General features: G+C 40.9%; 7 protein-coding genes and 1 non-coding gene across 13 annotated transcripts; 3 read left to right on the top strand and 5 right to left on the bottom strand.

The window, feature by feature from the left end:
• Positions 1-3,965: 3,965 nt before the first annotated feature.
• Positions 3,966-29,313, bottom strand: LOC116313226 (myosin-7). The gene is made up of 41 exons (XM_039602670.1): positions 29,085-29,313; positions 18,126-18,408; positions 17,991-18,023; positions 17,574-17,634; positions 17,152-17,359; positions 16,410-16,553; positions 15,025-15,181; positions 14,912-14,939; positions 14,722-14,827; positions 14,270-14,362; positions 14,083-14,146; positions 13,895-13,993; positions 13,694-13,797; positions 13,404-13,542; positions 13,208-13,326; positions 12,929-13,078; positions 12,667-12,837; positions 12,242-12,551; positions 12,082-12,161; positions 11,788-11,993; positions 10,592-10,715; positions 10,367-10,503; positions 10,007-10,262; positions 9,687-9,929; positions 9,405-9,581; positions 9,162-9,307; positions 8,976-9,066; positions 8,505-8,894; positions 8,295-8,421; positions 8,093-8,211; positions 7,796-7,992; positions 6,772-6,955; positions 6,386-6,551; positions 6,176-6,300; positions 5,772-6,080; positions 5,487-5,690; positions 5,101-5,397; positions 4,890-4,994; positions 4,584-4,679; positions 4,361-4,495; positions 3,966-4,096 (listed from the first exon to the last, which is right to left on the bottom strand). The coding sequence occupies exons 5-41, from the start codon at positions 17,350-17,352 to the stop codon at positions 4,076-4,078; spliced, it is 5,820 nt and encodes a 1,939-aa protein (XP_039458604.1). The 5' UTR covers positions 17,353-17,359; positions 17,574-17,634; positions 17,991-18,023; positions 18,126-18,408; positions 29,085-29,313; the 3' UTR covers positions 3,966-4,075.
• A 16,426-nt stretch (positions 29,314-45,739) lies between these two features.
• On the top strand, positions 45,740-48,388 carry fitm1l (fat storage inducing transmembrane protein 1, like). Its single transcript, XM_031730833.2, has 2 exons — positions 45,740-47,336; positions 47,471-48,388. The coding sequence occupies exons 1-2, from the start codon at positions 47,158-47,160 to the stop codon at positions 48,156-48,158; spliced, it is 867 nt and encodes a 288-aa protein (XP_031586693.1). The 5' UTR covers positions 45,740-47,157; the 3' UTR covers positions 48,159-48,388.
• A 7,274-nt stretch (positions 48,389-55,662) lies between these two features.
• On the bottom strand, positions 55,663-63,949 carry trnau1apb (tRNA selenocysteine 1 associated protein 1b). Of its 2 annotated transcripts, none has more exons than XM_031730843.2 (9): positions 63,622-63,949; positions 62,680-62,777; positions 61,894-61,993; positions 61,039-61,091; positions 59,616-59,744; positions 59,034-59,150; positions 57,340-57,643; positions 56,795-56,837; positions 55,663-56,694 (listed from the first exon to the last, which is right to left on the bottom strand). In XM_031730843.2, exons 1-9 carry the CDS (start codon positions 63,658-63,660, stop codon positions 56,558-56,560), a joined length of 1,020 nt encoding a protein of 339 aa, XP_031586703.1. In that variant the 5' UTR covers positions 63,661-63,949; the 3' UTR covers positions 55,663-56,557. The 2 variants fall into 2 exon arrangements, with proteins under 2 accessions (XP_031586703.1, XP_031586702.1); XM_031730842.2 differs by having other exon boundaries at positions 56,795-56,840; positions 63,622-63,943.
• A 418-nt stretch (positions 63,950-64,367) lies between these two features.
• trnaq-cug lies at positions 64,368-64,439 on the bottom strand. Its single transcript has one exon. It is a non-coding gene; the product is annotated as a tRNA-Gln (tRNA).
• Positions 64,440-68,580: 4,141 nt separating this feature from the next.
• bpnt2 (3'(2'), 5'-bisphosphate nucleotidase 2) lies at positions 68,581-83,005 on the bottom strand. The gene is made up of 8 exons (XM_031730841.2): positions 82,325-83,005; positions 76,015-76,087; positions 74,202-74,348; positions 73,864-74,023; positions 71,974-72,069; positions 70,669-70,830; positions 70,193-70,327; positions 68,581-69,258 (listed from the first exon to the last, which is right to left on the bottom strand). The coding sequence occupies exons 1-8, from the start codon at positions 82,465-82,467 to the stop codon at positions 69,113-69,115; spliced, it is 1,062 nt and encodes a 353-aa protein (XP_031586701.1). The 5' UTR covers positions 82,468-83,005; the 3' UTR covers positions 68,581-69,112.
• Positions 83,006-84,032: 1,027 nt separating this feature from the next.
• Positions 84,033-93,259, bottom strand: dars2 (aspartyl-tRNA synthetase 2, mitochondrial). The gene is made up of 17 exons (XM_031730840.2): positions 92,806-93,259; positions 92,298-92,397; positions 91,726-91,789; positions 91,532-91,633; positions 90,974-91,069; positions 90,777-90,900; positions 90,548-90,594; positions 90,231-90,337; positions 88,498-88,567; positions 87,737-87,916; positions 87,495-87,602; positions 87,294-87,356; positions 87,026-87,178; positions 86,716-86,934; positions 86,518-86,628; positions 86,331-86,406; positions 84,033-84,951 (listed from the first exon to the last, which is right to left on the bottom strand). The coding sequence occupies exons 1-17, from the start codon at positions 92,978-92,980 to the stop codon at positions 84,767-84,769; spliced, it is 1,980 nt and encodes a 659-aa protein (XP_031586700.1). The 5' UTR covers positions 92,981-93,259; the 3' UTR covers positions 84,033-84,766.
• Positions 93,260-102,367: 9,108 nt separating this feature from the next.
• cryz (crystallin, zeta (quinone reductase)) lies at positions 102,368-110,659 on the top strand. Of its 2 annotated transcripts, none has more exons than XM_031730837.2 (8): positions 102,368-102,588; positions 104,501-104,653; positions 104,877-105,040; positions 105,575-105,626; positions 109,091-109,240; positions 109,324-109,425; positions 109,967-110,089; positions 110,405-110,659. In XM_031730837.2, the coding sequence occupies exons 1-8, from the start codon at positions 102,469-102,471 to the stop codon at positions 110,564-110,566; spliced, it is 1,026 nt and encodes a 341-aa protein (XP_031586697.1). In that variant the 5' UTR covers positions 102,368-102,468; the 3' UTR covers positions 110,567-110,659. The 2 variants fall into 2 exon arrangements, with proteins under 2 accessions (XP_031586697.1, XP_031586698.1); XM_031730838.2 differs by having other exon boundaries at positions 102,371-102,588; positions 109,967-110,062.
• A 9,062-nt stretch (positions 110,660-119,721) lies between these two features.
• On the top strand, positions 119,722-126,427 carry lrrc53 (leucine rich repeat containing 53). Of its 4 annotated transcripts, none has more exons than XM_039601886.1 (10): positions 119,722-119,760; positions 119,844-119,902; positions 119,967-120,066; positions 120,143-120,271; positions 121,370-121,468; positions 122,219-122,394; positions 123,008-123,171; positions 123,306-123,453; positions 123,543-123,735; positions 123,950-126,427. In XM_039601886.1, exons 3-10 carry the CDS (start codon positions 120,060-120,062, stop codon positions 126,208-126,210), a joined length of 3,177 nt encoding a protein of 1,058 aa, XP_039457820.1. In that variant the 5' UTR covers positions 119,722-119,760; positions 119,844-119,902; positions 119,967-120,059; the 3' UTR covers positions 126,211-126,427. The 4 variants fall into 4 exon arrangements, with proteins under 4 accessions (XP_039457820.1, XP_039457817.1, XP_039457818.1 ...); XM_039601883.1 differs by having other exon boundaries at positions 123,264-123,453; positions 123,950-126,426; XM_039601885.1 differs by having other exon boundaries at positions 119,745-119,760; positions 119,844-119,882; positions 123,264-123,453; positions 123,950-126,426.
• Positions 126,428-138,960: the final 12,533 nt, after the last annotated feature.

Raw genomic sequence — 138,960 nt, 5'->3', positions numbered from 1 at the left:
CATGAGTATTTGAAAAAAGTTTTGTCCTGTCATCAACTTTTCTACAACATTTTAGACCTTTTGGACAAACTCTTGCATTTGGCATGCTCTTAGTAGTGCTATCCTTTTTTTCATAACAAAGGAAGTGGAAAACCCCCCGTTTTAAAACCCCCTGTGTGTCTGTGTCAGTGTAGTGTAAGACAGGTAGATGACAACACTGAATTGATCTTTTTTTTTTTTTTTTTGCTAAAATTCAGAGTGGAGGCGATTTAAGTTAGTTATTATGTATCAGTTTTGTTTGTTTGTGTATTCTTTGAAGAATTTATTCTGATATGATCAGAAATAACTGAGTTACAGTTTGAAATGTAATTAAGTCAGCATTATCTATTTATCTTGAAACCCAAGGTAGTTGTAGTGTCTAAAACTCAACTAAAAACTAGGTGTGAAAAAACTCACTTGAATAAAAATAATAAGTAGTAAAAGTAACTAATAATAATAATTTTAAAAATGAAAACTAACTGAAGCAAAATCTTGTACTTAAAAAATAAAGGTAATTTAGCAATTTAAAAAAAATATTATAAAAAATGCTTTGCGTGTAGTTTGTAGTATCTGTTATAAAACTGCCAAATCAAATATGTGGTGCAGCCAGAAGTAGTTTTTATGTTTTATCTATTTTTCTAAAGATTGTGCAAATTTACAAAAACACCTTTAGATCAGTAATTACAGTAATTACAAGTAATTACAAAACCCACCAAAACCAAACACTAACTGCAATAAAAACTAAAAACTGAAACAACAGTGGAAACAGAAATGAGAAAAAATGTGAAAATAACCCCAAATAAAGCCTTAGTGAAAAGTGTGTAACCATGTAATCCCTGCTTATAGCAAAAAAGCATCCTTTGAATATTTTGCCATCCCACGGATGTTGCTGAAACACAAAAGACGGCACACAACGTATCTAGGGAGATATTTTAGAGAAGTATGTTATGTATGGGTCTCAATTACTCTCGGAGCTTAGGGAGAGGCATTGTATTGTGTGTAGTTATCAGAGAATGAGCTTTGTGGTAACAAAAACAGACATCACATACTGAGTAAGTCGGTCTAAATAAAGAGCATAAGCATTTGAGCTCAACTAGGCGACAAGTGCGGAGTAACACAGACAGAGGTCTGCCACAGGTGACGTGCTTGAGATTCATTGAAAGGCAATGATGATGACACACAACAGAGGCCTCTGCACAATATGACCGGTTCAGTGCGATGCTAAGGTTACCGTAAAAGGCACCTCACATTATCAGGCAGCAGCTAGCAAAAGCTGGCCCCGTGGTTACAGCCCCGTTTAAATGGTATTGCAACTTTGAGGACAAAGATAACTGTGTGAAATTCCTGCTGAGAACGCGGCACTGATCGAGGAGAACAGCCACGGAGGCTTTCAGGGTGCTGCTATTGCTTGCAGCTAGGATCAACTATAGCAGATGATGGTCTCACACTGATCTCAGTCTCACATAAATCTCCTGAGAGTGACAGATATTATCCCACAGCCTATCAAGTGAGAATGTTCCTGCTTCTTTGTGGAGTCGGAGCTTAGCTGCCTTCAACATTGTAGCACGATTTACTTTAGATCTTAATAATGATATGATATGTACAACAACAAAATTAAATGCATTAAATGCATTAAAACACTGTTAAGTATAATCCCACCACTCAAACCTACTGATACATAGTCCCAATAAATGTTATCTGTATAACTTTAACAATATAATACTGTTTCATAATGTGCAACTTACACACATGCATACATTATGCATAGCACTCATCACAGCCAGCCACTAGCACCAGTAATAACAGCTCCTTGAAAGGTTAAGAGATAAAAGGAGGGTCAACAGCTGCTGACAAGAGCTGAGATTATTTCCATTCTGATAACTTCCCCGGCCCTCTTATTGACAGCTGGCGTCAGCTGGAAGTGAGAGATTCCATGCCCTGCTAAAGAGCAAGTGAAGATAACATCAACCTTAAAGGTCAAACGTGACTGAAATATTTTCTTTATGTCACAACAAATACACATTGTCACCACATACACTTAAAAGAAAAAAGCCCACTTACATAAAAACAATGTTTTTAATGTGCTTTACTCTGTATTTCACTGTAAAGTATTTATAAAAGTGCTGTGTAAATAAAGTTATCACTGCTATTGTGGGTTAGTTTTGCAGTCTGTCTAGATCTGGAACCAGGAATGTTTGGAAGAATTTCAACAATCAGACGAAATTAGAAGATTAAAAAAAGAGAAGACTCTATCTAGAACTTCAAGGTACAGTCTAATATATAGCTTCATATGTGGTCTAATTACAGAAGCAGGGAATTGCTGTGTCATTCATGGCTTGTCTTATTCACTTGAGCGTGAGCTCTGATATCTTGTTAATCACACTGATAATCTTCAGTGCATGCTGTGCTGTATGTGGTGTGAGCAGAGGTGTGAATGTGCTTTCATTAGCTCATAGACAAACTTCTGTACCTATGGGCCCAAACAGGGAGTTAAAGATATAGGATGTAATAAGAGAAGACATAGGGCTCCCTAAATTTCACACAAAGGGAGTCTGGGGCCTCCCTCTCCTCCCACCTCCTCTCCTGCCTCATATCAATATTTAGTCTCCAGCGGAAACAACAACCACTAAGACCTGACAGCAGCACCAAGGCAAAGCTCTAGACAGGTAAGATTAGCAGTTTCTGTAAATGATAAAGGCAATGGTGCCTCTACACCATTGCAACTATTACGAATCAGAAACAGCTGCATTTTCAAATATTATGTTCAAGATACTGTAAAAAAAAAAATACATTAATTGATTAAAAAATAAATAAACCAACAGAGTCAAACCTGCTAAATTAAGCATAAAGATCCTGACATGCAGTTTGTATTGCATCCCATTGTGCTTATTTTTCTGTCGATGTTTGCTTGTTAATCCTCTGGAATTCTCCCCAGGCCTTTGGAACAGACAGACCTGGGCAGGGATTCATTGACCAGCTGCAAGTGATTACAGGCGGTATTACAGTAGGTCCAAGAATGAGCACTGGTTTATGTTTGACCTTGAGGTCCAGGCTCTTGGGCTTTCTTGACCTCTATTTTAAGAACATGGATTTTGTTTTCTCTCTCGTCTCTTTTAGTTATCATCACTATCTCACTATTTCACTTTTCAAATTATTTCCCACTTCTTCACTCGACTTCTAATTTTCCCATTTAGGCCTAAAGCTTGATATATGCCAGTGCTTTGGATTTCACACCATAGCACATGTGTTAACGTGACATAAACCTTTCCAGTAAAGAAGACCTTGCTACAGACCTACATTACTTGCTTGTAATGCTATTGCAATAGCCAAGTGTAGACAATTGCTGTTTCCTTGTTTTCATAGCGCTGACAGAATCCGTTCTGAAGCCTCTCCTTATCGCATTTTATTAAAAGTGATTATTGTTCAAGGCGTATTCCCCTCAACATGATCTGGTCAGTTTCACTATTATAGATTTAACTGAACACATGTCTGTATTTGTAATTGTACAGCAGTGTGTCTAATCCAGTGTACAATTACAAATGCAGACAACAAAGCTGAGAAGTCAAGATTAACCCATCCCCTACCACACCCAGGTACTTTCAGCTGTTGGATTGACCCGAAACTTTAATATTTTTACTATAAGCCACTATCCCATACCTGACTCATGGTTTATGTTATAATCTACTTCAAAGATATTTATTTACTGTAAATACGAGTAAAGGGAGGATGCCTTCAAATGCATTTGACATCTATATTTTTTAGCAACTAGAACATTGTAGCTGCAATTTCACCATTAATGGGCATATATAAAATTTCATGTTTTTTAACTAGCAGTTATTACAGTATAATCCATGTACTATTGCATTATATTCCATGTGTTAGAGATCATTCAAATCTTGTACAATTTGTCATGAACCCACTTTGAAAAAAACAGAAAGAATACAATGTTGTGCAACAGCTTAATGAGATTTTATTAGCACTACAGGTTGTAAATAGTGATAGCTGAGGGGATCTATAACACACAGCAGACAAAGGGGTTTCTGTTGACTCCAAAGCTTCACTCCTCATCAAACCCTTTCTGTAGCAGCCGGGGGAGGTTGGAAAAGAAGAAGAGAAACAGCTGTCAGGTCTTCAGATTAGTGCGGCTTTAGTGCAACAAAGCAACTCAGATATATATACACACACATATATATATATATATATATATATATATATATCAACTGACAGAACACATACTCTATCCGTGCTAAAGAACAAACAGCAGAGCAGCAAACGAGTTAAATGCAGCCACTAGAGGGCAGCACGTGTCAGGGTCAGATGCTGCAAAGTGCATGCGTCAAACCTTGGATCCGACATCGCGGCTCTTGGCACGAAGCTTGTTGACCTGAGACTCAGCGATGTCAGCTCTCTCTTCAGCCTCCTCCAGCTCATGCTGCATCTTGCGGAACTTGCCAAGATGAACATTGGCCTGTTCTTCCTGTTAAGGTTAACGAAACAAACCTGAGTATTTGGAGACAGAAGACGACACCACGTTTAGACTTCACCTCAAACATTACCATACTTACAGCCTCCTCTGCAGATCTCTTGTAGGCTTTAACTTTCAGCTGCAGCTTGTCCACTAGATCTTGGAGCCGCACGATGTTCTTGCGATCTTCTTCAGTCTGTGGAAATGAGAAACAAGGTTACACATTTGGCCTGTGGAAGGTTGGCGACCTGTCTAGGGTGTACTCTGTACCCTGTGAGACAGGCTCCATCACTCCCATAACCCTAAAGCGGATAAGTAGTGAAGAAAATAAATGGACGGATGGTTTCAAACTTACAAAAAATGCTTAATTCAACCTGGGAAATGGATGCTGATAGTTTCCACAAACCTGGTAGGTGAGTTCCTTGATGCGACGTTCATATTTACGCACCCCCTTCACAGCATCACTGCTTTTCTTCTGCTCCATTTCCACCTCGTTTTCTAGTTCCCTTACCTGGTTGGGGAGATGATTTTACAGATAACTCTCCAAAGAATTTCTTTCAAGAATTGAAAAATTTAATTTCCCAGAAATAGCACAGATATGTAAAAGAACTGCTCACCCTGGCCTCAAGCTTCTGCACCTGCTTCTTGCCTCCCTTCATGGCGATCTGCTCAGCTTCATCCAGGCGGTGCTGCAGGTCTTTGATGGTTTGTTCCATGTTCTTCTTCATCCGCTCCAGATGAGCGCTGGTGTCCTGCTCTTTCTTCAGCTCCTCTGCCATCATGGCAGCATCAGTGATGGCCTTCTTGGCCTTTTCCTCTGCATTCCTGCACTCCTGCACTGCCTCCTCCACTTCACTCTGAAGCTGGGATGTATCAGCCTCCAGCTTCTTCTTATGATTTATCAGGCTGGTGTTCTGCATACAATAAACAAAGACAAATGATGTCATATGATATGCAGTACCTTTTGTCAGCAATTTAATATGAACCTTTCTGTCTGTGTCACCTGTGAGTGCAGTAGCTGCACCCTCTCGGTAACATCCAGCAGCTCTTGCTCTGCAAGTTTGCGGCTTCTCTCCGTTTGCTCCAGAGCTGCTCTCAGCTCCTCCACTTCAGCCTGAAGCAGGGTGTTGCGTCGCTCAACAATGACAATGTTTTCCTTCATATCATCATTGGCTCGCAGAGAGTCGTCCAGCTGAAGTTGTGTGTCCTAGAAAAATGTTAGATCCTCTGGTTATAAATAATCCATTACAGAAATAGAAACATGAGAAATAATTACTTTTTAGTTTACCTTCAGATGTGCATGGACGGCCTTAAGCTGTTTCTGGGCCTCAGCTGCCTGCCTGTTAGCCTGGCTTAGCTGGATCTCCATCTCATTCAGGTCTCCTTCCATTTTCTTCTTCAGCCGCAGAGCCTCATTCCTGCTGCGAGTCTCAGCTTCAAGAGAGCTCTGCAGGGTGTCGATGGTCCTCTGCAGGTTTCTTTTGCTCTGCTCCATCTCTTCATCCTTCTCAGCCAGTTTACGCTCCATGTCAGCCTTGATTTGGTTGAACTCAAGCTGAGCTCTTAGAATCTTGCCCTCCTCATGCTCAAGAGAACCCTAAGATGGTTGTGAAATCATATTTTGAACTGTTCTTTTTAAAGTTATAAATATATATACATAAGAGACTGGAGGATGTTAGGTTTTAGTCGCACCTCTGCTTCCTCAAGGGCAGACTGAATCTCACTCTTTTCTTGCTCCAGCTGCTTACGGACCTTCTCCAACTCATGAATGGTTTTTCCCCCCTCACCAAGTTGCTCAGTGAGGTCAGAAATTTCCTCTGTGTATGAAAGCGGTTGTGTTCAGTGTACTTTTCTTTTGTACCTGTATGTGTGTGTGTATGTTGTCAATGTGCATTCAGTTACCCTGAAGATTCTTGTTCTCTCTCTTCATTGTCTCCAAATGTTCAAGAGATTCTTCATAGGAGTTCTTAAGTTTGAAGAGCTCAGTGCTGAGAGACCTGGCCTCCTTCTGGGAGCTCTCCAGCTCACACTGACACTCCTCATACTTCTGTTTCCACTCAGAAAGAATCTGAGATAGACATTGAGATAGAAATGGTATGAATTTAGGTTTAAATCACTGACCTCTCCATAGTTTCCCTTGTATCTGCACTGTAACAACTCTTTGACAAAGCAAGAGGTCATTATCTGTCACAGACATGCCAGGTTTATAGTTCAACATGAAGAACAGAAAGCATGATTTTAATGATTAATGTGTTTGCAGTAGTTTAACGATAAAATATGAAAAATACTTTGTCAAAGTTTCTTTGTTTCTTGTCCAGAGCAGCAGCAGCAGCATTAGACCTCTCTACATCCACCATGAGATCTTCAATCTCATTCTGCAGCCTGTGTTTGGTCTTCTCCAGAGAGGAACATTTAGCATTCACTGCTTCAACAGCCTCCTCAGCCTCCTGCAAACGCTGAGCCAGCTTCTTTCTAAAAGTGAAATGCAAGTGTTTTTATATTTTGGCCCATTATTTAGTTAGTGAACATTTGTACTCTGTAGCCTTCTATAGATATAAAAATCTATCAAAGGCTTGCAGACATATGTAATTGGAAGCAAGCTTATGCTTGCTTCCAATTACATATTAGAAGCTTGTTTTGTTTTGTTTTTGCCTGAAAGGGAGCTTCAGTAACAACACTTTCCTTTCAGAAAATGTTAGATTTTACATTTGTTCAGACGACCACAAGAAGTCAACTATGTATGCGGCATTTTTTAACTTTTGAATATAACCAACTAGTATTGTTGTTTTTCTGTTAAGGTCATCCTGGGGCAACGACATCCAGCAAAGGACCCCATGTGCACTGTGGACATTGGGGTGTATGCTCATTACTTGAGCTCCTAGATCAAAACTACTCAAATCAAAACATTGAAGACATAATTATCGTCATCACAGCTGTCGCCACTCAGCAAAATCTTCTGCACCACCGTTGGTATTGGAGTAAAAAAAAGATACAAAAAAATTGCAACTGTTTTCAAAGTTTCCTCCAGAAAGTCTCGCCTTATCACGTATACCTTCTCTACCTATCATCTGGAAATCTCAGAGCTTCTGTACTGATACATTATTGAAATGGCACTAAAGATCAAACACTCGTGGTACCTGCGTAGCAGGTTGTAAAAATTGGGACGTGCACAACATGCCACGCCACCATTTGATAGTATAAACGGGTATAAACACTCCTTGAAGCAGGTGGTCCTATCTTTACTGTTCTTCTTTTGAGCTCTTTATCATATTTCACAGTTTAGATTAATGTTCTTGTTTGTATTTAACTTACTTGGCCTCTTCTAGTTCTTCAGTCCTCTGGATGGCATCAGTTTCATACTTGGTTCTCCACTGAGCCACCTCAGAGTTGGCCTTGGACATGCCACGCTGCAGTTCAGCTTTAGCCTCCTGCTCCTCCTCATACTGCTCCCTCAGCAGGTCACAGTCATGGCGAGCAGACTGCACTGCATGAGCTAATGCATTCTTGGCCTGGATGAATATATATATAATATATGTATAATGGGGGCAATTATCTTGCAGCTTGTGTTTTTATTTTTAATTTATTTGGATCTATACTAGTTTTGCATACCTTTATTTCCTCTTCTAGCTGTCTCTTTATATCTTCAAGTTGTTGGTTATAGGAATTCTTTCCTCTAGTCAGCTGAGAAACAAGAGATTCTTTCTCTTCCATCTGTCTTAAAAGCTCATCTAAAGAGGTTCAAGTTCATTAAATTCCATTGTTCTGTATTAAATGCGTATGACATTTGAAGTGAACACAGGATAATACAAACCATTCTCTGCTTGAAGTTTGGCTTTCTGAGTGGTTAAGTCACTAAGGGATCTTTGATATTCATCACACTTGGTCCTGTATTCATTCATTTGATCCTCCAAAGTTCTGCAGGTCTTTTCCAGTGTAGTCTTTAAAGAAATATAACAGTTCACAGACAGTCTAGATGTTAATCTGTTATTTGAAGAGTGACCAACCACATTTTTAAACTTACCTTAGACTTTACAGTTTGTTCCATATTGGAGACCACATCATCCAGCTCCAGTCTGAGCTCACTCTTCTCCTTCTCCAGTTTCTGCTTGACTCTCTGCAGGTTGTCAATCTGCTCTCCCAGCTCAGCAACACTGTCAGCTTGTTTCTTCCTGAGTGTGGCAGTAGTGGCTTCATGATGCAGAGTGGCCTCTTCGAGGTCTCTGCGCAGTTTCTGGAACTCGGCCTCCCTCTTCTTATTCATTTCAATCTGGGCAGCTGTCGCTCCTCCAGCCTCCTCCAACCTCTCACTGATCTCCTCCAGCTCTCTGGCCAGGTCAGCTCTCTGCTTCTCTACCTTGGCTCGAGCAGCTCTCTCTGCTTCGAGCTCTTCCTCCAGCTCCTCTACACGAGCCTGGTGCGAGAATAACATGTTGAAATGAGTCAGTACTTTAAAAACTACAGTTAAGACAATAAACAGTGCACATTTTGTCACCTGTAGCTCTTTCAGTTTCTTTTGCAGTTGAATAACGATGGCCTGTTCATCTTCAACTTTGCTGTTCAGCTGGCTGATCTCAAAGTCTTTCCTGCAGCATTTTTTCTTGTCAGTGTTAGGCAACAAAACAGTGTACATGGTATTCAGTGATGATACTGACTGAACAATGTTGAGATGAATGCTTACTTTTTCAGACGCTCCTCCAGCTGTTGCTTGTCATTTTCAAGATCCATCACAGACTCCTGGGTCAACTTTAGATCTCCCTCTAGTTTCCTCTTAGCTCTCTCGAGGTCCATTCGAATCTTTTTCTCTTGCTCAAGAGATCCTTCAAGCTTATGGCAAAAATGAAATATTATTGCATTTCTGAATAGCTTAATTCCCAATATAGTGCCATCTAGGTAGCATAATTTCAAAAAGTTTATATTTTACATCATCCACTTGTTGCTCCAGCTTAGCCTTGGCCTTGGTCAGAGAGTTGACTTTGTCTTCCTCACTCTGCAGGTCATCCAGAGTTTGCTGATGAGCTTCCTGTAAAGCTTTCTTTTCCTTGGTCAGCTTGGCAATGATCTCATCCTGAGCAGCCATCTCTTCAACAAGGTTCTTGACCTGTTGTAAGTAAATGATGGTATTACAAATTCTGTGCACAGGTTAGACACATGACTCTTTTTCGTACCCTTGTTGTCAGAAATAGAGATATTACATTAGTCGTACCTTGTTCTCAGTGGCATGCTTCTCTTTCTCCACTTTAGCTAGAGTTAACTCTAAGTCATCAATGTCTTTCTTCAGCTCGGAGCACTCGTCCTCCAGCTTCCTCTTCTTAGCAGTCAGTTCTGCATTCATCTCCTCCTCATCCTCCAGCCTCTCTGTCAGCTCTTTGATTTTGGCCTCCAGCTGAATTTTGCTCTTGATCAGCCCCTCACATCGTTCTTCAGCATCACATAGATTGTCTTGTTCCTACCAAATAGAATTCTTGTTAGTGTTCACTTTAATGACACGTTTAAAACAATATATAACTATGGTGTCATTCTTACTGCCTGAACTTGGAGCTGCAGGTCATTCTTCTCTTGGAGAAGAGTCACCATTTTCTCTTCTAGTTCCTTTCTTCGAGCTTCAGATTTTGCATAAGCTTCTTTGAGCTTTAGGAATTCTTCCTTCATGTTGGCCATCTCTTTTTCTGCCTCAGCAGATCTCAGTAGAGGTTTGATCTTGAAGAAAAGCTTCATCCAGGGCCAATTCTTAACCCCCATGAAGGCACGGATGTTCCACTGGATTACTAATAAAGCATCTCTAGAAGTTTTTTCAAGTAAATTAGGGATTCAGTTAAGAATAAAATCACAAAACAATAACTGCTGAATATTTCATGACCAGTATCACGTGGCTGTAGAAGATACCTGCGTTCCACCATCTTCTGATACTCAATGCGAGACAAAAGACCACGGGATCTGGCTTGAATCGCTGTGATGATTTTGGAAAGACGCTCATCTCTCATCTCCTCAAGCAGACCCAGCAAGCCAGCCTTGAAGAACACCTAACAACAGCAATGGGTTTTAAGGTTGGAAAATCCTATTTTTATTTTTGGACATTTTTACTGATGTGAGTAACACCTGAGAAGATACCTTCGTATGCCCAAACTTGTATTGGTTGTGGTCAATATCCAGAGATGCAAGAAGTTTTTCAGCTCCCTTCCTACTGTCTATAAACTGGCCTTCGGGAATGGCAGCAGGATTCAGGATGCGATATCTGGAAAATGATGATGTAAACTTGAGCTTGTTTTGAGATACCCCTACTGAAAGTAGAATGAAGCACACAAGTGTTTTTCATATTCTCTAAGGTGTCTAATATATGAAATTTCTTCTTGTATAAAAATATTTTACTGCATAATTAGTAAAAGAAAAAAACTGCAAAATAATACTCTGAACTCATGTAATTTCATAATGGGATGTCTGATTCTTTCTAAATTGGTGTGAGAGAGTCAACAAGGGGTCTTTATACATGTCTGAAAAACAGAACGTGAATTTCTTAATGTATTAGGTAAATTTACTACTTTCAAGTATTTTTAAGTATGAAAATCTGTGCTGAATGTTCTCATATACTTTTCAACTTTTTTTTCTTTTTGAAAACTTGAAGACATGATGATTATTGCTCATTGGGAAGCATTTTTCTTTATAATTTTTCTTGGGAACATTAATTTTTTTCTTGCAGAAAGTAATGTTTAATAAAACATCTAACAGACAAGTACAAAATGAACTCAAGAAATTGAATACGGGTTAGCACTAAAGAGCTTAAAGCTAGCAACTTAGGTAACTCATCTAGCTTCTCCATACTAAATGAGTTTTTCAATTTTTCAATCTTCAAAGACTTACCATGGATATTTTAGAAATACATCTGTAAAGATTGTGGCTCATTAGGGTTGGTTTAAATTACAAATGAAACATACATTAATGTGAAAAAAAAATTAATCCAACTACCCTAAACCAGTTACTCATGAGCTCCTATCAGTTAAAGCCTATATGGTGCCCTTTCCAACAATCCTTAGTAGGCCCTTCTGGTATTCTTTTACAGTTTTGTTTTGTGATTTTTTTGTTGGTTTTTTAGTTAATTTAGGGTGCATATCACAATATCTGTCAATGTAAATATTTTTGCAGTAAAATATTTTACACAAGAACTAGCACTGTTCTTGACAGCACTAACAAGAACCCATTTCATATATTAGACATCTTAGACAGTATGAAAAATATTGTTTGTTTTTCTTGTGGTCTGGGTATCTCGCATGTGGGAGCATTTCCAACCTGTGATCTTAATGAGGTAATACCTCTGCTTGAAATCTCCATAGAGGATCCTGTTGGGGAAACCCTTTCTGCAGATCCTGATGCCTTCCAGCACACCGTTACAGCGCAGCTGGTGCATCACCAGAGGGTTCTCCATGGCCCCTGGAGTCTTGGTCTCATTGGGGATGATGCAGCGTACAAAGTGAGGGTGAGTTGACCTCAAGTTGGTCATCAGCTTGTTCAGGTTCTCCTTTAATGAGGTGAAACAGATATTTAAAAATACTAATGATAGTTGCATGTAAAAACCATTTAGTCCAAGAAATGTAAAACATAAGTACCCTGTGAAGAGCAGACACGGTCTGAAAGGAGGATCCTTTTTTCTTCTTCTCTTTTTTACCCTCGACAGCTTCAGACATAGCTGTTGAGAAAATGTGTGTTGTTAGTACTAGACAAGAAACCCTACAAATATCTTAAAACTAGATATTCATCCAGGTGTACCTGAGTCAGCTCCTGCATAATTTGCAAAGAGAGTTGCAAGAAGTTTGAGGGTAGACTTTTGGTACAATGCCACAACAGTCTCATTCAAAGGATCCTTGTTCTTCACCAGCCAGTTGTTGATATTATAATCAACAGTTCCAGCGTAGTGAACTAGGGCAAAGTGAGCCTCTGGTTTTCCTTTGACAACTCTGGGCTTCTGGAAGTTGCTGGATTTTCCCAGGTGGTTGTCATAGAGCTTAGCTTTAAAGGTGGTATCAGTGGCTTTGGGGAACATGCACTCCTCTTCAAGGATGGACATGATACCCATGGGCTGCAATTTATGAGTGAAAGGGCAAAAAATGAGTGTTTCTTTTTTAAAACAAAAATTTAAAAAATGCCATATTTGCATTAATTTGAGCTGAACATGTAATAGTTCGGGGTGTCACCTTTTCAATCAGGTCGATACAGGCCTGCAGATCCATGCCAAAGTCAATGAAAGTCCATTCAATGCCCTCTTTCTTGTACTCTTCCTGCTCCAGTACAAACATGTGGTGGTTGAAAAACTGTTGCAGTTTTTCGTTGGTGAAGTTGATGCACATCTGCTCAAAGGTGTTGAACTGTAAATAAAGAAAGAAAGAAAATGTATTCAATTTTAATCTTTCTGTACATATTATGTTGGGAGAGATGCAGTTTACTGTGATTGCTCACATCAAAGATTTCAAATCCGGCAATGTCCAGCACCCCTATGAAGTACTGGCGAGGCTGCCTGGTCTCCAGTGACTGGTTGATTCTCATTACCATCCACAGGAACATCTTTTCATAAACAGCTTTTGATAGAGCACCAACAGCATAGTTCACCTGTGGAGTGGGAACACAAGGACCATACAAGAAGCCACAAAGCAAGGAGGGTGCATTCCTCATTTTTGAATCTATTTCTAACCATTTAAAGATAACTGTATTGAAATGTGCCTTCTCTTATTCTCTGACCTGGGCAACATTTTGTCCTTTGGTGACCCACTCGTTTCCTACTTTGACTCTTGGGTGACAGAGACCTTTGATGAGGTCGGCAGAGTTTAGGCCCATCAGATAAGCAGATTTGTCCGCATCTGAAGAAAAAAATAGAATACTTTGAAATTCTCTGGTTTGATTCTGTGCCAAAGTGCCAAACAGAACCACACTGTACCTTCAGTGCCATCAGCCTCTGCCTGCTCCTCTCGCTGCTTCTGCTTGAATTTCATGTTACCATAGTGCATAATGGCACCAGTCAGCTTGTACACAGAGTTCTTTTCCTCTTGCGTAAAGCCCAACACATCAAAGGCACTCTGTAGAACAGCATACAATAATGTCTCAACATCCTTAAAGTGAAAATATCACTTTAAGTAATCGGTCCAAAACTTCTACAGTGCTCTATTAGACCAGCACATGGACTTATTAAATGAGAGGTTATAAAATAGCAATAAGTGAGAGCCTGACATCTGTTGCCATGAGTTCCTCAGCGTCATCAATGGAGGCCACTTGGGTTTCCCCCTGTGAGATGAAGGCATAGTCATAGGGATTATTGGTGATCAGCAGCATCTCTGGAAGACACACAAATGAATGAAAAAAGGTGATAAAGGTGGGCACGTGACAATGCCTATGTTTTATCTCTTTTTTTATACCATTCCGTGCACTAACCCAAGATTTCAGGCTTTTTGTTGGACAGAATCTGGTAGAAGATGTGGTAATCTCTCTCAGCCCTAAGCTGGAAGATCACACGAGACTTCTCCAGAAGGTCTGACAAACGTGAAATAGAAGGTATTTCCATCTGTTACAGCTTGACAAAATAAATATGATACAAGTGTGGAAAGAATGTTTGTTCTTACATGTTTCAATGTCAGCAGAGGCTAGTTTTCCCCTGGTATCAAAGTGAATTCGGATAAATTTACCCTGAAAAGATCATATTTGCATTTAAAAACATTCATTGATAACTTATCCTCTTACTGACTAATTCCATAGAAACACCAGATTCACAATATTCATGGTTCAGCTGTAAAAATATTTGACACTCACAAATCTGGAGGAGTTGTCATTCCTAATGGTCTTGGCATTGCCAAAGGCCTCCAGAGCAGGGTTAGCCTGGATAATTTGATCCTCCAGTGTGCCCTGTCATAAAGGAACACTGTGGTTGTTAAATGTGTGAATATTTAGAGGCTATCTCTTTTTTCTTTTTTTTATTAAGAATCTCTTTACTAGCAGATTATATGAAATCAGGAGAAACGTTTGTAGTCTTTGCGGGTCTTAAGCCATCATCAGTGATGAGAAGTAATCCTAGCCTGTCACCTTGGTTAAAAGTGAAAAACTCTTTTGGTTAGTGTGAATTAGAATATCTATTTCTTTACTTGTTTCCCATGGTTACCCTGGAAAACAATTTTCAAAAGCGTAACATGTTCTGATAACATAGGGTTTGAGGTACTTTGCATCATTGATGAGCTCTTGGACCTAAGACAGAGTTTATTACTTACCTTGTCCTTGACATTGGCGTCCTTTTTAATGCTTCCAGCCGCAATACTCGCAAAATACTGGATTACTCGCTTTGTGTTGACAGTCTTTCCTGCACCAGATTCTCCACTGTAATTGCAAAGTCACTCATCAATATGTAAATACACCATATTGTAGACTAATGTTGTGTTGTGTATCCAAGACTTTACATACGTGATCAGAATTGACTGGTTTTCACGGTCTGCAAAAAAGTACGTTTGTAAAGGTTATGTCAGTATATGTCACAAAACTTAACCCAAACTGTATCTATTAATATCCATCTGTACCTGCCAGCATGTACTGGTAGGCATTGTCAGAGATGGAAAAGATATGAGGAGGTGCTTCACTCCTCTTCTTTCCTCTGTAGGCAAGAACCACCTCCTGATTGTAGACTGGCAGCCATTTGTAAGGGTTGACAGTCACACAGAACAACCCAGAGTAGGTCTGAGAATATAAAGAAAGCCATTGCTGTTAAATGGTAAATGGCCTGTATTTATACAGCGCTTTAATCGTCCCTAAGGACCCCAAAGCGCTCTACATATCCAGTCATCCACCCATTCACACACACATTCACACACCGGTGATGGCAAGCTACATTGTAGCCACAGCCACCCTGGGGCGCACTGACAGAGGCATAAATGCATTTCTATTTCTGATTTAGAACTTTGTGTTTGGATATGCTTCAGGCGTTGGACATGCCGCTAATTTGATGGTAACTCCCAGAACATTGTTGTGTCTAAATTCAAGATTCAAGATCTTTATTGTCAATACAACAATATACACAGTACAGCGTACTGAAATGCCGTTTCACCCCAAGCCCCCCATGATGCATTTACAAGAATATCTCCAACAGATATCAGAGTAGAAATTACTAATAAATAATAACTCACTAAATTTGGGTAAAGTTAAGAGATAAAAAGGTACTATTACTGACTATATCTATGTACAGTAAACAAAGACAGGAGAGAGGCAATATGAAGTGGTCATGTGCAATTACATTAAAGTGAAATGACTGTGCAGTAGGTATGAATACCAGGTTCAAGTTATGAGTCAGGTTATTGTAGACAAGACAGGACAAAGACATGTGCAAGATGCAAAATGTGCAAATATAGTATAATTTAGCAAATACTACAAATTGTTCCTGGTTTGTAGTAGATTTGTGGAAGTTTATGTTGTTTTTGAGTCTTTTGGTGAGTATTGTAAGGTGTTTGTAAAAGTGTTTGTGTTTATCAGTCCTTTGGCGGTAGTGAGTTGAGGGCTCTGACTGCTTGGGGGGAAAAGCTCTTGTTTCTATGTTAACATTTTAAGTGCATTCCTAATTAATGGAATACAATATTTGCCAAAGTTAGAAAAAATGAAGCTTCAGAATATTCCTGGTAGCCACTAATATCAAGCTTAACCACAGTTCATAGGTCATCTTCATGCCAACCTTCCCCAGCCGATCGCTTACAACTGTACGCTTACCTGCCTACAGTTGTTACACATCTGCTATCCTCTTTGCAACCCACCCAAGCTCTTCAGTTTCATGCTGTGTCTGATTTAATCAATGCCATCTCATTCCTGTTCTTTTCAGAACATTTTGCTGCTCCTCATCTAGTGAAAGCACCAGATGTAAATGACTGCAAATAGGTTTTACCAGGTTTTCCTTGTTTTTGACTAGCTGACTACTCACATAGATCATCCATGCTGCATAACGCTCTTTGAGATTAAACAGCACCGCTGGTTCATGGAGGAAGGTCAGCATGGCCATGTCTTCAATCTTGTCAAACTTTGGAGGATTTTGTTGCAGAATCTGCGAGTCTTTGACAGTCACAGTCTGGAAGGAAGAAAATAGAATGCATTTTTATGATTCAGGTTATGAAACCAAACATTTACTTCCTGTTGTCTGTGTTACCTGCTTGTTCTGCCCTGTTATTGTCAGCATTACTTGTGTAGTGTTACAGTGCATACCACAGGCTGTCATTGCCAGATGGCAGCAATACCTCACTTCATCACTCAGCTGCTCTGTGCTGTGAGTGGAGACTTTAATTGCACTAGTAGACAGGCTTCCATTTGAACTTGTCCTGACACTCACTTAAGGACACACACTTTAAATCATTCATAGATTTACACTCAGATTATCACTTTCTCCCAGACATGCACTCATATACACTCACATCTAATGTGGTTCCTGTGCTGCTCTAACTGACCTGGTTACTGGAGTGGCTCCAGTTTATCAAAATCACCTGATAGATTTCGTTTTCTGGTACAAAGTGGTGTACTGAATGATGAAGTGGACCAGGCAATCGATTCGACTGTGCCTACCACTACAGCATGCAAGGTAGTCTAAGTGAGAGTATATTTGACTTAACTGCGATCTCACTGTGTGATAAGAATGAGGGCAAACACAATGATAAAAACAGCAACCAACTAACCTTCCCATTCTGGGTCTCTACAGTGACCTTGTCTCCATCTCGGCTGGTGATGGTTGCCTTCACAAACTCTTCCACTGGATCAGGGACAAAGCATTCCTTCTTAATGTCAAAAGGACGCGTCGAGGCCTCCATACGTTCCTTCTCCGACTTCCTTAGGTACGGGGCAGCCGCCCCAAACACAGACATCTCTGCATCCCCCATCACAGCACTAATATACATACAAAGAGTTGGTTCAGAGCTTGATACTCTTTCTTTCTTTTCTTTAAAAATTTACTGCACTCCATTTTCATGCAAATGAAAATCTAACTTATTTTCTTTGTCCAAACCATATATAGAATTTCCACTGATGGAAATATATAGCCATATGATTAACTCTGTAATATAAATTGTTATAAAAAAAACTTTAAAGAAGGATCATTTACCAGTGGGTTCAACTCAGATGACAAGTGAGCTCAGACTTCACTGTATGAAATGATGATTCACCTGCAGAAAGAGTGTTTAATGAGATTTGGCAGCATCCTTTTGGGTCATATAAATGGACTGGATCTTATAAAGTGCTTTTCTACAATACTTAAGCACTTAAAGCGCTGAATACAACATGTCTCAGTCACCCAAGTACTTTTTCCACATCTAAGTGCTTTCCATCTAACATTCATACTCAGTTATCTACTTCTAGATTAGTAGATAACCTGCCACAGCCATACAAAGTACACCAGTCCAGTGTTAGCTAAGTGTTAAATAGGACTGGGAGATCTTAAAACACCACATTTAAACCTGTCTAGTTTAGACAATGGGAAAATAAACTATGATAACAGCATGCAAAGTATAACCAGACTTACAGAGGCCAGGTGAAGAGAAAGTAGCTGGTAGACCTGCAGGCAAAGCAGGAATCAAATATATAACCCCAGATAACCCTACCTTACAAGGCCAAGGGCACCACCCTGACCTGATAACACACACACACACACACTTACTTGGTAACCGCCATCATTTTCATCACTTATGACAGGGCTCTCCATGGCTCTCATGATGTCTGGCTGCCCTCTCTGCTTGTTTGTCTCCACCTCTCATGTCCAAATAATGTGATTTTTTGGGAACACTGCCAGGAACTTTCTGCAGCATAACTCATCTGTGACTCACCCAAACATAGCTTCTCTATCTCTAATTCTGCCACACTTTTTTCCTGTCATCTCTTGCACTGAATTCTTCTTCCAAGTGGGGACTGGTCATGGATGGAAACCAGATTCCATTTACTGCCTGGGCAGAAGGGGCGAAAAGGACAGAATGACACTTGAAAGGCACAAATTGCCACCTTATTTACTTATAGTTTACAATGACTCAGTCATTTTTGCCATGGCAGTGCATCTCCATAGCTTGGACTTTTCTCCATGTCACCAGTCCAACATCCAGCAGCCCACAGAGCAGATGGAATCTTAGCAAAACATTATGCAGTTTTCACCCAGTTAGGCACAGTTTGCAGGTTTTCTTAAACACATGTTTGTGTTACACATGAGACACAATGATAAAGCAAGTTTAAAAATACATCACAGTTGTCATTTCTAAAATACAACTCAGAACTGTTCGCACTTGTTACGAATGATGTTAATAATGACTCGTTACAACTGATGCACTTCAGAGTGCACAGCTCTGCACACAAGGTTGATACCAGCGACTGAAAACAATCTAAGGGAAAGTAATTTCAGATTAAATTTGAGCCAATAACCATGTTAAGCTCAAGTACTTTTACATGGAATGACAGGCAATTTGAAAACAGACCTGGTATAGTATGAGACTAATATATGTCGGACTTTCAGATACTCAGGAAAGTGTGCCCTTTCACATTTTTCTCATATTTGTTCATGTTGTATCTTTTATAATTATATTGGATGAGTAAAAAGTGAAATTGGATACTATTAAGTAAATTAAAATTGAAGATGGCTCAAGTCTTTAGACATGCTTTGCTAAAGACTTGAGCCACCCCCTGTTTTTTTTTAACACTTTGCTTATTTTCTTGTTATTTTATAAGCTGGTCATGAGCAACAGTTTTCCAGGCTGTCTGAAGGTCTTGACTGCTTTGTTAGTTTTTTTTCAGTCAAGTCATTGTAACAGACTATTTTCAAAGAAATGTTATTTGTTGTTGTTGTTGTTGTTAAGCTGCTGAACACTGACCTATGAATCATTCAAAGCATACAAAAGGCACCTAGCTCAAGGTGATTTCCAGTGAGCTATTAGCTGATCCACTCTGCAGTCCCACCTGGAAAGCGTCCGATTGGTAACGGCTTCATTTTTCAGTCTGACAATGATCCCAAACACACTCCCGATGCAGTAAAAACATTGGATAGAAAAACATGCAATGAACACTATCAGTCATAGATCGGCTTAAATCTTTTGCACGATACTGTATAGATACTGTATTTTTGGTTTTTACATTCCCAACACAGCCCCATGGGATTAAAAAGCTTTTCCAAGCCCTGAACATTCTGTTTTTTGATGTCATGTGGAGTGAATCTGGTTTTGACAGATACAACTGTTTCAAAGGGTTTGTGAGGTTGTGTGAGAACAGTTAGAAGTTCATATAGTGCCAAATCACAACAGCAGTCAACTAAACATGCTTTATATTGTAAGGTAAAGACTTGACAAAGCCAATCAAAGGGGCACAGAGAGATTGATTTACAGCCTAAACTCCAGCAATCAAATGACCCCCTTCGATTCTAGGCGAGGTTGTTTTTCTGGGAAGAGGTTGGATTTAGGTTGGTGGTTCAGTAGTGGTCAGTGTTTTGGAATGACTCACTGAACCAAAGCTTGCACTGATGGTGAACAAGTGACAGACGACTTGGAGCCATGGGCTTCTAATACACGTTCTAATAACAGTTTTATTTTTTCAGTTATTATACAGGAAGTTCCACTTTTGATTTTACATGTGGTTGGATTTGATTATGTCTCACAAGATGTCTCAGAGATCTTCTGCACAGAATTTGTAGATTATGAATCCTTATAGATGATGATTACACTGTGAAGAGAGAAAGCGGGAGCGAGAATGACATTTGTATATATGAAATTCAAACTTGAAAATATTTAGAATGTTTAAGCATGAGCAAAATTACATTAAAATAAAATTTTCAAATATGTCTGAGTACACTGAAAGATGTTTGAACATTAACCTGTGACTGATCGTAATAGTGAAATCATCCAAGGGATAACCTTCTGAACACTAGAATTTTAAAACTGCAATCCTGAAATGTTCTATTTCTTAGTTTAATTTCAAAACTTTTTTTTAACACCTGGCCATATGCAAACCAATTCTAACAGAGGAGGCTATACTGCATCACCACCTCAAGGATTTTAGTTCCATTCTTATTGTAAGTACAAAAGAATATTTCTGAGAGTATTGGTTGTATTAATGATATTGAGTCTGTCAGTTCAGGCAGGGTATTATTAGATGCTATTCTTGGTAGCAAATTCTTACACCCATCACACCTCACTGAAGTGATTTGTTGGTCTATTTAAAGCCTCTCACAGCTGCATTCACTCACCCCAAACTTCCTCTGTTTTAGTCAGACTTTGTTTGTAATCACCACAAACAGATCAAATGGATTTTACAAAGACAGACTTTCATTTTAAGTTTATGATTCAGTCACTATTGAGTAAAAATAGGAAGCAACCTCCTTGTGATTAAGATAAATCTGTCTATGCCCGGTGATTCTATTGAATTATTTCACTGGTCACCTTCACGCTTTGGGCAACTCAGTCGCAAAACAGTTGTCAATGTGTTTTCAAAAAAATCACAGCACAACTCACACTAACTGTAATCATTCTCAGTCAAGGTTTGCAAGTTCAATTTAATTCAATTCAATTTTATTTATATAGTGCCAAATCACAACAACAGTCACCTCAAGGTGCTTTATATTCTATAGTAGATTCTACAATAATAGATACAGAGAAAAACCCAACAATCATATGACCCCCTATGAGCAAGCACTTTGGCAACAGTGGGAAGGAAAAACTCCCTTTTAACAGGAAGAAACCTCCAGCAGAACCAGGCTCAGGGAGGGGCGGGGCCATCTGCTGCAACCGGTTGGGATGAGAGAAGGAAAACAGGATAAAGACATGCTGTGGAAGAGAGCCAGAGATTAATAACAGATATGATTCAGTGAAGAGAGGTCTATTAACACATAGTGAGTGAGAAAGGTGACTGGAAAGGAAAAACTCAATGCACCATGGGAATCCCCCGGCAGCCTACATCTATTGCAGCATAACTAAGGGAGGATTCAGGGTCACCTGATCCAGCCCTAACTATATGCTTTAGCAAACTGGAAAGTCTGAAGTCTAATCTTAAAAGTAGAGATAGTGTCTGTCTCCTGAATCCAAACCAGAAGCTGGTTTCACAGAAGAGGGGCCTGAAAACTGAAGGCTCTGCCTCCCATTCTACTTTTAAATACTCTAGGAACAACAAGTAGGCCTGCAGTGCGAGAGCGAAGTGCTCTAATAGGGTTATACAAGGTCTATACTACAAGGTCATTAAGATAAGATGGGGCCTGATTATAAAGCGCCTTGAGGCGACTGTTGTTGTGATTTGGCGCTATATAAATAAAATTGAATTAAATTGAATTGAATTGAATTATTTAAGACCTTGTATGTGAGGAGCAGGATTTTGAATTCAATTCTGGATTTAACAGTTTAGCAGTCCGCCGGACCAAGGAAGAAATAGAGAGAGCGTCGACGGGTGCAGTAATTTTTACTTTGAGATTCATTCAGAATCTAACAGTGCTGAGGTACGCCAATGCACCGTGAAAACTAAACAGAAACACAAAATACATTTTCTTAGACGCTTATTACAAATATGAACTCAAATAAAGCAGAAAATACAACAAAATATCAACTAAGCAATCAAATACAACTTAAAACATGTACCTCGCTCCGCATTCCAAGGGCTGCAAATTGTAATTTTCGCTAGAGTCCGGTATCACGCTGCTTCACGCTTCATCGAGAGCTGCCTACTGGCACATGTGCGCCACAAAACCGGTCTGAGTTGGAAGTGAAGCTTGCCGCTAACTAAGCGACAGAGCCCTCTACTGGACACTACGAGTAGCTGTTCAGGCTTAGATCAATAAACAAAACTGGACCTTTACACTCCCACCAAATCATGTATAACAAACAACATTCTATACATCATTTCCAGACTTAACATATGGACATTACTACAAGACCGAACACAATTTCAAGCACATCATCAATAAACCTTCGCAAAAATACGCCTGATGTGATAGTATTGATTGAAACATCAATTAGTTATTTTCTAATAGAACTACAAGCTTTTGAACAGGTCGCTCAACTATGTGAGGTTTGTGTGCTGTACCCTGCTTCTTTGTTAAGCTTCGATCACCAACTTGAAGCTTGACTCTGCGGACCAAACCGTCATCTTCTTCTGGTGCTTCAACCACTCGAGCCAGTTGCCACTGATTTCTGGGAAGCATGTCATCTTTGATAATGACTATGTCATTGACCTTAAGATTTCGACGTGGTACGTGCCATTTCTGTCTCGTAGATATGTTCAGAAGGTACTCTCTTTTCTATTTACTCCAAAACTGCTCAGTGAGATACTGGACTCTAAACCAACGTTTCCTTGCATATAAGTCCTCTTTCACAAACTTTCCTGGTGGAGGCAGTGCAACCTTTGATTTCATCAATATGAGGTGATTTGGAGTTAGAGGTTCAGGAGATTTAGGATCATTGATTCCATCGACGCTCAGTGGTCGGCCATTAACGATAAACATCGCCTCATAGAATAGAGTTCTTAGAGAGCTGTCATCCAGCCTGCCTTGGCATTGAGCAATGGTGGCATTGAGAAAATTGCGGATGGTTCGAATCTGTCATTCCCACACACCTCCGGCGTGGCTAGCAGATGGGGCATTGAAGACGAACTCACACTGTTTATTGGCAAGGAATGCTCCTAAGGCATCTGTGTCACATTGTTTAAGAGACTCCCTTAGCTCATTTTTGGCTCCAATAAAGTTTGTACCCTGGTCACTGTACAACTTACAAACAGCTCCTCTTAAGCTGATGAAACATCTCAGAGTGTTGATGAAAGAGTCAGTAGAAAGATCCTCAAGCATCTCAATGTGGACTGCACGTGAGGAAAGACATGTAAAGAGGAGTCCGTATCTTTTATGCTCTTTGTGTCACGGCCTGCGGGATCGGCAAGGTGCTGAACAGCATCACTCCACTCCTAGCCCCCCTTCTCTCCTCTTTTTCCTCTCTCTCCCCTGTTTTGCCAGGGCGGAACTCATGGCGGGTTCACGCCCTTGGTCCACGCCTTCTCGGATTGTGCACACCTGGGCTTCATCAGACCAGCTGGTATATCAGAAGGAGGAGATCAGCTGTTCAACGCTGGATTGTTGTGAAGGCTTCTGTCAGTACACACCCAGCTCAAGTTTCCCGTGCCTCTGTCTCTGAGACTTAACGTGTTCCTTTGTTCCTAGATTCCCCGGACCCGTTCCCGTGTTTCCCCGTGTGGTGTGTGGAAGGAGTGACAGGTCGCTAGTGGAGAGGAGAGAGGCTGTTTGGAGCGCGAGTGTGGTTTCCCCGTTTTCCCTGGAGCCCTGGACCCCTGCCCCTCACGTCTTGTATATAGCACTAACCCCGCACTGTCTATACATACACTCGGTGAAGATTTGTAATAAACTATCTCTGTGTGAACGCTACCCAGGAGTCCTGCGAGTGGATCCTCTAAGCAACCCGTGACACTTTGCGACCTTGTTTTGTGACAAATGGTCCGAAACAGTCCATTCCACAATACATGAAAGGATCTGAGATTTCAACTCGTTCCTTTGGAAGTTCAGACATGCGTTGTTCTTCTGGTGAACGTCTTAGTTTTCGACATTGAACACATTTGGTTACAAGTTTTGCAACTTCCCTGCTCCCACCAATCACCCAAAATCCGTTTGATCTGATTTCCATGAGAGTTTGGCTTCTACCTTGATGACAAATCTGCGCATGAAAATGAGCAATGATCAACTTTGTAATGTGATGGTCTTTCGGGAGGATGATGGGGTGCTTAACTCCCTGACAGAGTGTTGACTTCTTCAGTCTTCCTCCAACACGGAGAAGTCCTTGATCTAGTACTGGATCTACTCTAAAGAGGGGACTTGAACTCGGAAGGTTATCTCCCACCTTCAACACTTCCATCTCTTGAGAAAAGGCCTGCTGCTGAAGGAGCTTTATTATTGTGTCAGCAGCTGTTTCCCGTTCGTCTACTGTTACAAAGTTTCCATACTGAGCTTTGCTGGATCTCAGTGTTTTTATCCTTGCAACCACTTTAAGGAGCATTGACCAGCTTGAAAACCTTGACAAACAGCTGAGTTATTGTCTTGTTCACTTGTTTGAGTTGTGAGAGCTTTGACTACTTTGACTTCTGGATCCCCAACTAACAGCACATCTGAGGGGCTGGGTGCATATGAAATGTCATGTTCCCACAGAAACTTTGGACCAGACAACCAACATGTTGACATGATCTCTGATGCACTGAGCCCTCTAGAGGCGTAATCTGCAGGATTCTGAGCTGTGTCAATGTAGTGCCACTGTTTGGGATCTGTAGTTTGCCTAATTAACTGAACACGGTTAGCAACAAAGACGTGGAACCGTCGCGCCTCATTGTTAATATAGGCTAAGACTACTTGGGAGTCAGTCCAAAAGAACTCTTCATTAATGCACATCTGAAGCTCTGCTTTTAGCATGCTGCTCATTCTGGCTGATGTGACTGCGGCTGAGAGTTCTAATCGTGGGATACTTGTGACCTTGGTAGGTACGACTCTTGCCTTAGCCATAACAATTATGGCTACATTTTCCTTTCTGAAACGACAGAGTACCCCCACCAATGAGTTGATCATATCTGGACCTGTGAGAAGAGTGTCGTTTAATGAGACACCAAGAAATTTTGCTGAACAGTCAAAGACGACTCTTAGCTTGGCTGGTTTTTTCGGGTGATACACCCCATGGTGTGGGATGTACCATGCAGTCTCGCCATCAGACAAAGGAGGGGCTAATTCTGCATCACCACTGCTGATAATGTCTCTCATAAAGGAACAGTAATGTTCATAGGGCTGTTCGATATAACGATATATATCGGATGACAATATAAAAACGTCTATCGTTTCATTTTACGCTATCGTTTGTTTCGTGGTGTCGCAAAATAAACTGTTTATGGCAATATTTTTTCATCGTTTTGATGGTCACTGTAGTGGCTATATTAATTTCCTAAAGTTCTCTCTTTCTCTTATATTTAATATAACCACACTACAGACGGACAAGCGTTTGTGTTTATGCGTTGTCGTTAGCAACAACGACGGTAAAACCACCTCGTGTTCGCTTGTTTATTTTCCACATAAACCTTTCACAATAAAGCTCAAGATCCTGTTGAGACTTTTCAAAATAAACTGAATCACGTGAAAGATGCAGAGTATTTACGGATGAGAAGCAAAAAAGAGCCGTCAGGTGCTAAAAAATAAACCTTAGACTCAAACGTTAGAACAGGCTTTTCCCCGCAGCACGCCGTGTAATAAATACTCACAAAGAAAACGGCGGCCGTTATAACCTATGTCTAAAAATGTATCGTTTCATGCATCAGTTAAAACACTCGACTCCAGGTACGCGACGCCCAGCTGGAAACACTTCACTCAAGTCAAGCTGCCCGACATTCACAGAATTTACAGAAAATGTTACATTTTTGTGATTTATATCGTTATCGGACGATAGATGTCTTAATATCGGGATATGAGATTTTGGTCATATCGCACAGCCCTAAATGTTCATAATACTGTTTATCAGCCTTTAGCCTTTTCTTCAGGTGTTGCAGTCGGACTGTGGCTAGCTTCTTGTTGTTGGGAAGAGTTGGCGGATCATTGCCCTTGAAGGGAAGCGGCATCTCATAGTGTACATCTGGTCTTTGTTTTATTGTATCACTGAGGATTTGTATGAAGCAAACATCATCCTGTGATACATACTTATCCTCATAGTTTCTCTCATTAAAGTCAGTCTCTAGGACTTTGAGTACATCTGTGGCTGATGGTATGGGCATTTCTTTGACTGTGATCCTGTGCACATAACTCTGGTTACCTTCTCTGTCTAGGTGGGGATTACCAGAACCAATAATACTCCATCCTAGTAGGGTTCTTTGTGCGAAAGGTTCATTTATTTTGCCTGTGACGATCTCTACTGGGGCTAGTGCTGATGGGCAGTCATAACCAATCAATAGACCTACTTTACAGTTCTGCAATGGCTGTAACTTGTCAGCTAAGCCTTCAAGGTGTGGCCACTGTAGTGCAGTTTCCTTGGTAGGGATATGAGACTTGTCAACTGGGATAAAGTCACGAGAGTAGGCTTGTTCTATTTGGACACGAGTCTCAGAGTCAAACCCATGCACCTGTAAGTTGTTGGCAAGTTTACTTGCAACAACTGTGTCGACGGAAGTCATGGTACTAAGCTTTAACTGCACTGGTTGGGTGTCTACATTTAGTTCTAATGCCAAATCCTCTAAAATAAAGGATGAGTCACTCTGGGTGTCAAGCAGGGCATATGTAAGTATTTCTTTCTCAGGCTCAGATGCAACTGACACAAATACTGGTACTATGCTGGATGTGGAAGATGTTTTCCTTATTAGTACATGAGTCATAACATTATGCACTTCCTTGTTTGCATCTTCATCTGGGGATTTAGAATCCTCAGTTTTCCTTTCTTTAGGTTCATTCACTCTTTCTGTGTGTAGACAGGTGGGATGACGCCGACCACACTTACTACAGGAGTGACGTCCTCTGCATTCTTTGGTTACATGACCCCTTCTCAAACACCCAAAGCAGAGATGATTTTCCTGAATGAAAACTTTCTTGTCATCACTAGTTTTCGCTGCAAAAGCAGGAGACTTAGCTATGCCGTGCGATTCTTCTTTGCAAAACAAACATGGGGGTTTAGGTCTAGAAGTGGATACTGGGATTGGTGGAGATTTTGGTTGGATGGTAGTACTGAGTGCCTTCGCTCTTTTAACGTGCCGCTCTTCTGATGCCCTTTCGCTCATTAGGAATGGTGAGGCAACAGGATTGCAAACTACTTTAGCTTCGTTTTGTATGAACTTTGTAAAGCGAGCGAAGTTGGGGTAGTCTTGGCTTTTGTCTAGCTCCTCCACCACAATGCGGCTCCATCTCTGCACTATCCACTCAGGCAGTTTTCTTAGAAGCTTGTGATTTTCCTCACAATCATTAAGGATATCTAGGCCTTTGACTTGAGGGATTGCCTCTGCACAGCTTTGGAGAAAATCTGCAAACTCCCTCAGCGCTATAGGATCATTGGCAGCTATTTTAGGCCATTTTGTGAGTTTAGCCCTAAAGGCTCTTTGGATAACAAATGGGCTGCCATACCTTTCCTCTAGAAACGCTCCAAATGCCTGCGTATGCCTGCTCACTGTTGCGGAAGAAATATCCCTCTACTGCCTTTCGTGCTTCACCTGCAAGATAGCTCTTTAGATACAACATTTTCTCACACACAGGTAAAGGTTTGTCACCAATTACTGCCATAAAGGATACCTTCCAATCCATAAACTTTAGGGGGTCGCCACTAAAGATGGTGGGCTCAGGTACAGGAAGCCTGTTTAGGGTAAGAGAGCTGGCAAGGGCTTGAACTAAGCTAAGTTCTTCTTGTTCTGGAGTAGTATTGTGAGGTCTAAATGTCGGTGCTCGTGGATTTAAAGAGAGCCGTGGTGCACTGTTGGGGAGATTTGCGGAATTTTCTAAGTTGTAGCAGGACACTTGATCATGGCTTTCAATGTCATTTTGAGCGCTAAGGGCTCTTACTCGTGCAGCTGCTACTTTCACTTCACTGTCTGCCTTTAACTGTTGAAGTTTAGTCTTTTCCTCCTCCAACTTTGCCTTTGTTTCCACTTCCTTTATTTTCCACTCATTTTCCATTTGGCTGATCTTGGTTTCCTGTGCCAATATTTCTTGTGTGGCCTTTGCTTGTTCCACTTTGGCTGCAAGTTCAGCCAAACTTTGGCTGCTTCCGCCTCACGACTGCCAGTAGAATTTGCCTTTGAGCGTGCGACTGAACCCTCTGGGAATGACGTTTCAGTTTTTGTATCACCAAACACAGAACCATGGTCCCTCTTGTTTAACATCACTCGAACTCTTTCCTTTTCAAGGCGATCGTTAAAGAGCTGATTGATATTTTCCTGTCGTTTAGCAATAACTTCACAAATGTCAGTTGTAAGCACTGCACAAGCATCCATTCGCTTAAGAATGTCTGGCGTCATGGATTGGCTGCGGCGAATGGGTTCATAATGCTGTTGTACTACAGCGTGCTTGTCTCTTATGTCATGACTGGCATTGTTTAGTTCTTCAGGTGAGCAGAAAGTTTTCAGATTTGTTCTGATTTCTTTAGCTGCCTTCTTCCAAGCGTCATAAGCTTTGTTAAATGCCTTCTCATTTTTCTTTGCCTCATATTCCTGCATTTCTTTACCTTTTTCAGTTAAATGCCTTTCACGATTGCTGGATCTTACTCCTTGTTGCTCTGAGTCGTCGGCTTCTTCAGCAGGGTTCAACATGTTGTTACTGTAATGTGTATGTTGCTCTATGCGATAACGTCTGGACTTAAACTTACGTGAGTATTACTTTAACTTTCTGGAAACAATGCTCACATCAGACGTTTACATCACATAAATAAACAGATTAGCACCCACATATTAGACAAATGTAACTGTAAATACTGCTGATATACCATAACGTTACTTTCAAGAAGAATAAACCCATACAATTTAAAGACTGTGATTACTTAGTGCAATGCAGTACACCTTTAAAGCTGTAAACCACAAAAATATTTAAGGCAAGTAACTCTGAATTAGTGTGCAGACATTTTAACTTTGTTATCAGCAAAGTCCTTAATGGGCATAATACCTGCACCTTTGTAAAATGACCATCAGAGTTCAAAGTGGAGGTAGGCGACAAAGCAATGATGATCTTGACTGGTGTAGAAATCTCTCACAGCTGACACACGGACCCAGCTCGACAGGCACGGGCTGCACTCATCTGGCATGGGAGCTAGCAAGTAGCCTTCACTCAGCGATCGAGTTTTCACTGTAGCAGTCCCCCGGACCAAGGAAGAAATAGAGAGAGCCTTGACAGGTGCAGTAATTTTTAACTTTGAGATTCATTCAGAATCAAACAGTGCTGAGGTACGCCAATGCACCGTGAAAACTAAACAGAAACACAAAATACATTTTCTTAGACGCTTATTACAAATATGAACTCAAATAAAGCAGAAAATACAACAAAATATCAACTAAGCAATCAAATACAACTTAAAACATGTACCTCGCTCTGCATTCCAAGGGCTGCAAATTGTAATTTTCGCTAGAGTCCGGTATCACGCTGCTTCACGCTTCATCGAGAGCTGCCTACTGGCACATGTGCGCCACAAAACCGGTCTGAGTTGGAAGTGAAGCTTGCCGCTAACTAAGCGACAGAGCCCTCTACTGGACACTACAAGTAGCTGTTCAGGCTTAGATCAATAAACAAAACTGGACCTTTACAAACAGGGAGCCAATGAAGGGAAGCCAATACAGGAGAAACATGCTCTCTCTTTCTAGTCCCTGTCAGTACTCTTGCTGCAGCATTTTGGATTCATTGAAGGCTTTTCAGGGAGATTTTAGGACATCCTGATAATAATGAATTACAGTAGTCCAGCCTGGAAGTAATAAATGCATGAACTAGTTTTTCAGCATCACTCTGACACAAGATATTTCTAATTTTAGAGATGTTGGGCAAATGGAAGACAGCAGTCCTACATATTTGTTTAATATGTGCAATGAAGGACATGTCTTGGTCAAAAATGACTCCAAGGTTCCTCACAGCGTTACTGGAGGCCAAGGTAATGCCATCCAGAGTAAGAATCTGCTTAGATACCATATTTCTAAGATTTTCAGGGCCGAGTACAATAACCTCAGTTTGATCTGAATTAAGAAGCAGAAAGTTAGCGGCCATCCAGGTCTTTATGTCTCTAAGACATTCCTGCAGTTTAACTAATTGGTGTGTGTTATCTGGCTTCATGGATAGATAGAGTTGGGTGTCATCTGCATAGCAGTGAAAATGTATGCTATGTCTTCTAATGATACTGCCTAAGGGAAGCATGTAATCATTCTCAGTCAAGGTTTGCAAGTATTGCTCTTTAATTTATAAACTCCAGATCTGACAGATGCTGAAAAAAGTGGGGAAAAACTCCGACTTCTAGGGAATTCTAATCAATTTAAAGGTTTCAAACATATCTGAGACCAGAAGTTTGGTCCAAACTGACTGATAGATCCGACTCCTATTTTGCAATAGGAAGGGATATTGATTCATCTATTTTGGAGAGTGTCCTGTATATTTTAGACAGTTTTGGGGTGTTGAGATTAAGGAATTGTACCACATTTTCTTGTTTTTTGTAATTTTAATGGATTAGGCTTAAATTTCGTTTTTAAAATAGATTTAATTTGTTGATATTCTAAAAATACCCATTTTCTTGTTTTTGTAAGCTTTTAATGGATTGGACAGGCCGCCAGTCTGTCGCAGGGCCAACACACAGGGACAAACAACCATTCAAATTTCGCACATTTAGTGGCAAATAGATTTAATTTGTTGATATTCTACCGGAAAACCCACATTCTTGATAATCCATATTGTTTAACTAATCTATCAAATCCATATTGTTTAACTAATCTATCAAACGGAATAAAGTCTATTCTGTAATTAGCTAAAGGGTGCTGGGTCAAGACATTTTAACTACTGCCACCTTGAAGGTACATAGCCGATTATTAGAGATAGGTTTATCATATTTAAGATTGAAGCATTAATTAATGGAAGGACTTCTTTGAGCAGTTTTGTAGGAATGGGGTCTAAAAGACACGTTGATGGTTTGGAGGAAGTCATTACTGAAGTTAACACAGAAAGATCAATTGGAGAAAAAGACTCTAAATGAATATCAATGGTACTGAAAGTAGCTGTAGATAATATTACATCTGTGAGATGATTATGAGGTCATTTTTTCTCTAATGGTTAAAATTGTATTTTTGAAGAAGTTCATGAAGTCATTACTAGTTAATGTTGAAAGAATGGTTGGCTCAACAGTGCTCTGACTTTTTGTCAGCCTGGCTACAGTGCTGAAGAGAAACCTTCTTATTTTCTTCAATCAGTGACGAATAGTAAGATGTTCTGGCTTTGCGGAGGGCTTTCTTATAAAGCAGCAAACTATTTCTCCAGGCTAAATGATGATCTTCTGAATTTGTGACACGCCATTTCCTCTCCAGCTTACGAGTTATCTGCTTTAGGCTACGTGTTTGAGAATTATACCACACCACGGAGTCAAGTACTTCTGGTTTGAGGCTCTATTTTTCACAGGAGCTACGGTATCCAGAGTCATTTGTAGTGAGGAGGTAAAATTATTAACAAGATAATCGACCTCTGTTGGAGTAGCGTTCAGGTAGCTGCTCTGTGTTGGTACAGGGCATTGAAGATAATAACAGTGGATGGGTTATATTCTTAAACTTAGTTACAGTGCTTTCAGAAAGCCATTTACTGTGATGAAGTCTACAGTCCGACATTAAAGACATTAAATTTAGTGACCTCCGAGTGACGTAACTGAGTGTCATTACTGCCAACATGAATTATAATTTTACTGGAGGATGATTTTATGAAACCAGTTTGGTCAGGATGTATTAAAAGGGGGGTTATCTTCACTAATCTTTTTGAGAGAGCTTTGCAGATTATTTTAAGTGATATTGGACGATAGCTGGTAGGAAATACAGGGTCTTCCTGGTTTTAGCAGGAGACTAATTTTGGTAGAATTCATATTTAGTGGTAGTCGGCCATTTTCCTTGATTTCCTGCAACATTCCGTGGAATACTGGTGCCAGAATTGTCCAGAATTCTTTGTAGAAATCTGCTTGAAATCCATCTGGACCTGGAGCCTTATTATTGGGTAAATTTCAGAAGGTTTATGTCAAGAAACATTAAGAAACTGATCATTTTTGTCATTAGATGGGGTTAGATGAGTGAATATGAAGTCTTGTAAAAGTCTCTGAAGGTGTTATTTATTCTTTTAGGGTCATATACTGTGTTCCCAGATAAGTCGTTAACGGCACATATGGTCGTTTTTTTCTTTCTTTATTTTTAACTGGTTGACTTAAGATCAGCCTGACTTATTACCATGTTAAAATATTTGCAAACAAAGATTTCATATTAAATTTTTTTTTGTTAATAATTTTATTTAATTCTAGATTTGCTTTACGTGTTTTGTTCAGCATTTCCTGTCCCTGGCAGAAGACAGACTTCTTCTAAGGACTTGATGATTTCTTCTAATTCCTGAATACATTTGTTTACTCTTTTCTTTTTATCTGATGAGAATGAAATTATTTTACCTCTCATCACAGCTTTCCCTGCTTCACAGAGAACAGATGCTGATGTTCCAGGTGACAAACCTGAGTGTGCTCATAGTTGTGTGTGTATAGCTAATGTTGCACGCTACATGTGATGCTCAAATGAAAGAGAAAAAAAGACAGACATAAGTCGAGTGTAAAAAAAGTGCACGAGGTTACACTGGGGTGCAATATGTAGACGACAGTGGTGCTTGGTGTTGTCTGATTATGTGTGTGTGGATATTAACTCCAGCAAGCGTTTACGCACTTGTGTGTGTGTGTGTGTGTGTGTGTGTATGTGCGTGCGCGCGTTTCCTATATGTCTGAGTGCACTGTGAGGCTGTCGTAGATGTGCTGATGGTGCGTGCGCGTGCAGGTGTGTAAAGATCGATCATGTAAATTTCTTTTGACCAGATTTTACATTGCACTTTTTTACATGGAAAATTAACATTTAATTAAATTAGTTAAAGTCAGGAATTTGGGCCTTTTTTGAGCAGGGAATTTTCACTGAATTATTACCGTTAATCACCATATTATCACAAACAGATAGAATGTAATTGCTGAACTTGACGCCATTTAGCTGAAACTGGCTGCGTTATTGCTATTTTAGCACTGCATTGACGCACCACAATAACTTTAAAGACAGCAACTGTCTGCAAGCGGTAACAGACCTGCTCCCCATCTTCAAAGTAGCCCAGCCCAAAGTAACATCACCCCAGCTAATGTCACCAGGTTCAGTACTTGTGTTACTTGAATGGTTTCTGTGGGCAAACACAAATTATGTAGTCACTGCTGTGAATTTGTTCTGTTGACTATACAAACCATGATTTCCATGTTAAGCAAGCATTAATGACTGCTGGTAACATCACTCTTAAGCTTGAGTTAGCCTATGGTCTAAGATGTCTAATTAGTAGTTTTAGTCAGTGCTTACTTTTGTGAAAGTCTAACTTTTGGGTGACTAATTTGTAAGCATTATTAAAACTGTCATTCTGAAACCAAACCTTGAAGTTACTTTGTCTTTTGCACACAGCAGAGAGAAAGGTGTGACATGTCACTGCGTGCAAATTGGCTTTCACTTTAGTCCTCCAGTATGATAGCAGGGTTAAGTGTTTGAGTGATATGGGTAAATTAAACCCTTCTCTCATTATCACATACTCTTTTTTTTTTTTTTTTTTTTTTTTTTAACCTGTCCCGTTTGGTTCTTTTGCCATCAGAATTATTGTCTAAAGACGAAGAAAGATGCCCAACGGATTTACTTTACCAAATGGACCATCCCAGCCTTGCCGTAATGGTCCATTTGATTCACCTTTTATTGTTTATTTTATTTTCACTTGCTGAATACGGGACAGACTTGACTGGTGGAAAGAAAGGGAGAAAGAAAGAGGAAAGAAAAACAGCTGAGAAGAGGGACGGGGAAAAGGGCAAAAACAAAAACCAACAGAATAAGCAGACAAAAATACATATATCGATCACCTGGATCACCTGTTGAGAAAGAAAAAGAAAGCAAGCAGAAGAAAACGAGAGTAATAAACAACATCACAATGATATATGGGAATATGACAGTAAATACTAAATATTAAACATTATTGTGCAGCACGTAAGATCGACAGCGCACAGTGTGCTTTGAGGTAGGAGCCAAAAAGGGTGTAGTTTGTGTGTGTGATCACCCGTGTGTGCACCTGTGAGCATGGACGCTTGTTTTTTTAAAAGGTTCCTTCATGTAATGATCTGCTAGAGGGTGTGGGGGCCACTGCCCCGTCCTCCAGGGCATGAAGCAGGTATGGAGGAGATCAAACTCCAGACATCCAGAGGCCCCCAGAACACAAGAGACCAAGGAAGACCAACAGAGGGGCAGCCGCGCCACTATCCCAGAAAGAGCTGAGGAGAGTCCCAGATGAGGGGTCACTCAGCAGCCACGGAGCAGAAGCCGGGGGGGGGCTGCAGTGACGTGCCCGTGAGCTCCGCCGGCAGCCAGCTGTGCCTGAGTGACCGAGCCCGGGCCGAGAGGCCAAGGGCACCCCATCCCCGAGTGGCCCGAGCGAGCCCCAGGCTCCAGGCCCCGATAAGCAGCCGCCAAGGAGTGAGCGGTGGGTACCTGGGCGCCCACCCGGACACAAAGAACCACCAACGCACCGATGTCTGAGGGCGTCTGCCACCGGCAGGGGAAGTGGTGGGGAGATGGGCCTCAAACCTTGGAGGGCCTGAGATGTCCCCAGAGAGGTGGGGTCTGATACCCAACCTGACATATAGACACAGACAAACAGGCACACACAGATACAAACATCTATTCCCACCCTCATGCTCTCATATACAATTACTCAACACTCACCCAACGTGGAGACAGACATAGAGAGACACTGTACACACAATCACACTCCCCAAGCGTACTCTAAGCCCTGGGTCTAGGTACCCTTGCCCCTGGAGGGGGAAACTGCGCCCAGACCCAGGTGGTGTTACCCTCATTATCACATACTCACCATAGCCCAGCTTTAGCCCTATTGTATACACTGCAGGGTGGTCTTGATACCAGGGGCGGATCTAGAGAAATTTTCTTAGGGTGGCATGAGGGTGGCAAAGAAATCAAATGGGGTGGCAAAATCAAAGCATTTTTTTTCCAAACACATATGCAGGTGGTTATATATGGTTAAAGTGATTCAAATGCAGTAAGTATACATGTTTTTCATATAAATATAGTCTATACCTTAATTATTGTCTGTAGCCCACATAATTACACACTTTAGTTACATAAAACATGTGAGTTATGATGTTATGTACTGTATAGCCTGTATGATAAATAAATAAATATGTAGCCCAATAAGTACAAAATCCAGAAAGCTACACAACATGGGGCGGTTCATTTACAAACACAAGTCTAACTTAAGTTTCACACTGTTTTTTGTTAGAAAACAATCACATTGTTAGATGCTTAAATTGCACAAAATGTCAGAAATCTGCACTGTCATGAACAAAAATTTAAACCTAATTTTTCATGATTTGTTGGATTAACCCACTGAGGTCTGAAATACAACCGGCCATTTTTGACCCTTTTTGAGTTTACGTTTGTATTTCACCCTCACCTTCATTTTATTTTTCCCCCTTGCCTTGTTTGGTATCATTCTTTTAAGCTCAACTGAATTTAGTTGTTTTTTTCACTGACATACTGCATTAGTATTACTGATCTGAAATCACACAAAGAACTTAAAATCCTAGTAGTATTTTTTTACTGTAAAAAAAACAGACATGTTGAGTAAATTTTTATAACTTGAAATGCAAATATAATTATACATTTTGTAAACATATACAACTATTTATCTAAAAATGCAGCCAATACACCTGCCGTTTTTTTCATTTTGCACAGCCATTTAAAAATATTACTAAAACTAAAGTGAGAGAACAATCAGGTGTCGCAATAAGATGAGCCACAAATGATGTGTGCCAGTAAAAAAATGTTTGTTCACCAAAAGACAGAGGAGAACAGCACAGGGATAAATCTGCAGGCCTGACAACAGGAGGTGTATCACTCCGCTGGTTTTCTACTTAGTGACACTGTTTACGTTGCAAATGTGCCTTTGTGTTCATTAGTGCCCTCACTGACACACAAAACAAAACGACTACACAACAGAACAGCTACACAAGACAACACAACACTAAGTATACACTCCACACTAAACGTCACAAATCTCCCACATCTAAAAACTCTCTCTCTCTCTCTCTCACTCGCTCGCTCTGTCTCGCTGCCGTTACCCTCACTCCCAAAACTCTCCCCTCTTCCTAAACAACCAAATCCCACAAGTTGACTTTTTTTTTAATTGGTCGACATGGTGCATTTTTCCACCGATAGGAAAGAGGTGGCTTTTTTTCCTTTCTTTACTGTTTTCGCGCTTTTCTTAGAAAACGCTTAAAACACACACACACAAAAACGTGACAACAGTATTTAGAAAAAAGCGTGGCTTATATATATTATCATAACTCTGGATTTACTGGCCTGTAATTAAAATGTAAAAACATTGAAGTCCGAACTTTCAATATGGGCTGAAATAGAGACGGCGTGGCTGCAGCTTGTTGCTATGTCAGCTTACATCAGTCATGTGATTTGGAGGTGCAGCGTGTCCGTGGACCACAGAGAGTTAATAACACTCACCTTCATTCCATTTCCAGAGTGTAACATCCAACCACCTGTGTAAAATCCGAAATTCCCATGGTATTGTTTAAAATGTGCTCTGGCACAATCATAAACATTGCTCGCTACTGAAAACAAGAAGAAAGCCGGTCCTGCTATGGGCTGAACCATTTGTTAATGGTGGAGGGGGGGAACACTATGCAATATAGAATAGAATAGAATAGAATAGAATAGAATAGAATAGAATTCAACTTTATTGTCATTGCACATGTCACAGGTACAGGGCAACGAAATGCAGTTTGCATCCATCCAGAAGTGCTTTAGCCATGATATAGATATATTACAATATATATTACCAATAATATAGATATGTAAGTATATTACAGAAATGGGTCTATTATGGTATGTTATAATGTACACAGTGTTGGGGAGTAACGGAATACATGTACCGCCGTTACGTATTCAGAATACAAAATATGAGTAACTGTATTCCGTTACAGTTACCGTTTAAAAAGGTGGTATTCAGAATACAGTTACTTTGTTGAAATAAATGGAATACACGGTACTTTTTCCTGTTTCATATTGTCGCGGGTCCGGACTGTTTGGGTTTGTTTGACAGCTACGTTCTGTTGTTCCAGGCGGGAGCATTACGGTTGCCATGGTTACAGGGTGACGCTCTCTCTCTCGTGTTTCCTGGGTGAGAGAGCGCTTTTTGTTGTTGTTGTTGTGCTAAGCTAATAGACAGAATGCTACAGGCATAGCTCTAAAGCATGTAGCCTGATGGGCAGTGTAGTCCGTGCTGCAGGGAGAATGGACTACCATACCCGTTATGTGTCTGTGAGCGAGGAGGGAGGAGAGAAAGGAAAAGTCCGAGCTGTCACGGAGCAAAAACGGGAGCTGGAAGCATGTAAATATAATAATAACCACAGCAGCCAAGAAGAGTGCCTGACGAGCCCAGCTGTAAGTAAGCTATTAAGACTCAACTGTACACTGTGTTCGTGTTTTCCTCCGGAAAAATAAGTTCCGTTGGAGCAGCCTTTCAACGCCTCTCTCTGTCTCCATAAGCAAAGTTGACCCAGACAACAAAGTAAAGCTAGTTTTTAGCTACCAGCCCGACCACGAACCCGACGTATTAGCCAGAGGTCCCTTTACTACGTTTAGGAGCCGCGGACCTTCAGTAACAGTAATAAATCACAGCAATAGGACATTCATGTAGTTGTAAACAGCATGATAATATATTAAGTATTCCAAAGTATTCAGAATACGTTACTCTCATTGAGTAACAACGGAATCGTTACAGAATACATTTTGGGGCATGTATTCAGTATTCTGTAGTGGAATACATTTTAAAAGTAACCTTCCCAACACTGAATGTACACGGTATGAAGTATGTTATGAATATTCTATAACTATAAGTATGTACAGGCTGTAGTGAGTACAAGCTATGTACAGGCTATGAACAGGATATAAATATGAAAAACTATACAGAATATGAAATAAAAAGCTATACAGAAATATGAGATATACAGTTATACAGAAATGTGAACTATGCAAGTTATGAACAGTTGTAGGATTAAAAATTATCGTATGTACAGAATGATTATTTACACAGAACTATACAGTAGTGCAGTTAAGATAAGTGAGATATGTGGATAATTTCTACAGAGGCTATATAAAGTGCTAGTGCTAGTGGTTGTGAGTGGTGGTTCAGTCCATGTTATTATTGTGTGTTTGAGGGTACAGTTGTCCATTGTGTGTGTGTGTAGGTGGTTGTGGGGGTGTGTATGTTCAGTCCATGAGTTTAATGTGGTTTAATATATGGTTTAATATATTCAGTTTTAGCATTTATATTCACTGTTGACTGTAACTACGCTCAAAACTGTTAATGCTATCTTATTTTAATAAACAACACTGTCATTTGCAAAACTGGGGTGGCACTTGGGGTGGCAAGGGATCATTTTAGGGTGGCACTTGCCACCCCATGCCACCCTTCTAGATCCGCCTCTGGCTCTGCTATGGGCTGAACCATTTGTTAATGGTGGAGGGGGGGAACACTATGCAATATATTCAGTTTTAGCATTTATATTCACTGTTGACTGTAACTACGCTCAAACTGTTAATGCTATCTTATTTTAATAAACAACACTGTCATATGCAAAACTGGGGTGGCACTTGGGGTGGCAAGGGATCATTTTAGGGTGGCACTTGCCACCCCACGCCATCCTTCTAGATCCGCCCCTGCTTGATACATGTAGTTGGCATCCTGTCATCAGCTACCACTGATGCTTCAGTGACAACTCTGTCAGGACCTCCTGCCTCACTAAAACAAAGCTGACACATGCACAGGATTCAAAGAACGAATGAATGAGTGAATGAATCTTTAAATTGGTCTGCACTGATATACTAAGCTAATCATATACACATCAACTGTTCAAGAGCAGTTATTTCAACTCTCGAGGACAATGCCTGGCTTTAGACTGCTACATTCATGTTGGTTCCAGTTCCTATGAAGTCATCACAAGGTCAGGGTTCAAATCCCTTACAGACCATAGAAAAATTTGTTTTTCCACTTGACTGCACTCTAAATGATAAATATCGGAATGAATTTGTTGCAAATATACTGAATATGGAAACTTTTGAATATTATGGAAACTTCTTTTTAGCGTTATCCTAATTTCTTAAAGGATCTTTGCCTTTTTCCAAGCCGCCACTATAAATATATGTAAGAATGTATTCTTAATGACTTGTAAATTATGAAAGTAAGAAAAAGTTATGATATCTCTTGAACACAAAATACAGATTTTCCAAAACCTCTATGTTTTATGTTGACACATTCTGTTGATGGCATCAGTCAGATTTGAAACAATGAAAAAATAAACCAAAATCTGCAGTCTGGCTTTGTGAAGTGGTTGCTGTTTAAGTTGACTAGTTAAAGATTAGCTGCTGACTTTTTAATAACAGCATTGTTAATCTTCAGGAGAATGGTGGAGTCATTTTGGTCAGTTTCTGTGCACCTTGCCAGTCTAAAGGTCTTCGAAATCCTACTGCAGGAATGAACACCTGAAGATAGAAGATCCTCTAATACTATAATCATCATCATTAACAAATGTAAACTAAATCTGTTTGGTCAGATATGGTAAATATAGTGGTAATTACTAGCAGTCTTCTACTCTGTTGGTGTTCTTTTAGGTACTTTCTAACCACCACACACATTCACACTCTGATGGATCCACTGGGGGCAATATGGCATTCAATTTCCTTAGCCAAAGACACTTTGACAAGTGGACTGAAGAAGCTGAAGAGTGAACCACCTACCTTCCAACTGGTGGAACCCACCCGAGCCACAACCGCTCACTGAGCTTGCTGAAGATTAGCAAGATATTGTGGTTTGGGTTAAAATGTGACAAGTTAAGAGTGAACTTAAACAACTACTTCTTACAAGCTTACAACTACTTCCTTCTCTCACCCCAACCGGTCGCGGCAGATGGCCCCGCCCCTCCCTGAGCCTGGTTCTGCCGGAGGTTTCTTCCTGTTAAAAGTTTAAAAGTTTTTCCTTCCCACTGTCGCCAAAGTGCTTGCTCATAGGGGGTCATGTGATTGTTGGGTTTTTCTCTGTGTGTATTATTGCAGGGTCTAGCTTACAATATAATGCCCCTTGAGGTGACTGTTATTGTGGTTTGGTGCTGTATAAGTAAAATTGAATTGAATTGAATTGAATTGAATTGAATTACAACTAAGGTATGCCGAAGAGCATACATCAGCATCAGCACGCAAAACAGGGAACCTTGAAGCAGATGGACTACAGCAGCAGAAGACCACACTGGGTCCACTCCTGTTCAGCTAACAACAGGAACCTGAGGCTACAATTTGCACAGACCCACCTAAATTGGACAATAGAAGATTGGAGAAAAATTGCAAGAAATGATTTGTTTCAATATCTGCTGCTGCACTCAGAGTGTTGGGTCAGACCTTGGTGTGACCAACATGAAAGCAGAGCTGCATCCTTCCTCACATCAATGGTTCAGGCTGTGATGGAGGTGTTATGTGGGAGAATATTTTCTTGGTGCACTTTGGCTGCTTAAATCCAACTGAGCATCATTTAAATCACAGCCTGAGTGTTGTTGCTGACCATGTCCATCCCATTATGACCACAGTGCACCCATCTTCTGATGGCTGACAATAACACACAATGTCACAAAGACCAAATCATCTTAGACTGTTTACTTGAAAATGACAGTGAGTTCACTCCACTCAAATATCCTCCACAGTCACCAGATCTTAATCCAATAGAGCAACTTTGGGATGTGACATCAGAATATACCAAAATGTCTGAGGAATGTTTCCAGCAACTTTTTGAATTCATGCCATAATTAATTAAAGTAGTTCTGAAGTCAAAAGAGAGTCCAACCTGGTACTAACAATATGTAACCAACGAATTGGCAGGTGAGTGTATAATATAATTTAATTGTTTATTAACAGTAAAACAACTGTTTATTACAATTTATTTCACTATTAATTTACCATTTGTTAACAGTGTTAACAGACAGGACATACTCACATCATCATATTCATTAAATCCTTTAGTGACCCCTCATGAATGATGCTATCACTCAGAACATTTATTTACTGCTCTGAAGTGAACCTTTCCTCTAAGAGAACAACTGGATCAAAACCATACAGAGCCCTTTGAGTCAAGCATACTTTTTTAGTTACTACTATACTAAGTTTAAAGTAGCCTATCAATAGAAAGTAGCGCTCACCTTTGTCCTGTCATTGTTTATGTATTAAGCATGTGTGCACTTTATTAACTGCGGGTGTGATAGATTAATAATAGACCTTTTATTTGCTACCTTGCCTGACCCCGCTGCTTTCCACTGCATGGGCGGGCTGGACTAACTGTGTTAGAGCCTGTGTACTGTCCACACTATCAGTAGCATTCTCCGCCTGATAGCAGGTGGGGAGATAAAGGCTTGCTTTTACAAGAACAGATCTGAGCCATGCACAGAAGATATAGTCATGGAATAAAATATAACCAAAACAACTACACAGAGAGGCTGAAGCGGTTATTGTCAGGCTGATATAATGTTACTTTTTGAACTACAAAGGACAACACAAAATGAGTTTAGTGAGTAAAAAAATTAAGTAAAAAACATAAAAATGAAGTATGAAAGAGGACTCCAGCATGTCCAACCCTGTCTGTCCTTTCTGGCTTTCCAGTTTGGAACATTTTCAGCAACAGGACAGGGCAGAGGAGATCAGGTCAGCAGCTGTTTGTGTTGCCAGTCAGTCTTTATGGGGGATTAGAGGCGAGATCCCACAGCTGGCAGCTTCGATGACTGCCTGGACGCCACACAGATAGCCGACCCTTTAATGGATCTGGAAGTGGGAGAGGCAGCACAGCATTTGTAAACATACTAGTTTTCTATCATATACATCAAAGAGAAATTCAGAATCACACAGTACAGAACAAGCTTGACAGAGGTAGGAAGCAAAAGATTTCAAAGATTCTGGAAAGAAAATTACCTAGAGATGTGTCTAAAGACACCATAACAATTGCCAAAATACTTGTGAATGACTTAGCCAAGTTGGGAAGTAGTTCCAATGAAAAAAATCACTAGAACCTTGCAGAGGAATGGAGTGCGAGGTTGCAGGCCAAGAACTACTTCACTTGGCTGCTGGTTTAGCTCACTGGGATGAGCACATGACCATATGCCGCCTTGCAGAGAGCAGCAGACTTAGGTTTGATTCCAACCCGTGGCCCTTTCCCGCTATCTTCCCTTTCTCTCTCTCTCCCTCTGTTTTCCTGAGAAGAGGGAGCATAATCTCATCAAGGTGCAAGGAATCATGAAGAAGAAGGCTATGTGAAGATTTTGAAAGAAAACCCCAAGCAGTGAGCAGGATAACTGGGTCTGAGTCATCATTTTGTCCAACATAATGACCCATAATGCCCCCGTGAAGAACTATTTTCAGAAGTTAACATTATTAACTAGGCGCTTACTTGAAGACATACAAGAGATAAAATAATTATACAATAATTGTTATCCAGCAAAAAAATAGACAACTGATGCTTAAGTTCAATAAGGAAGATCTGTGGTCACACATCTGTCTGCTTTCACGGTTTTTGGTGGCTAATTTAAGTTTTACATCACTTTCCCACTCTGTCGAGCTCACTGTGGACATCACTGGTCTAGTCCAATCATCTTTCTGCCTGCGTTCTCAAGTCCAATCAGCCTCCACTCTGCATACTTTAAGTCTCACTGCATCTGTCATTCTCCCTTGCAGATGCCTTCATGCAACCCACCTCCTCCCCATCTCCACCTTACCTTACTTGTTACTCAGGCTCCATCCAAGCCTCCATCTTCATCTCCACCACCAGCATCTAGACTCCACTGGGTCCTGCTCTAACTCCTATAACTGAATTCTGTATATCAATAAATCATGTTCAATTCTGTCTCCTTTTTAGAAGTGACTGTTAGCATCAGAGGGGTACTGAAACGTGTTTCCGCCACTGAACAAAGTTTTTTTTGATATCCATAACTCGAAATTTTGAGTTAGGTATCTTTAAATCCCTCACGCTTTTATCTGCTCTACAGTTGTACCTATATGATGCCTCCATTACTTTGTGTTGTCGACTCTGTGGTCTGCTACAGCTGAACACAGGATTGTCACACCAGAGGATCGCAGCAATGGCATCCTGGTAAACAGGAGCATGACTCATTGTCTCAATGATATCACCAGATTTTGAAAAGCAACTACAAGTATTGAGGGTGAAAAGGGATAATGTGACCATTGATAATGGTCTGACCATTGACTTACTATGTGTCTGACTGGTCCATCTTCCTTTGGGGCACAAACGAAGTTTACTTAATGATCACCAGACTGGTGTGTTCAGGTGTTTAGGGTGTGTGTGTGTGTGTGTGTTATGTGTGTGTGTGTGTGTGTGTGTGTGTCATACAGACATTTATAGTCATATTTTAGGGATCCATCTTCCTTTGGGGGCACAAACGAAGTTTACTTAATGAAAATCACCAGACTGGTAAAGGCTTGTTTGAGTTCAGGTTATGTTTAGGGTCCATACTGTCCATTACTTGTTGCATGAAAGTTATTGTGACTATTACACCTGTTGCAGTAAACTGTTATGTCTCAGCTGATCCACAGAGTGGCAGTGTTTTGCCGTTCTCTTCTCCTCCTCCATTGTTCCCGTCACCCCCTCCAGTCAAAAATATTTTAACTCTATACATATAAGTTCTGATATATTATATATAAATGTACCTGTCCACTACAGTTACATCACATCACATGAGCATGTGGAGGCAGGGACTTCATAGCACAAGCATGCTCCCAACCTATTATAAGATTGTGCTTTGAATTATTACATATAATGTGTTTTTTTTTTTTAATCTATTATATTTCTAAACATGAAGAAGTCACAAGCAAAGTGAGACCACACCACAGCACATGTTTAAACAAGGACATAAAAAACATGTATGTATTATTGTAGGGTCTACCTTACAATATCAAGCGCCTTGAGGCGACTGTTGTTGTGATTTGGCTCTGTATAAATAGATGGACCATGACAGTCTCAAAACAGCATTTCTCCATATTTAATTTTAGGCTAATGTTCATTGTCCAATAATGCGTATTCAAATACAAATAGCCTTCAACAGATCGCTTTTCAGTCAAAACTCCAGTTCTCCAAACTGAATATATAAAAAAAAGGTAGCTCTAACAATAAGATAATGGTTCTCATTGACTCTCAATAATCCACATTTTTTATTAAGGCGGGTGGGGTGGGGGATTCTTTCAAGTAAAAAAAGCTTTTCCTGTAGATGTCAGCAGCACTACAATAATGAAATCCAAGCACAGAGGGTCTCTGTATTGCTCTTGGGAGTGCTGTTGCGATACAGACTGCACCACTTAATCGACCTCTCTGAATTACCTGTCTTACAAACGTTGTTGTTTGCAATCATGTGGAAAAAAGAATCTCAAACTCTTCTTCATCTCACTATGGTGGAGCTGCTCGGGATAGAAGTAACAATGCAGATGAATGGTCAAATAATAAGTTAAAGGAAGACGAACCTTATTTCATCATGATTTCAACTGCTGTAACAAAAGAATTTGCAGACGGTGTTACAGTGTGACAACGTATAACACAGAAGCACACACACTAATAGAGACATTAGTTTAGGTAATACAATGAGAGTAAATAAAAATACTGAACATATTTCAGTGGCTGATTGAGTTCTCATAATTTTGTTATGCTTACAAAAACTATAAAACTATAGTTTTATATATAGTTGAAGCTTTCTATTTTAATTGTTTATCCATTCACTGTAGCTTATCCACTATTCATTGCTTCTAGCAAACTAATCTTAATGATGCATTAAGTGTTGTCTTGACATAGGTTGTCCAGCTTCATCGGAGGATTGCACTGGACCATTGGTTCAGTACAGGGGGCAGGACTGACAGAAGGCACCAATCTTGAACAAGGGCTTAAAAAAAGAACATGCTCAAAGAGTTACAGTGACATAAAAAGACAGAGGGGGAATACTGTGGCCTGTAATGATACTCCTCCTAAAACACAAACACGTTTTGTAACTTACTCAGCACACTAAACTTAGTCTTTCATACTTGAGGTCAGGTATCAAAAAGTGTGATTCAGACCCTTTCATATCATGGATTTCATCAACAAAGCCTGCTCATAAGATGCTGGTTACAGTTATGTAATTATGTAATGTATTTCCCAAAATATTGAATTTCTCAGAACTAATTTTCTATGAAGTCTACACTGAAGACAAAGCTATTGACTGTAAGTGATTAATGCAACAACACTGAACCTGCTAAGCAGGAAAGATCTAGTGCTGCTTAAAATGAAAGTGAAGTTTACAGAATGACATACAGTTGATATGTAGCATGAATATAACTGAAAATTAATATGACTAAAAAGCAAAACAGCTATATATTTAAAAAGTAAACAAAAACAAAGACTTAATAACAACCAATGCAGATGAAATTATAAGAAAAAATAAGAAAAACTGGAATTATTTAGAGAATGCTAAAACAGCACAACAGTACAACCCTTCACGTAATAATAATAACAATAATGCCATTTATTGGTATGGTGTAAGAGCCACTAAGAGTTGAAGGATCACTGTGTATAACAGAAATTGTTACAGAGAGACCTCTGTGGACTTTAAGTGACTGGGTGCCGAGAGGACAGAAGTGCCTTAGTCAATTTGGCTCAATTAAAGAAACTAAATTAAACAGAGTGATAGCAGACTGCGGAGAGCAAGAAAGGACAGCAAGTGATTGACAGAGACAGACTTCTACAGCAGCTGAGCCTCAGCTCAGATACAGTACAAAGGTTATAGCTATTAATACACCAGGACACATACAAACACACACATAATGTGACACATTTAATTTAATTGATGTCATTTCTGATTCATGACGCTGCTCAAGTCAGCATTGCTCAGTTTACTCTCACCCTTTAACTTTGCTTTGCATTAATGTGAATAATCTGAAACCCTATGATATCCATTTTACTGTCAAGGAATTCATGTCAGTCGTTCAACCTTCAGCTACTCCAATATGAGCAATGTGATACCTTCAAGGCCCAGGATACATATGACCGGGTAAGAGCACACTATGTACGTATTGGGTGGTTGTGAATGACAAGAGCACTGAGGGAGAAGCTACTGTTACACTGAAGATAGCAGAAGAGTATTCTGGAGCTACAACTATGAGATGTCTCTGAGTGTCACAGCCGGGTTAACACTGCATTTTTGAAGAATCAATGCATGCGTGACCAGTGACAAACGCACAGTCTCACAGTCGGAAGGAGAGACCTTCTTCAACAGAAGCTCACTCAGCTCTGAACTAAAGCTGCGAATGGAGACCAGCAAACTGCTCTGACTCAGTAGAAGTGCCTGCTTGACTGAGGAATTTTAGGGCTGGAGTTCATGGGGAGGACTTATTTGGAGTCTGTGGAACGTTAAAAGCCAGTTGTCAATTCATTCATACCCCTAGAAGTAAATACTAACATCACAGCAGCTAACATCAGTGGATTTTTATCACACCCCTGAGCAACAGTGGACTGGAGGATCAATCATCATTAATCATCAGTGCTCCAATGGATCTAATCTTTGAAAACTGCAGTTTGTTTTCCCAAATTCAGTGATTGCAAGTAGACTTTATTGTGCATTTGCATTTGTCTGGTCACTGCTACTATCTTCTGGACTACATGAGATGGTGAATTCTTCTTGTTTCTTCTTCTTCTGCAAATGTAATGTGTGGTTAGCGTTACATGCATTCTGTAGAGGATTACAGAGTCATCACATGAAACAGTGAACACTGTAGGGTCTGAGGTGGATAATCTGCACAAACACACTGCTGCATTCAGAGCGAGCAGCAGGTGGCTTTTGTATATTATTTGAAATTCGGTCAGTGTTTTGGTCCAAATGTTCCTCAACACAATCCTCGTAGTCCTGACAGACCTGGCAGCCAGGTTTATGGGTACCACTTTGTTCCGGCGGCACTTCCACCTGTTGTTGTCAGCGCTGGTGATGTTCGGTCCCATGCTGAGTCTTTGGGTGTCTCATCACAGCATCTTTGCCAAGAAGAATCACTTCCTCTACAGGTGAGACTGCTTCCTGTTACACTTCCTGTCAACTTTGTTCCACTGATATTTAATATTTCATATTCAATCGATATAATTTCTTCTTCCATCACATCCTGTCTCCTCTGGTCTCATCTCTGTTCTCCTTTTGCCAGGATGTTCTTGCACTCTGGTTGGGGTTGGACCTGCATCTTTGTTGGCTCTTTTGTTTTCCTCCTCTCCTTTTCCATCCGTCGTTCCCTGTCTCTCTCCATCCGCCACCTCTCACGGCTTGCGGTGGCTGGTGGACTATGGCTAAGTTTTTGCAAACTCTTGGACCTCCTGGAGAATGCCACAGGAAGCTGCTATGAACCTTTAGAAGCTGGAACAGTGGTCACAAATGGCCAGACTCTGCTGGTGCTGCGAGAGGGGGAGAGCAAGTCTGAGTGCCTGAAAGCTGGAATGCTGTGGAGGGGATATGAGGTTTCTGAAGACATTTTCCTTCTCTGCCTTTGCTGCCTGCTGCTGGTAGAGGAAACAGCTGTGTTTGGACCTTATTTGAGCCTTGGGGGAATCTCAGATGCCCCACTGAGAATCCTCTTTCTGTTCTGTGTTCTCCTGCTCTGGCTCTGGATCTTCTTGCTGCTCTGTCTCTTAGCTTACTTTCCTCAGTTCCCCACCCAGCTGCTGGGGGGTGCTCTTGGCTGTCTCAGCTGGAGAGGACTATATCAGGGCTGGTACCGCCTGGGGCCCAGCTGGTACTGCCCCGGGAGGCCTGGCCTAGGACTACTTAACATAAAGGCTATCGGTAATGACGTGGAGGATGCACAACTGAAACAACCGAATCACGATCACTGCAATTAACTTAAAAAAAACCCCTAACATTTGAGAACTAACTGTAAAATAAATTGAATTCCAAACAAACAGATGTACAAGGTGGGTTATCAGACCTCTTAATTCTTTCATGTCAAATATGTTTATTTACCTTTTCTGTTACGTACAACCGATGATTCACATCTGCTCTTTCCTTTGAAAGCTAGAATTGTGTGACAGCCAAATCAGTCCAGCACTGGAAAGACAAATGGAGAACACAAAAGCAGATTTACAGAGACATTAATTTGGTTGAGTTTTCTCACTTTCTGATTTGTCCAGATTTTTTGCTGTGGACTTCAAGGCAATGAAGAAGTGCCAAAAGCTACAGTCCTGTCACTTGTAGCCAGAGGTGGCAAAATATAGACATTCTGTTCTAAAGCAGAAGTGCAGTTCTTTATCATAGCGAGACTATCTCTGCACTCTGTTACATATTCCATATGTACAGGGTATGACCCCCATTGGCCGTGGCGTCATACCCCGTACGTATGGAATATGTAATGAAGTGGAGAGATAGTCTCTCACTCAGAGAACAAAGGTTACAATGTAACCGTAAGAAAGTGACAATAGTTCCTTGAAGGACATTAAAAAACAGATAACTGGATCCAGTAAATAATATTAAATCTGAAGTAGTGATTAAAATTCTTTACTCAATCTGTACAAGAGAAAAAGTAAAAAAATTTTTAAGAATGTACAGGCTCTGAAATGTACTCACTAAAGTAAGAAAGTGAAAAAATGCTAGCTCCTTTTAATGGACAATTTTTTCAAACTAACCATTTTCTGATGCACAGATAACTGGATCAGCCGCTATATTAATATAACAAATATTAAATCCCTTTTTAAACTCAAATGATATTCCAGTACCAAATGAAATACACTGAGAATACACATATTATCACCTTTTGTCAAATCTAAAAACACGTTCTAAACTGAATACAATATTCCACATGGGCTTGAATCTGTTGTTTAGGTCGCGTCCCACACTAAATCCACTCCCTGCGGACCCGATGCTGTCTCTGCTAGCTGCCACTGTCCAGCCCGCCACTGTCCAGCTCTCCGACAAAAGCCTTTAGCCTCAAGAATGTAAAGTGCAACAGATACCACGGGCCTTGAAAACAATTTTTAAGAATGTAAAGTGAGATTTGGCAGTGTTAGCTAGTCACACAACACTAAGATCTATTGTACTGCCGTTCTCTTCTCCTCCTCCATTGCTCAACTCTGAACAATATTTTAACTCCCTTCAGGGAAATATGCTACAGTTACATCACATAACTGTGAACACCTCACAAGTCCATGGGAATTTCTACTCCCAAATTCCCATCCGAATGTATCGGTTCATGCTTTTACGAGTAGATTTTCTTAGTGGACAAATTGTGATCAAATAATGACCTGCTTTTCTTAGTGGACAAATTGTGATCAGCTGACCTGCTGCTCTTTGTGGATTTACACAACTGACTTCAACATGTGTTTCACAGCCATCTCGGTGGAGTTTCATTTCTTACACTAACAGTATACTGGTTGTTGCCTTTGTACTAGACAGTTGGATAAATTCATCAAGTGAATGAATCTAAGCATCATCAGCTTAAATGCAAATCCATCTTCTACACTATATGTAACCTAACACTGACCACTGCAGCCACTGAGTATCAGGCTAACACAGTGTTTTACTGTAAATTCACCAGATTAATGCAAGCTAACCTCTTTATCCTGCACATAACTACCCTGAATGTTCATGAAACATTTGATGAACACAAAATTAGTGCATGGTACAGTAGTACCATTTGCTCCAGTTCTTCTTGTTCTTGTCCCCACCCTTTGTCAGACTGCTGACCAAGTCTGTATAGGGGCTAGTTTGGGGTTTAAAGTTAAAAAACCAGGCTCACAGAGAGATGGACCTGAGAGAGAGAACCAGCCCAACCTGAGACGTGAAAATATCATAAATTAACATTCAAATGTCTGCAAAGCTGTGTGCTGTGGGTCCTTTACATCACAGTGCAAAAAACAGTCCTGTGGGGAGGATGATGCACCAGCGACCGGCACAGCCAGTGGAGGTGCTGGCCCCAGGCCTCCACGAGCTTTTCTCCTTTTAAGTTACTGTTCAGCAGAACGCCGCGGTGGGTGTTGGACATAACTAAAAAAACACTAGGAGGAAGGTCCGAGCCCAGCTAAAAATGAAATTCAATAAATTTGGACTTGAGAGCAAAGCTGCACACATTGGGAAGGTTGTCATAACAGAATTTGCTCCAGGCTCAGCAACATCAGCAGTGCCTGTAGATCAGATCATTTTCACCAGAGGGGTACCACTTGGTGTGTGTGGTGTCAGTGGAAGGCTGACCCACACAGCTGATCCATCATATAATCATTGAGTTGTTGTTGAGTAGGATGCTGGGACCTGAGAGCTGTGTGTACTGCATTGGAGAGAAGCAGCTGTATAGCAGCCCAACCTGAGACGTGGCAATATCATAAACAAAGATAAAGTACCTGCAAAGCTGTGTGCCATGGGTCCTTGATGTCATATATACTGTTTTGTATATTTTGTTTTTCAGGACATTTCACAGTATAAAAATAAATATTTTATCAAAATACATCATATACAGATACAATATGTGATTCAAAATGATAAAATCACAGATAACCTTTGAATATAAACAATACAAATACAAAGTTTTTTGTTTTTTTTTAACAAGTAGGATAGTATGAACATGAACAGTAGCAGTAAATCTGACCAGATGACCAAGCAAACTTTAAACCAAGCCATTTTTACAGGGAATTTTTTTCACTGGAAGAAAGTCTAGAAGAACATCTGGGTGTTAGTGAGAGTTCATAGTTCATAGTTCATAGTTCCGAATTCCATGACTTTTTTTCTCCTGTTGACTGTTTTTTGGGGGTTTTTTTAATCTTGTGCTCATTTAATAGATATAACTTCTATTTGATTTTAACTTATGCTAATGCATGATCACTTTATCTTAAATCAGTGATGGGAAGGTTACTTTTAAAATGTATTCCACTACAGATTACAGAATACATGCCCCAAAATGTATTTTGTAACGTACGTTTGTAACCGTTACGTTACTCAATAGGAGTAACGTATTCTGAATACTTTGGATTACTTAATATATTGTTAGGCTTTTTACAACTACATGAATGTACTATTACTGTGTGATTATTACTCTTACTGAAAGTTACTCGCCATACCAATACCAACTAGATTTTTAAATCTTAATATAAAATGAGTAACAGTAGGGTGGACATTAGGTAAGGCTGCACTTTTTGCAGCGATCTCCTATAGAAAACTATTCCGGGCGTATATAAAACAGGTCCGTGGCTCCGAATGGTATTAAAGGGACCTCTGGCTAATACGTCGGGTTCCGTGTCGGGCTCGTAGCCGAAAACTAGCTTTACTTTGTTGTCTGAGTCAACTTTGCTTGCGAGAGACAGAGAGAGGCGTTGAAAGGCTGCTCCAACGAAGCTTATTGTTTCGGAGGAAAACACGAACATAGTGTACAGTCGAGTCTTTATAGCTTACTTACAACTGGGCTACACTGCCCATGAGGCTACATTCTTTAGGGCTATGCCTGTCACACTCTGCCTATTGCCCTCATATTAAATAATCTTTTGAACAGTAATTTTTAAAAATATGTCTTCATGTCATTATGCGGGCCGCAGGTAGAGAGGTGACAGGGGCCGCGAGATTGAGACACAGCCTGTGTTGGGTAAGTTACTTTAAATTAGTAACTTAGTTACATTACTAGTTACTTCTCTAAAAAAGTAACTCAGTTACTTCAAGTTACTCGTTACTTTCAGAGTAACTAGTTACTAGGGAAAGTAACTTTGGTTTTACTCAGAATTCTCTTGTTAATGTGTTGCTTCTGTAACTGGATACCCAGCCAGACTGTCAGTCTTCTAGCTTGCTTACTTGCCACAAGTGCACTGTGCCACCTACCAGCAGAAAGGAAAAAATAATGTGCACATTTCCACGAGAGAAATCCCACGCCTGGACCGTCGTTGACCGCCGCCATGATTCTAGCCTGCTTTTTACATCCAACACAAAAACTGCAGTCGTGGTGCTTTTGATTGTACTCAGAACTCGGAAATTCTGCCTTCTGAATAGGAAGATGTAGGTAACACCAGACTGCAGATGAGCTGCATACAGAGCTGGACTGGGACAAAACAATCGTCCCGGGCATTTTGACTAGAGACCGGCCCGCCATTATAGGAAAAATCATAAAGCCTTTGAATGAAAACAAACACTGTTGTGACAGTGATGTACACTGTTCTGATGGTATATATGTATCAATCTATCAATTGTTTGTTGTAAGACTCAGATAATTATTTTTTAAAAGCGAGACATTTTAAATGAGAATAATAAAGAAAAGTATTTCCTTGTGCCCCCTTTCCTGTTAATGCCCTACCTGGCCCCTGGCAACACTTTGCTAGACCCGCCCCTGCACAGTTACCAGCTGTCAGCTACGTGAGAAAAGCATCCTGGTGTTATTTGTCTCTCAGAAACAGCTCATAACTTCCTTCAACTCATTCATGTCACCTAAAAGGTAAACCTGTTTCTCCATCACCTGTTCAGCTCTGATGATTCAGTAAGGACATCTCCTGGTTTCATCTGCATGTTTCCTCTCACCAGATAACCAAACCGATATCATGACCAGCAGCTTTACAGCTGTGGCTCCAGCAAACATCAGCTGATACTAGAAATTAATATTAAATAAATTATAACAACAGCTGATCAAGCTTAAACGTGCTGCTGTTGTTTAACGTGACATCCGCTGGTTTCCTCTTTCTGGCGCAAAGTGGGCGATAAACAAACAAGAGAGAAAAGCCGATCAGCTGATCATTGATCAGTTTCGTGATTGAAGTAGAAACAGGAGAGGAGAGAATGAGAGAAGAAGAGGCAGCTGTGCAGCTTCAGCTTTGTGTCTTTTTCATTGTAGCTGAAGTCCGGGACAAACTGTGTTCCTTTTCACCTCAGTACGAAACGCGTAATATTTTCTCTGAATACCAGACGATTCTGTTTTTTGCGGGACGGTTGGCAACTCTAATAATTAACCGTATGAACAAAATAAAGTTCAACATCAGTAACATAGCACCCACCCAGCAGAAACTCCGTCATGCTAGCTAGCACGCAGTACGAAAATGTCAGCATACCGAAAATAAACTCCACCTAAACTTGGTTTATATCTGACTCAGATAGACTGCAGGTCATAACTTCTTACCTGAAGTTCAGTTCACCTGACACGCGGACCGGCGGCCGCTTCGGGTCTCTCCTCTTGCCTCCCTTTTCCTTCATCCACCTGCTGGCCTCCACCACTTGCTAATGTTATTGAATCTGTGGAAGCTCCGCGATATCCACCACACGAAGTAACGAGTAACGAGCCTATCTAAATCCCAGTAACGAGTAACGCGTTCCTGGTTTTGGCATAATAACTAGTTACCGTGCTCGTTACCACAATAATAACGTAGTTACTGTAACGCGTTACTTAATAACGCGTTAGTCCCAACACTGGACACAGGTATTAGAGCCTCTTAATGCGTGTTTTCTTTGGGTTTCCACCGGGAATGACCAGAAATAGAGAGGGGACAGCCTAACATATGAAACCTCCAAAAGTTGAATCTGTTCATCTGGACGTAGCGTTTTGTGGGAGAAACGTTTCGTCACTCATCCAAGTGACTTCTTCAGTCTCAGCTGACTGCAGGTTTCCCCAAACCTTATAAACAGTACATTTGCATAATGACTGAAACCAGCCCACTGAAGGAACAATGGGCTGTGAGGTCAGTTCCTTCATCATAATTATGCAAATTCCCATGACCATTGATCAACAATCACTGACCAAAACCCACTGATCAAAGAACACTGATCAATGGCCATGAGTACCATTCACAGAGAGTTGGGGAATGGCTGCAATCACAGCATTGTAAGATGGCGAAAGATGTACCCTTAGGCCCCTCCTCGATTCAGAGATGGTCTTTCCTTTTCACGTAAATGGCCTCCTTGACTCCGCGCTCAAACCAGCGTTCTTCCCTGTCCAGGATGTGTACATCCTCATCGTTGAAAGAGTGTCCACTGGCCTGTAGGTGTAAATAGACTGCAGAGTCCTGGCCTGATGAGGTTGCTCTTCTGTGTTGTGCCATCCGCTTCGCTAGAGGTTGTTTGGTTTCCCCGATGTATAAATCCTGGCAACATATGAAACAGGAAAAAACCGCCGTGTAATCCCTTTATTTCATACAGTAACTGTATTCTGAATACCACCTTTTTAAACGGTAACTGTAACGGAATACAGTTACTCATATTTTGTGTTTTAAATACGTAACGCCGGTACATGTATTCCGTTACTCTCCAACACTGTCTAAAACATATTTAATAGTCTTCAGGGAGTGAAAAGGGGAAAGAACTGTCAAAATGACTTGGTATGAAGGCTTAAATGCAACATTCAGACTGTTGGAGGTCAAAACAAGCTTACCTGAGGCAATTTAAAGTCAAAGCTCAGTATAACCAAAGCCAAAGGAATCAGGCAGGTGAACAAAAAACGAAGGCACAAAGCATTGTCTGGAATAGGGTTACGGGGCTCCCTAGGCCTTGGGAGAGAGCTCCGGGGAAAGAATCTGGTGATCAGGCCTTGGCCCATAGGGTGTAAACGGTTTCTGCTTCACTCTGCTCTAACAGGCCGGCCCAAATAAACTCCTCCACTCTGCATAGTGGTGCAGGGTGGAGAAAGAAGTCACAATTTTTATTCAGAGCACCAGTAGGTTTTCTTTGTGTACAGGCTGTAATCACCTGCTCTGATGTCTACTGCTCTTTGTAGGTTTATGTATATGTACATACGTATCTGTTTAAATTATACTAAGGCTTAGGATTCACCCCTATTCATTGTTAGAGGTGTGTAAAATTTTTACTCTTACACTTGCTCGCTGATAATTTCGCATTTAACCCTTCAAAAATGGTTAATACTGGGTCAAAAAACAAGACAGAACAGAAGAGAGAGATTAGGGCAATTTAGGGTTGCGACTGTGGATCCAAAACAAATGGCAACCTCTGGAGCCAACTCCTATACTCCTCTAGTTAAGTTTCCTTCCTTGTACAGAGGGTACTTTTTTTTCCTAACAGGCCCACCTTGGTTTGTGTGACTCACAGGTGTCCTGACATATCTAAGATTTATTTATATTATGCTTTTCAAGAAAAAAAAATTCACAAAATGCACCTATACAGTTCATAGATGTAGCAACCCAGTAAACTACTATTTATTGATAACTTATCACACCACCCTCTAGTCCAAATACGGTTACCAACACTACAGTAGCCATATTGCTAACATTAAGACTTAAAGCCAGTGGGTAATATCGATGTTCCTACGCCCATCTTTTGTATACAATAAATCGTTTAAGAAGGCAACTGAATGTCTTCTTAACTTATAACAGCATTTTTAATAATGATGTATATTTTAATACATTCCTTCCAGCATTGGCTGTAAAGACAAACTCTCAAGAGACATTTTCCACCTTAATTCATTTTATTGATAAAACATCTCCAGAAAGAAAATATATACAAAACTTCAGCCATCAAAGAGCAGAAAATAAATGCTGCCTCGAAGTCTGACATCAAATCAGCCGTTAAAGTCCTTACACAGTTTTCACAGCACCTCGAACATGTTGGGAGTTTGTCTCGTTCATCTAGCACACAGAAAGATTGTGAGCTTCTTGTTTGAAAAACAGATAACGTTTCTGATTGATGTGTTTTTCTGTAGGGTGTTAACTCAGTTTTCAACTCTTCCTAAATGAGTTCAATAATCTATCAGAAATTTTTTAAAAAGACAGGAATTCCTTCATTTAAAAAAAAAAAAAAAAAAAAAAAAAAAGATGAGAAAGATCGATGTTGTGTATGTACAAAGCAATTCTAACGACCATCCTGGACTCACAGGAAGTACATGACAAAAGACAATAAAGGCATGGTTTTTCATTTTTGTTTGCAGATGTCAATCTCAATGTTGCTGAATGTGCATCTGCTGGTCATTCCATCATCAAATAACTACAGTTTGTTCCTCAGTGGCATAATTCAGTGGTGGTGCATGACACTCAGTCTGCAGTACAACAGCTTCTGAGCGCTGGTCAGCTGCAGCACCTCAGATGATAGAAACTACAGAGCAGCTTCACTGAACAATGACTGACCTGCTGTTTGTTGTTAACATGGTAAATGTTACAGCCAAGTCTGAATATTTTAGGTGTTTAAAGAGGAACGTGTGCGTATTATCAGTCTTAGTGAAAACTGACACAGGAAATGAAAGCTGGCCTCTAGAAGATGTCAGTGTGTTGTTAATATTCTGGGAATAAAAAACAAAAAACTTTTTTTTTTAAATGAAACATTTCAGGAGGGGGTGTGGGAGACATTATCAAGAGAATGAGGGGATGGGGGAGTCAACAGAGTCCAGAGCCTCCCAGTGACAATTCATCATGGCATCGTAGAGCTCCTCACTGCGCTGCATGAAATCTTTGTTCCACAGGTCGACGTCACACTCGGGAATGGGTTCTAGAAAAAAGAAACAACAATGCAAATCCTCACTCTGTGAGTGTCTCCGACATTTCTCTGGATAGATTTTTTTCCCTAATGTTATGTGACTCAGCCTTACCTTCTGCATTATCCTCATCTATGTCTTCAGCCTCCACATGGCTCTGCTGCAGAATGACATCAGGGATTAGAACAACTTTCTCAAACATGGAAATAAATCTGAAAACTGCCTGAATGTGGTAATACATGGCACTAATTAAAACAATATAAACATGGACAGTGTGTCAGCTGTGCTACTTGTACTGTGTGTACACAGTGAACATGTTATAACTGACTCTGACACATCCCTGAATTTTCACTTGGGAGTGAGAGATCAACAGTTTCACGTCTGTACACTTTGTAGTCAGCTAACTCAGCAGTGTCACTTGTCCTGTCTACACTGAAGCTGCTTAGTTCAATTGGCCCATTCTGGGTAAAGCCAGCTGGTGTTTGGATGAATTACTTGCGAGCACTCCATATAACATGATAAATGATGTAAATGAGAATCTTAAACTTTTGGAAGGAAGCTGATTCTGCTTTAGCAAAGGTTAGCAGTTTCTCACGCTTAAAGTCATTTTGCTAAGCTTTGTGTTCCTTTAAGCACTGGTGTGAAAGTGATCCCCTTACCTCTACGGCTCCTGACATGTCTGTGGACATTGGTGGCATCCCCATGGGAGGTGGTGGCATCATGTGACCTGGTGGTGGGTATCCATAGGCTCCGTAGCCGTAGTTGTAGCCACTGTTGTAGCCGCTGCCATAGCCGCTGTTGTAGCCGGTACTGTTGTAGCCACCATACTGGTCGTAGCCCCCCCACTGAGAATAGTAACCCTGGCTTCCACCACTATGGCTACCATAGTAACCAGACTGAGTCTGGTTGTAGTTGCTCTGGTAATTCTGGCCCTGGCCCCCGTGGTAGCTGCTCATCTTCTGGCTGTAAAACAACAAAAGGAACAATTTTTGGTTTGTTTGAAGGTTATCTGAATGAAGATCTTCATGAATGAACATGTCTCAGAGGAGCCTGGATGGATTTAAAGGTGTAGACATATGCTAAAACAGTAAACCGGACTATACTTTTGTTACAGACAAATCAAATATAAATCAGTCATACGGTAATGGTAAAAAGTACACCTAAGTAAGCTTTTGGATATCTATATAATAAACCTAACCTGGTCCTTAGCAGGTGTTAAAGTTTAGGTAAACACTACATCAAACCAGTAACATATGGCATACTGCATCATGTCAATTAGCAAAAACAGAGCCAAAATGCAGAAGGTCGGGACTGGCCCCTCCTGGGAAGATGTCTTGAATATTTTAAACTTGTGAATAATCTTTGTCACTGGAGAATGATTGACTTCAGATTGTTTTGAAGTGGCCTTCTAACCTTTCCCAGACTGATGCACAACAATAACTGCTTCCCTAAGACCTTCTTAGGTTTGTGTTAAAACACACATGAACTCTCCAGACCAGCAAACTGCCAAAACATCTGCTTTTACAGAGGTGGTCACACTTAACTACATCTATTTGATTATTATCATAGTTCTTTGTAAACTATGAGAGTATAATATATTGTTGGTCATCTCAGGTTGCATTTACTCATTTTAAGACTTGCTATTATGTTATTATGTCCTAAACCTTGAAATTGAAAGAGGGTCTACTTTCATTTTACATGACTGTATTTTTCCAGTCAGGCTGACTTTGAGGCAGATTGAATTTTAAAGTGTGCATTTTAGTTCGGTCTTCTGGTTACTAAAAGACTATCAAATAAGACCTGATAATAAGAACAACCCCAGGTTTCTCTTTCTCTTGTCCTGCTAGCCCTCAATGAAGCATTCACCAGCACTGACCCTGTGCTACAATCATCCTAGGCTCTGGTCACTCACCTCTTTTCCCTCTCTATGGTTATAAAGCACTCTGCATTTAACAATTGGTCATTATTAAACTGTGACTCTCTTATACAGAATGTCTTTTATCCCACCTCCCACTGCTTTTTTCTCTGTCCCCTCAGTCTAACTGACTGTAGCAGACGGCCCTCCCTGAGCTTGGTTCTGCCAGAGTTCTCCCTCCTCCCTCCTTTCTTCCTGTTAAAAAGGGGGTTTTTCCCTTTCCACTATCACCAAGTGCTTGCTCATAGGGCATCATATGAATGTTGGGGTTTCCTCTCCATCATTGTAGAATACCAATATACAGTTGCTTGTGGTGATTTTTGTTGTGATTTGGAGCCAAGTAAATAAAACTGAGTTCAGGTGAATCCAAACTCCTCTGTCCTACTTTCTTTGGCACTTTCTCTATTCTATTCTCTCTTATCCTTGTCTGGGTCTTACCTCTTTGCTACAGCAATACTGAGCCTGAGTGGCTTTCCTCCCAGCATCGTACCCTGGCACTCCTCGATCGCCTTCTTCTGCTCGCTCTCCTCTCCAAACTTGACAAAGCCGTAGCCTCTGCAAGTCAGAGAACAGTTACGCCTCCTTTGCACCGCCAACGCACACTCCATACTTGGCATTTAATAGCCACTTATAATGAGAAACAGAATATAATGGGTATTATTATGGTAGAACTGAAACTTGTTGTTTTACTTTTAACATGAGGTAGCATCACTTGAATTGTGAGTTGCTCTTGCTTAGCCTATATGGGGAAAACAATAGTTTTAGCATTAAGACGGCAAGAAAACATTTCTTCAGCCTTTTTTTTTTCCGAAAATAGATGAAGATGCACTGATGGTCAACGTCCATAGCACTGCTATCCAAATCATTATTATAGCACAGAAAACAGAAAAAAAATATTACAGTATACTCTTACAACATTCATACAAGAAGGCAATACATCATACTAAGAAATACAAAATTCACAGTCAAACAGGATAACACTGCTGCTGCTGTCATGTGCACCTCAATGAGCTGATGTACCTTGAGTATCCATACTGGTCGGTGACTACTTTGGCTCCTTTGCATGAAGGGTACTTCTTAAAAACTTGATGCAGCTGGAAGTCATCTATCTCAGAAGCCAAGTCGCCCACGAAAACTGAGAACTCTGGCCTGAGAGAAGCAAGATCAAATATTCTTACTCAGTATGATATACTGATATGTTGACTGCTTTAGTCCACATCCCACTTAATAAGGACTTTTATGCAAGTTATCCTTTGTATTTAAACAGGAAGTGTATTGGAAGCTGGACAATTTACAGAACAAATTTGTTCAGTTTTAGATCATCAAAATATAATTGCCCATTTCCTACCTATAATACAATCTGGGTGCCCTCCCATGATGCATGTCACCCTCACCTTTCACTGTTTATACAATAAGGGCCAGAAGTTTATGGACAATAATTTTTTTTGTCATGTTTCTTTCTGCACACCACCACAGTGGATTTTAAATTAAACAGTCAAAATGTGATTGACGTGCAGGCTTTCAGCTTTAATTCAAGGTGTTCAAGTGAAGTGTTGTGAATTACAGCCATTTTACTATAGACCTATAGTATCAACTTTAAAATCCTAGGTGACTTCCTTCTTGACTTATTGCATTCACCATATTTTTTAAAGGGAACCCTGGCTATTAACACATGTCTGCGCTAAAATATGCACTGTGCTTTCAATAACATATATGTGGTATTAAAATACGCCAAATGTTTTCCTTTTAAGCACATTTTATATAAAACCGATTTACCAGTAGGCCGCCATTGTTATTTACTTCTCAATGCACTCTGGGTAGTGACATCACACGGTTGCACCGCATCGAGTTCACAGTTAGCAACGCACTGGAAATGGCTTCTGTTCAGTCTTTCCAGTTTGAACCAGAGCAATCCGAGAGAGAGGATGAAAATAGTCATTCAGTACTTAGTTTAGATGAAGATGAAAACAATCCGTCACACAAGGACACGACAGTGAGGGAAAACTACTGGTGTCTATGCGGCTACTGGGGTTTCCTTTAACCTCAAGGTCAAGGTCAGAGGCCTTAATTTGAAACTCCTACGGTACTTCGTCCTCAGGTTGGGTGGCCCATGTTGCCTGCCCACCCACACTGGCAAGGTGATGGCAACACCCCACCAGCCTTTTATGGCTGAGGGTAAAACAAAATAAATCAATAGAAAACTGTTATTGTCCAAAAATGTATGGACCTGTATGCCACTGCTGCATGTCATTAACTTCAATCTTCTCTCTGTTCTCATTTATTTTTTGTCCCGATTGCCGTCCATCGTCTTCGTTCCTCTTTTCTGTGCCCTCTCTTCCTCCAGCTAGACAAGTTAGCTGGAGGAACTAAATTCTCCAGAAAACTGCCTCCAAAATTTTGGTGTTAAGTAGCAAACAAAGACTGAATGGAAATAAAGCCTTACCCTGCTTCTGGCCGTTTCCCATAGGTGGCATAGTTTAGCTTAAACTTCCGGGGCTGCACAAAGGAAGAGAAAAAACACACACTAAGCTAGGCAGACACACCAAAGACATGTAGTATAGCACTGATATTGCTGGAAATAAAAAGTGGAGTTACTATGGTTGTTATTTGGGTTTACATACCTCCACCACCCAGACCAGCCTTTAGCCCATTCCTCAGTTAGTTCCTACCAGAGACTCTATTCACCAGCTTCAAACAAAGTACATTCATGTACAAGCCTCTTAGCCACCTTCAGCAGCAGATACAGCCCAGTGAACAGGGGAGCCCAGTAGCTTGGCCAGCCCACGGGGCCAAAAGAATTTCAAACCAAGTAGCAAGCAGCTAAAGCTCACAACTTCCCAAACCACTTGGAACTGAAATTTGAAAGCTGGGATGCCTTTTTTGTCTCTCATCACCAGACTTAACTGGACCAGCCGTCTCTGCAGTTAGTACAAGACAGCTGCACTTAACATGATGTTTAACTAGTTTTGCTTCTTGATAAAACTGGTTTAAACTGACAGGGAAATCATCACAGTGACAGCACTAAGAGCAACAAAAATCTGGTGTGTTCACAGAGACAATAACAACGGAATGTTAAACTTACTCCTAAGCACCTAACACTTCTGTGTTTCTGTCCTAACAAAGCAGGACCAAGACTAGTTGAGCTCCACTATCCACAGATCAACAGTTAAGTACTATTTGATAATTCTACTGAAAAAGGAAGGCGGTATTACATGTCAATAATATTTTTGTATTTATGATGAAATAATAATGACGAATAATATATGTGGGTAAATATCAGCTGCACTACAGAACTGACCGGGTTTGATCCAGGAACCAGTTTCCCGTTGAGTCTCTGGACACACCGCTCCACACTCGCTTCATCTGCCAGCTCCACAAAACAGTATCCTGCTGAACCGCTGCACAAGAGAACAGAACCGTTAGCTATTTTTAGCGTTGAACGAGAAAGAGGGGGGAAAAAAAACGCAGACAGATCAGGCATAACATTATGACCACTGACATATGAAGTGAATAGCACTCATTATCTTTTCATCATGGCACCTGTTGGTGGGTGATATATTAGGGAGCCAGTGAACATTTTGTCCTCAAAGTTGATGTGGTACAAGCAGGAGAAATGGGCAACGCTAAGAATTTGAGACAGTGGATAAACGCTTTGTGCAATGTTCTGCTGGGAAACCTTGGGTCCTGCCATCCATGTGGATGTCTCTTTGACACTTGCCGCCTATCTAATGAGTGCTTCAGACCACGTGAAACCTTTCATGGTAACTCTTTTTCCTGATGGCTGTGTGGCTCTTTCAGGAGGATAATGCGCCTTGACACAAAGCAAGAGTGGTTCAGGGATGGTTTGAGGAACACAGCAATGAATTTGAGGTGTTCACTTGGCTTCCAAATTCCCCAGATCTCAATCCAATCAAGTATCTGTGGGATGTGCTGGACAAACAAGTCTAAGTTCTGTAAGTTGTGAGGTGTGGCCTCCATCATTTAAACGATCTGTTGGTAACATCTTGGTGCAGATACCACAGCACAACTTCAGGGGTCTAGCAGAGTTAATACATATATATTTAGGCTGATGCATATATCCTACCCTGTTATCCTGTGAGTGATGATCTTGACCCCAAATGGAGATTCTCCCATAGCACTAAAGGCCTGTTTGATGAAGTTCTCATCCATATATGGGTCGAGCTACACAAAAATACAAAGAAAGATCATATGCACCACATTAGGTTCTGTGCAATATAATACAATACACGCTTATGATTTACTGTATGTTATTACGCAGTAATACAGTATAATGCTACAAAGCATGGCTCTTTGTTCTAACTGACACTTGTTTCTACTACAGAAGCTACTACAGAATATTTACTAAAAGTAACCAAACAAACAGAAATTAAAGCTAACTTTTAGCATTCCTATGTAATTAAGCGGTTTCGAAATCACATGAGAAAATGCACAACTAACTAACATGACTGACAAAAAGCGACACATTTGGGATTTTGATGTCGCCGAAACCCACAGCAAAAGTCGCAATGCACAACCAATAAAACTGATCGATCACCTGTGTGTCTTTAGCACAGACACAGCGCGCCTCCAGACCGAGGTTGTTTTTTTCTTTTTTCAAACTAAAAAAAAAAAGTCCTTTCCTTAACCCTATACCAACTTTGAGTTTAGAGAATAATTTTGTGTGTGGCACTTTTTTACGGCTTAATCTGTTAATCTTTGTTGGCATTATATTTAAACTTTAATGATTAGCTCTCATCACTTGCTAAAGCTCGCTACAATACGAGGAGGAGCCTAGCCACAGACAATAACGTAGACATTAGAGTTGTTTGATGACGTATCGTCGTTAATCGATAATATGTGGTGTTATTGAATTCTGTTACACCAAATCTTTTCAAACTGTGTACACTGGAACACAGTGTAGTCCAACATTTTACAAATAGCTGGGCTAACCTAACTCAACCTAGCTAGCAATCGCCACACATAGCTAAGCTAAAATCACACACAGAAACATGGATTTCAAACATACATCACCCATCCAGAGACTCGTCTGTCTGTTGAACATCATGGATGCGGGATAAGATGGTAGGAGTATATATTCGTGGTACAATAAGCAAATGTTTTGTTAAATATTAATGTTATCTACACGGTCACAATGCACACATCCATTCGTTGTTCCACTTCCGCCTTAGCCAGCAGACGTGTGATCCGGTGTTCTGAGAAACCATCCTACTCTGACAAAACGTCCTACCCGTGTTATAATTTGACCGTGACTTGCGACTAACCCTAACCATAACCTTAAGAAGTATTCTGGATGGGTGAGAGAAAAAGAAGTTAATTCGGCGTTGGTGTTGTGCGCATGCGGCGCGTCTGCGCAGAAACGTTGGGTAGGATGTTTGTTCAGGTAGGATGGATTCCCAGAACACCGGTCTTTTCAAATTAAAGGTCTCACTCGAAATTATTGTAGCTCGCGACGCATAGACCATAGGTCGAAATAGTCAGACTTGGGAAATAAGTCAAATTACTAATCCCATAAATACATGTGCCTTGATTAATTTATATTAACATTTGGTAGCATTTCAAGGTCTACATGGTGAAAATAAATATATCAAGGCGTCGGACACCTGTGATATGGACGCATTGCGCAGACCAAAAGTTGGTCCTCATAAAAATATTGTCACACTTTACTCGATGGAATATTTCATATTTTATTTCCACAATTGTCTTTGTTGCAAATCCGTCCAAGTTAACTTAACATACAGCTTAAAAACAACCAGGTTCCACCGAGATTTGAACTCGGATCGCTGGATTCAGAGTCCAGAGTGCTAACCATTACACCATGGAACCAACACGCTTAAAACCACCGATATATTCAAACACTTTTTCTTCTATTTATATATTTTTCTATATCTTTCTCTCTCTCTCTCTCTCCATCCGGTGACGCTATAAACATGGTAACGGTCATTTGCAGACTTGACTATTCTCCTGCTTATATTTCTCAGCCATTGTGTAAGCATTTGGAGCAGAAGACCTTTCCTGGTGGCTTCTAAAGCAGAGAAGATTCGTACCATGCTAGTGGTCCAAAAATGTCTGGTAAAATACTGGCTGTACATCCTAAATCTCATAATGTTTGCTTTCTAGTGTGAAGTTCTTATGTTATTAAAACTCTACAAAAGTGCTATTTTTATATCATGCTTGAACCGTTTCAGTGCTACCATGTGCCTGCTACAGTAATATCAAAGACTATGCAGCCCATTCCTTCATGCACACATATGCTTTATTGAGAATTCACAGCAAAAGAATGATTAATCACTCACAGAGCAACTGTACAACAACCCGATAATCAAACACCTGACAGTAACCCTCAGTTCATAGCCTTTAAATAGCACATCAACTTTCATTAATTGCTTCAGATTTAGTTGTCCACTACCCTTTCATGTAAAAAGCCCCAGACGACACTAGCATAAATATGTCACCCAGCCTCCAAATTCAAAGAAACAGTTTATTATTATTGCCCTTATGTGCTGGTTAGAGGCAGAGTGAGTGGTCAGGTTAACCACCCAACTGATTTGACCTCTGTATGGCTGGAACCAGAACAATTTAAACAGGTGTCAGAAGACACAGTATTTAAAACCAGTAAACTGAAGTGGCTATCAACTCATTGCTACCCCACTCCAATCATAAGTCATTTGTTATTAGTTTTATTTTGAATAAAATGTGAATCCCCTGTCCGAACCAAATGCAAATTGAACCTACTCTTGTTAGAAAGGCAGGCAGATAACCACACAGAATAAAATAAAACAAAACAAAAAACAAAGAAAAACCAAATTCAAGATGAGTAGGCTCTGTCTATATTGTATTCAAATTCCCACCCCTGGTCGGAAGTGTGAACACTGGTTTACATGCATTTCATCTGAAGCCTTGCAGCTGAATACGTCACATCAGAATGTAAGGACTCCGGTAAATTTCCAAAAGTTACATGGCTGCTACTATTACAATTTGTTAACATTTGGTCAACTGATTATCGTTTCTAAAAGTGTCCGACAGGAGCAGGACATTGCAACTACTAAAGCACCCATATTGGTTCCATTGTGCTCAAGGCTTAAGGAACTGAATACACCATTTAAGCAAAGGTTACAGGTGTCTATGAGCATGGTACCCCTGTTTAATGTCTAATAATTTTATCCTACAGATTCACTGTAGATTGATTTTCCTAATGAAAACCTGCTGCCTACAAGTGTGTGAGGAGAAGGCAACAAAGGTCTGTAACTCACTTCTATCATAATAATAATAATAGTTTTTCATATTTTTCTTATTTAATTCAAAACTTGTCTTGTAGAACCAACAAATTCTAATGGAAATAGCATCACTTGAAGACATTTTCACACATGAAGTTCCAGGGTTTTCTGGTTCCAAACAAACTACATATATAATCACAACTGGTTCACATTCAGTCAAGGCCAAGATATCTGGGAATTTACTTTCCATTTGGGAAGGGAAAAAAGATTTAACACTTGAGTAAATTTAAAAAAAAAAAAAAAAAAAAAAAAAAAAAAATACTGCAAACTGTATGGAGAAAAAAAAAATCTTCACCTAAGAAAATCAGCTCAGGATATTTTCCACAGTTGTACCTTCTTATATGTAGCACGCATGTGTTCATGTGTAAAAATGACTTTAGACTTCTTGCAGCTCCTTATGGAGCCACCAGCTTAGAAAACAGTTCTCAGACAAAAGCACAAGGTAAGGCCATGTACAGCACTCACAAAAACACACACACACACACACACACACACACACACACACACAAAGAAACAGTACCCAAGTACTTGAAAAGTCTCTCTAATCCCTCTTAAACTGCCTACAAAGAATGACCCTTGGTATATCAACCAGTGTTAGCATAGAAACATTCATTGACAGTCTAGTGCAGATCAAACATACTCAAATCAGGTACAATGGAAATTTGTCACACTGTATATACACTTAGCAAACCCAACATCTAACAGCCTTCAAACAGCTGCAGTACCATCAGTCTGTAACAGAACAATCCCACCATTGAACTTTTGACCTCTATCCAAACAAAAAGAACAACCCAAAAGGTCCCAAGTCAAGCTAAAAGGAACAGGTCACTCACAAACTCAAGACACAGACTTGACTTTGTATTTTGCTGGGATTTTTTTCACAATGTAGCATTATTTCACAGTGAAACAGTCCAGCTTCAGGGGCTATAGAAATATCAGACAGACAGTACAGAAAGATTTCAGAGCAGCAAGCAGGAACAGAGGTTCATCAAGCCTGTGACATTTTCAGTATGATGAAGTATTAAGAGAATTAAAAGGCTAATCAAAATTCAAAACCATGCACATAGAGTTAGTGTACAGTTTAGCATCCACCAAATCTGGCACCGGCATTTCAGCAGTTTTTCCCGCCAATTAATTTTCCAAGTGTGTAGACTGCACAGTAGCAGAAATTGTTTTTCAAACTGGAGACGATATACATCAGTCCATCTCGGGTTGTTTTACATACACATCTGTGAAATACATTTCTCTATGAAAGGTTTTTTAGAAAACTTACATTTAGCTAATGGCAACATGACACCACTGAAACACACGATTGATTTTCTTGTCACAGTCTGCTTTTAAGTTGATGTCAATGAATGTGACTGAGCTTACGTGGTGGGACTTGTACACTGCTCTCGGCAGAGCTGAGATCCCCTTGCTGTATAATCTGTAGTCTTTAGCTTTGATGCTCTGCTCACGTATGTAAAACGGTGGAGGCAAGGCTGTGTGAAGTAGCTGAGAAGGTGCTGACTGACGTCATACTAAGTCTGACATATGTATTTGCAGGAATCTGAAGATGAATGCAGAAATATAGGAACATTTACATTATTTTAGCTGATTAAAGCTCCCATCACTGAAAGAGAAAGGAAGGAGGAAACACAAAACAAAAACAAATCAATGGCCCTTAAAGATCATACTTTTTCTTTTTCTTTTTTTAATATGTGATGTGGAAAAAGTCCCTTTACTGTACACATTTAAAAATAATAATCCAATTTAAATCTGGTATAGTTGTTCAATCTTGCAGTGATATCAGACTCCCATACTCTCTGGGAGTACATATTTGGACTTCACAGAGAGCAAACATCACAACCTGTGTCGAAACGACCAAACCTTCATGCAGCTCTCAGGGTGAACAGAAACAGGCCGTGAGTCACAACATGCAGACTAAAAAGCAGCTTTCAGTGTCCAAGCCCAAAGGTGGTCTATCAGGTCAGGAGCATGTTACATCATCAATTTGTATTTGTCCCAGCATCAGACTGCAAGTAGCCTTTTGATTTTTATAGGAGCAGAAGCAGACATTTTGGACTACACCTTGTGAATTAAATGTGCTGACTGACTCGTGACTGAATATATTTTACAGTGTAGCTGGGATAGGCTGCAGCCCTCCCACGACCCTGACAAGGATAAGTGGAAGAAGATGGATGGATGGGTGTATATATTACAAGAGACCCTGGACTACAGTTTGATAGACCTGTAGCTCAAGTGTGATCAAGAACAGCAAAGTAAACTATTACACCAAGTGAACTGTGGTGTGTTCATATAACATAGGGTGGTTAACCCCATATTACAGTGGTAGTTTATGATATGAAGACACTAGGACATGGTGTATTTGCCCAGTCTCAAATAATAATACTACTACGGTACTATTACTACTACTACTACTTCTTACCTACCTAATGATAATAATAATGATAATGATGATAATAATAATAATAACAACAATAATATTAATAATAATAATAATAATGATAATAATAGTAATAATAATAATATATTAATATAATAATATATATTAATAATTAATAATATATTAATAATAATATTATAATAATATTATAATTAATTATATTATTATAATATTATAATTAATAATAATATTAATTATTATTATCATCATTATTATCATCATTATTATCATTATTATTATTATTATTATTATTATTATTATAAGCAGGGGGGTTACTAAATGAAATCTTGATGAGTATTCTAGTGTGCTTGCCTGTAACATGTTCTTTTGTTCTTTTGTTGTTCTTGTGTTTTCTTCTGATTGTTGTGATAAAGATGACGAACACCAGAGATGTCCCTCTGTGGGTTTTGCTGCAGTGTTCAGTGTTGTGCTCCTCAGTTTAAGGGGGGTTGTTTTCCACTGTATGTCCTTGTATGCAAGTTCCTGACAAAAGGAAGACATGTCGGTTCTCCAAGCTGCAAGAAAGTATGCTTTCAGAGGAGTGAGTATTCAGAGCCATTGTGCCAGCTGTTGCAGTTTCCAGTCATAGCCAATTTGGCTCCACAGTCCTGCTCTTTTGTCCATGCTGGTAATTGTGACTCCAGTGCAACTTGATGGTAGATGTTTGGTGTCCCATGATGATGAAATCATGCAGGCCTGATTATGTTTCCAGCCCACTCTGGCTAGCTGCTGTGTCACCCTAATCAAACCACCTAAAAACACAATCTCTGTGTGTTTCACTGCTTGTCATTGTCTGTGTTAGCTGGTAGTCTCTCCAGTAAGGCCTTGTGATCTATACCTACACTGGCCACCAGTCCTCCTTCATTTACTGGAGTTCCGCTGTAGTCGATGTTCTCTCCCTTTAGAGTTGTCATGTGGCCCCCTACAATCACAATGATCACATGATTGAAATGGTCATTGGACAACAATACAGCTGCATTTACAATTTCATTTCTTTTGAAGTATCTGTTTAGGTGTAGTTAAGCCAAAATGCAGCCTAAGGTAATAACTGTTACTTTCATTAAGGAGGCTGGATGATTGGTTCAGTTTGCTGTTTGGATTATCCAAAACATTATGGACAGTTATTGTTAAGTCTAATTGTTGAATGTTGTCATTGTGTTTCTTAAAATTTGTAAGGTCTTAGTTCAATCTATAGGATCAAGACACTCCTTTGTCTCTGACCACCTCTCCAGCCACTCTGTGCTGGGGGAGGTTTTATTGTAGATACATTCTATCTGGAAGATCTGTTTCTTGTGTTGTAAGCTTCCTGCTTTTATGACCCTTTTGGTGAGCAGGAGGACACACACACACACGTTCTTGCACATGCATACAGGTGCTTACGAATACACACACATAGTGCCTTGTCTTTTTAACCAAGGGGGGTTTTACAGAGGGAGGTGCTTTTGCTGTATTGTGTATTGTAACTGTCATGTCAATAAATAGCTACGGGGACAGCTTATCTTTGAAGGATTTTGGGCTGGAGACAGGTTAGGAGCGTGAGCTCCGAGAGCTGGTTCTTGACCAAAAACTTCCCTCACTAGCGGGTTGAAGATGTTCTGTTATGTCTTGTTTTCTTCATGAGGAATAAGTCTCTAAACTAGCGGGGCTTGTGGAAACACAGACCCAACAGTTATATGAAAATAGAATAATTTATTAAATCTTTTCAAATGAATCTGGAACCAGATGCTTCTTGACGAGGACTCATGCTTATAGTAGTGATCTTTTTAGCCTCGTCTGAGACGTACCGTCTCACAATGCTCTTGTTAATTTCATGAAGTGGGAAAACAGGACAGGCTGAAAAATCTTTGCTACGTTACCCAGTTCAGTCAGTAGTGCAGCACCAGCACAGATGTCCCACTTCTTAATAAAGGTGGTGTGGACGTAAATATCTGCCTCCTCTATAGTGCTTGTCTCACTTGAATGTGTGTCCAGCAGTGACAGTACTTTGTATCCTGAGAAAGACAGAAATATTAAACCATGTTAGCATCCTCATCTGCCATAGCTAAGGTGTGACATCTTGTACTGATGTTTGAAAGCAGGAAAAAAGACAAATAACAGATCAAAAATTTGAAATTTTAAAAACATAAATTGGAAAAAAAAAAGCAACAAAAAAACCAAACAAACAATAAAAACACACTGTGCAGTGTCTTTTCTTAAATTACAGAAACTAACTAACTGACTGCAACACAGAAAGTCCTGGTGTGAATGGAAAATTGATTTGAAAACTAGACATCTTAAGTGCAATTAAAGCCTTTGACTTTTAAATGTTAAATAAATGTAAAGGCCCACTCACCTGCTCCACCTGCTTCTATGATTGTTGTGCTATTTCCAAAAGCATTCCGAATATAATTTTTAACTTTTCCAGAGTGAGAACGTGATACGATCACTTTCTTAGGGCTGGCGTTGTAGGACGAGCGGCGCTTCACATTTGATCCATGACCTACAACTGCCCAAGCTGAAGGAATGATGAAAAGTACACAGAGAGGGAAGAAGCTGTAAATGTCTCTTTTTTCAGAGAGAGAGAGAGAAAAAAAAAAGTCTGTTACAATAAAAAAAAAAAAAAAAAAAAAAAAAAAAAAAAAAAAAAGGAAAGTGTGCTAATAAATGTAATAAATGTAAAAGCAATTTGGCCCAAAGTTACACAGGCTTTTTGTATGATATGTTCAACTTTTCCAAGTGACTGGCACATGCCAATATGCAGGCGCGTGCAGTGTAATCGTGGCACTCTGAATACAAATAAACAAAACAAGTCTTCTGGATTATTTTGGCTTTAAAATGGTGTATGCTGCTCATTCTATTAGCAGCTGGTGAATGTTTAGAACCCTAAAGAGGGAGATCTGTTTTTAGGAGCTGAGACACAAACACAAAGGCTTCAAAATGCAGAGCAAGAAGCCTTTTTTTTTTTTTTTTTTTTTTTTTTAAACGTACAGTGTTTGCACAAAGTGTATTGGGTGTTCGGTGCCTCACAGCAAAATAGCCAAACTATTAATGAAGGTGACACCTCGCAGACACCTATCAGATAAAGCTGCCTGTGCCTTAAACCATCAGTCCAAGCAGCCATGCCCCTAATAACGCTAGTCCTTAAGAAAATCCAGAGGGCTGAGCTGTAAAAATATTCAACCCTGTACAGCTGCTGAAGTCAGAAATATCCACTGATAGCACAACAGGTTTTTATACCAGCCTATTAACAAATTCTTTATGGCCAAATTGGACATTTTAACAGGGAAGTCTACAGAGAATGAGGGACTTTTAGAGCCAGCCTCTATTGGCCATGTTCCAAAGGAAGAGGAACAAATGGTTTCCGGCACTTGACATTTGATTAACTGTGTTGCACCAGAATTTGCTGCTTCTGCACTGTAACACAGCAACTGTGACGCAGTTGCGCTTTACAGTTTACTTATTTACCAAGATGACTTCCAAAATGGGAAGAGCAAAAACTTAGAAAAAGAAAACGCCCCTGAAAACTCACCAAGTGATGGACTTGGCCAATCACCCAAGAAGCTGACTCCACTCAACAATGACCTTATATTATTGGACTGGATGTGTAACATTTAAAATGTGGAGCCTTGTTTAATGTGAGAGCTGCTAAAGCACTTACCAGTGAAGCCAGCAAAAGGCTGGTGTACAACTCCAATCACAGGTTTACCATCTACAGCCACACACACCATAGTGGTCACATATTTCACCAGATTCTCTGTGGACAGATGAGCAAAGAGGCAGAGTGAGGATAAGACAGAAACGGATAAAAAGACATCTTAATCTAGAATAAAATGAATGAATCACAACAATAATTTATGCTGTTGCTAAAACCCAAAGGGTCCCGTGGCAGTTTAAATGTTTAAGCTTGATATACAAGCGTTTGAAAATGACTCTCTGGCTTTCTAATACTTTTTCACAGAAATGTTCCTTAATAACACAGTTATGGATTCCAGCACACTACAAGTATCACTTTCATATTACATTTGCATGGCACTGAAAGCCTTTCCGCAGCCTTACATGCTACTTCTTAAGAAATCAACATGTTGCTTCAGTTTAGAAGAGCATGTCACTGTGACCGGTGGAAACGTTGGACCTCAGCGACTGATTGTCAGTCACCTAAATCAACTAATCATCTCTAAACACACTTCTGCTTTAATTACCGCCCACTGCACGCTTTTCAAGCGTACAGCAACCAGCATACTAATTTTAAACTAAAGTAGGTCATGTGCACAGCCTGTCATCACCCACAGATACTCAGTATGCGCATAAATAAAGACACGTTCACAGAGTCAGTCTCACAAATACACATCAGCACCCAGCGTGTTCCTCCATCTGGGAGGCTGCCAACGAAACAGACCAACATTTAAACTGTTACCCGGGTGCATTGTGAGAAAGAATACTAATGACTTGATATATTTTACAAATAAATTATTATTCAATTTTAATCTAATTTTAATATAAATTCAATTATTCATTTATATTAAAACGAGAATACAGCGGAGTTTCTCCTGCTCTTTATTAATAAAGAGGTCAATCGTTGTTATGTAACACTGTATTATATAACAATACTGACTGTAAAGACATTTTATCGAGATATATTTTTCTTTATTTAACAAATAATGAGCTTTAAAAAAAAACACACCTCAGTTGTGCAATTCTGAGCAGATTCTGATGTCCAATGGCCTTTTTTGTGTCAAGGAAACAAACAGATCTTTACTGAACTTGTGTAACTGGATTTCTTTTAATCATTTTCCCACAAATGATTTTATACAGTACTGTGCAAACGACTTGAGCAATCCCTTATTTATTTGTCTTATGTTCTCTTGTCCTCCACTTGTCCACACCATGCCAAAATACACCACGTTTCCAGCTAACAGCACTTTCAGAATCACCTTTTTGGTGCAGGAATACTATTAAATGCCTATGAAAATATATTTAGTATTTTTGCAGATTCAATTCAAGAAATGGGAATTAATTACATGTTTTCGAGACAGGGTCACTGCACCGAGTGCTCCAATTACCACGGAGTACTGTTGCCTTCACCCTCCACATCTTCTCGAGCTCTTCTCCCAATATTTCTCGAGCGTCTCGTGTTCCTTCTTCCTGATGTTGCTGTCATTCAGTATTGCTACATCTATCACTACAGCTGTCTTCCTCTGCTTGTCCACCACTACTATGTCCGGTTGGTTAGCCATCAACAGTTTGCCTATCTGTATCTGGAAGTCCCACAGGATCTTAGCTCAGTCATGCTCAACCACCCTAGAGTGCGTGTCCCATTTTGAACAGAATAAAGGGACACACACAAATGCTCTATAGTCTATTGTATCTTTTTTGTTTTGTTTTGAAAATGGGAGATTTGACATCATCAAACATCATACATAAAATAAAAAAAAACCTCACTGAGAGCACACAAGCTCCCACTATTAGGTGAATATACTATTCTCCTGTGGATCTTCAAATATGATATTAGTATGAGATGAGGCTGGCTGAACGTCAGTGATATACACACCTGTATATTCCTGTGTCGCATCTAGGGGATCGATCCACACAGTAATGCTCTCAACAGGAACTTCACTGCTCCCCTTAAACTTCTCACTTATTGTACCTGGAATGTTCTGGCTCCATCGTATTGAATTATCTTCCACGTTGTCGTGTTCTTCACTGTTCACCTAAAAACAAACAAAGAGAGAGAGATTAGTCCCAGTTTGTGATTTAACTCCCAGATTTGTGGAGCCGCTTATAAATGAGAGCCCTCACCTGCCAACAAATACAAGGCAAGATAATTTGTGTTTTCCCAGGAGATTTCAAAATAAGGCAGCATGCAGAAGTAAAGAAATCTGGGCTCACCATAAGTTCAGGGAATGTGTTCTTTAGCAGGTAAAACATCTTCCTGTGAGACTGCAGGTCCCCCATAGTGAGTGGATCGTTAGCTCCTTCCTTTGTTTTGCCCTTTGATTTCTCCTGCAGGACATTTTCGTCACGCACCTGCTTTACCTAGGGAGATTTACACAACAAAACAAAGCTCACATTTTCACCAGCTAATGATGGCTGTGTGTGGCTTACTTTTCTCTATAAATTCATTTATTATCCAGTAGGGCTGCCACAAACGCTTATTTTGATAGTCGACTAGTCACCGATTATTTTTGCGATTAGTTGACTAATCAGATCATGCATCCACTGGACGTAAAACATACAGCTTATTGCACCAGCATGCATATGCTCTTAAATAACTATCATTAGCTTACAGCTTTAAGTGTTTAAGGTATGTGCTAACTAAAAATAAAGACAAGATGATAATTTATTAAATTTTAATGAAATCTGCAGATTGTTTCGGTGGAGTTTAATAAACTCAGCCGTCTGCTCCTTGCTATCTAAAATATAACAGGACACCGAAGTATGTTCTCAAGCATCTCACACTTCTGATAATCAGTTGTCTGCTTGACGTTTATTCAGCTGTGTAAAATTATAACTTTAATCTCAGCCAAATTGATTTACCCAGGAACAAATAAAATACTAAAAAAAGCCAAACAATAACATTTTTAAGTTATCTAAGTGACTAATATATCATGTTTAACCTGAGTAGTGAAAGACGGCGGTTTTTGCCCGGAGTTCTCACTGGCTCTAGTGAGCCTAGAACCCCGGCTAGCTATCGAGCTGGTGGGTAACAGACGTCTCCGAAAACGTCTGAGCGCTATGTGGTGTCTTGATAAACTGAGCAGATATTGGAAGTTTACACAACTACATTCTCGCCTGAAAACATGTTAAACGTTTATTTTGTGACCCAGAAAGAATAATAAGAGTAATATTAAAACTAACTAGCTGCCGCCATTGTTGGAAACTGAGCAAGGCCGCGCTGTGAATTCTGGGACACAGCTTCTTCTTCTTCTTTTGCCTTTAACGGCAGCTGGCATCCTTGTACATGCAGTGCTGCTATCTTCTGTTTCAGTCCGTTATTACACTCTCAAATCCTACTACTTATTCCTGCGTCTTTTGTGATCTTACAAAGCTTCAAACGATGCGTCGACTATTAAATTAGTCGTCGACGATTTTGATAGTCGACGTAATCGTGACTAGTCGACTGATGCATCGAGTTTTTCCTTTCCAGTCACCTTTCTCACTCACTATGTGTTAATAGACCTCCCTGCATTGAATCATATCTGTTATTAATCTCTGTCTCTCTTCCACAGCATGTCTTTATCCTGTCTTCCTTCTCTCACCCCAACCGGTCACAGCAGATAGCCCCGCCCCTCCCTGAGCCTGGTTCTGCCGGAGGTTTCTTCCTGTTAAAAGGGAGTTTTTCTTTCCCACTGTTGCCAAAGTGCTTGCTCAAAGGGGGTCATATGATTGTTGGGTTTTTATCTGTATCTACTGTACAATATAAAGCGCCTTGAGGCGACTGCTGTTGTGATTTGGCGCTATATAAATAAAATTGAATTGAATTGAATAGTCGACTAATCGTGGCAGCCCTATTATCCAGTTTATTCTACACTCTGCAGATGGTTTGCTCGATATCTGTGAAGGAGTTGTTTGGAAAGGTTTTTTTCTTTTGAAACATAAAAACATCAATATTTAACTACAATCAGAGATTGACACGAATTTGTCAATGGTGAGAAATTTTTATTTTCAGTCATATGGGGCCTAAGTAAAACTGAACTCTTACCTCTTTGCCACCGAGTTCTGCTGCCTCCACTGAGACAGCCAGCAGGTCCCTCAAATCCACTGTTCTTCTCTGCCTACATGGATAAATGGACAAAACAAGGATCGTTAGCTTCCCAATGAAACCGCTTCAACTTCTCTTCACAGCTAACCTGCTGAAACTGTATGAGCCTTATCAGGTTTTATATGATGCTAGAATTTCAAACTCAATAATATTTAGCAGTACTTTTGATACCATGGGGAAAGTTTTGAGCTCATCTTGAAGTAATAGCAGTAATGACAAATAAGTCATTTCTTGACAAAGTAAACTTGTTAATTTTTTTTATCAAATTTTCCCAGTTACAGGTTAGTTTTACTCAGCTACGTATTTAGGATCAAGTTTGGAGGTTTTAATCATTTCATTACAGATCATGACAGTAAATTATATTTTAGAACCTACTAATAAACAAAGGGTACAGCAAACAATACAATACCTAACACATCCAAGTAATTTAATTATTATAAAAGAGCAGCATTATGAAAATATTAAAAATGAACTTTGGATAAAGTGAGCTTATGCTAAAATAAAGACAATTGAACAAAAAAAGAAAAGAAAAGTGTTTACACTGCTCTGCCTCAGTCGCAGCTCTTCAGGCCTCAAACAGTCTGATTTGACTGCTCTGTTCTGGATTTCACTCTTTAGTCCTCCACACAGCCAGCCATGTATCCGCTATACCACAGCTCAATAATCCATATGCAAACCATTCAGCCTGCAATATTTATTGTTCTTTTGTCCAACTACAGTCTGGTAGCCACTACCTTAATGACAATGGTTAATGTTGCTATCGGGTAATCGCTGATAAAAATTCACACACACACCAGCCAGGTTGACATTTCTGGTAACTATTTAATAATTCAATGTTGCTGAAATGGGAGCTTGAATGACCTCTGACATTTCACTCCTTTTCAGTCCAGTACTTGAACCTGATCATTGTGAGATTAATATATTTCTTTCTTTCTTAAACCACTTAACACTGACATATAAATCATTCACACACAAAAAAGGCATCTAGCTCAAGTGATGCGCCAGCGTTCTGTCTAAACATTAGGGACAACTTAGCAAAGAGCCAATTTTAAATCAAACTTTGTAATTCAAACTTTTTGGAATTACACAAACATGTTTTTGTTGTATGTTTGCATGTTTCAATAAACTGCTGCAGCTATTTCACATTTTTATAGTAAGAAATAAAGGCTGGATCAAGACTTTTGCACAGTACTAAATGTTTTTCTTCATTTTCTGGCTGGTCTTGTCAATAAAGAACTACAATAGGACAGTAGAGATCACTGAAAAGACAAAGAATGACATAGCTTTATCTCAGTGTTGTGATTACAGGTGTGGGTATTTGGCCAAAGATTTTGAGATTTTAAAATGGGCTGAGGCAGTGTTTAGTTTGGGAGGCTGTCACAGAACTACATCGAGGCTAGTCCTAGACATTTTTTTAAGAAAAACATACCAGCGCTATCACAGTATTCACAAAACCCACACCGATTACAAACCTCTTAACTAGTACAAGTACTAGTACAACTGACACTAATGTATCGAGGTAATATACAACTCTAATGACAATCAAAGATGATAAATACACCAACATCTCTAATTACACCAGGAAATGACATGGACACGTTGAAATCAATTCTCCAACAGAAAGTTATTGATCTAGATTGTGAATATAAGGAGCATAATATAATAGACCCAGAAATAGATTCTGAAAGTAATTTTCTCTCTTCTTTTGTTAAAAATTGTAATTATTTCACACAGGAACAATATGAAAAAAAAAAATCAACCTAGACGGGAAGCTCTCATTAATTCACTTTAACAGTAGAAGTATGTACTCTAATTTTGATTTCATTAAGGACTACTTGCAACAATTTTCTCGCCCCTTTAGTGTTATAGCCATCACTGAAACTTGGTTCAATGTCGATAAAGGAATAGATTTCTGTTTGAATGGATATGATTTAAAATACATGAATAGATTAAATAAGGCGGGTGGCGGGGTTGCTATATATGTTCATAACTCTATAAAATATAATGTTGTAACAACTATGTCTATGGCTATTGATGGAATTTTGGAATGTTTGACCATTGAGATCATGAATGAATGAAAAAAAGAGAAATGTTATAATAAGTTGCATATATCGGACACCCAGTTCAAGTATCGACACTTTTAATGAATGGATAGAAAAAATGTTTGCTTCGGTGAACCAAAAATTACTATTCATCTGTGGTGATTTTAATATTGATTTGCTAAACCCAACAAGGTTAAAAGCCATTGATGACTTTACTGACACGATGTACAGCTTATCACTATATCCAACAATAACAAAGCCAAGCAGAATAACATCACATAGCGCCGCTATTATTGACAACATTTTTACTAATGTCATGGATTTCCAAATTAATAGTGGCCTGCTTGTCTGTGATATAACTGACCACTTACCAGTTTTTACTTTGTGTGACTGTGATTTAAAAAAAATAGATACCAAGATTACGATAACAAAGCGAACAATAAATGAAGAAGCAATTCATGCCTTCAATTTGGATTTAGCACAACAAGATTGGAGTTCGTGTATGAAGAGTCAGATGTGGACAAGGCTTATGACAATTTCCTAGATATTTTCACTATGTTGTATTAATAAACATTGTCCTGTAAACGAACACAGGACAAAGAAAAAAAAAGATAAAAGGTCCTTGGCTCACAAAAGGAATAATTAATGCTTGCAAAAAGAAAAACAATCTGTATAAACAGTTCATCAAAGTAAAAACAAAAGAAGTGGAACAAAGATATAAAGCATACAGAAATAAATTGACTGATATTATAAGAACGAGTAAACAACTTTATTATAGAAGAAGATTATATGAAAATAAAAACAATATAAAAGGAACTTGGGATGTGTTAAATAACTTAATTAAACAAGGATCTTCTGGAACATCATATCCTGAATATTTCATTGATGCAAATGGTGAAAATCATAACATGAGTAACATTGTTGATGGGTTCAATAAATTTTTTATAAATGTTGGCCCTGAACTAGCAGCGGACATCCCGTGTCAAAAAAATGAAAATATCAGTAATATAAAATCAAATCCTTTTTCACTTTTCCTCTCAGCTACAAATGAGCAAGAAGTAATAAATATCACATTAAAATGTAAAAGTAAGTCTTCAATGGATTAGCACGACATAAATATGTCTGTAGTTAAACAGGTTATTCTGAATATTGCTAGTCCCTTAACATATGTCTGTAATTTATCATTTCAGTCCGGTTGTTTTCCAAAAAAAATGAAAATTGCGAAAGTAATACCACTATACAAAAGTAATGACAAACACAGTTTTACCAATTATAGGCCTATTTCTCTACTGCCTCAATTCTCAAAAATTTTAGAAAACTTTTTAATTCAAGATTAGAAAAATCCTTGAAAAACATCAAATAATAAATGTTGGTCAGTATGGTTTCAGAACGCAAAGAACCACTTCAATGGCGATAATTGAGGCAGTAGAAGAAATTACTAATGCACTGGATAAAAATAAATATGCAGTTGGTATTTTTGTTGATCTCAAAAAGGCCTTCGACACAATCAATCACTCAATTTTATTGGATAAATTGGAAAGATATGGTATTCGAGGGAAAGCTGGTAACTGGTTAAAAAGTTACCTAACGGGTCGGGAACAATATGTTAGCATAGGGCATTACCATTCAGAGAAACTTGGTATTACATGTGGTGTTCCCCAAGGGTCAGTGTTGGGACCAAAACTTTTCAATGTTTACATAAATTATATTTTTGATGTTTCTCAAGTACTTAAACTCATACTGTTAGCAGATGATACCAACATATTTTTCAGTAGCGATGATTATACTGATCTTGTAATGACCGTAAACAGGGAGCTAAAATTAATAAAAAAATGGATGGATATAAATAAATTATCATTAAATATAAATAAAACTAAAGCAATGTTTTTTGGTAATTTAAAATATAATATAGAATTACCAATCATTATAGAAGGTGTACCAATTGATAATGTGAGTGAAAACAAATTTTTGGGAGTCGTAATTGATAACAAAATTTCATGGAAACCCCACGTCAGACACATAAAAACCAAAATTTCCAGAAGCCTCGCAATTTTGAACAAAGTGAAACCATACCTTGACAAAGATGCACTTCGTACTCTGTACTGTACCCTGGTCCTTCCATATTTTACATATTGTGTGGAAGTGTGGGAAACACATATAAAAATACAACCAATCCATTAGTCACAGTACAGAAACGAGCACTGCGTATTATTCACAAGGCTGGTTATCTAGATCATACTCACAAACTCTTTCTTCAGGCAAAGTTACTTAAATTCCAGGATCTGGTTAATTACAATACATCCATAATCTTATACAAAGCCTTTAATAAACTTCTACCCGCAAATTTACAAACTATATTTGAAATTCGAGAAAGGGCTTATAATGTGAGAGGCTTCGGAGAATTTAAATTACCCAGAACTCGAACAACCCGTAAAGGTTTTTGTGTGTCTGTATGTGGTGTGAAAATCTGGAACAGTCTGAGTTTACAACTGAAACAATGCAAAAATATTCATAAATTTAAATTCCTCTGCAAACAGTTGGTCTGGTCACAGTATACTCAATGATGGTTTTGGTGTGCTCTGTAATGTCTGTTCTCTTACCATTGCTGGTATGGATTCCAAAAAAAAAAAAAAAAGTGTATGTATGTACATATAGGTACATGTGTGTGTAGATGTGTGTTTGTTACTATGTAATTATTATTGCCTGTTACCTGTGGTAACGCAATTTATAATTAATATATTTTGTATTCAGTTTGCGAGCTGCCGTTGAGATGCCCGGGGCTGTTGATGTGTTGTTTGGTTTGCAATGATGGGCGTAGCTGTGGGAAGCTATTGTTTTTTGTTGATGAGTGAGTATAGGGGTGGGATTTAATAAGTTTTCTTCGTCCCACTCCTTTTCAGGTAAATTTTGTTTTTTGTTTTTGTGCACTTTATGTTTAATATATGTATTTTGTTGTGCCTGAAATGAACAAATAAAAAAAAAAAAAAAAAAAAAAAAAAAAAAAAACTAAAGCCAGTTCTCGCTCTCAATAATCTTTTTTCCTAAATTACACAGAGTAGTTTAGAAAGGCATATTCATTCTGCAGGACAACAAACCCAACTGCACAGTCAGAGTCATTCAGAGTCAAGTTCAGTTATTCAGGGCTGCATGAAGCGACAGACTTGAGAAGAACTAAATCCACTGAAACTGTGGCAAGTTATTTCCTTAAATTATTGAAAAATAAAGACAATTATATTTTTAACAGTATCCTTACTTTAATTTTACTGCCTGAAACTGCCAAGTGTTACATATAATGTAAGAGTGATATGAGCCTGTGTTTCAGATTACCTGTGACAGTTTCAGATTACCTGCAGGTTTTAGATCTCACCCTGGGTCATGAATCACATGATTAGTATGCTGCAGTTTGAGGGGTAATTTATCCATTTAAATCAGCTGTGATGGATCAAGTTCTAAAACCTGCAGGGACACCGGCCCTTGTGGATGTTAGTATAAAGTGTATGCTGCAGTTGGTACCTCACTATCTGTTCTCAGAGTGGATGTTAGTGTGCTCCCTGTATGCTGCCAGCGGGGCAGTCCAACCAGATTAACCTGTCACATATGTGCACCTTCTTCATTCGGACCAGATTTCAGCTCAACCTTGAAGATTAACATCAGAGTTTGAGTTACAATTACATCAATTAATCAATATTAATATGCAACGACATCATCTGCCAGAAGGTGTTAATAGGTTCCTTTCTAAGAAACCTTACAGGTAGTTTCTTTGTAAGGGAACGGTACATAAAAGCACTGACACCTGCAGACGCTATGTATGATGTATTGTGCATGGTGCAGACATGTGACGGGTTGATCTGGTTGGACTGCCCCGCTGGCAGCATACCAGGAGCGGACTAACATCCGCTCCGAGTACAGATAGTATAAAGTGTATGCTGCAGTTGTAGGGCTCACTATCAGCAGATCACATAAGAATGTGTGAGAATAAGAACGACAGGGAGAGAATTTACTGAACTTTGGCGAAATTACGAACACGCATCAGCGCAGTTCTTTAGCGTCATACTGTCACCAGATAAACTCGCACTCTTCTTTTATTATCAAAGAATTGTGTCAGCTGACAAGAAAATAAATGCATTTTAGAGACATGTACATGAGAATAAATCCACAGACAGACACTCTACGAGCAGTGACAAGTTTTGTCACGTTGTACCACTTACTGTGTTGAGAGGGGAGTCTGGGACCTGAAGGCAGCCAGGCGGCTGGAGATGACCCCGGAATACAGGTGGTAGATGACACCGACTCCAAGGAGACAGAACACCGCTACACCAAGCGGTGACAACCGGATACCCATCGGAGCCATGGCTACACGGAGCGTTTTTTCGGTTTTGTCGCTGCAAAATGATTACTCAAATCCAAAATAAAAGCACACAAGTGCTTACAGGAGCGACAGAGAAGCTAGCTGACGTGGCTGTCCCCCGCCGCCAAACAGTCACGAAAACCTAGATCCGCGTTGCCTCACAACTGGCAGCTAATCTTCTGATAAACACCTCGACTGTGCAAAAGCAAAGGTGCGAAACAGGCTGTCAAATAACCCAACACACTGGCTATTTTTTAGCAGTTGACTAGCCGTTTAGCATCGTCCGACACGTCTGAGAGAATTCACCCAAAAACGAGGCCACCGCTCCCATTTAGAACGACATTCCGATTCGTGGACAGTTCCGCCGCTCCTGGTTCTCGCTGTTAACTAACTGAAACGAGCCAAGTGTTCACTGGCGTAAAAGGCACAGCAGAACAAACACACCTCTGTTCACTCATTTTCCCTATGTACCTACAGATGTCACGACTGCTCACTTCCCTTCCGGGTTATCGCTGCTGTCGTCATTGGCTGTTGGCAGTTCTTCTTCACCTTCTTGACTTTTTTTTTAATTGCCGTTTGGCAAAGAGCAAAATTGTGCATTACCGCCACCAACTGGTATAAAGTCGTAAATTGGGGTCTAACTTCCAGATAGCACTTATTTTTATTACTACTAAAATTCTTTCATTTTGAAACATACATTGGGATGATTAAAATTTTTTACTATAGCCAATAAATATTAGATAGCCTTTGGAAACCGATCTTCACCTAACAAAAAATCATATTTTGTCACAAAAATGTTAATGACTTAAGAAAATTATTAGTTTTTAAAATTTTTACTAAAATTGGGTTCTTTTTTATCCTAATGCTATCCTAATTTGACTTCTTATACATATTAGGGAGTTATAAATGCATAATATTGACTTTGCAAGCCTATACCTTAATCATAAGTGACTTCCTTATTCTTTTTTTTTTTTTTTTTTCTTTAGGAGAAACTGGTCCCTTTCTAGTTAAAGGTGAATGACATGCACTAATAACAGTACCTTCAGTAGACAAATTCAGATGTTTTATGTAACACTACACATACTGTGCACTGACAATGGTGGATGCCCATACAGTATGTGCAAACCTCCCGTTTATTTTAATAAACGAATGAAAAAATAAACACGTTTATTATTTATCTATACTCTATACTAATTTATTTTATGAATGGAGATTAGTATCAAAGTTGGCTAGTTGCTAGATTTGTCTGGCCACAGAACAGTTTCCACTTTGCCTGAGTCAATTTTATTAACACAGATAGCACAGCAGTGCTTTTGGATCATATTCATATATGGCTTCTTCTTTGCTTTAATCAGTATTTTTTGGTGCCACAGCAAACTGCGTTCACAGTTCTGGGATTATTCCTGAGTCCATGTACTGATCACACACACAAATTTCAGCCTCATTGTTGCGCACAGAGATTTCTCCAGATTTTGGTATATTATGCACCGATATGAAAAAAAATTCAGTCATCACAATTTTACATTGAGGAAATTATTCTGAAATCGTTCTATGATTTGTAAACAGCGTTGGCGAGCACTGTCCCATACTTACTTCTAAGAAACAGATTCACTAAGATGCTCTCATTATTATTTCTGACCTGTTAGGTGCATCTTGCTACCATCAAATTCAAACTGAGATACTATTTTCCATGAAATGATACACATACTGAGACTAAAATATGGGTTTATGTCATTTTCAAATCATTGCTTGCTGTTTTTATTTACATTACACAGAAGATTCAAACTTTTTGAAAGTGGGTTGTATTTTATTTGAATATTATGTGTTTGTATGATTATACAACCAGAAAATCATAAGTGAGAATCTATGACTTTTGGATTTTAGTTCTGCACATGCTGAAATTTAACTTCTTGGCATCAAAAACAATGACATTATAAATTTATTCTTATTTCAGATAATGCCTCATTTGAACATGTACACCAAACCACCCCATGATAAGCAGCTGTATAGAATCAGTAAAAAGATATAAATATCTAAAAAAAACTTGATGCGAAGGATCACAAACATAGAGGATGCGAAGGATCACATACTTGTGGCAGCATCAATGCAGCCACAAGTATCTCTCATCCAGAGCTGCAACCACAGCACCAGCTCTTCCTCTTTGTCTCTGTTGTTGTGCCATCTGGCACAGATCTTACAGTCTCAAAGTCTCTTTGCTGTCTGCTGATAGTCTGCACATCTCCTCAGCCTCACCAGACCTGGGACTACACAGACATCCTTCAATATCTGTGGTTCTTCTTAATCACTTTCTCTCTCCTCCTTGCTCTGTTGCCCACTTAACAGAAATGTGGTAACACTTCAGGTCCTCTTCAGACACCAAGTCGGGTGCACGGCTCATGAGGTCATGACCGCGGAATGACTTGGGAAAGGCGATTACATCACGGATGCTGGGAGCTCCGACTATTATTGAGACCAGTCGATCCAAACCTAGAAAAGGACAAAGAAATAAAGAGACAACTTGATCAATATACCGTTCAATATTGCACAGATCACTCTGAATTTACTGTTCAATTGTCCATGTAGGCTTTGCAATACATGCATTTTATACTAAGGTCCTGGCAGAAAAAACCTTGATCGTGTTTGGTCGAATGGTTCAGACAGATACAGCTGAAATGGGCTAACAGTAAGAGTCAGACAAGTTCAGCACTGCCACGCATGTGTCAAGTCACATCTTCCAAACCCAAATCATTTTGCACAATAACTGACTAGCTCACAGTTACTGAAACTCCATTCAGGCCCAGTGCTGCTCTGCTCTGAACATGTTATTCAGGTGTCACTGTGTCCCAGTTAATGACACAAACAGTGACACACTGTTGCCACCATGTGGTCAAACCAGAAAGTACAGCTTTCAACTTTATCATTTCTATTCACACACTTCACACAAAACAAATACCAAACAAAGAACCACAAGACTCACAAACTACAGAGTAGTTTGGAGTGTGTCTCTGCAGCATGTCTTTTGTCCCGTCTCCCTCCCCTCACCTCACTTCCAACCGGTCACAGCAGATCACCGCCCCTGCCTGAGCTTGGTTCTGCTAGATGTGTCTTCCTGTTAAAAAGGAGTTTTTCCTTCCCACTGTCACAAAGTGCTTGCTCAAAGGACATTTCAAGATTTTTGGGTTCTCTCTGTATTATTTTTTAGAGAGTATTTACAATATTAGGTGCCTTAAGGTGATTGATGCTGTGATATGGCACAAAATATATAATAACCAAATTGAAAAGAAAAACAGCCCAATAAAACAAACACACACACACACAGTTACTCCATATAACTAAAAAGACCAGCCTTAAATTATTCATTCGCAAAACTCGAATACACTAATTGACCAGAAATTTTAATTTCATACAGTTATAAGCAAAAAAAAAAAAAAATCCGACAAATGAATTATAAAACACTGATCCATCCTTATTGTCTTGGTCCAGCACTGTAAATAATTATGTGGACTTTAGCTCCTGGCATTGTAGCACAAGACAGTGGGTTTGTGGGCTGAAAAATGACCTGCCTAATGAATGGCATGGGAACACTAATAATTACCCAGTTAGTGCTGTAGTAGGGATTTATATACCACTAATGGACAAACATGTAACTAAAACCAAGCATGTTGCCATGGATATGTGTTAGTGCAATTCAAGAAAATACACTGATCTCTTTTCAGCGGTTAGGGAAAATGGACCCCCTACAGACAGTATTTAAAGTGAAAGCAATGATATCAGGCTGACACTATGTGGTTAGTAAAAAAAACAGTGTATGCACACATGTAAGTCATATACAAACTCAGTGATAAATCAAGCAGAGTTGAGCTCACCCAGAGCAATGCCTCCATGAGGCGGTGCTCCTGAATCCAAGGCCTCGAGGAGGTGGGAGAGAAGACCGGGGTCCTCCTGAAGCACAAAAAAAAGTTGGAAATAGTTAGTGTTAGGGTTAACACTGAAACATCCCACTCTTTCTTAAGTGAAAGACTGAACTGCACCAAGATGGAGGAAACCACTGACCTTAAGGACATTCTTCAGTACATAAAGCTGCTCTGAGGCTTTGTGGATGCGAATGGAGCCTCCTCCGATCTCACAGCCATTTAACACCAGGTCATAGTGCTGACCACGAACCTGGGAAATACAGAATTTACAAACAGAATATACATCCTGCATTTTTCTACATAATTTAAAATAACTAATAAAGTACTACACGAGTACCTTGTGTGGATCTGTGTAGAGTAACCGTGTGTCCTCTGGTACTGGTGCAGTAAATGGATGATGAGCTGATTCCAGCTCCTCTGGATAATCTTCTTTGGGCAAGAAGAGAGGAAAGTCCACGACCCACAGGAAGTGGAAGGCTGCGGGGTCACGCACTACCACACCATGAGACTCCAGGAGCTTTGCACACTGCAGGCGAAGATGACCCAGCAACGGGCACTGAGAGCAGAAAAGAGAGTCAGATGAAGGGAGCGTTTGTATCAGCTCTGTTCTTCTTTGTTTGAAAGCTGACTCAACCCAAGCCTCTTACAACAGTGTGGTGGGAGCCTGCTGCTATCAGAAGCAGGTCTCCGGGCTTGGCTTCAGTCCACTTCAGTAGATCGTCTGTGACAGACAAAGACAGCAGCTTCTTCAGGGGAGATTTCAATGTCCCGTCTGCTCTGACCAGCACCAGGCTCAGCTCCTTCACACACAAGGAGAAAACACAACTTGTGACTTTCTACTAGTGTTTGTAACACAAAAGTGCTTATGTCAGAACAATATGAGGCATAAAAGCAAAGAAAGGATAAGAGGCCTACCTGTCCAAACGGAGTCTTGGCAATTTCTTTCAGTTCTTCCAAATCCTTCCCAGTAAAAAGTTTCTGTTACAAGAGAGAAAACATAATCTGAGACACACAAATTCACATATGAGAGTTGTCAGCTTCTCTTGTGGCACAAAAACACATCTTCTGTTCTACATTTTCAGGATTCTCTGCCACAGGAAATGGTTTTGTTCTTACTGCTCCACTGGGGACACAGACGGCCCGAACGGAGCCTCCTGGTTGGCCAAGAGCTGATTGGAGGAATTCAATTTCCGTGGAAAGGAAGATCTGACTGAGGTCTATTAGCTGCACAAATAGACAAATAAAAAAATTAAAAAAATCATATAATTCACTCATGTTGTACATTAAACAAAAGAGTAAAAGATGTAGCATGTTCATTAAGAACATAGTTTCAGTTAGGACCCCAAGAAATCAAACACCTTCATGTTGAATCTGGTGTCGGGTTTGTCCACACCGTAGTCCCTCATGGCCTCTTCATATGTCAGAGTCTGGAAAGGAACCTTAAGAGGACCATGTTCTGCAGGCCAAGAGTACTGCAGCAAACCCTCCACCAGTGACATGATACCTGCCTGGTCCACAAAAGACATCTCTATGTCCACCTGGGAGAAACGACAAGAGGATTTTCAGAATTCAGACAACATGACATGATCCAACATGTCACATGTATGTGACAAAAGGCCGGTCTATGGGCCAGACTAATCAGACTATATGTTGCTCAGTATGTAGTCAGATTACAGGAGAGACCTGTGGTACTCCCAGAATCCTGAACTGAAATCTGTGATAAAATATCATAAGAGCAAAGATGGTGCAAAGCTAACAGGACATGTTAGCTTTTAGTTTTCTCTTTTTCACTCATCTCTGTAATTTTTTTTTTAAATTTGTTGCTCACACCGAGGCTTGCAGTTGGCTCTGAGCTCTGGATAGCTTTTGCCACTTCTCCTGTTAGCTTTCTTTAAAATGTCCATGTTCAGCTGTGTCTGTGAGTGTGCGCACAACTCTTTGCCTGCACTGCTGCGCGTGTGCTGCATATGTCACACATGCATGAAGAGGACTGCTCGTAAATAGATATATGGGAGGTTGGCCAGCAATTTTAAGTATCTCATGTCTGAAACAGACTGAAAAATTTATTTTTCTTTTTTTAAAACTGTGGCGCTTCAAACTTGTGTGTATCCCATCTCACCTGGGTGAATTCAGGCTGCCTGTCTGGTTTGGAGCCTTCGTCTCTGTAGCACCGGGCTATCTGAAAGTACCTGCCGCAGAGGAGAAAGAGACAGAAGACAGAGGTTGTTGGCCATTAACAGCAGGTTCTGACTCTAATGTGGTGGACTTCTAAAAATTCTGTTATGTGTGCAAAGCTGTCAGCAGTGGAAATCAGTCAGGTCTAAGTGCTTTATTTCAGTATGGGAGTGGACCTTTGGTTCTTCTCCCCGGTATATAGACAGTGACATAAGATTAATACCCCTAGGCTTTTTTTTCTTTTATCCAAGTACATTTTTCACACACAGAGTACGAATCTCCAGTATTTGCTCCATGACTAGTCATCACATTTTAGGCTGGTGTAGCAAACTTGCTTTAAAATGGTTTCCTATTAGCTGATGGTGGTCAGAAGTTTGCATATGCTCATCGTGGACATAAATGTGACAGTAATTTTAGATAACTTCTTTGAACTGTTTTTTTCCAGGGTGGAATGATACATGTACTTTATGTACAGCATACATCTTTAATAACAAATATAACTTGACTATTATTTCTTTAATGTCCCTTAGAATGCTTTGACGAGACGCTTTGGGCAGCCGTCAACAAGCTTGTGGCATAATTTTCGATGGATATTATATTTAAATTGGTTGGTTTCCTGGACCCAGCCTTTATGTGTAACCAACATATTTTCAACTGGGTTGAAAGTATTGGAGCAGGAGTATTAGGAAGACTGTTTCAACCGTCCAGCTGTGGATTTGTTGAAGAATTTGGAAGTAGTCCTCCTATATTATTCTCTCTATTTTGGGCAATTTACCTGTATCACTGGTGGCAAAACATCCCCAAAGCATGATGCTACCACCACCATGCTTGATGGTTGGTATGGTCCTCTTTGATTTGAAAGTCTCATCTTTAATCCTCCAAACATACCCCTTGTCACTGTGGCCTAATAGCTCAATCTTTGTCTCGTCCGACCATAAAACTTTTCTCCAGAAGGTCTTTGCTTGTCCGAGTGGGTCACTGCAAATTTTAATCAAGCTTGAAGGTGTCAATTTTGGATCAGGGCCACTTTCTGGGTCAGCACCCTCTCAGTCCATGTAATATAAAACTTGTTTCACTTGGGAAAGTGGCACTAATGTTCGAGTTCATGGCAGTCTTAAGCCCTGGTGCTTCCTGGGTTGTTTCCTGAACAACCTAATCAATTTCCTCTCCTCTGAGGGAGAAATTGGTCTTTCCTCCAGACAATCCAAACAATTTGCATTTACATGCAGTTGTTTAAATTTATTATCTTGCAGTATTCAGTTTTTTTTAGAAATGGCTCCAATAGACCTTCCCAGTTTGTATACATCTACAGGTCCCCTTCCAAGACCTTAAGTGAGTTCTTTCCCCATTCTTGAGTACTGGTCAGTCCAATGAATGCTGTCAAAAAAATCCTTTTTATGCTGGCAAAGGGCAAAATCATGATCACTAACCAGTAGTTAAAAGACACTGTAGAACCTTGTACATACATACATTAAAGACGCATGTATGTACATCATCATTAAAAGCCCCAAATTACCATGACATTCATGCTCCCGACGAGTGGATGAAAACTTGTGACCTGAACTGTACGCTCATTATTCGTTCCCTTTTAACTCTGTTTTCGATCTGGACCAGTGCAGCGTTTAAAAACAACAAACATCTTTCTGTTAAATAGCAGATAATGGAGCCTGCACCCACCTGTCTACACCAGCCACCATGAGAAGCTGCTTAAACTGCTGTGGACTCTGGGGTAACGAGTAAAACAAGCCTGGCTCTCTGGAGGGAACCACAAACTCTTTGGCTCCCTAAAACACAAACACACATGTGGTTCATTAAGATATCAGATATGAAACCATAACATTTAAGCCAAATTAGGTTTTTGCTGTTATATTTATATTTAGTAGAACCAAAGAATTTTTTAGAAACTGTTCTTACAGACCATTAAAGATGAATTGTTGTGCAAGTTTCTGCTGTTTAACCTGGTAAACGTGTAAAAATGTTTACAAATGTCTTACCCCTGGTGTCCTTTTGAACAGAGTGGGAGTTTCCACATCCACAAAGCCTATTCATTACAGCAAAACAACAACAACAGCAAAAATCATATGAAAATCAGAGCTTGGTACAGCAAGAAGAGACTAGTTCCTGCACCTGGTTTCCTCTTACAGGCAACAACATCAGTGAAAGTCCTGTGATCTTTTATGTCTGGGCAAATTAAAGACAGATCACAAACATGGCTGTCCATACCGTGCACATTACAGAGATACTCCCTCATCTTCATCACCAGCTTGGATCTCAGTCTTAGGTTCTTCTGCATCTGTGATGACCTCAGGTCCAGGTAGCGATACTGCATCCGCAATGACTCGGACTTCTGGTAAGTAAAAAACATTAAATTATTACAGTGTGCTCAATAGTGCACGTCCATGTAACGTTAAGTTACTTACTTTGACAAAGTCTTTTATCTCAAACGGCAGCTTCTGGCACACATTGAAGACCTCCACATCATCTGCCAGGACTTCGATCTCTCCTGTTGGCATTCCCTGGTTTAAACACATGATTCAAAACAGAATTAGGTGACTAATCACCAAAACTTTAAACATGTCTTCAAATATTCTGCATGTTCTCTCATTATATTGCTACAGAAAGCAATTTAAGATTGATGAAATTGTGTCAATTCACCAGATTATTTAGGACAGACAGTCACTCCTTGGAAAAGAAAGTTTCAGATCCCTGTCCTTTACTACATTTACTAAAGGTTAGAACATTATTATGCTATTTGATAAATATAGTGAAATATATTGATGAGAGAGTGTTGGTACTTTTTTTCCCCTTCCACGTTTAAAAACAGGCACTCAGTATATTAAGCACAGTGTGACTGGGTGGTGTAGTAATTAGGATTCCTGGCCCAAAGGAGTTAAACTCAAAGTATAGGAACTAAACTTTCCTCACCACCCTCTGCAGGTGGGTGGTGTTTCACTGCACCTTCAGAAGCATATACAAACCTTGTTCTCCTGCCCCACTGGTCGGTTCCTGACTGTTCCTGTAACCTTGATGACAGACTCGGGCGTCAGATTGCACAATGTGGTTTTCAAAGTACTTGGAGACTTAAAACAGAGGAAACAAACTACTTAGTTATTTATTTTACAGCAAAGCGTTCATTGGTTATGTTAGTGTATTTTGTTGTTTTCTTCCATACTTCCTGAGGAATTAGAATTTGTGTCAAGCCACTGAAGTCTCGCAGGATGACGAACAGGTCCTGCCTGTAGGGGGCAGAGACACATACTGTTTCTCAAATTTATATGAGACCCTTTGAAGAATGATAAAGAACTTTTTTTAAGATGGTCTTAGTTCTCTTGGCTTTCTTGAGATCTTTAAGAGTTTTACTTAAATATTTTTTGGCCTTTTTCTGCCTGTATTCGATAGGGTACAGTGAAGAGTGACGGAGAGAGAGGGGAACACGTGTGGCAAAGGGTTGCGGGTCAGATTCAAACCTGTGCTGGCCACTCCAGTCCTTGTACCTGACCATTTTCAGCTGGCTGTCATGAAGCCATTCTTAAGCAAGGGAAACAGGGAGAAAAGGCTGGGGAATGCCAAATTACACAACAACCGGCAAAGGTCTTATAGAGCGATTAACCCAAATTGGACATTTTTGGTTTTGGAGGTTAGGAGAGAGGTACAACAGTGGGTTACTACAGCCATCTGTAAAACACACTGGGGGCTCAGTCATATCAATCAACCAATGGCTGTCGTTCCATGTCTGGATACTACCTGAGATACTGGACCCAACCACACAGAGTGACTTTCTTCCCCACATCATCTGATCGCAGTTCTCCACAGGTGTGACTCCTGAACGACAGACTGCTGGGACCTGATCGTAAGATGGATTTGGGACACAAGTCACAAGTTACACTTTGATAATCATTTTAAGTACTTACTGAAACTGAAGTGAATTTCTGCCGCATTAACAGATATGCAGAAATGTATAGAATTACAGTTTTTACAGAGACGGAAGAACAGATGTTTTACAAAATAATAAAAATGTCCAAAAGTCTTACATAATACAAGCAAACACGCCTCCTACAAAGTTCAAAGATCCTAAAGGATTCTAATGAAACATGAATGATGTGGACAAGCTGGAGTCAACTGAGAATCCTGTCCAATAACTACAAATGTAGACAGGCTAAGATCAGTAGAAGACCAGTAGAAGAAGTAGTGGCATTGGCCGTACGCAAGTCACGTCAGTGTAGAGGGTGGAGTACAGCCAGCTGATGAGTACCTGTGGAGGGCGGAGCAGCCCCGCAGAGTCCGTATGAGCAGCTCAGATGTCTGAGCTGAGGTCTCCAAAGCAGCAGTCCTTGACTGGGAGTCGCAGCTAAGCTTTGATACCAGACAGCATGAGCTCTGAGTCCCGTGAACACACTCCGCAGCACCAGCCTGCCTTTTGTTGCCATTTCTTTCAAACACAGAGTGAAGCTCAGGCTGAAGAGAGCATGTTATTCAGAGCTGTGTCTGTCACACTCCTCTCCCTCAGAGTAACAGGCCTGCAGAGTCTTTAAGGTTGTAATGTGAGCATTATGAAGCTCCACGGCAGTGAGAACAGGTGTGCTGCCGTTACTCTTCCTGAATCCAGATAAGACTCGTGTGAAGTTTTCACGACCGCCTGCTCATGAGGATGGGTTGCTGTGCTTCCGTGCATCTGTTCAGTCTCATCCAGTCATGTGGCAATCGGCGTTCTTTGACCGGACGTGACGTGACGTTGCTAGACCAGAACAGTCAACCTGCGACACGATCGATCCAACTCGCGAGAAAAAAATCCACACGCTTTCAAGATTTCATCAATCCCCGATTCTTTTTCTAGAGATAACGCAACTTTGAGTTTAGTTTTACAATGATGTTATTTAGTCTGTTGCCACATTCTTTATACGCAACATTAGAATTACAAAACCAACCCCAAGTTTGTTCTCTTGACAATGACTCGTTAAATTTGTTTAAGAAAATAAACCACAAAAATCATATATTATAAAGCAGGGGTGTCAAACTCGTTTCACATCGTGGGCCACACACAGCCCACTCGATCATAAGTGGGCTGTGTGTGCAGTGAAACTCTACAATAAATGTGTAAAATGACAGACGTTTGTGATAGTTCATTGCACTGTTCTAACAGTGCAATGACACACCTGCTCTAAAGCATCTTCCTAACTGAACTGCTTATCTGAGATGAGATATATCTCCCCTTATGGTTTGTTTTCCGCTTCTCCTTGTATATGTGGCCCTAATGTATTATTGCACTCTGTTCATTAACTTCTGTGTCTCTACAGATGTCTGTATCGAATGTCCCGGTATTTTCCATATTTATATGAATTTTTACAGTTCCCTTAGGCAGTTCATTGTATCATTTTGAATTTATACAACACTAATTTCTATATTTGCATTTGTACTTTAAGTATTATGACAGTGCTATTGTATTTCCCTATTTAAAGGCTTATTATAATCATGGCCAAATCTTGAAATAATCAGGTCACTGTGTATGTAAAAAGTAATCCCTTTAAGCCCCAAGTTCATGATACATGATACATGATACAATGTACTGCCTAAGGCTGTGGACAGCTACAGGTACCTTGGTGTTCATCTGAACAACCAACTGGACTGGACTCATAACTCAGACACCCTCTACAGGAAAGGGCAGAGCAGGCTGTACCTGCTGCGGAGACTCAGGTCGTTTGGAGTAGAGGGCCCACTCCTGAACAGTGTTGGGCAAGTTACTTGAAAAAAGTAATCAGTAACTAATTACTGATTACTTCTCCAAAAAAGTAATCCCGTTACTTATTTTCAAAAGTAATTAATTACTTAGTTACTTAGTTACTTAGTTACTTTTTAAAAACACAATTTACAACCTGAATAGGTGATAAAGCGATAGATCTTTCAGCCCAATTCTACTTTTTTCTGCATAATCCATCATACAAAATGTAATCAAATGGAAATGTCTCTTTTAAAACTTGTTTTATTAGTTTTAATCTTTTAACTTTATGCATCAAGCAAAAATTAAATTATATGCAACATTCTCTGACTGGAAGAAATTTGTTTAACATTTAAACCTATTTTCTGCACATTCCAGCACATAAAATAAAATATGTTTTTGTGTTTACACTCACTCTTTCAAATAGATGCAAGTAAAACACAGCAGAAAATAAATAAAGTCAAAGACTAGTTGCTCTATTTTCACCTGTAAAGCAGGACGGGGGTAGGCGGAGGTTTAGCCTGGTGCAGGTGTGCCGCAGCGGTCAGTTGAAGACTCCGCGAGTTTCTCTGTGAATTTCCATTACAGTCGTGGCGCACTCGGCGCTTGCTTGGAAGTTAAGGGGTTTTTTTCGCTGTAAAAGAAGTTTTCTTCCACGCACAACGGACGCTAATGTTTTTGTCACTTTTTATGGAATCAAACTCAAAATAAGGTCAGTACTTCCACGCTTTAAACGCTGCACGCTCATACTCTCTCCCGTACTTGATATATTATCCATTGTTGATCTGCAGACAGCTGTTGTCACGAACGTCGCACTCGCTTACGTCACTATCATGAGACATTCTCGCAAAAAACTCACGGTTTTAGTAACGCAGTAACGCAGCGTTCCTACGGGAAAGTAACTGTAATCTAATTACCGTTTTTGCAATGGTAATCCCTTACATTACTCGTTACTTGAAAAAAGTAATCGGATTACAGTAACGCGTTACAAGTAACGCGTTACTGCCCATCTCTGCTCCTGAAGACCTTCTATGACTCTGTGGTGGCCTCAGCCATCTTTTACAGTGTGGTCTGCTGGGGTGGCAGCATCTCTGCCAGGGACAGGAAGAGACTGAACAGGCTGATCCGAAGGGCCAGCTCTGTTCTAGGATGCTCTCTGGTCCCAGTGGAGGTGGTGAGTGACAGGAGAATGGTGGCTAAGCTGTCATGATGGACAACATCTCCCACCCCATGCAGGAGACTGTGATAGCCCTGAGCAGCTCCTTCAGTGGCAGGCTGCGGCACCCACGGTGTGGGACGGAGAGACTTCGCAGGTCTTTCCTCCCCACTGCTGTCAGACTCCACAACAAAGACTTCAACTGATCTAACACACACATGTGCAATAACACTAAGTGCAATACTCTTTTTCTGAAAAAGTTGTATTTTTTACTCAGTTGTATAAAGCATTTGCATTCTATTTTTTATCCTATTGTATATTTTATTCTATTTATTCTACTGTATATATATAGTATTTTATTTTATTTTATTCTATTCTTTACAGTTGTGTACAGTATTCTTATTTCTATTCTATTCTATTCTTATTATATTCTAATTTTGCTATATAAGTTTTGCACTGTCCACTTCCTGCTGTGACAAAACAAATTTCCCACGTGTGAGACTAATAAAGGTTATCTTATCTTATAAGAAGAAAGCTTGGAGAGAAGCTTTTTTCTTTTTCTTTGAAAGGCTTGTATGGGTGAACGGGGCGAACACCCCCTCTACATATATACATATGGCCTGCATTTGTATAGCGCTTTACTCAGTCCCTAAGGACCCCAAAGCGCTTTACACTACATTCAGTCATTCACCCATTCACACACACATTCACACACTGGCAATGGCAAGCTACATTGTAGCCACAGCTGCCCTGGGGCGCACTGACAGAGGCGAGGCTGCCGGACACTGGCGCCACTGGGCCCTCTGACCACCACCAGTAGGCAAACATGGGGTTAGTATCTTGCCCAAGGATATTTGGCATGCAGCCAGGAGGCAGCCTGGGATCGAACCACCGACCTTCTGATTAGTGGCTGACCTGCTCTGCCACCTGAGCTACAGCCACCCCTATATATATATATATATATATAAATAAACACCCATATATATATATATATATGTATATGTGGGGACGTGCTGGGTGTTTATATATATATATATATATATATATATATAAAAACACCCATCTCGCCCCTGCGGGCGGTTTATCCTTCAAGCTCGGGTCCTCTACCAGAGGCCTGGGAGCTTGAGGGTCCCATGCAGTATCTTAGCTGTTCCCAGGACTGCGCTCTTCTGGACAGAGATGTCCAATGTTGTTCCCGGATCTGCTGGAGCCACTCGCCTAGCTTGGGAGTCACCGCACCTAGTGCTCCGATTACCACGGGACCACCGTTACCTTCACCCTCCACATCCTCTCGAGCTCTTCTCTGAGCCCTTGGTATTTCTCCAGCTTCTCGTGTTCCTTCTTCCTGATATTGCTGTCATTCGAACCGCTACATTGATCACTACGGCCGTCTTCTCCTGTTTGTCTACCACCACTATGTCCGGTTGGTTAGCCACCACCATTTTGTCCGTCTGTATCTGGAAGTCCCACAGGATCTTAGCTCGTTCATTCTCCACCACCCTTGGGGGCATCTCCCATTTTGACCTCGGGACTTCCAGGTTATACTCGGCACAGATGTTCCTGTACACTATGCCGCCACTTGGTTATGGCGTTCCATGTATGCCTTGCCTGCTAGCATCTTGCACCCTGCTGTTATGTGCTGGATTGTCTCAGGGCATCTTTACACAGCCTGCACCTGGGGTCTTGCCTGGTGTGATAGACCCCAGCCTCTATGGATCTTGTACTCAGAGCTTGTTCTTGTGCTGCCATGATTAGTGCCTCTGTGCTGTCTTTCAGTCCAGCTTTGTCCAGCCACTGGTAGGATTTCTGGATATCAGCCACCTCCTCTATCTGCCGGTGGTACATACCGTGCAGGGGCCTGTCCTTCCATGATGGTTCCTCGTCTCCCTCCTCTTTCTTGGGTTTCTGCTGCCTAAGGTATTCACTGAGCACTCTGTCAGTTGGGGCCATCTTCCCAATGTATTCTTGGATGTTCGTTGTCTCATCCTGGACTGTGGTGCTGACACTCACCAGTCCCCGGCCCCCTTCCTTCCGCTTAGCATACAGCCTCAGGGTGCTGGACTTGGGGTGAAACCCTCCATGCATGGTAAGGAGCTTTCTTGTCTTGATGTCAGTGGCTTCTAGCTCCTCCTTTGGCCAGCCTATTACTCCAGCAGGGTACCTGATCACGGGCAGGGCGTAGGTGTTGATGGCCCGGATCTTGTTCTTACCGTTCAGCTGACTCCTCAGGACTTGCCTGACCCTCTGCAGGTATTTGGTGGTTGCAGCCTTTCTAGCGGCCTCTTCATGGTTCCCATTCACCTGCGGGATCCCCAGGTACTTGTAACTGTCCTCTATGTCTGCAATGTTGCCTTCTGGTAGTTCGATCCCCTCAGTTCTGACTACCTTCCCTCTCTTTGTTACCATCCGACTACACTTCTCCAGCCCGAATGACATTCCAATGTCATTGCTGTATAGCCTGGTAGTGTGGATCAGTGAATCGATGTCTCGTTCACTCTTGGCATACAGCTTGATGTCATCCATGTACAGGAGGTGGCTGACAACTGCTCCGTTCCGTAGTCGGTATCCGTAGCCAGTCTTGTTAATGATCTCACTGAGGGGGTTCAGGCCTATGCAGAACAGCAGTGGGGACAGAGCATCTCCTTGGTAGATCCCGCACTTGATGGTGACTTGTGCTATGGGCTTGGAGTTGGCCTCTAGTGTTGTACGCCACATCCCCATTGAGTTCCTGATGAAGGCTCTTAGGGTCCTGTTGATCTTGTACAATTCTAGGCATTCCAGTATCCAGCTGTGGGGCATTGAGTCATAGGCCTTCTTGTAATCAATCCAGGCAGTGCACAGGTTGGTCAGTCTGGTCTTGCAGTCTTGGCTGACTGTTCTGTCTACCAGTAGCTGGTGTTTTGCACCTCTGGTATTCTTGCCAATCCCTTTCGGTGCCCCACTCATGTATTGACCCATGTGCCTGTTCATCTTAGTCGATATGATGCCTGACAGGAGCTTCCATGTAGTACTGAGGCAGGTTATTGGTCGGTAGTTGGACAGGACCGGTCCCTTCTTGGGGTCCTTGGGGATCAGGACCGTCTGACCTTCGGTTAGCCATTCCGGGTGTCTCTCGTTAGCTAGCAGCTGGTTCATTTGTGCTGCCAGACGCTCGTGGAGTGCAGTCAGCTTCTTCAGCCAGTAGGCGTGAACCATGTCGGGCCCTGGTGCTGTCCAACTCTTCATACTGGAGACCCTTTCTTGGATATCTGCCACCGTGATGGTTACTGGACCCTGTTCAGGGAGATCGCTATGGTCTGCCCTCAGATCCACTAGCCACTGAGCATTGCCGTTATGGGTTGCATCCTTCTCCCATATGCTCTTCCAGTATTGCTCCGTCTCCAGCCTTGGTGGTGCTGTTCTCTTATTGTTCCCTTGCCACTGAGAGTACACCTTTGCTGGTTCTGTGGAGAACAGCTGGTTTATTCTCCTGCCTTCTATCTCTCTGGTGTACCTCCTCAAGCGGGTGGCCAAGGCTGTGAGTCTTTGCTTGGCAGTTTCCAAGGCCTCAGGTATGGACAGCTTGCTGTATTTCTTATGCACCTTCTTTGTCGCGCCTTTCTGCAACTCCGTTAGTTGGCTAACCTCCCTTCGTGCTACTTTGATCTTGCCCTCTAGCCTCCTTCTCCATGGAGGGTACTGCCCCTTGTGGCTGTTCAACTTGTAGCCAAGCATCTCACTGATCACTGCTGCCGTAGTGTAGATCAGCTTGTTAGTGTCGGTAATCGTGGTTGTAGGTATCATCCGTAGTGCTGCATTAACATCATCTAGCAGACCTTCACGTAATCTTGGTAACCGGCTACGGGGGATCCAGGTTTCAAGCTTGGCCATGATCCTATCTTTCAGGTCAGTTCCTCTCGCACTCAACGATCCTTCTCCTATCGCACTTGGGGCTATGTACCCAATCTCGGGTGGGGTGATGATATCTCCCCTGACCTGGCGTCCTGACTCCTCCTTGCCGTAGCATTTATGTTGTACCTCATCAATCTCTAGCTGTGAGAGCAGTCCCTTCTTTCGAATGTTGGAACACTGAGCTACTAGTTGTTTCGCCGTCATTTTGGATGTTGGGTATCAAAGAGTCCATAGGTCCCTCATCCTATTCATGTAACCCCTTCCGCCAGGGTTACTTGCGTAGTAGCATTCCAACAACGCCCTGTTTTCGTCTCTTGCCCACCGATGCCTTCTTGTTCCAGTAGCCCACTTCTCATCTGGGTGCCCTGGTTCCTCAACACCTGACGCGGACCTTGTTGATCCGGGCGACGTCCGAGCCGGCATGCCTTCATATTTATCTGTCTCGCTCATGTCTGCGGTAGGCTCACTTAGCATAGGGGGTCTAGCCTTAGGACCCTTACTGGATACAGACGCCCCCGAATCGAACTTGCGATCTTCTGCTCCAAAGGCGTGTAGTATATATATATATATATATATATATATATATATATATATATATATATGAAGACAGATAGAGTATACATAGTATGCAAACGGCTTACAAACAGCCATTATAATTAATCAGACAATGAGAATAGGACAAATCAACAACTGACAATGACTAATTAATATTGTGCTGAACACAGTCCAGAAGATTCAGTAAGCTACATCAGTGTCTACTGTTTACTCTCATAGCCAAGTGGCTAACAAACGTAAACTGACATTTTCACTATCCCTACTAATTAATATTATCTTGTTGTATCTCTGTTGTGGTCAGTGCGATCCTCTGTGCTGTTGCATGCTGGGGCAGCAGGTTGAGGGTCACAGATGCCAACAGACTAAATAAACTGATCCACAAGGCCAGTAATGTGGGGAGTTGGACTCCGTTAGGGTGGTGTCTGAGAGGCAGATGTTGTCCAAGATAAGGACAATCATGGATAATAATTTCCACCCACTCCATGACGTACTGGCTAGTCACAGGAGCACGTTCAGTGAGAGACTGAGATTACCAAAAAGCAGCTCGGAACAACACAGGAAGTCATTCCTGCCTGTGGCCATCTCCCTGTACAACTCCTCCATCTACACTGTAAACACTGCAATAGTTACAGCCTTTTTACACATGGTCTTTTCTACTCTGTAATGTCTTGATGCATGCTCAATCATCCAGGTAAGTAAATCTCCAAAAGTTGATTCTGTTCATCTGGATGTAGCGTTTTATGGGAGAAACGTTTCATCACTCATCCAAGTGACTTCTTCAGTCTCAACTGACTGCAGGTTTCCCCAATCTTGGATGACTGACGAAACGTTTCTCCCACAAAACGCTACGTCCAGATGAACAGAATCAACTTTTGGAGATCTACTCTGTAATATTCTTGCCAATTTTCTTGATATTTATTTATAATCACCTCTGTTATTTCTTAAAATTTATAGTGATCTGTATATATTAGTGCTATTTCCTAAATGTGTAAAATCTGTAACATAGTATTGTTTGGAGTTTAGTCTGTTACTGTTACTATTTTTAGAATTTCTTATTGGACCAACTGAAACCCACATAATGTCCTTAGGGATTAATAAAGTATTCTGAATATGATTCTGATTGTTTCAGGATGACCTGGCCATTGTCCAATGACACACCTGCTTACCTGTATCTTTTGCTCGTTTCTCCTCCTCTTCTTTTCTCTTTTTCTAAACTGAGCACCTGATGGCTTTGAACTTTTCTTGTCCATCTTCCATTGGTTTTAATTTTTCCACTCCAGAACACCCATCCCCCAACCCGAGGATCATCACTACATAACCTAATAGACCTACACCTTAGTTCACAGATTCACTTTGTCTAGGGTTTATTTCTGCGATTTTGCACAACCCAGGATTCAAATCATGAATACATAATGGGCTTGGATTTACAACATTATGAATGAAATGTGCTCTATTTGGAAGCAGCCGGGGCCCTCCCCTTTCGACAGGTTGTGCGAGACTTTAAATCATCAAACTGTAAATTATAAATTTTAAATTGTTTGATCCCTTTACCCCTAGTCCTAAAGTGTATATTTATTGTCTTACTCTTCTTATATTTATTGTTTGTTTACTTGCACTGTTGTAACCGGAGCCTCGTCGTCTCGTCTCTCTATATACTGTACTGTATATAGCGGAGATGACAATAAAGTTTACTTTGACTTCAGCACAGCAGCAAGCAGGCGCACCGAGGGCTCTCGACCTCACTTTATAGAATTTCGAAAAAAAGATCGGTGCAAATTATAAGTCTGCATCATAATGTCTGGTGTTTTCGTGTTTGTTGGTTTGTTTTTATTTTGCGAGTTGGTTATTAGATGCTGCTCCAGCCAGCCAGTGAATCCCCCGCCGCAAGCAGCAGGCGCACCTCGCAAACGGAGGGCGCCCTTACTCCCAGCAAATGGGCGATAGAAAACCGATCGGTGCCCATGTCATCTCCAAAATGCGCTGGCATGACGTCGGGGCAGCATGAGTACGAGCAACTTTGTTTTGGAGATGCCCGTGATGCCGCCCATGTCGCTCCTATCAAAAACCGCTACTGTATGTTCCTCTGACAGTGCTTCACTTTCACAGTTTCAAATCCGGAAATTTCAGATTTGAAAATGAGCAGAGTAAATTTTCCTGACACACATACAACACAGATTAATGCGACATTAAGAACTGGACTTACTGTGCTGACGTGCACTGAAATTAGTGGAAAAGGATCCAGCTAACAACTGTGATCAGTGTCAAGTATCAGACAGACTTTGCATAATAATTCCAGTGTAAATATTGTGTGGTATTTTAAAAAAAAAACGTACTTCTAAATGTGACACATGATACTTGTGCAGCTGTGCTGGAGCATCCCACAGAATTACAAAGTAAAAGCCGTGTGCGCACAGAGTTGGCCTGGACTGTAGAAGTAGACGCCGTCGACGGAGCACTTCCCCAGCCGCACAGGAGAGGGCGACAATACAGAAAACCTTCAACAAACGCCTAAAAACGTAGAAGAAGCAGCGCAATTTCACGCAGTTTGGAAGTCTCGAAGAGTACGACGTCCGACTTTTAAGGCTGATTTATTTGAGCGCATGTGTGCCGGCATGTCAGGCAGCAGGCTGATGAGAGCCATCAGAGTTAGTGAGTTCGGAGCTCCGTCCGTCCTCAGACTGCGCCCTGACGTGACTGTCCCTCAGCCCGGGCGCACACAGGTGAGACCCACGCAGCTGGACTACTCCGTGCAAAGGGCACACAGCAGCAGCTGCACGTCACAGTAAAATCACGCGTGATGTTTGAAACACACTCACTGCTTATAATCTGCTTATAGAGTTTCATGAAATCATAAACCTGCATTACGGTGTGTTTGATTTTGGTGCTTGGCCTTCTGCAATACTTCTTTATTGTCTGATTATTTCCTGATAGCATTTAAATTTACAGTAATTGATTACAGAGCAGTGGGGAGTAGATTTCATCACAGTGGACGTCTTTCTGAATGTACTGCAACTAAGTTTAAGAATATAATCTTCAATGCCCTGTACCAACACACGTACAGCAGAGCAGCTACCTGAACGCTACTCCAACAGAGGTTGATTATCTTGTTAATAACTAAACCTCCTCCCTACGAGTGACTCTGGATACTGTAGCTCCTGTGAAAAATAAGGCCTCAAATCAGAAATACTTGACTCCCTGGTATAATTCTCAAACACGTAGCCTAAAGCAGATAACTCGTAAGCTAGAGAGGAAGTGGTGTATCACACATTTAGAAGATCATCATTTAGCCTGGAGAAATAGTTTGCTGCTTTATAAGAAAGCCCTGCTACTGCTAAGCAGATGACACCCAACTTTCGTTTTATCTGGCTTCACGAATTTATCTGTCCATGAAGCCAGATAACACACACCAATTAGTTAAACTGCAGGAATGTCTTAAAGACATAAAGAGCTGGATGACCTCTAATTTTCTGCTTCTTAATTTAGATAAAACTGAGGTTATTGTACTCGGCCCTGAAAATCTTAGAAATACGGTATCTACCCAGATTCTTACTCTGGATGGCATTACCTTGGCCTCCAGTAACACTGTGAGGCCAAGGAAACTGAGACACTTTGTCTCAAAACTCATGATACCCTGCTCTCCACTACATAAGCTGCCTTTTTAAGTAAAAAGTATAAGTATTTGTAAACTGGCATGATACTTGGTATCAGATTAATACCAGATTCTGCAGTATCGCAGAGCACTAGCTGCAAGCATAATAGAACAGACACTAAAAACTCCCTGAAAGGGAGGGGTGGAAAAGGAACATGTACCAACAATGACCTGACAGCACCGCTACAAAACAAGTTGCAAATTCATCTCCAGCTTCCTTTCAGTTATTAAAGCCCATAAAGTCATTTTTTAAATTGATTGTTGACAAAACAAATATACTTGCCTTTTTTTGAATGATGTTAATATCAAATTCTACATGTGAAATCATGTAGAAGTCAATTCTAATTTAATTATTAGCAAAAAGTAGTACAAGTAATACTTGTTCTGGTCACAGATCCTGGATGGACCTCTGCACTGGTTATCCAGTTCTCAAAGAAATGTGCTGAATCACACAGGAATAAATTGGCACTGAATGAGTGTTAAATGTCTGTACAGTACTATCAAAGTGGCAAAAGGGTAAACCCCCACTTACGTCAGAACATCTATCAAGTGTCATTGCAATTGCATTCTTTTACTTGGAATAAATAAGCTGTGAACATGTTTTTAAGTCAGAAATCTGATTTTGTTATAGTCAATAGCAAATAAATCAAGGGTAAAATCTGAGAAATGTATCCAGTAGTTGAAGTTTTGTAGTCAGGCAGCTGTTTCTTAAGCTTGAAATGATGGTCAAATTGAAACATTTAGAAATTTTAAAGATTGAAGTGGCTAAGACTAGAATTAATGGCCCCAGGTGGACAAACTTGTATCGACTTTTGTTATTTACTGCACTATTTACACTATTGTGCACAGCGTGTTTGTAACCTGTGATTATTATACAAGTTTCAGTGATTTAAATGAAATATTTGAGTAATAGTGTTTAAAATCTCCTAATCTCTCAGCCCACATGGCACAGTCCATCTGAAGTCTCTCTCTATCTCATATAGGTGTTGATCCGTGTCCATGCCTGTGGAGTGAACCCTGTGGAAACTTACATCCGAGCTGGGACATATGCAAGGAAACCCACCCTGCCTTACACACCTGGCTCTGATATAGCAGGAGTGGTGGAATCAGTTGGAGAAGGAGTGACTGCAGTGAAGGTCAGAGTACAGATGACTGGGGATGTGATAGCAGCTACATGTCAGTGCAGTTATATGATCATATCGAGATCAGTCCTCCATCTTCTGTTTAGCATCACTTAAAACTTGTGTAAATCCAAGTTTAGCCTATAGAAAATACACAGAGACAATGTGAGAAGGAACTCTTAAAAAAGGAGATACAGGAGGTGTGCACAGTGTGTGAACATATGTGTGGGTTTTCCAGGCAGGGGATCGTGTGTTCACCACAGCTACAGAGACTGGAGGCTATGCAGAGTACACTGTAGCAGCTGGCGACTCTGTTTACAAGCTGCCTGATGCTTTAGACTTCACACAGGGAGCAGCCATCGGGATCCCGTACTTCACCGCTTACAGAGCTCTGATCCACAAGTAAGACACACCTGTTCTAATCAGGGCGAGCTGTAGTAGGATTCCACCAGCTGCAGATCTTAAAGAGCAAAGCAATGAAATTCAATTGTTATTATTAGCGAAGCAAGTCACACAACAAGTCATAAAACAATAAGGAACACAAGTGAACATGATTTTAAACACATATTAATATTTCTAATTCAAATTATAAGGTCCAGAAAAAATCTTTTAGTGGGCTTATATGACAACAGAAAGTGCTGAAAAAGTAATGTCAGCTAAAATATATTATAACAACAAGAAATACATGTGTATCTCTTCCTGTATATAATCAAGTCTACACAGCTGTGTGGTACTTATACTGCCCTCTGGTCAAAACCTTGATCAGCTCTTCTTCCTTCCACACTGACAAGTCCAGATATATGCATATCCCAACTCTGAACATACATCATGTTACAAAGGGAAGATTAATGTTTTTAATAGAGGGGGTGGTTAATTAGTAATGCAGCACCATACTGTTAACTTTCACCTACTCTGTGGGTTTTTTGTGTTGTGCAGAGCGCACGCCAAGGCTGGAGAGACCGTTCTTATTCATGGAGCCAGTGGAGGGGTGAGACTGTTCTTCAGCTATAGGAGATAAAGCTCCAATTTCTAACAAATCATCATTAGGCTGACCTAGATCTCTAAAATATCCTGGAAGGATGCCAAAGTATAGTGACACCAATCCGATACATCTAAACATATTTTAGGAGCAGCTGTTGTATTAATCTGTTTTTAAAGCCCGAAAAAGATTTTGAACACTTGCAGTGCTTTCCTGATCTGTAGGTCAACTAAAACTTGTTTTGCCTTTCTTTCCCTTCAAAAGTTGAAGTGTTATAGTGTGTGAGTGGGTTAAGGGAGAGTATGGTGGAGAATATTACAGAGTTTGTCCTCAAGTCTAAATACTTCATTATGCATTATGAAAAATATTACAATATTGCACACAAAATACTAAAGGAATGAACAAAATCACTAATGCATAAAAGGGAGAAAAGTAGTCCTGATACTGATCCCTGTGGGACCCCATATTTGATAGTTATACTTTAAGATTTATTATCATTTACACAAACATATTGCTCCTTTTCCTACATATAATATCTAATTGAAATGAGTGCCGTGCCCCTCACAACATAAATCTGTAGTTTGCCTAGGAGGATTTTGAAATAATAGAATCAAACTTTCAGTAAGTTAAGAAAGATTCCAGTACCACATTGACCTGTAGCATTAGTTTATTGATTTTTTTTCAACAAGATCAAGAACTGCCGTACAAGTGGTTCTCTTTAGTTCCAAAGCCATACCGTGACGGGATAATGATTCTCTAAGTAACAATTTTCAATGTACTTCGGATAGTATAGATATAAGACAGTGGTTTTGCTTGTTATTTTCATCTCCACGCCTCAATACTGAGATCATTTTCACAACCTTTGTCATTTTATGTACCACCCCACAAACCAGAGAGAGACTGATGGAATAAACAAGTGGATGCGTAATTTAATTTGATTACAAATATGATTCACACCTAATGTAAGGGAGCTTGAGTTCTGTTTTTATCTCTTGGTGTCAAAAAGAAAGTGTTTTAAAAAATGACTTTTGTTTATAAGTGACACCCTGAAGAGGGCGAATAATTATGGATAGATTTTCTTTTTTGGAGATAAAATATTTAATAAAACTGTTGGTAAGATTTTCATGATTTGGAACATTTCTGGCATTTTACTCGACCCTGGTGTCAGTGAGCACATTGGTAAGATGTGTGCTATTCAAATCATACTGCCTAAAGGAAGCATGTACAGTGGGATGCAAAAGTTTGGGCAACCTTGTTAATAGTCATTTTCCTGTATAAATCGTTGGTTGTTACGATAGAATATGTCAGTTAAATATATCATATAGGAGACAAAGTGATATTTGAGAAGTGAAACGAAGTTTATTGGATTTGTGTGCTAAACAAAATCAGGCAGGTGCACTAATTTGGGGACCACAAAAAAAGAAATGAAATCAATATTTAGTAGATCCGCCTTTTGCAGAAATTACAGCCTCTAAACGCTTCCTGTAGGTTCCAATGAGAGTGGATTGTGGTTGAAGGTATTTTGGACCATTCCTCTTTACAAAACATCTCTAGTTCATTCAGGTTTGATGGCCTCCGAGCATGGACAGCTCTCTGTAACTCACACCACAGATTTTCAATAATATTCAGGTCTGGGGACTGAGATGGCCATTCCAGAATGTTGTACTTGTTCCTCTGCATGAATGCCTTAGTGGATTTTGAGCAGTGTTTCGGGTCGTTGTCTTGTTGAAAGATCCAGCCCCGGTGCAGCTTCAGCTTTGTCACTGATTCCTGGACATTGGTCTCCAGAATCTGCTGATACTGAGTGGAATCCATGTGTCCCTCAACTTTGACAAGATTCCCAGTCCCTGCACTGGCCACACAGCCCCACAGCATGATGGAACCACCACCATATTTTACTGTAGGGTAGCAGGTGTTTTTCTTGGAATGCTGTGTTCCTTTTCCTCCATGCATAACGTCCCTTGTTATGCCCAAATAACTCAGTTTTAGTTTCATCAGTCCACAGCAGCTTATTCCAGAATGAAGCTGACTTGTCCAAATGTGCTTTAGCGTACCTCAAGCGGCTCTGTTTCTACTGTGGGCGGAGAGAAGGCTTCCTCTGCATCACTCTTGCATACAGCATCTCCTTGTGTAAAGTGCGCCGAATGGTTGAACGATGCACAGTGACTCCATCTGCTGCAAGATGATGTTGGAGGTCTTTGGTGCTGGTCTGTGGGTTGACTCTGACTGTTCTCACCATTCGTCGCTTCTGTCTATCCGAGATTTTTCTTGGTCTGCCACGTCGAGCCTTAACTTGAACTGAGCCTGTGGTCTTCCATTTTCTCAATATGTTCCTAACTGTGGAAACAGACGGCTTAAATCTCTGAGACAGTTTTCTGTATCCTTCCCGTAAACCATGATGGTCAACAATCTTTGTCTTCAGGTCATTTGAAAGTTGTTTTGAGGCCCCCATGTTGCTACTCTTCAGAGAAAATTACAAGAGGAGGGAAACTTACAATTGACCCCCTTAGATACTCTTTCTCATTATTGGATTCACCTGTGTATGTAGGTCAGGGGTCACTGAGCTTACCAAGCCAATTTGAGTTCCAATAATTAGTTCTACAGGTTTTGGAATCAATAAAATGACAACAGTGCCCAAATTAATGCACCTGCCTGATTTTGTTTAAACAATTATTGCACACTTTCTGTAAATCCAATAAACCTCATTTCACTTCTCAAATATCACATCTCCTATATGATATATTTTACTGACATTTTTTATTGTAACAACCAACGATTTATATAGGAAAATAGTGACTATTAACAAGGTTGCCCAAACTTTTGCGTTCCACTGTATAATCTAAACAGAATTGGTCCTATCACAGAACCTTGTGGAACTCCATAATTAACTTTATTGTGGGAAGAGGACTCTCCATTTATATAAACAAATCGGAGTCTATTATATAGATATGATTCAAACCACTGCAGCATCTGATGTGTAAAAGATTTAAGACCATATTAGTAAACCTCCTGTCTAATAATCCTGACATCTAAAACCTAAGGATAAGGTAAAAGACATAAATTCAGTACCTTATATATAGTATCTTGATTTAATGTACTTACTCCTATGGCAAAATTATGTTGTTTGGCCTCTTCTGGTCTGATTGTGTATGTCACTGCTCTATAACTAACATGAAAACAACTAACCAGGGTAACTTTTTTCCCAGGTTTTTATACTTGTTTTTAATACAAGATCGTGTTAGTTTATGAACTAAAGAGATGCAGATGTCTAGAAAAAATTGTCTTTAATCAAATAATATAAACAGAAATGGAGTAAATGAATAAATGTTGGGCTTTGTGACTTTTTTACTGTTACATAAATATATTCTTGCATTACTTGTACTACCGTGGCTCATCAGCTTTAAATAAAAGTGACTAGAAATGTGTGCTAAAATGAAATTTAGCTACAATCAAATACTTTCTTCATCCAATAGGTGGGCATTGCAGCCTGTCAGTTGTCCCGTGCTCTGGGTCTTCAAGTTTTTGGGACAGCAGGGACACCAGAAGGGATGAAGTTGGTCCTTAACAATGGAGCTCACCTGGCCTTTAATCATAGACAAGAAGGATACACAGACAAAATCATGGTATTCACTCACATAGAAGTCAAGTGGCAGGAAAAACTCTTTCTGACCTTCCGAAATATGCTCTGTGTGTTTATGTATTCCAGGAAGCCACAGAGGGCCGAGGTGTAGATGTGATAGTGGAGATGCTGTCGAACGTCAACCTCAGTAAGGACCTCCAGATGCTGGCCTATGGAGGGCGAGTGATGGTAGGACTACAGTTTTTTTTTTTTTTTGAGAAATGTCCTCTAGGGCTGTAATGTCCTCTAGCAACCATCAGCTACAAAGCAAGAGGTGAGAAGCAAATAACGGACAAAGCAGCAGTGTTCACTGTTATTAAAGAACAGGTAGTATGAATAAAAAGTATGAATGACGTGGTGTGCAGCAGTAACAGGAGGTTGTCTGTCATTCCCAGCTAGCTCCAAACTCAAACAATGCAGCTCTTTATAAAATGTATTTAGGTCTTCTTTAGCTCAGCTTTGTTAGAAAATTTTAAAAACACCCAGTTCTGTGTATTCTGACAGACCTGTTGCAGCATAAAAGCATAGCGGACTAGTTAGCTGTAGGACATAACAACAGGTGTAGCAGGAAAGCACTGATGAAAATGCGTAGTAGTATTTCTAATGTTATATTGTCAGGTTTGGAACAGTACATCATTGTGCTGGGATTCATATCTACCAGAAATGTTCTGATATACAGTAGTTTACAAATACTCATCAATCATACCTCTACTTTGCTCTTTTTCTTTAGGTTGTTGGCTCCAGAGGATCTATAGAGATCAATCCCAGAGACACCATGGTTAAAGAGAGCAGCATAGTGGGAGTGGCCCTTTTCTTTGCAACACCGGTACAAAACAACAGCATCACAAAAATTGTCAGTTATCTAATTTTTTTTTAAATTTCATTTTAAAATTTAGTTTTTAATTCAGTTAAGCCTATTTTCCAGAGTAGGTTTGATTGTTATTATTTGAAAATGTTTCGTTTGTTAAGGTTAGTGTTCCGTGCTATTATTGTTATTATTTTTTATTTTATTTAGTTTTCCAAGTAAGCAAAATCATGCACATTGGTAATGCTACTGCCAAAACCTTTAGCTATGACCCCATACATGATACATAAATACGTACAGAATTCTTATTCCGTGCCCCACTTGGTGATTTGGACATCTTTCTTCTCCCCCTGCTCCTCTCAGGAGGAGATGAAGGAGTGTGGAGCTCTACTGTATGCAGGGATGGAAGCTGGTTGGTTGCGTCCAGTCGTCGGTTCCCAGTATCCGCTTGAAAAAGCTGCCCAGGCCCACCATGATATCATCGAGTCTCCCGGGGCTGCTGGGAAGATGGTCCTAACTATGTGATGACACGACCATGTAATGGGTCACAGGTCACCTTTACAGTTCAGGGTGTTTTTAAATGGGTGATACTTCAATAAAAAGTTTCAGAAACAGTTATTGTTGTTGTTTGTTGCTTCTATGGCAAAATCAGTTTGCTAGATCACAGAAAATAATGCAGAAAATCCTTAGGCTGGATTTGTTTTCACTGTACCATGATGCAGTGATTTGCCAATTGGATGAGACCTTACTGTGGTGAAGTTATTTCTTTAGTTCGTGTTAATATACCTTTGTATTTTTAAAGCCTAATTTAATATGATTGTTTTTCAAGAATGACCAGAGTGTTTTTGCAGATTTCTCCATAAGGTCTGTTGTCACTGATTTTCAGTTTAGTTCTTGTGTAATTTGGCATATCTCACTCTTTTCTCCTTGTTACCCTTCCTTAAGAATGGCATCTTGACAGCCAGCCTTCGCCTGAGAGCATTTGTGATTAGGGCTTCATTAAACAGTAGATGAATAAACTGAAGGACCCCATGCATATATCATGTCCAGAGTCAGGTCTATTCTGGTGGTTTTTTTGCCCTTTTTCTTAAGGACATGACTGCTCATCTGCTGTAGATAGTGTTTTTTTAAGCCTCCCACTTCTCTTTTGTCCTCCACTTGTTCAGTTTCCTCACATTGTTTTAAGAACACACTACACACTGTGTCAAAATATGCCAGGTCTCATCATCTATGGTTCATAACATCATCATAAGATAGACAGAAAATCTGGAGAAATCTCTGTGTGCAAGGAATAAGGCCAAAAAAAAATAAGTATTGTACAGGGTGGGCCTTTTATATGGATACACCGTAATAAAATGGGAATGGTTGGTGATATTAAAGTCCTGTTTGTGGCACATTAGTATATGTGAGGGGGCAAACTCCTCAAGATGGGTGGTGACCATGGTGGCCATTTAGAAGTCGGCCATCTTGGATACACCTTTTGTTTTTTCAATAGGAAGAGGGCCATGTGACACATCAAACTTATTGGTAATGTCACAAGAAAAACAATGGTGTGCTTGGTTTCAACGTAACTTTATTCTTTCATGAGTTATTTACAAGTTTCTGACCACTTATAAAATGTGTTCAATGTGCTGCCCATTGTGTTGGATTGTCAATGCAACCCTCTTCTCCCACTCTTCACACACTGATGGCAACACCGCAGGAGAAATGCCAGCACAGGCATCCAGTATCCGTAGTTTCAGGTGCTGCACATCTCGTATTTTCACACCATAGACAATTGCCTTCAGATGACCCCAAAGACAAAAGTCTAAGGGGGTCAGATCGGGAGACCTTGGGGGCCATTCAACTGGCCCATGACGACCAATCCACTTTCCAGGAAACTGTTCATCTAGGAATGCTCGGACCTGGCACCCATAATGTGGTGGTGCACCATCTTGCTGGAAAAACTCAGGGAACGTGCCAGCTTCAGTGCACAAAGAGGGAAACACATCATCATGTAGCAATTTCAAATATCCAGTGGCCTTGAGGTTTCCATTGATGAAGAATGGACCCACTATCGTTGTACCCCATATACCACACCAAACCATCACTTTGTTGTTCCAACAGTCTTGGAGGGATCCATCCAATGTGGGTTAGTGTCAGACCAATAGCGGTGGTTTTGTTTGTTAACTTCACCATTCACATAAAAGTTTGCCTCATCACTGAACAAAATCTTCTGCGTGAACTGAAGGTCCTGTTCCAATTTTTGTTTTGCACATTCTGCAAATTCTGTGCGCCGATCTGGGTCATCCTCGTTGAGATGCTGCAGTAGCTGGAGTTTGTAAGGGTGCCATTTGTGAGTAGCTAATATCCGCCAAAGCGATGTTCGACTAATGCCACTCTCCAGTGACATGCGGCGAGTGCTACGCTGTGGGCTCTTGCTGAATGAAGCCAGGACAGCCACTGATGTTTCTTCATTAGTGACAGTTTTCTTGCGTCCACATTTTGGCAAATCCAACACTGAACCAGTTTCACGAAACTTAGCAAGCAGTTTGCTAACTGTAGCATGGGAGATGGGTGGTCTCGTAGGGTGTCTTGCATTGAAATCTGCTGCAATGACCTGGTTACTGCCTTCACCAGATATCAACACAATTTTGATCCGCTCCTCACGTGTTAACCTCTTCGACATGTCAATGGCTGTGAACAAAGAGAAACTTAAAGTTACGTTGAAACCAAGCACACCATTGTTTTTCTTGTGACATTACCAATAAGTTTGATGTGTCACATGGCCCCTTCCTATTGAAAAAACAAAAGTTGTATCCAAGATGGCCGACTTCTAAATGGCCACCATGGTCACCACCCATCTTGAGGAGTTTGCCCCCTCACATATACTAATGTGCCACAAACAGGACTTTAATATCACCAACCAGTGGCGGTCCTAGCCTGTTTGGCGCCCTGGGCGAACACTCCCTCTGGCGTCCCCCCCCCCTGCCCACACACACACACACACACACACAAAACATGTTAAGGATTGTACATTAACATAAAACTGTTAACAGTCCACACACACATATGAAGAGAGAGAGAGAGAGAGAGTATGCATAGTGTGCAAACGGCTACCAAACAGCCATCATAATTCGTCATACAATGAGAACAGGACAAATCAACAACTGACAATGACTAATTAATATTAAAATCTGTAACATAATGTATTGTTTGGAGTTTAGTCTGTTACTGTTACTATTTTTACCATTTCTTCTTGGAGCAACTGTAACCCACATTATTTCCTTAGGGATTAATAAAGTATTCTGATTCTGATTGTTTCAGGATGACCTGTCATTATCCAATGACACATCTGCTTACCTGTATCATTTGTTTGTTTCTTCTCCTCTTCTTTTCTCTTTTTTCTAAACTGAGCACCTGATGGCTTTGAACTTTTCTTGTCCATCTTCCATTGGTTTTAATTTTGCACTCCAGTATGAACACCCATCCCTCAACCAGAGGATCACCACAACATAACCTAATAGACACCTTAGTTCACAGATTCGCTTTGTCTAGGGTGTATTTCTGGGATTTCACACAACCCAGGATTCAAATCATGAAAACATAATGGGCTTGGATTTACAACACTATGAATGAAATGTGCTCTATTTGGAAGCAGCAGGTCTCCCTCCCCTTTCGACGGGTTATGTGTGAGACTTTAAATCATCAAACTGTAAATTATAAATTTTAAATTGTTATTGATCCCTTTACCCCGAGTCCTAAAGTGTATATTTATTTTCTTACTCTACTATATTTATTGTTCGTTTATTTGCACTGCTGTAACTGGAGCCTCGTCGTCTCGTCTCTCTAAATACTGGACTGTATGTAGCGGAGATGACAATAAAGTTTACTTTGACTTCAGCAGCGCGCAGGCGCACCGAGGGCTCTCGCGCTCAGTTTTCGTGTATAGAATTTCGAAAAAACATCGGTGCAAATTATAAGTCTGTATCATAATGTCCGGTGTTTTCGTGTTTGTTGTTTTGTTTTTATTTTGTTTTATTTTGCGAGTTGGTTATTAGATGCTGCTCCAGCCAGTCAGAGAATCCCCCGCCGCCCCGCCCTCTCCTCCCTGTGCCGCAAGCAGCAGGCGCACCTCGCAAACGGAGGGCGCCCTTACTCCCAGCAAATGGGCGATAGAAAACCGATTGGTGCCTATGACATTCCCAATATGCGCTGGGTGCCATCGGGGCAGCATGAGTACGAGCATTTTTTTTTTTTTTTTGCTGATGCCCGTGATGCCGCCCCCCATCACGATGCCGCCCCGGGCAACCGCCCGTGTCGCCCGTATCTAAAACCGCTACTGTCACCAACCATTCCCATTTTATTACGGTGTATCCATATAAAAGGCCCACCCTGTATATCTGTAATGTTTGGGCCCCTTGGTAAAATTACATGAAGGTGTAACCCAGAGTAAATCTGTTTTACTAGATTTTAGTAGTTTCCTGCACTTTTCCTGCCATTGAACACCTCACAAATACATGACTCCAACCACATGACTATGCTCAGCCAATCAATTCAATTCAATTCAATAAAACTTTATTGATCCTGAAGGTTGACCCCGAAGGAAATTGGGTTAAGGCTGCCGACCTTTGCCAGCGCCATCTTACCCTTCTGACCATACATGCATTACACAAACATCACATGGGGTAGACAGGTTAGAGAGGTATAACAATGGAAAATGCACAACATGAGGAAAGATAAGGAGAAAAAAGAACTCCCCCGAGACTGAGCTCCAATAGGGAGATCAGTTTGAGAACAGAAAAAAACACCTTTGCACATAGCACATGAAAAAAACTCTTAATACACCAAAGAAACACATGACAAGCAACAGGGGTGGGTGAAGGGTGAGAGACAGCCAATGTAGACAGTACATCCGGGCCTGCAGCCTATGCGCTGGTCTCCTTGATCCACCGTCAGCATCGGAAGGGAATAAGCGTCGAAGGCATTTGGAGGGGGAGGGGGGGGATGAGTGTATATCTGCATGTGTATATATATGTCTGTGTGTGTGTGTGTGTGTGTATGTGTCCAGAGTTCAGCTGAGACAGTGTCCTTCGCCCTGCCAGCCTAAGTAAACAGTCTTCCAGCCAACCCAGGTGGCCTTGCATAGAATGGGAAGAACAGTCTAAACACAGTCTGTTATCAGGGTGTTGTTGTTCAGCTCCAGCCTTGAGACCACAGCTGGCGCCGAAGGGATAGCCGCATGAAGTGATGGTGGTTTTTACTTTAGTACGAACAACTCATGAGAATTTCAAAGCTGTTCTAACAGTCCGACACTGGTCTCTCAATCTCCCGTTGGAGAGCCGTGAGCTTCTCCATGATGTTATCAAACTTACGCTCCATGATGTTGTCACTCTGTGCTCAAAGAGCAGATTCTGAGAACTCACGACTTGCAGATGGCATATAGGTCATAGTAAGCCTGTCCCGGCTTCCTCCCGTCAGATGCGTGGGGGCAAGCCAGGTGACAGAGCTGTTGCAGGTTTGTATTGGCAAACACTTGTTTTTCCCGTTTTAATGCATTTTTTTTTTAACACCAACTAACATATGCAACTTAGACGCTGATTACTGTGAGCCAGAGCCTTAGTGTTGTCGTGCACTGAACGGAACGGAATTGGTGAGTTTGAACTTTTAATTGACTGGTTGTGGTGCTACCAGCTGATGCTAATTGGCTGCTGCTGTCCAAACAACTTGATTCTGATTTTTGATTTGACCGATATTTGTTGAATAATAAATGTTTATAGTGCTTGGACATCTCTCATGGACACTCAGATAAAACTCATGGACTTTTTCCTCTTCAGTGTGGATCAGTGTTTTTGATATTACTTAGTTGTCTTTGTTCACCCCAACTGTGTTTTTGATTAATTGAACAGCTGCAGCAGGAGTGATTATTTAAGTTTTCCTTTTCTTTTCTTGTTATTTTTCTTTGGTTTTGGTTAAACACATGCAAAATCCTTTTGCAGGCAAAAGCATTTTGTGTTGTGCGTATTTATTAATTACTGCCCATCAGCTCCAGTAGCCATTCCTAAATCTTCTGACTAATAATAACCCAATATTTCACTTAATACCTAGCATGTATTAATTCATTAGCGCTTCATCAGTATTACAAAAGCATGCATGATTCTGTCCTGCCCTCAGGAACACTTCCTGAAATCACTGTCTGTGAACACAGTTCACTGTGCCTTCCACAAATGCAGATTAAAGCTCTGTGAGAAAAGAAGCCATGTACCAAAAACGAAGGTGCATATAGTACAAATAAAGACCACAAGTGGCCACGCACACAAAAAAAAAAAAGGTTAAACATAAACAGAAAATCCTCACTTTAAAAGCAAATAATAATTAATGTTTAAAAAAAATAAAATAAAAAATGCATCTTTAGAAATAAGAATTAAGATAAACAAAACAAACAACAAAAAAACTAAGACAAAGTTTAAGGCTCTGTTTCCGAGTCAGACATGACATCTGTTCCTCTCAGGTGACAGCCAGCTCTACTGAGCATGCTTCAGAGACGGGCAGGTAACCTGAGCTAAACCCACTCATATACACGGTACGTGTTGCAGCACTACAGCAATCAGTAAATGATGGCTCTACAGCAGACAAGCACTACAGGTCATTCTGATGGATTATCATGTGAGTGGAGTGCACCATATCTGCAGCAGGGTTAAAACACTTGGTTAGGAACAGGTAAGGAACCTGCTAATGTTTTTAACGGATTTCTATGATGACGGTCTGACAATGATCTTTTTTAAAATTAATGTTTAGATGTTCAGAATAAGAAACCAAGCTGTAGTAGATGGCATTGGAATAAAGGTGCACAATTTGGTATTTGGTAAATGTAAAAGTATATTTTCCAAATGTTGTAACTGTCTAGTGAGTTGAGTTGCCGTGACGATGGTGGGTAAAACTTTGTAAGGTATCCGAGGAGTCAGTCAACTAATAAGATGGGATAAGTTTGAACTGGACTGAAACCTAATATCCTATGGTTAACATGTTTGCACACTGAGCATCACACTATCATGAGGCCTGATGTGCTTCAGTGAAAGTCTCACTAATGTAGTTTCTAGGCAAGTTCGTAGTTTCTTTGCAGCACTTAATTAACCAGTGCAGTTCATCAGGAAATCTAGGCTATATTACCAACTAGTAATGCCATTTTCAACTAAAACCAGCATGAGGGTGGCTGTACCTCAGGCGGTAGAGCAAGTCACGTACTAATCCAAAGGTTAGTGGTTCGATCCCTGATTGTTTCAGTCTGCATGGCCAAATATCCTGGATACGATACTAAATCCCAAATTGTGTTTGTTGAAGTGTAACTCTTGGATAGAAAGATGGTAAACAGTGCTTGTATGAATGGGTGAATGAGACAAAGTAGAAAAGTGCCACATAAGAACATATTCAGTAATATGAAGCTGTGTTTGGCTGCTCCCTTTAATCACCAGGAGCCACCACAGCAGGTAGCTGCATATGTTTTGACTCGGCTGATTTTTGTTCCTCACACAAACCCAAAGAGATCCGTGTGTCTCCTCAAGATTGAACTGAGGGACCTTTAGACTGTTTTGTGAATGTATAAACCACTATGCTGTGACATTGCTTAGTGATGTTTTACTAACAGCAGGCAGAAAATCTCTAAAGCAGATATACCAGAAGCTGAACATCCTTAAAACAAAATACCAAATCGTGGACTTCAGGAGGCACAGACAGGCTCACTGCCCTCTCATTATAAATGGAGAATGAGTGGAATCTGTCTCCACCTTCAGGTTTCAGGGCGATCACATCTCTGCTGATCAAGTGCAGCAGCTGCACTTCCTCTGGCTCCTGAGGAAGAATAACCTGGAGCAGACGCTGCTACTGGCCTTCTACTGCTCCTCAGTGGAGAGCAAGCTCTCCTACTGTGTGTATTTCTGATGTCTTATTATTTATATTTTATTCCTGCACAGTAGATGTGGAGCATCCATATTTTCATTGTTCATGTACAAGGACAATAAAGGGCTATTCTATTCTGTTCCACTAAGAAATGTATATTTGTCTTGGTCTGAGGTTCTTTCGTTTACTTTAGAGTTGTTATTACTACTATTATTCTGTGCCTGAAGATTTAGATTACTGTCTGATGATTGACTGTCTATCATACTGTTAATTCTGAGCGTTAGTTCTTGTTGTATTGTGTGAGGTCTGTTGGCTGTTTAGTTTCTATGAAATTTTGGCTACAAGTCTAGATTGCTTTACTGTTATGGTGTTCGGTTTGAGTTCTCTTTGTTTCCTGTCTCATCCACATGTGTCTTGTCAAGAGACAACAAAGAGACACAAAACAGCTTTAAAGAAATACAGTACACAAAAAAAAGAGATGCACTACAAAACAACTTTTTTTTTTTTTGGCTGCTTTAAGTGTTGTCACAGCCGATCATCTGCCTCCATCTAACCCTATCCTTGACCACCTCCTCTATCACACCAACAATTTCTGTTCCCCTTCACTACATCCATAAACTTTTTCAGACGTCTTCCTCATTTCCTCCTGCCTGGCATTTCCATCTTCAACATCCTTTGTTTAATACTTCCACTCCCACCTCGAGTTTCTAACTCTGTCCCCAAACTGCTCAACCTCAGCTTTCCCTCTGATGATGTCCATCCTGGTCACTCTGTCACTTGCACGTCAGCCTCTTGTCTTTTTCTTAGAGCTACTGCCTCCAAACCCTGCATCATAGTAGGTCTCACTACTGTCTTGTAAACCTCCCCTTTCTTGCTGCTATCCTTTTGTCACAAATCCCCCTGACACCATCTCCACCGACTCCACTCTACCTACACTCTCTTCTTCACCTCTTTTGTACTGTCTGTTGCTTTGGATAGTTGACCCCAGGTATTTAAAGTTGTCTACCCTCACTACCTCTATTCCTAGGAGCTTCACTGTTACACCTGTCTCCCATGTGTCTACTGTCTCTTCAGTAGTATAAAGACAAACTATAATGTCAGTTAGAACAGTTCCCTACAAAAAAAAGCTATGCAAAAGAACAACAGTGTCGAGACTCACAAAAATGGGGCAAAATGACAGAGACAAAAGAGATTAAGGTGACACACAAAGATGCATGAAATGACAACAAAGAGACTTGATGTGATGAAAAACGGACACAAAACTACTACCAAGAAATTCAAAATCACTATGTAAAAATGCACAAGATCAGAGTGCAGCTGTATATTTACATCAGTGGAAAAAAAAGAGCTTAGTGAAGATGGAAGCTCCACATTCAGTTCAGTGTTAATAAAACATAATGCTTAAATAGCTCTTAAATCAGTGTTGCTTAGATGTTATTGTTTCAATCAGCAGTGCTGTCTGCGCTAGGAATAAACTGTGAAATGCGTTTCTTGTATAGCAGATAAAAGTCTGCCAGGTTGAAATATAATTGCACTCTGTAATGAATGTGTTGTCTTGCTGGTCAATCTGATGAGCCATTCTGCTTTATGGTTATTGTGGAGTAGCTTACATTTGTTTATCACCAGAGAAAAGTCCATTAGTAAAAGAGCTTTAGCAGAAACATGATAGGCCTCATTTGGCTACAATGTCGGGCTGTTATCCATCAGTCAGCCTCCTCTGGGGACAAACTCTATCTCCCCAATGCTACCTAACACACAAATACACATGGTGATGCATTACCATTTAGCGTTATTTGTTTGCTTAGCAACAGAGAGCGAACGTGTACTTGGTGATGGTGTTGACGGTAAGAATTACTTTCAACCTGTGAAAACACCTATGAAGACATCTGTATGTGTTTTATTCATGATGTCACTCATTCGTCTACAGTACTTGTGTGTTGTTCTGTTCAGGATGCCGCAGGCTAAGGTCCACACTCAGCCACGCAGGTCTGACTACACAAGATGGGCGATTATGGTGTTTTTACAGTGATACAATTACGTCTTTTCGTAGGACAAACGGATGATAATGGCGATACGGATAAAGCTAGATCAGGTTACGACCCTGTGGAAGAGAGGCCTCCTCATCACTTCACTGTAACACAACATGTACAGTGAGTAGTACACATGGTTTTCTTGCATCGCAGAAGCCCAATGCAGGCAGTTAAGATTATGCAAATGTCTTTTCAGATATTTTGCGGATGTTGTTGCTGTTAGTTATCAGCGCCCAGCACATGTCCCAAGTCCCGTTGTGTCCTGCTTCCTGTATGGTTTGTTCTGAGGATGCTGTCATCTGCCAAAGACTGACTAAAATTATAGGTAAAAAAAAAATATGCCATTCCCCCTCTATAACTGAAAACTGAGCCTAAATAAGTGCATAGTCCTACTGTACGGCAGTCATATGAAAAACATTATTTGTCATAGTATTCAGAGTTGAAGACATCAAAACACGAGAGAAAGGGAACTAACAAAATAAAGGAGAAAGTAACTCAACAGGTAAACACTGAACACAGACATTAAGGATTAACAATCGAATTAAAGGGTACTGGGATATGGAGGACCGGGAGAGTTACGTTACACTGAAATAAAGCATTTCATGCTTTAATAATCAATTTTAAATTAATAAAATAATTTGCTAATTACTTTTTGATTATGTTTTTTTAAAAATATATATCCATTATTTGGTAATTTAATAGACAAAAACACAAGGAATGCTTTTTTTTTTTTTTTTTTTACTCTTTAAGTATCAAAAAGCTATGTGGTAACTGATGAGACTGTTTACAGACAGTAACTCTGTTATCAATCACAGGACTCAGTGCTTGTTCCAGCAGTTTGATTAGTTTCCAAATTTATTTGTATAACGTTAGCTAGCTAATACCGCCATATCACAAGTTAACACAAGCCTACAAGGGTAGGGCTACCTGGAGTGATGCTAATGTTACGTGCTACTTTCGTGTTACCTTCCGCAATTCGGAATTTTAATACTAATTTGCAAATGGATTCACTAATACATATTTTACTGCACAATGCATTATAAAATGACAAAATGTAATAATAATAAAATCAAGCCTTAAAGCTCAAAGAAACACAAAAGCCAGTTTTGCAAAACATAAACTAAAGAAAACCAACAGAATTTGACATTACTAAAAACTGTCATATATTACAATTTTTTAGTAAGCTTATATAATTAATAAAACCTAGAAACATTTTTACTATAATTCATTGTTTTGTATTCTTTCCCAGATTAGCTTATTGACAAGTGAAATTCCCCAAAACTATGATTTAGCATAGTTTTATGCTAGTTTTGTAGCATAATACAAAATTTACCACTTTAATGTGGTAAATTTACTTCTCACGTATGAAACCGAAAGGCACTATATGCTGATGATGTTGTGTGTTTTTGTATGCCTTGACCAGTTGCTCCGAATACCACACAGGCTCTGCTGCTAACAGAAGGCTCAATTTCTACAGTTCAGCCTGCCTCACTGTCTGAGCTGAGCAACATTACAGTCATTGGTGAGTTTTGAGAATTGCAAAACAGCAACAATAGTGGTAGGACAAGTTGATTCTGTTCAATGCGGGGGCATGTTCTGATATGTTCTGATTTAGGACCCAGATGGCTTGGGGATAGAAGCACCTCTTGAGTCGCTCTGTTCTTGCCCGTATGGTGCGGAACCTGCCTGATTGCAGAAATTGGAACAGTTTGTTGAAGGATGGGATGGGTCCTTCAAAGTAAATCAAAGTTAGTTTAAATAGTGAATCAAAACAGCAACCACAATGGTCAAGAGGGGTATTTGAAGGTAGCTAGCAAAAGCTTCTAATGCAGCTTTTCGTATTCATTCTATGAAAAATTTTGCCTCTCAAATTTACAAAAATAAAAATTCAAGACTAACTAGACACAAGCAAGGCAATTATTCTTGCTTGTGTTACATGTTCCCTTTTAGTACAGCCTTTCACTTTTGATCCATAGAGGTCAGTGTGCCAAACCCTTTTGCTAGATGAAATAGAGTTAATTTTAAAACTGTGACCCACTAAACTTCAGAAGAAAGTCCTCTGCACTATAAAAATACTGCAAAGCAATGGCAGATGACAGACAGAAAAAGAACAAAAGAAGGAAAATTGTTTCTTTTCCAGATTCTTTTTAGAAACAATAGTATAGCCAGGCAACAGGACAGAAACTGCATCTTTCACTTTTTAGATGCATTAAAACATTTAGACTCCCAGTTTTATAGTGTTCAAATGTATTTCTCCCTGCTGATCATCCAGGTTTGAGCCATAACAACATCTCAGAACTTGCTAGAGAGTCTTTCAGAAATCTGCCCTTCCTCCACACATTACTGCTGGACCACAACCTCCTGAACAGTGAGTCTCTACAGGGTGGAGCTCTGATGAATCTAACCCAGCTACAGGTCCTTACCTTGGGCCATAATATCATTAGCATGGTAGGTACCTTTGCTGGGGAAAATTTGCAACTACTATTTGCAACAGTAGCATTTGCAACAGTAGCATTTTCAGTTGAGAGATTTTGCAGTTAAGTGATTACTTTATTAATCATGGATAGTAAGTCATGGAAAAGATGGATGTAGCCTTTGTCACTTTACCAACTGAAGGTTCGAGCTGAACATTTTCAGCCATCTTAGTTTTTTGAAGACCTGATGTGACTAACTCATCATATATGGTGAAGCATACCCTCCCTTTCTCCCTCTGGACACCTATGGGGACAGTAATGAGCAAAATGAGCATCATATTGTATTCAGCAAAACTTGAAACCAGAGATAGAAGTCATAAATGATGAGTAAATGTTTATTGAGGTAATAGAGCAAGGCTGCCCAAGGTAATCTTCCTATGTAAGCTGAACTCTTCTCTACCTGCTAGCATTTAGAAAGAAGACAGCCTTAATATAAAACATAAAAAGTAAGACCACATACTATGTGCAGATGGTAGTAGATGTTTATCGTCTTCCACAACGTTTCTTGTGCATTTAAAGAACATACAGCATATTACGTTGTGGGACTAAATACATGAAGTAAGAATCAACTCTGTGTTGCTGTGCAGATCCAGGGTGGCTGGTTTAAAGGTGCCAAGGCTCTCCAGAGTCTTACACTGGAGGGAAACCTGCTCACCAGCTTAGATTCTGGTTCCTTCCCTCTAAATGACCTCAGAGAGCTGAGGAATCTGGATCTGTCAGATAATCTGATTCAACATGTGGACAGAAACAGGTAAGTATTTAATATTACTATGTTTATTTTTTTCCTTTCTTTAAAAGAAATAAAGGACCTTCACCAAAACTAATGTCCCCTGTGTGTCTTAGTTTCCGTGGCTTGGTGAGCCTGACGACTCTGGATCTTTCCAGAAACCGCCTGAGTTCTGCTCCTGTGGATGCTTTTTCTTACCTCACCTGGCTGACAAATCTCAACCTGGACCTCAACTCATGGAATTGCTCCTGTCAGCTGCTGGAGCTCGCCGACTTCCTTTCCACCTTCATCCAACAACCTGACAAGGTACAGGAACTCCCCCCACTAAACCTACGTCCACTCACCAGTACAACCTGAACTGACTTAAATCTGTTTTCTATTTGTGCTGATCTCAGATCCTCTACAATGGCCGTAGGATGGTGTGTGCGAGCGCTGACAACCCAGCTGTAACCACAGTGCTGGAGCTGACTGATGCCAATTGTGTCCCGTCCAATCAGAACATCACAGTGCATATAGAGCCAAGAGCCAGCGTAACGCCTCAGTTGTATGCTCGAGATCTAGCCATCACTGCAGTCATCTGCTTTATCGGTGAGAATGATATACAACACAGGATAAAAGAACAATGATTTCAATTTAACTCTTAGACATTAATGAAAGAATAAGAAAAGAGAATTAAAGTATTAGATGGAGAATCATAGCACAGAACACCCAGCATATATGAAACAACACAGTTCTAAATGATCAACATTCGAAAATAAAAACAGGAGAAATACCCAATCATACTCATTCTCCTGTGCTTCAGGTGGCGTTGGCTTGACTCTGCTGATAGTTCTGATTTACTATCAAGTGTCTCGAAAGAAAAAAATGAAAGAAAGTAAAAGACTGAAAGAGCAAGAAGAAGGAAGCAGCAGCACGGCTAACCACTGTGTTAATCACCTCGATGTTAGAGAGAGGAGGAGGGATGTTTTCTTGCAAGAAAACAGCAGGCAGCAATGGAACAAGGATGCCATGACTTTGGACACATGGGCAAATGAACCCGGAGACCAGTTTAGATTTAGAACTGATGAGAACAGTGGCTGTTTCAGCTGTCCTGACTGCAGCAGTGATGCACCACAGCTGAACCCAGTGAGAAGAGAAAACAGGATGAATGGAGGGATTGAGGCAAAGGTGGACAGAGAAAGGAGAAAAATAAGAAGGATATCCGATGAGGAGGGGAAAAGGACAGAAGTTCAGCATAGAATCTTGAACAGGGACACCCCTAACAAGTTTGTTTTTCAAGAAAATACAAATTCATCTTCTTATCCACAGAGTGAAGCCTTTAGTCAGAGAGCAGAGATCCTGCCAGCCTGTAAGAATGGCAGAAACGTGAACAATCACAGGACACATGCAGAAGTAAAGATTAAAGGATATGAGAGTTTACGCTGTGAAAGTTGTCACAGGACATACAGAGCAGAGCAGGACATGAGACAACGGAAGATTGGAACCAATCCAGGAGACTTTGCTCTGCCTAACGGCTTCTCTTCTCAGTACAGGCTGAATGAAAGAGGAAGGAATGCTCATAACCACTCTGACATGATGAAGAACACAGAGTTGAAAAGAGTAATCAGAAATGTGTCGTTTGATCTGCAGAGTTCAAGAACCCTGGAAGAAGGAAATAGTCAAATTGAGGACAAGAGAGAGGAGGAAGTAATAAGAGACAAAAGAAAGAGAAGAGAAAAGAGGCAGAAAGTTCAATCCAGCCGGTTGGTGAAGGTCAAACTAAACTTGAATCCACTACGAAAAAGCAAAGTCCATCCAAGGAAGAAAATTGAGCAGGGTCCTTTGGAGAAAAGCAGCTCCAAGAAAAGCAAAGAAAAAAGAACGGATGGAAAAGAATGTGAGGAAAAGAAAGAAAAAGGAAAGTCTAGCGAGAAAAAAATGAGAAAATCCTGCAAGACTGAGACATTGACTGAGGATGGAAACAAGGAAGAAGAGGTCGGAGGAGAAGAAGGACAGAAAAGCCAAACACTCTCTGAAAAAACAACTTCCAAAAGTGATAACAGTAACCAGAAAAGTACAGAAGAGAGTAGATACCCAGAGAACAACCAGTCTGTGCAAAGCAGCAGTGCTGCTGACCAATCAGGGTCCGCTATTGTTAGTGGGCATGGGCAAAGTCTGCTGGGTAATAAGTATCAAGGAGCTGGCCTGACTCTGGGTAGTGCTCAGCATTCGTCTACCAACCTCTCACTGCTTGGCTCAGCTGGCTCACAGCTAAATGGCAGCAGCCTCTCTCTTCAAGGGGGGAACTTTCTGCTCAGCACCTTGGCCTCAGGATCAAAATTGCTGTTCCCCAGAGGTCCAGCTCCTAGTATAGCATTCAGTGGGCCTAACATGGCTTCAAGTGGTGCTCCGGACATGCTTAGCAGACAAGCTGCAGGAGGAGTTCTGTCTGCTGCTAACCCTTTCCATGTAAGTGCAACACCTCAGACTGGAGGAGCTCCCTTGAACTTAGCAGCAAACCCAGGTGTTAATCCTGCAGCTGTCCAGTCCGCCTCTCAGAGCCCAATGCTTCCTGACAGCGCTCCTCTTGTAGCTAAGCCAAAACCTGAACCAGCACAGGGACAAGTCATTCAGAATGCAGGACTGCATCAGCTATCTGTTGAACCTCAAGCACCCACAACCAAAGAGAACCTCCCTGCCTCGCAGGATTGTATGTCTGAGGATGCCCCTAAAAGACTCGAACCAGTGAGCACAGTGGAGAATATATCAATTAGTAACAGTCAGGCAGAGACTAGGAATGTACCTGTTGGTACAATGGTTGATATATCAGTAGGGGTTGTGGCTCAAACTGAGGTGCCTGCAGTGGAGAGGTATGGAGCCAGCATGCAGGAGGCAGGCATATCAGGTGTCTCTGTGCCCGGTATATCCACAGAGAGTGAATCCTCCACAGCAGCTGCTCTGCTGCAGCAAGAGTACCTGCCTGAGGAAGGAGGCTCCCCCTCCCTCAGGAGGAAGCTGAGACTGGTGCTTCCTGAGAAGACATCCAGCCGTCCTCTCACTGCTCTGGAGAGGAAAATACGTTAGAAGCTAACTCAGTATTTAAACTACTTTTTAGCTGAATAAAATGTTACTACTGAATCATTTTGAGATTTAAAGGATTTCATATTGTTTATTTTTTATCAATTAGTTTTGCATTTTAAAATCATTCATGGCCTTGGAAGCTGCATTTGAATAAAATTGCATCACATGAAAACCATTTAGTGGCTTTGCTGCAGCTTTCTGTCGTTCCTCACGATCTTCATCTACAGATGGCATTTCCTTGTGTGTTGTGACAGTATAGTTAAAAATGACATAATTTTTCTTTATTCATGGACATGAAGCACAGTTTCATGTAAGGCGTAGCTTTTGCTTAGTTCAGCTGCTAACTTACAACTGCCAAGTAAGTTCTACAGTAAATACAGTAGTGAAATAAAGACAACATCTTTCAGTGATCTGAGGACTAAAACACTGTAACTTTGACCTCTATGCAGATTGCAGCAGGTTTCTGGGGTTTTGGTGTGCATGCAGGATTGCGTTTCAGTTTTGGCCCTAGGATGGCTGTTTGCAGAGGATTAGGTTTCTTGGTCAGGCTGCAGAGCTCTACATGCTACCTACACAGGGGTCCATTTACTGTCTGAGCTTTCTTCCTCCCGTGAGTCACTGTGATATATTACACTGTCGAACATCACTGTCTTGTTAATGTTGTTCATGGATATGATCACAGAGAAGGTGTCTGTGGTCCTGATTCTTAGATGGCATTACATTTCTAAGAATAATAACTTTATTTGTGTATCACTTTTTAAAACACACAGTTAAAAAAAGTGCTTCACAGGTTGGATAGAAGCACGTATTAAAAATAAGCATACATTTAAACACACAAATACTTACATTAACTGCTGTGTACACACTTCAACACATATATAAGAAGAATGAGAGCCAAAAATTAAAGATGAGGGTAAAGGTAACTTATAAAAACACGTTTTTAATACAAGCCAAACATTCAGCTGACCTGATAAGACAGAGGAGGGCTGTTCCAAAGTTTTGGAGCTCCAACCTTACAATTGTGGTCACAAAAAATTCATTTCGGTTCAGTTTTATTTATATAGTACCAAAGAGAAAAATGGCAACAATCAAACAACACCCTCTGAGCAAGCACTTGGTGATAGCGGGGAGAAAAAAAACTGAAGAAATCAGACTCAGGGAGGGGCAGCCATCTGCTGTGACCAGCTGTGGGTGTGGAAAAGAAGACAGGGCAAAAGGCACACTGTGGAATAATATCTAATGATTAAATGCAGAGTGGTGAATAAACACACAATGAATGAAAACAAAGTGAGTGAAGACAGCCTAGACCTAGTGCAGTTTAACTAAGGGAAGATTCAGGATTACCTCATACAGTATAAGCTTCATCAAAAAGGAAAGTTTGATCTTAGAAGTAAATCCAAACTAGGAGCTGGTTCCACACAAGAGGGGCCTCGATTCTGAAAGCTCTGCTTCCCATTATACTTTTAAAAACCCATAGCAGGAAACACAAGTAAGCCTGTAGTCTGTGAGCAAAGTGGGGTGATATGGTACTATGAGGTCTTTAAGATAAGATGGGGCCCGATTATTAGATTAATACGGAGCCAATGAAGAGAAGTTATCACGGGAGAACTATCTTTCTAGTCCCTGTCAGTACACTTGTTGTACGATTCTAAATGTACCTGTATATTGTTTACATGTTTGAAATAAATTAACAATCAATCAATCAATCACTTTGGATCAATTGAAAGCTTTTCTGGGAGTTTATAGGACACCCTGATAATAATGAACTAGAGTAGTCCAGCCTAGAAATAATAAATACATTAACTAGCATCTGTTGTTTGTAATGTGTAATGTAATTTTAGAGATATTGGAAAATGCAAGAAATCCTACATATCTGCTTAATTCAAAGACACTGAAAGACAAAAACCACTCAAAGATTTCTCACAGTGTTACTGGAGGCCAAGTAATGCCACCCAGAGTGAGTATTTGGTTTCTAAGATTTTTAGGGCTGAGTACAAATACCTCAGTTTGATCTGAATTTAAAAGCAGCTTGTTAATTTGTAACACACATAGATGGAGAAAGATTTTTACAAAGGTAAGGACTTTTTAGCAAGTGAAACTTTATAAACAGAATTATTGAATTATTGTTTGCGAATCATCTTGCAAAACCATCTGCAATATCATTGTGTGTTATTCCAAGGTTGCATAAAAACATACTACACAGTTTGGTATGGTTTTGTACAAGCTAAACTGGTTAGCTGGCAGTAGCAGTGTAGTTTACAGTGATGCACTATGGTGGGCTGATGCATAGCATGCTGTGGTGTTTAATTTAATCATTATATCAAGAGTAAAAAATTTATATTTGAGGTCATGATGCTGATTAGATTCACTCACAGACTCCTTTTCATACTAGCTTCCTTAGTGTCTAGGGGTTGGAAATCAGCCATAGAGCTTGTGAAACATCTGCTTATATGTTTTCGAATTCAGTGGGTTATATCCTTAAAACACAGTGAATATCAGAGTAGCAGCACAGACCAGCTGATTGCAGCCTTACACAAAGAAAAATTGACTGAAAGTCACAAAACAACTCATGAAACTTTTTTCTAAGCATTTCTTCTCTCCCAGCTGCACCACGACACCTGATTTTAGGGTTCCCTCTTAGGGATACACCCTGGACAGGTTGCCAGTATGTTGCAGCATGTAGCTATATAATGTTAAGTAACATGAAGCTATGCACCAATAGAATTTTTTTTTTGTTGAAAAATCAACTCTTTCTTGGGTTTGTTTCCCATTACATCCCATGTAACTCTTACTTTGCAAAAGTAGAGTAACACGCTGAATTCCCCCCCCCCCCAAAATCCTACCATTCAAAATATTTATAGTTGTAAGCACACCATTTTATTCACTCCATTACTTCACAGCTAAATCTGGTGCTTTTCCAACAAAATCAGCTTAGATAACGTGACGATGATGAATTTAGGGGTAGTGTATGACATATAAGAAGTGGTTGCAGTCCTTGCCTGTGGTTGTTAGGGGGCAGTGTGTACCTGCAGACACAAATGGAGGCACCTTTCTTTTTCAGCAGCTGCACTTTTGATTTATGACTCAGATCTGGCACTTTGGAGACATAATTATAACAGAGGGAAAAATACCTAATTTGCTTGATAGAGTTAGGGGCCTGAGTGTTGAATTTGAACTCATTATTTTACCAAAAAGACAAAGGCTGACAGGACAGAATGAAACCATTTAACATTTGATATCATCTTCTAAAATATCAAAATGTCAAATGTACACAGGTTTATATTCTGTGGCGGGGCGTGGCGGGGGGGGGGGTTCCCTTAGTATAAAGGTTTAACACTTATAATAGACCAAAGATGGTTTTGTGGGCAAAAATTATTCTTTTTCAACCAGATCTGGACTGGACTCCAGAGACCCCCCCAAACAGGTAACCTCTGTGGTTTTCTCTTCACGACTTTCTCTATTTAGAAACCATGATGGCTGCGCCGTAGAGTACAGAATAACTCCAGAGCAAATCAAAAAACCAGTACACTACCACAGTAAGTGCAATGATCTAGCAACAACTGAGGACCTAGTAGCAGGAGAGTAATCAAATTGCACACAGGTAGATAATTACTTAACTGTTTCGAGGTGCATCAACAAGGAAGGTGGGTGAGCCAGCAAGACCTTGCCACTGAAACAAACAAGCAGAGTTACAACAAACACACATGCACACCAACAGAGGAGAGGGAACGTGCGAGCATAAGGTGGAGAAACGGTAGAAAATGATGAAAAACACAGGAGGACAAGGAGACCATGACGTACCCCCTACCCCACCCCTCAACAATAAGAGGCTCCTGGTGACCTACCTGGCTTGTTGGAATGCCTACAATGAAAATCTCTAACCAAGGAGGCATCCTTGACTGTGGAACCAAAGTCCTCTCCTCTGGCAGATAACCTTTCCAATCAACTACATATCCGGTCTTTAAGTGATGACGTGACAAATCCTGCTTCCAGGCCCAAACTACCCTGTGTTTAATAAGGCTGTTGTGTATTTAACATGTTTTAATGATTTTTATCTTGTTCTATTTAATCTCAACAAGCCCCTAAAAACAGTCAGTGATCACTGTCGGCCTCTCTCGGTTTTTATTACCGCTATTCATTTTAAAGCTCAGTTATTAAAACCTTACAATGTAACTACAGCCCGCCCATGCAGCAGTATATTAATGACTAACCTCGTATTGTGGATGGATTATCTCAGTTGTTCTCCCAACTCAAGTTCGGTCCGTTTACAGCATCCTGCCATGCGATTGCATTTGTTCATAACCATCGGGAACCCTCACGTTAACTTTTATCGAGTGGAAAAAAGTTAGCGTTCATCTTCCAGCTTCACTGTTTTAATTATGCTAACATAGCTGTGTCACTAGCGATCACGTACCAGCTAGCCCAACTTCAGTAACCCTACAAATGTCACTGCTGTTTACTTTCCTGTCTTCATTTATGTTGGAAGTGATAGCAGAGCTGTACGTCTTAATTTTTTTCGAAAATCCCTCAGTCAGAACATGGTATATTATATTTAGATGGAAACTAGCAAGCTAACTCCCTGCTAACTTCTAACTCCGTTAAATTTCATAAATTCTGTTTTCATAGATGCCTAGATGTTAAACTTGATTGTTACACCTGGTAGAGCAGTCACACTGATCATTTTATTACAGATGAAAGAATTTAGGCAGTTTTTAACTCTCAGTGATGCCGCGGTGATCGTGTGACTTAGGGACCTGCAGCGGAGTTTGGGCCCAGGCACGGCTAATGACGTAAGACTTAAAGACTGGATTGAAACCCTCAGCCCAGTTGTCATCCAGCAATTTATCCACAGAGTAGGTGGGCTTGCGATCCATCACCAAGGGGGCTGGAGGTTGGCCTGAAGAAGGACAGAGAGGACTAGAAAAAACAGGTTTTAGGTGGGAGACATGTAATAATTAATAATCTTCATATTTCTGGGCAGTTTTAGACAGTTACAGGATTTCTAATTCAAATAGGCCAATATAATTGGAAGATAGTTTCTTAGACTGAATTCTGCTAGTAGTCAAGGGCCAAGGTCTGGTGACAATCAGGCAGACATTTGCTGTTTTCAGCAGGGCAGTTAGGGTTGCTGTCCAGAGGCAATGACAACATTGAATATAGTGTTAGACTGAAGGAACAATGACCTCACCTTCCTGAGATGGACACAATGGTGGTTGGTAACTAAGTGATGCCTCAAATGAAGAGAAACCAGTGGCCATGTAAGTGAACTAGATGAATTACCTGAGTCAAACTGCAGAAGGCTTATAAAGCCAATTAGGTAGTCTGCTTCTATGTTTTGGTCTGTTCTGTTGGTTGGTACACACCAGCGATTCAATCTCCAAGGTAAGGGAACACAGGAAAAAGGCAGGATGGGTTCTGACTTGGAGGTGGAATCAAAAGTGGAGTGGTGCCAAGAAAGGGTCTGGTTTCACATTGAGACAATTTGGTTAATAGGTCATAGCTAAGTTAAATCTACCATTGATTTACCCCCTCCAGCCAGTACCTCCACTCATCTAAAGAAAGTCTGACAGTAAGTAAGTAAGTTCTCAGCCCCCATAACATAGTTACACTTTGCTGGATGAGCTGGCAGAAGATAAAGGCACAGGGATATATTTTGTTGTTCAGTTGCTGTGAGAGGGCAACTCTTGGCCCAATCAAAACTGAAGTTGAGGAAAACCGTCCTTTTAGAGTGTTGAATGCTTTTGATGGGCTGCAGCATTCCATGACTCGTGAGAGGTAGGGCAAGTCTACCGAAATCTCTGAACTTCCAGTAAGTTAGGAAACCCTATGAAGTGTTGCAACTGTTTGACTTGTGGGGTCTGGCCACTCTATCACTGCTTGAACCTTGGCTGGGTATACCTTGACCTTCAACATGAAACTTGAATTTTTCACCCTGTAACGTTTGTCCTGTAAAGCATCCACAGGACACAGGTGTGGGGACAGCAATACTTTTATTAATACGGTGGTTTTAGGTTCACTGGGACACAGTTACTCCCGCTCTCTGCTGTCACGTCCGCTCTTCCGCCTCCGACTGTCACTGCGAACATATAAAGAGTGACAATCACCTTCACTTCTCAGCACACCTGTTCACCCCGCCCCTGCGCCGCCCCCGGGAGCTCACTGCGTCACCCCTCCTCTGCAGCCGGGCAGAGACCACACATCCCTACCGCCCGACTGAGGCCGGGGCCCATCCGGCCGACCGCACACTTCTTTGGGTTGGCTGTGAGCCCCGCCTGCCTCAGAGACTCCAGCACCGCAGCCACACGCCGCACATGCTCCGCCCATGTGTCACTGTAGATGATGACGTCATCTAGATAGGCGGCAGCATAGGCAGCGTGGGGCCGCAGCACCCGGTCCATGAGGCGCTGAAAGGTGGCAGGGGCCCTGAACAAGCTGAACGAAAGCGTAACGAATTGGTACAAACCGTACGGAGTGGAGAAGGCCGTCTTTTCCTTGGACTCTGCAGACAAGGGAATCTGCCAGTAGCCCTTGGTTAAATCCAGTGTCGTGAAAAAGCGAGCAGTGCCCAACCGGTCCAGGAGCTCGTCGACCCGGGGCATGGGATAAGCATCGAAACATGACACCTCATTCACCCTGCGATAATCGACACAGAACCGAATAGACCCATCCTTTTCACCACAAGAACGATGGGGCTACACCAAGCACTGTGCGATTCTTCTATTACTCCCAGCCTCAGCATTTCCTTCAATTCCCGGAGAACAATTTTGTCTTTTATGTTCCTTTTATGTCTCAAAATGGTGCTCTATGAGAGAAGTACGGCCGGGTAAGGGGGAGAACATGTCGGCAAAGCGCTGTTGCAATGCAGCAACATCCGCCCTCTGGGCCTGTGTGAGATGGTCACTACAATGGAGGGAGGCGGGGATGTTAGATTTTGGCACCTCCGGCCCCAACTCAACTCTATTTATCAGGCTCACCAGAGAAGTGGTCTCCAGGCTTTGAGGAGGTTGAGATGGTAAATCTGCGTGGCTCCGCCCCTGTCCGACCGCACCACTTCATAGTCAACGTCCCCCACTCGCCGTGTGACCACGAAGGGCCCTTGCCACTTGGCGAGTAACTTAGAGCTGGAAGAAGGAAGTAACACAAGCACTTTATCTCCCGGTGAAAATTGCCTGAGCCTAGCCCCTCTGTTGTACAGGCATCGCTGCCGCTGTTGGGCCTGGAGCAAATTCTCCTGTGAGAGTCTCCCCAGTGTGTGCAGCTTTGCTCGCAGGTCCAGCACGTACTGAACTTCACTTTTCGCAGGGCTCGGACCTTCCTCCCAGTTTTCCTTAATCAGGTCGAGCACCCCCCGCGCCTTTTTGCCATACAACAGTTCAAAGGGAGAAAATCCCGTGGAGGCCTGGGGCACCTCCCACACTGCGAACAACAGAGGGTCTAACCAGCAATCCCAATTGCGTTCATCCTTGCGAATGAACTTACGAATCATGGACTTTAAAGTCTTATTCAGCCTCTCTACCAGCCCATCAGTCTGAGGGTGGTAGACACTGGTCCGAATAGATTTAATGCCCAGTAATTCGTACAGTTCCCGCAATGTGCGCGACATGAACGACATGCCAGGGCAGTCAGTATTTCTTTCAGAATACCGACTCGGGAGATGACCTGAAACAGTGCCTGCGCCACGCTATTTGCTGAGATGGTGCGCAGCGGCACTGCTTCCGGGTATCGCGTTGCGTAATCCACCAGGACCAATACAAAGCGATAGCCGCGTGCACTCCGGTGAAATGGCCCGATGAGATCCATGCCAATGCGCTCAAACGGGATCTCCATCAGTGGTAATGGGCGCAACGGCGCCTTCTGCACGGCCGGCTGGTTAACCAGCTGGCATTCTGGGCACGACACACACCAGCGGCACACGTCGGCCCAAATGCCCAGCCAATAGAATCGGGCCATTATGCGCTCCAGAGTTTTTCACAACCCAAATGCCCTGCCATGGGGTTCGAATGAGCCGCCTGGAAAATCGTTTCCCGGCGGCTTTGCGGCACCAACAACTGTGTGCGGATCTCAATGGTGTGAGTGTCGCGGCTCACTCGATAAAGCCGATCGTTCCGCAATTGGAAATGAGGGTAAGTCCGCGCAGTGTCAGGGCGCACCAGGTGACCATCAATATCCATCACTTGGTCATAGGCTGAGCGTAGAGTGTCGTCCCGAGACTGCTCTAGTGGAAAATCTTCCGTGGGGTGCACAACGGGAGGCAGTGGGGCATCCGTGGAAGTCCCCGCCAACTCCTCCCCCCCAGAGTCAGTGTCGGTCGACCCTGCGTCACCGCTGAGCGCCGCGCAAACGTTACATAAATTCACAGACCGCGATCGCATCCCCGCGTACTGCCCCAGTAAGCTGTGGAACCCCGGCCAATTTGTACCCAAAATAAGGGGATGCGACAGGCGTGGGCTAACCGCTGCCTTCACTCTATGCGTTTTGCCCCTGAATTTCAGCAACAGTGACACTACTGGGTACTTGTGAATATCCCCATGCACACATTTAACCTCCACCCAGTCAGCCTCCAGCAATGCCCCGGGTCGAACCAAACTTTGGTGGACCAGGGTCTGCGTGCAGCCCGTGTCCATCAAAGCAAGGCGAATACCCCCTTGACACCTTACCGGCACGTGGTACGTCCCTCCTGGACCGGGGGCGCCGGCAACACGGAACACCTGCCCCACCTCCATGAGCGGACATTCTCGGCGCAGGTGCCCCGGCCGCCCACACTTCCAGCAGTTTGGTCCCGGCGTCTGTGCGGCTCCCCGTGGCTCCGGGGCAACCCCGGCGGGAAGCAGCGGCCGGAACGGGTTCCTGGGGCTCCACCCCGCTGCCTGCTCCGTTCCCACAGGGCCACCGTCCCTCCGCTGTGACGCTGCCGCCGGTGGCCTGGGCGGCGGAATACGGGTGCTCCGCCGCGGCTCCTCACGGCTGGGTCCCGGGTCGGCCGCCAGATGGTCCTCCGCCAGCGTAACCGCCGCCGTCAGATCTGCCGAGCAGTGGCAGCGGACCCAACGAGCCGTTGACTGAGGCAGGCCCCCCACGAACTGCTCGAGGACGATCAGATTTAGCAGCTGAGCCTCCCCAGCCGAGGGGCCCAGTCGCAGCCACCTCGCTGCCGCATCCTCCAGCTGGTGAGCCCATGCAAACGGCCGCTCCCCTCCCGTCATCCTGCTGGCCCAGAATTGACGGCGGTAATCCTCCGGGGAGAGGCCCAAACGATCCAGCACTGCCCGGCACACATCCTCAAACACCCCCCGCGAGCTGGGGGGCAAGCTCAGCGCCGCCGTCTGGGCCTTGCCCGACAGAAGCGGCAGCAGCCGGGCGGCCCATTCCTCCTCCGGCCAGTGACAGGCCACCGCCGTGGCCTGGAAAGCCTCGATGAACACCAGCGGGTCCTCCCCATCCTTCATCCGGTGCAAAGTCACCGACAGCGGAGGGGGGGGGGGCGCCGGCGCGGCCGCAGTCCCCAGCAGCTGCCCCAGAGCTGCGGTCTGCTGCTCCGATTGCTGGCGAAGCAACGCCAGCTGGTGGTCCTGCGTGGCAGCCTGACGAGCCGCCATTGCCGCCATGTCCAACATCATCTGGCCCAAGATCTGCAGCGGTTGGGCAGGTGGCTGGGCGGGCGGCGGAGCCACCGGGGGAGCAGGTGGAGCGGGCTGGGGATCGGACATCGCACCAGGGTTTCGGCACCAGTGTAACGTTTGTCCTGTAAAGCATCCACGGGACACAGGTGTGGGGACAGCAATACTTTTATTAATACTGTGGTTTTAGGTTCACTGGGACACAGTCACTCCCGCTCTCTGCTGTCACGTCCGCTCTTCCGCCTCCGACTGTCACTGCGAACATATAAAGAGTGACAATCACCTTCACTTCTCAGCACACCTGTTCACTTCACCCCTGCGCCGCCCCGGGAGCTCACTGCGTCACCCCTCCCCTGCAGCCGGCCAGAGACCACACCCACGCCACACACCCTTAACATAGTCTGCTCTCAAGTAATCTTTGGAGTACCTGATAAAAATGGCGTTAATGGTCCAAAATAGTGTGGGACAAGATGGGAATATTATCCAGACAGATTAGTATGGAGCGGTTGAGGAACTCTCAAGGCACACAAGGCTCACCAACACCTGGATAACAGCTGGAGCATTGGTAAATCCGATGGTCCTTGAAGTGACCCAAATGAGTTAAATGCTGTCTTCCAGTATTTTCCTTCCTTGACGTGGAAACTTTGGAAAGACAGTGGCTCCTTGCAGTATTTTAAAACAGTTGGAAAAGGTAAAAGAAATTTTTCTTTTAACAGTGATCTGGTTCAGACCTTGGAAATTAATGCTGAAGAAGAGTCTTGTCAAGTTGATACAGGTGATTCAGTCTTGGAAGTTGATACAAAAGAAGAGTTTTGTTTTGAAGGCCAGATGATACCAGGGAGTAATGGATATATTTTCCCATTACATCATGCCCTGGTGTGATGAGGCTGTAGCGATAATTCGTGGGGAGCAGTTTACCAAATCTTTAAGGAAAACTTTCTCCAAATCATGATATTTTGCAGGATTGATTGAAAGATATGTAGAATCTGTGCTGGAGGATGCAGCACACTCAAACCTGGAGGGGAAGCAGAGTGTAGACAAAATTCATGGCAATGAGGGCTCTACCCAATAATCTTATTTGAATCCCAGTTAATTTGGGAGGTCACAACCTTTCAGCCAAGTGTTACTCAGAACAAGCAGCCTACCAGGAGCATTAAAAATATATAAACTGATTTACATTATATTGCCAAAAGTATTTGCTCGTCTGCCTTCACATGAGCATATGAACTTCAGTGACATCCCATTTTAATCCATAGGGTTTGATATCATGTTGGCCAACCTTTTGCAGCCATAACAGCTTAACACTTCTGGGAAAGCTTTTCATAAGGTTTAGGAAGTAAGACAGTAGAGACAAGAATATATCAAAATAAAACAGGAAGTGAGAACCATAACTAAACAGGGAATGCAGAAACATAAATGAATATAAAAAAGTTGACACAAAAGAGTGTGTCAAAAAATACTGAGGGAACAAAACAAACTCTAGAAGTGTGACTAAATTATAATAGGACCTAAGGACTCCAAATATTCGGTATATTCAGTAACATGAATATAATAAAATTATGAACACTAAAAAAGGAATACAGCCTAAAAGGCTCAAAACCACAGTCAGATCCAGGTCATGACAAAAACAAGTCCACAGCAAAAACAGCTCTAATCAGGAACCAAGGAACCTGAACATCAGTCCAACAATTTAGCAACAACCGAGGGATTTTTTTCAGCCTTAAGTAGCAGGTAATTGTTGATTAGATTGGTAGTTACCCACCTATGTGCAAACTGTTTGTAGGTGCGTCAACAAGGAAGGAAGGAGAGCTAGCAAGACCTCAACACTGAAACAAACAGGGTAACACCAAACAAATCCGCACCCACACCAAGAGAGGAGAAAGAAAGAAAGCAGAAGGTGGAGAAATAGAAAAGGTATGTCAATGCAGAAGAACAAGAAAACCGTTATATTCTTATTACATATGAGCAATCCAAAAAGAGTAAGATAAGACTATTGTGCAGTAACTTCACCCTGTGCTGCCACCTTGTACACCTTAGTACAAATGTAACTGTGTCTGCAAGCATCTACATGAAATGCAAATGCTGAATGCAAGAGAAGTAATGCCTAGTGGGCTCTGTTATGGCTCTGACTCTTCCCACGCCCATGGTAGATGTTTTTTCTTCTGAAAAATGGACATGTATAGAAATAGTTTAACAAAAATAGCACAAAATAAATAAAATATGAAGCTTTTGGTAAGTTCAGTAAGAAAGATCTGTAATCACTCATCTTCCTGCTTTTCTGTTCTTTACATGACTACTGCTTTACCACACTGTTCATCTCAATGCTGACATCATTACTCTACTCCAATAATTTTCTCACCTGCCTTTTATAAGCCAATCAGCCTCCACTTTGCATGGTTGAAATCTTTCCTCTACATCTATTTTAGCTTGTTATCATTAAAGAGTAGATAGAAAAAGATGGATGTAGAAACCAGGACACCATGAAGTGCCAAAAACTGCAGTTCCTCATCTGGCCACATTAGGCTGGCACCATGTGTGAGTCATACTCCCATAACTTTGGAGCATTAAAAAGCCTGTTTACAACCTGGTACAAAATATGCTTTAGGGTTAAAATGTAGATTTTGCTGTGGCTTAATGTTAAAGCCCACACTTCAATTAAAGTCAAGTAACTGGATTCCTACGGAACATTTAAAAACAAAATAAGCTTTTATACTTAAGTTTTGATGAGCACTAATTGCACTTATCCATGTTTATGCTAATTATGAATTTGCTCTCATACAGTTTGCTAAACAAGTTCGCACTTAGCCCTTCATTCTGTTGCACCACTGCGAACAATTCTTAGCTCCAAACACCACCAACAACATGCTGGACTTGAAAACTAATTGGTGACATCATAGTGGATATGTCCATCTTTCACATATAAACTCTGTATGGGACGGCTTTTGGAATCAGCCTCAAGAGTCCATTAGTTTTTGGCTCATCAGTGCTGGTTTTATTTTTAACCCTATAAACCATATATTAATGGCACCCAAAAATCTGCAATTTAATACTGAACACAATGTGACAAGCCAACGTATTAGACCAATTACAAAATATTAACATTTTCTCTGATGTCTACATCTAAGAAAGCAGTGTG

Source organism: Oreochromis aureus, linkage group 18 (genome assembly GCF_013358895.1).
Source record: "Oreochromis aureus strain Israel breed Guangdong linkage group 18, ZZ_aureus, whole genome shotgun sequence".
In the NCBI taxonomy this organism is placed as follows: domain Eukaryota; kingdom Metazoa; phylum Chordata; class Actinopteri; order Cichliformes; family Cichlidae; genus Oreochromis; species Oreochromis aureus.
Note: the sequence above shows the minus strand (reverse complement) of the source record. Positions and strands in the feature narration are given on the sequence as shown.

Bases quoted from the DNA above. Each gene is read 5' to 3' on its own strand.
- LOC116313226 (XM_039602670.1), bottom strand. From the start codon at position 17,352: ATGGGGGATGCAGAGATGTCTGTGTTTGGGGCGGCTGCCCCGTACCTA. The intron at 14,828-14,911 runs GTATGTAAAGTC...TTGCAATTACAG, and splicing joins AACCAGTCAATTCTGATCAC to TGGAGAATCTGGTGCAGGAA. The intron at 9,067-9,161 runs GTAAGCATTCAT...AAAATGCTGCAG, and splicing joins CTGGAGGAGCGTCTGAAAAA to GAAAGACTTTGAGATCAGCC.
- fitm1l (XM_031730833.2), top strand. From the start codon at position 47,158: ATGTTCCTCAACACAATCCTCGTAGTCCTGACAGACCTGGCAGCCAGG. The intron at 47,337-47,470 runs GTGAGACTGCTT...TCCTTTTGCCAG, and splicing joins AAGAATCACTTCCTCTACAG to GATGTTCTTGCACTCTGGTT.
- trnau1apb (XM_031730842.2), bottom strand. From the start codon at position 63,660: ATGATGTTCAACAGACAGACGAGTCTCTGGATGGGTGAT. The intron at 61,092-61,893 runs GTCAGTTCTGTA...TCCTTTGTGCAG, and splicing joins TGGTTCCTGGATCAAACCCG to CCCCGGAAGTTTAAGCTAAA. The intron at 56,841-57,339 runs GTAAGGGGATCA...GTCATTCTGCAG, and splicing joins ACATGTCAGGAGCCGTAGAG to CAGAGCCATGTGGAGGCTGA.
- bpnt2 (XM_031730841.2), bottom strand. From the start codon at position 82,467: ATGGCTCCGATGGGTATCCGGTTGTCACCGCTTGGTGTAGCGGTGTTC. The intron at 72,070-73,863 runs GTGTGTATATCA...ATCTGTCCACAG, and splicing joins TGCGACACAGGAATATACAG to AGAATCTGGTGAAATATGTG. The intron at 70,328-70,668 runs GTGAGTGGGCCT...TGTCTTTCTCAG, and splicing joins CATAGAAGCAGGTGGAGCAG to GATACAAAGTACTGTCACTG.
- dars2 (XM_031730840.2), bottom strand. From the start codon at position 92,980: ATGGCAACAAAAGGCAGGCTGGTGCTGCGGAGTGTGTTCACGGGACTC. The intron at 90,338-90,547 runs GTAAGACATTTG...TTTGTGTTTTAG, and splicing joins TGTTCAAAAGGACACCAGGG to GGAGCCAAAGAGTTTGTGGT. The intron at 87,917-88,497 runs GTGAGATGGGAT...CGTTTCTCCCAG, and splicing joins GGCAGCCTGAATTCACCCAG to GTGGACATAGAGATGTCTTT.
- cryz (XM_031730837.2), top strand. From the start codon at position 102,469: ATGTGTGCCGGCATGTCAGGCAGCAGGCTGATGAGAGCCATCAGAGTT. The intron at 104,654-104,876 runs GTCAGAGTACAG...TGGGTTTTCCAG, and splicing joins AAGGAGTGACTGCAGTGAAG to GCAGGGGATCGTGTGTTCAC. The intron at 105,627-109,090 runs GTGAGACTGTTC...TTCATCCAATAG, and splicing joins TTCATGGAGCCAGTGGAGGG to GTGGGCATTGCAGCCTGTCA.
- lrrc53 (XM_039601883.1), top strand. The intron at 123,454-123,542 runs GTACAGGAACTC...TGCTGATCTCAG, and splicing joins TCATCCAACAACCTGACAAG to ATCCTCTACAATGGCCGTAG. The intron at 123,736-123,949 runs GTGAGAATGATA...CCTGTGCTTCAG, and splicing joins TGCAGTCATCTGCTTTATCG to GTGGCGTTGGCTTGACTCTG.